The 138776-nt window shown below is 48.7% G+C and overlaps 6 protein-coding genes and 2 long non-coding RNA genes across 31 annotated transcripts; 3 read left to right on the forward strand and 5 right to left on the reverse strand.

Annotated features, from left to right (window-relative positions):
• Positions 1–1321: 1321 nt before the first annotated feature.
• On the reverse strand, positions 1322–17664 carry ZNF7 (zinc finger protein 7). Of its 9 annotated transcripts, none has more exons than XM_082433361.1 (5): positions 17190–17297; positions 15750–15794; positions 15105–15231; positions 7545–7661; positions 1322–5866 (listed from the first exon to the last, which is right to left on the reverse strand). In XM_082433361.1, the coding sequence occupies exons 2-5, from the start codon at positions 15750–15752 to the stop codon at positions 4083–4085; spliced, it is 2031 nt and encodes a 676-aa protein (XP_082289487.1). In that variant the 5' UTR covers positions 15753–15794; positions 17190–17297; the 3' UTR covers positions 1322–4082. The 9 variants fall into 9 exon arrangements, with proteins under 9 accessions (XP_082289487.1, XP_082289486.1, XP_082289485.1 ...); XM_082433360.1 differs by having other exon boundaries at positions 15750–15797; XM_082433359.1 differs by having other exon boundaries at positions 17163–17291.
• Positions 17665–21709: 4045 nt separating this feature from the next.
• RPL8 (ribosomal protein L8) lies at positions 21710–24285 on the forward strand. 2 transcript variants are annotated; one of them, XM_082433397.1, is made up of 6 exons: positions 21710–21850; positions 22075–22221; positions 22302–22443; positions 22709–22927; positions 23741–23856; positions 24088–24285. In XM_082433397.1, exons 2-6 carry the CDS (start codon positions 22084–22086, stop codon positions 24244–24246), a joined length of 774 nt encoding a protein of 257 aa, XP_082289523.1. In that variant the 5' UTR covers positions 21710–21850; positions 22075–22083; the 3' UTR covers positions 24247–24285. The 2 variants fall into 2 exon arrangements, with proteins under 2 accessions (XP_082289523.1, XP_082289524.1); XM_082433398.1 differs by lacking the exon at positions 21710–21850 and having other exon boundaries at positions 22033–22221.
• A 4408-nt stretch (positions 24286–28693) lies between these two features.
• Positions 28694–53537, forward strand: ZNF34 (zinc finger protein 34). 6 transcript variants are annotated; one of them, XR_014255571.1, is made up of 8 exons: positions 28695–30365; positions 30662–30984; positions 31477–31563; positions 31853–31979; positions 32378–32488; positions 34534–35984; positions 51830–51991; positions 52071–53537. XR_014255571.1 is itself a non-coding variant. In XM_082433391.1 (7 exons), the coding sequence occupies exons 4-7, from the start codon at positions 31531–31533 to the stop codon at positions 35895–35897; spliced, it is 1635 nt and encodes a 544-aa protein (XP_082289517.1). In that variant the 5' UTR covers positions 28694–30365; positions 30662–30984; positions 31065–31117; positions 31477–31530; the 3' UTR covers positions 35898–36030. The 6 variants fall into 6 exon arrangements, 4 of the variants coding, with proteins under 4 accessions (XP_082289517.1, XP_082289518.1, XP_082289516.1 ...); XM_082433391.1 differs by lacking the exons at positions 51830–51991; positions 52071–53537 and adding an exon at positions 31065–31117 and having other exon boundaries at positions 28694–30365; positions 34534–36030; XR_014255570.1 differs by having other exon boundaries at positions 51830–53537.
• LOC309646784 lies at positions 41823–51823 on the reverse strand. Its single transcript, XR_014255579.1, has 2 exons — positions 49744–51823; positions 41823–49692 (listed from the first exon to the last, which is right to left on the reverse strand). It is a non-coding gene; the product is annotated as an uncharacterized lncRNA (long non-coding RNA).
• Positions 53538–58628: 5091 nt separating the features above from the next.
• Positions 58629–77067, reverse strand: ZNF250 (zinc finger protein 250). The gene is made up of 6 exons (XM_082433386.1): positions 77022–77067; positions 71028–71088; positions 70677–70803; positions 70457–70570; positions 68713–68775; positions 58629–60303 (listed from the first exon to the last, which is right to left on the reverse strand). The coding sequence occupies exons 2-6, from the start codon at positions 71067–71069 to the stop codon at positions 58979–58981; spliced, it is 1671 nt and encodes a 556-aa protein (XP_082289512.1). The 5' UTR covers positions 71070–71088; positions 77022–77067; the 3' UTR covers positions 58629–58978.
• Positions 77068–77619: 552 nt separating this feature from the next.
• On the forward strand, positions 77620–89910 carry LOC309646783. Its single transcript, XR_014255578.1, has 2 exons — positions 77620–79908; positions 80475–89910. It is a non-coding gene; the product is annotated as an uncharacterized lncRNA (long non-coding RNA).
• A 2056-nt stretch (positions 89911–91966) lies between these two features.
• ZNF16 (zinc finger protein 16) lies at positions 91967–106116 on the reverse strand. 4 transcript variants are annotated; one of them, XM_082433351.1, is made up of 3 exons: positions 105868–106116; positions 102657–102861; positions 91967–94178 (listed from the first exon to the last, which is right to left on the reverse strand). In XM_082433351.1, the coding sequence occupies exons 1-3, from the start codon at positions 106099–106101 to the stop codon at positions 92413–92415; spliced, it is 2205 nt and encodes a 734-aa protein (XP_082289477.1). In that variant the 5' UTR covers positions 106102–106116; the 3' UTR covers positions 91967–92412. The 4 variants fall into 4 exon arrangements, with proteins under 4 accessions (XP_082289477.1, XP_082289476.1, XP_082289475.1 ...); XM_082433350.1 differs by having other exon boundaries at positions 105670–106116; XM_082433349.1 differs by having other exon boundaries at positions 105664–106116.
• A 13786-nt stretch (positions 106117–119902) lies between these two features.
• Positions 119903–136770, reverse strand: LOC309646765 (uncharacterized protein). 7 transcript variants are annotated; one of them, XM_082433343.1, is made up of 6 exons: positions 136619–136770; positions 136243–136370; positions 134077–134270; positions 133583–133709; positions 132786–132899; positions 119903–123724 (listed from the first exon to the last, which is right to left on the reverse strand). In XM_082433343.1, the coding sequence occupies exons 2-6, from the start codon at positions 136349–136351 to the stop codon at positions 121434–121436; spliced, it is 2835 nt and encodes a 944-aa protein (XP_082289469.1). In that variant the 5' UTR covers positions 136352–136370; positions 136619–136770; the 3' UTR covers positions 119903–121433. The 7 variants fall into 7 exon arrangements, with proteins under 7 accessions (XP_082289469.1, XP_082289468.1, XP_082289472.1 ...); XM_082433342.1 differs by having other exon boundaries at positions 136558–136767; XM_082433346.1 differs by lacking the exon at positions 136619–136770 and adding an exon at positions 135104–135228 and having other exon boundaries at positions 134077–134148; positions 136243–136374.
• Positions 136771–138776: the final 2006 nt, after the last annotated feature.

The raw sequence follows: 138776 nt of genomic DNA on the forward strand, positions 1-138776 counted from the left end.
CCAATGGGCATGATCATGTTCCAATAAAAATGCCCTGTGGACACTGAGATTTTAAGTTCACGTCACAAAATTTGTTTCAACCATTTAAAACCCATTCTCAGCTCCAGGGCCGTACAAAACCAGGTAGGGGGTGGGCGGTGGCTGTAAGTGCTACACCTCCCTGTGTGCCTGCAGGGCTCCCTCAGGCTGCAGAGGGACCATCCACCTTCACCTGCGGTCAGTCTCTACCCCAGACCTGGACTTGAGGGCAGGGGCCAGCCCAATCCACCTTTGTCCCCAGGCAAGAACAAGACCTTGCACAGATGTTTGCACCTGGAAAATTACAACTGTGTTGACCTTATTTAGATCTCTGTGGAAACTCTTGATGCTGGAGAATTTTCTCTCTTCTGTGGGCCTCTAAAGCCTCGCCTCAAAGCCTGGATGTGCCCCAAATGCATCATTCATTCATTCAACAAACATTTCCCAGGCTCTGAGTGCAAGCCACACACACAAGGGGACACAGGGATGTGAAAACCCACCTGGGCTCTGCACACACACCCCATGTTATTTGTGAAGCTTCCAGAATGCTCAAAATGTCATAAATCAAAGCTTAATCTGATAATTGAGACAAAAAGCAATTTCAGGTCAAAATTAGGGGTTTAATTTATTGTCTCCAAAAGAGAAATCCAAAGTATTTTAATATCTACTCTGGAATAGTTCTGGAAATTCTGTTTTCTGGCCATGTCGGGCGTCTTGAGGGATCTAGTTCCCCAAAGATTGAACCTGGCCCCGCACACAGTGAAAGCTGGGTCCTAACCAGTGGACCGCCCGGGAATTCCCAGAAATTCTTAAAATGAGTTTAGTGTTACATTTACTGAAGCCCCAAATTGGGAAATATAGCTTGAAAGTAGAGCAGAATAGTCCAGAACTCGCACTACCCGGCAGGCAGCCCTCTCCTCTCCCTCCCTGCAAAGCGACCAGCACACATGACGTGCACAGATGCTTTTCCTGTGCTCTGGGATCTCAAACCTGTGCAGCAGTTTGAACTCACAATGTCTCGCCAGGTGACACATGAATACTACACATCTTTTTCACATGGACTCAGCTAAGAAAGGACTCCTCACCCTGTACTTCTGCAGTCGATATTCTAGACTGGAATGCGGAGCTTGAGATGTATTCCTATTGCATTCTTGGTTGTATTGGGACATTTAAGTGAACAAAGCACACTAAGAACAGAGAGGAAAAATAATCCTTCAAAGGCTGGAGGCATGACGTTTTTACCCAAGTAAACGAGGCAGGACTGCCGCTCGATCAGAGGCAACCCGCAAACAAATGGGCCAGCTGTGTTCCAAGAACCTTTATTTGGTCACACTGAAATCTGATTTCAATATAATTTTCAAATGTCACAAAATAGTCTTTTTTCCCCCCCAACCATTTAAAAATGTAAAAACCATCCTTAGCTCTTGGCCTGTTAAAAGGTAAACAGGTACATTAAAATCCTGAAGTTGATTCGAGCAAACATGGATCGGGAGCAGCACCAAGCCGAAGTGGTTAGGAGTCCTGCCAACAGGGGACTCGGAAGCAAAGCCAGGAAGCTGTCAGATCGGCTACAGCTGAAGCAGCTGCCTTACTCCTTGGCTGTTTGTGATTAAGTTTCCTGGACATGAGTGCATTTACAGGACTGACTCTGGCTCAGGTTTTGTGGGCTGTGTAGGTCCCAGGCTTTACAGCTACCCGGCCCAGTGGCCTCAGGCTGATCAGCAGGCCTCACATATGTGGGCACAGGTCCGCATTTGGCCCAAGGGCCACACAGTCAGCCAGCCCCTGACTTAGGACCATGTTGATCCAGAAAGAATCCAGGTGCTGAAACAGATTTAAGGCTGGTCCCTCTGGCCCTTTTTGGCCAGCCTGCAAGTGCTGTCAGGGGAAAACAGAAGCATCCTGCCCAGTGCAGAACCTGGAGTCCAGAGGCCTTCCACCTCTTTGTCCATCATTACCAGGAAGCGGCCAGGAGACAATTCCCTTGTGGGGACGGTGCACCCAGTGACAAACAGCCTTCCTAGAGCCAGAAGGCGAGAGCATGGGGCCTCGGGAGGCCCTTCCAGCACATGATGGCACCAGGAGCCAGTGGAGGGCACGTGTGGCACGTGCACTGGGACCTTGACTCTTGTCCCATCCTTGGGTGGCTCACAAAGCCTAAGATACAGCCCACTCACACGTGCCCACCCTGTCCGGCTCTGACGGCAGTGACCACCTGGTTGAGCACAGCAGCCGAGGCGGGGACATAATCTCTGTTCATAATCTCTGCACAGTCTGTAAAGGTCCCTGCCCTCTTGCACTGACCCTTCAGACACAAGTTCTGGGTGGAGCAGGGGACGGCGGGGGAGATGGGGTTACAGCTGCTGCAAGGGGCACAATGACTGCATGGCGTCCTCCGCCCAGGGCGGGAACACCCCCGAAGATGCAGGTTGGGGGACGATCCTCATCCCAGAGACAGCACCGCAACCTGAGAACATGTCACACCTTGTGTCAGGCGAATTGGCAGGTCAGGCTGAGCTGCTGCGGGGTTGAGTCCCTGTCCACGTGCTGAGAACGGAAACTCACATGAACTCGGCCACCCTGAACTCCACTGTTCCCAGCCCCACCAGGCCCTCCAGTACCCACGGAGCGGCACTGTTTCCCCTGATACAAACCCATAGGCTGATTTTGAGCCGTGTCGCACAAGGCGATCTGGGCTTCAACCAACCAGTGTGATGGTGACCCCAGTCGTGTTGCAATAAATCCTGAAGTGACCTATGTCCCTCAGGGTCACCTGTCCATGCATGGGAGAAATGGCCTCTCTGTGGCAGGCCACCCTTGGCCTGTGATTATTGGCAATGGCACCAAAGATCGGCAGGTCTCAGGGGGGTGGTCCTGGGTGGCAGCCTCTGCAAATGACACTCCTGGTCCCGAGTCACCACTGCCGAGTCCAGGGCCCCAAGCAGGTCTGGACTCAATGCTACACGTCAGCCTCAGCCTGTGGCTCACAGGCCTTGATGAGATGCTCTGTGAGCCGCTCCGCAGCCCCAGCCTGTCAGTCAGGTTAACCAGAGGGGTGGGCGGAGTGGTGATCTCCCCTGCACGTTCTTTCCGCCCGTGCCAAGAAGGTCAAGGGTCCTGACCACTCTACCCTGGCCGTTTCTCCAGGCTGGGCTGGCAAAGAAAACCCGGGGAGGAGGTGATGTGGGCGGAGCGGGCTCGCTCACACGCACCCGGTGCTCGGCACCCGCGGGGCCCTCTGCCCTGGTACCTGTGGGGCCCATATGACCACGCCGACATGCTGATCCTGGTGAGCAGGCATCTCCACCTTCCTCAGGCCTGTGAGAAGGCACGGGCTCGTGTGTCTGCTTGCAGACCCCCATTTTGGCAGTCCCTGTGGCTGGAGTTTTGAGGACGTCTGGCCAGCAGCCACCAACAACACACATCCCAGCCTCTGGTGGTGTTCTCGGGACTGAGGCGAGGCTCCTGCAGTGCTGAGGGCCAGGCTGGGAATCCCAGTGAGGGCTGAGCGTCTGATTCTCGTAACCGAAGCAGCTGGGCTCTGGAAGTAGGGTGGGCCAGTGACACTGTCCCCGGGCCCAGGCACTGCTGCTGGAGCCAGTTCCTCCCCAAAGAGGCCCTGCCGGGGGAGTCAGGTGAGGGGGACCCGGCCGCGCCGCCTGGGGCCCCGCGGACACAAGTGAGCATATCTTGCTGCTGAAGCCAGTCTGAGTACCTGATGCTTAAGGAAGACGTCCTGGGTAACTTCTTTCAACCCACTCGTCTGGCGGGGCTCACGGGGCTTTTCTTATGCCTCTTCCTCGTCCGCAGGACCTGGGGTCTTCCCTCTATGAACTCAAACACTACACACGTGCACCTTGATGTGAGGGACACGGGCTTTACTGAAGGTCAAACGTGCCAGCAAATAAACATACACCTCAGGTGAATCTGGATGCTCCCTCTCCTAAGAGAGCAATTCTGAATCTTTCACAACATTCTAAATCGTCAGTATAAATGATCCCATAAAAAATAAGTTAAGGCTGTAGGTTTATTCACATTTATACACATTCGTAAAGGTGAGTGGTCTATCCCATGTGAATTTTCTGATGCTGAGTAAGCCTTGAGCTCCTATTAAAAGCTTTGCCACATTCATTACATTTATAAGGTTTCTCTCCAGTGTGAATTCTCTGGTGTATAATTAGATGCGAACGCCATCTGAATATTTTTTCACATTCATTACATTTGTGAAGTTTCTTTACAGTATTAACTTTCTTACGGCTCACGTGGGTAGAAGCTTCCAGAGTATTCCCATACTCGTGGTACCACTGGGCTCGAGTGTGGATCCTCTGGTGCTCGATGAGGTACGAGCTCCGGCTGAAGGCTTTCCCACACTCGCTGCATCCGTAGGGCTTCACCCCAGCGTGAATGATCTGGTGCTGGAAAAGGGTGGAGTTCTGACTGAAGGCTTTCCCACATTCACTGCACTTATAGGGCCTCTCCCCCGTGTGCACCCGCTGGTGTATCGTAAGCTGTGTGCTCATGCTGAAGGCTTTTCCACATTCGAGGCACTCGTAGGGCTTCTCCCCTTTATGGATCCTCTGATGGTAAATGAGGCTCGAGCTCTGGCTGAAGGCCTTCCCACAGTCACTGCACTCATAGGGCTTCTCTCCGGTGTGAATTCTCTGATGCTGAATTAGGTGTGAGCCCTGGACAAAGCCTTTCCCACACTCATCACACTTAAATGGTTTTTCTCCAGTGTGAGTTCTCTGGTGGCGAATAAGCCGTGAGCTGCAACCAAAGGCCTTTGAACACTTGTTGCATTTATAAGGTTTCTCTCCGGTATGCGTCAGCTGATGCTGACTAAGGCGGGAGACCCACCGGAAAGCCTTCCCACACTCGTCACACTTAAACGGTTTCTCAGTAGTGTGCAACCTCTGATGTGCAACCAGGCTGGGACTATCTGGGGTTCTCGGGAGCTGAAGTTTCTCCCCAGCGTGCATCCGCTGGTGCTGAGCTAGGGTTGAGCTCTGGCTGAAGGCCTTCCCACACTCCTGGCATGGGTAGGGCCTCTCTCCCGTGTGGGTCCTCTGGTGCCTGGCCAGCTGAGACTGCTGGCTGAAGGCCTTCCCACACTCCCGGCAGCCATAGGGCCTCTCTCCCGTGTGGACCCTCTGATGGTGGATGAGGCTAGAGCTCTGACCAAAGGCTTTTCCACATTCCTCACACCTGTAGGGCTTCTCCCCAGTGTGAATCCTTTGATGCTGAATGAGTTTCGAGCTCAGACGAAAGGCCTTCCCACACTCGGTGCATTTAAACGGCTTCTCTCCAGTATGGATCCTCTGATGCTGAGTAAGCTGTGAGCACAACCTGAAGACCTTCCCACACTCCTCACACTCATATGGCTTCTCTCCACGCAAGGTACTCAGATGTCTCCCCTGTAAGCAATCAGGTAATTTTTTTTGGCACTCTTGGCAGCTGTTGGGTCTCTTCTGTGTATTAATTTCCTGATGCAAAGCGACATCTGAAGTAGATCGGAAACTCCTACCACAGATGTCACATCTTCGCAAGGACCCCTGACTTTGATCACGTCGACAACCCAGGCGGCCACCGCTCCCCCGCTCGCCACACCCCTGGGCCTCGTCCTCGGCGAAGGTCTCCCTGGGAGCCGCAGTCCCTGTGTTCAAGCAGTTTTTCTGGAAGAGGGAGGTTGGCTGACTCTCTGAACAGACCTCGGGATCAGAGGCGTCTCCAAAGCCAGGACTCTGGGGAAAGTCCTGGGATGGGGTTTTGACCATGACCACATGGGATTCTGATTTTAGACGGTCAATGTCTTCACAGGCCTGCTCACTCTCAGTCCCGATTGTAGAATCTGAAATGAACAGGAAGTAAACTGCTACTTATCCCATGTGCTCAGAGAAAGGACAAAGACTGGAGGATGGGGCAGGGGTGCAGACCACCCCTGGGACTGAGCCCCCTCGCAGGACAGTCTGCGTTGAGCACATGGAAAGATGCTACAAGAAGTCAATGCCTTTGACAGTTCTCAAAATCTGGTTTCATTCATACTTCATTTTATGCACTCATTCAGTTACAGTGTACTTGGCAGAGTGCGAAGAGCTACCCTCCTACGTGGGGGAAAGGTCCTCCCACGTGGAACTAGCACGAGGAAAAATCCACAAAGAAGCAAAGTGAGCTCGATAGGGTGGGAGGTTTAGTGAGAGGCAGGGCTAGGCTGAGAGGTCAGAGGCTCCTGGTTGCAGAGGACGTAGAGTGAGGAGGAAAGAGGGACTGAAAACTGTGAATAAAGGGATGTTGGATACCAAGAAAAATGAGGTGCAAGAGCTGCTGAGGGGTACACGGGTGGTGAGCCCAAGAGGACTGGGCCTCCGGCTGTCCACTGGGTGGGGCTCTGAGAAGGACCCCGGGCCTGAACTCTGTGGCATCCAGCTGCCGCCAAGCCACGCTCTCTGATGCACACCTGGCCATGTCCCTTGCTAGTCTGCCCCTCAGCTTCCAGGTGGCCACACCCACTGGTCATACTGACTCCTCCTTCCCGTGGGTTTCTGGAGGGTCCACCTACGCTGCCTGCCCTCCATATGGAGGTTTGGAGTGATATGGCCACCAGCCAAGGAATACCTGGGCCACCAGAAACTAGAATAGGCAGGAAGGATCCTCCCCTACAGGTTTCAGAGAGGACACGACCCTGCCCATACCTCGATTTTGGACATCTGGCCTCCAGAACTGAGAAACAGTAAATCTCTGCTGTTTTAAGCCTCCAGTTCGTGGTGCTTTGTTACAGCAGCCCCAGGACACTAACACAGCCCTAGAGCCTTATCTGAGAGGCTGGGGTCACCCAGGGCCCCAAGAAGTTCCAGAGGGAGCACTGGCGGAGGGAGGGGACAGCTGCTCAGAGCCACACTTAGTGCTCCCCTTAGAGCCACACGTGTGTACCTGCGCTCAGTAAGACTATTAGTAAAATTACAGGGGCTTCCCCGTGGTGCAGTGGTTCTGCCAATGCAGGGGACAGGGGTTCGAGCCCTGGTCTGGGAAGATCCTACATGCCGCGGAGCGACTAAGCCCGTGCGCCACAACTACTGAGCCTGCGCTCTAGAGCCCACGAGCCACAACTACTGAAGCCTGCGCCCCACAACTACTGAGCCCACGCGCCTAGAGCCCGTGCTCCACAACAAAAGAAGCCACTGCAATGAGAAGCCCGTGCACCGCGATGAAGAGTAGCCCCTGCTTGCCACAACTAGAGAAAGCCTGCGCGCAGCAACAAAGACGCAACACAGCCCCCACCTCAAAAAAAAAAAAATTACAAACTGAACTGTGGTTCAAATACAAACTGTTTTTGCCATAATGCGCAGGTGTTTTGTGCCCTTGCTTTTCTGTAGTTCAGTCTCTTCTGAGGCTGCCCCACCACCAGTCTAAACTTCCGGGCCCACCCCATGGCATTCCCAGGCAGCCCAGCAAGCCCACGTAGGTGGCACCTGGGGTCTGCCTCCAGCCTCCCGCCCGCAGCCCTCTCACCCTGTGCCCAGAAGCCTCACCTGCCTCGGAGGTCCTGGCTGCCTCTCTCCCCTCCGCTCCTTGCAGGTCGAGGACCCATGGCTCCTGCCCCTGTTCCAGCCGGGAGATCAGCTCAGGCTTGAAGACCAGGAATCCTGCTGTGGAGGCAGCAGAGGAGGAGATGGCATTGGTGTGGCTGGGAGTGCAGCTCAGCCCTCCCTGGTTCCCAGGAGTGAAGGGCTGGGGGCTACTGGGGCACAGGGGCCCTCTCTGTCCAGGTCTGTCACCTCCTGAGGCTGGACACAGAGGAACTCCTGACTCCCAGCCTGTCCCTGTCTCCATCCACACAGGGCCAGGATCCCCAGGGAGCCCTGTCACCCGAATCTGCCTAGCACAGGCCAGCTCTAGCCCAGGGGGAGAGAAGCCAGGCACTGCCAGCACTTCCCTCAGTCCCTCAGTTCTGAGGGCAAGGACACTCCAAGAGGTTGACGTGGTTAAAAAACAAGACAAACAACAACAACAAATCAACAAACAAAATGGATTTTAAATCAGAAAGTGTGAGGACTTCCCTGGCAGTCCAGTGGTTAAGACTCCGCGCTTCTAATGCAGGGGGCACGGGTTTGATTTCTTGGTCTGGGAACTAAGATCCCACATGCCGCGCGGTGCCGCCAAAAAATAAAATAAAATAAAATAAATTAAAAAAAAAAATCAGGTGTGAAGTTCAATGGTCACCCAGCAGCCCCAGCCTCGAGTCCTCATACAAAGCCCTGGGGGGCCTCGGCAGAGGGGTGGAGAGCTGAGGGCACCCACCTGGCACCTGCCTTCTGGGGCCGCCAGCCCCCATGCTGTGGGCCAGCCGTGTGATGTGCTCCCAGCCCATCCAAGGGCTGGCCAAGCCCTCTGGCTGGAGCACACCTCAGGTTTCCAGCTGTGTGGGTGGAGAAGGGCAGGCAGAGAGAGCCTAGGTCGAAGGCTCAGGTGATGGCAGGACCCCCACAGTCAACATGAAGCAGGTGTTCTTGCCAAGCACATGTGCAACGCTCACAGAGAAACATCCCTGGGCCAGTCAGGAAGGGGGTCAGGCAGAGGCCACAGAATAATACCACAGACCGCGCCTGATCTAAATGGAACTGGACATGACAGCCATCACAACAAGTAGCTCAAAACCATTAGCTATCTGAAAACTAAATAATGAATTACTAAGTGGTATCTACTATAAGTAAATTGTATTTACTGTAAGTCAAAATTTGTAGGGCGCAGCTGAAGCAGTACTTACAGATAAAATTTCACATTTTTAAATATGTTGACCAGAAACAAGAATGATTGGGGGCTTCCCTTGTGGCGCAGTGGTTAAGAATCCACCTGCCAGTGCATGGGACACAGGTTCGAGCCCTGGTCCGGGAAGATCCCACATGCCGTGGAGCAACTAAGCCCGTGTGCCACAACTACTCAGCCTGTGCTCTAGAGCCTGAGAGCCACAATTACTGAGCCTGTGTGCCACAACTACTGAAGCCCGCACGCCTAGAGCCGTGCTCCATAACAAGAGAAGCCACCGCAGTGAGAAGCCCATGCACCGCAACAAAGGGTAGCCCCATTCGCCGCAGCTAGAGAAATCCCGCGTGCAGCAACAAAGACCCAATGCAGCCAGAAATAAAATTAAAATTAAATAAATAAAATAAAATAATAAATTTATTAAAAAAAAGAAACAAGAATGATAAACACAGAAGAGGTAAATACTAAATTCAAGGAGTTGCAAACAAAACAACACAGCAAACACAAATAAATAAAAAGGGAGAAAATAACAAAAGTGGGCAAGATTCAATGAAAGAGCACCCCTTCCCAAAAAAAACCCCAAAAGCTGGTTCTTCAAAAAGATAAAAAGAATAGTCTTGTGGCAAAACCAATCACAGGGACTTCCCTTGTGGTCCAGTGGGTAAGACTCCGCGCTCCCAATGCAGGGGGCCCGGGTTCCATTCCTGGTGGGGGAACTAGATCCCGCATGCGTGACACACCTAAGAAGTCCACATGCCGCAACTAAGAGTCCACATGCCACAACGAAAAGATCCTGTGTGCTGCAACGAAGACCCAGTGCAGCCAGCATAAATAAAAAAATATTTTTTTAAAAATCACAGTCAACACAGTGAAAAGATGCTGCCAAAAAATAAAACAAATAAGGAAAACAAACACAAACATAATAGAGATTAAAAATAAAGAGTATTACGAACAAATACATGCTAAAAAAATTGCAAATCTGAATGAGTAGATCTATCTGTACAAAAACTAGAAATGACAAAATTGGCACAGGGGAAAATCCGTAAGCTTGATAGACCATGAGGCATTAAGAAAATGTAAATTCTAGCATGGACATATATACACTACCAAATGTAAAATAGATAGCTAGTGGGAAGCAGCTGCATAGCACAGGGAGATCAGCTCGGTGCTTTGTGACCACCTAGAAGGGTGGGGTAGGGAGGGTGGGAGGGAGAGAGATGCAAGAGGGAAGACACATGGGAACATATGTATATGTATAACTGATTCACTTTGTTATAAAGCAGAAACTAACATACCATTGTAAAGCAATTATATGCCAATAAAGATGTTTAAAAAAAAAAAAAAGAAAAAAAAAAGTAAGTTCTAGTCAAAGACCTTCCTTCCCCAAGCGCCCAAGGCCCAGGTGGTTTTACAGGTGAGTTCAACCAAAAACTCGAAGGTTCAATTAATTCCATCTATATAAATTCTTCCAGAAATTAAAAAAGACAGCAAAAGCTTCCCAGCTCATTTTATGAAACTTATATGCAAAAAATACCAAACTATATAATGACAATTCACCAAAAAAGAAAAAACAAACAAACAAAAAACAATACAAGTCCATTTGGCTTAGGAACAGGGATGTAAAAGTCCAAAATACAATACTGACTACCTGAGTCCAAAAGGTTATCAGAATGTATATGTAAATATCATGACTTAAGTAGGGTTTATTCCAGGAATATAAGGAAATATGCCAATGTAATTTATTAGACTAACAGGCTAAGGAAAAAAAAACATATGGACATCTCAATTAATGTAGGAAAAGAATTTGAAATTCGACATGCTCATTTATGATTAAAAACAAAATTCTTGTACTTCCCTGGTGGTCCAGTGGTTAAGAATCCGCCTGCCAATGCAGCGAACATGGGTTCTATCCCTGCTCCGGGAAGATCCCACGTGCCGCGGGGCAACTAAGCCGGTGCACCACAACTACTGAGTCTGCACTCTAGAGCCTGTGAACCACAACTACCGAAGCCCGCGCGCCTAGAGCCTGTGCTCCACAACAACAGAAGCCACTGCAACGAGAAGCCCGCGCACCACAACAAAGAGTATCCGCGCTCGCCGCAACTAGAGAAAGCCCGCACGCACAGCAACGCAGCCAAAAAAAAAAAAAAACAGAACACCAAAAGTCTTCAGCCAACTTCTGTCTTTAGTTACATGCATTCCCTTTAAAATCAGAACAAAACAAGCATGCCCTCAGCACTCCTAACAGCACGGGTGCTCTGGCCATTGCTAAAGATCAGGACACATGGGGGCCAGGAGGGAAAACACCAAGCTTTCACTTGCAGGCCCCTCCTTAGAACATGATACCAGAACTAGCAGGGAGTCCAATGAAGTGGCCAAATACAAGGTCTATCCTCCAAAATCAAGAGCATTTCTCTATAGCAGCAATAATCAGCTAGAAATATAACATAACAATGATACATTCACAAAACAACCTAAACTGAAGATCAAACACCAGACCACTGTGGAGGAAATGCCCACACTCTAATAATGTCTGCAGAGGTAAGTAGATAAATGGAGACACAGCGCATGGTCTTGGGTGGGAACAGTTAACAGAAAGGTGCCAGTTCTCCTCACACTATCTACAAATTCAAACCACTCTCCTATAAAAATTCCAGTGCAATTTTCAAGGAACTCAAACTTATTCTAAACTTACATGAAAGAACTACTCTATTAGCCGTGAGTAAGTAAGTGAAATTTTAAAAAGAATAAAAAGCGAGAGCTGCCCTACCAGGTATTAACATGCCACAGGCCAAAGCAATAAAAAATAATACTAATAACAGAACAACCTAACAAAAAGCAGAGAGCTGGCCCACAACAGACCAGAGCTCAGAAACACACCATCACACATACGAAAAAGGCAGCTCCACAAATCAACTGGAAAGGATGGATTGTTTAGTGCTGGGGAAATGGCTCAGTGTGTGGACGAAGATAAAAAAGGATTATTGGGACTTCCCTGGGGGTGCAGAGGTTAAGAATCCGCCTGCCAATGTAGGGGACACGGGTTCAAGCCCTGGTCCGGGAAGATCCCACATGCCACGGAGCAACTAAGCCTGTGCGCCACAACTACTGAGCCTGCGCTCTAGAGCCCGCGAGCCACAACTACTGAGCCCGCGCGCCTAGAGCCCGTGCTCCGCAACAAGAGAAGCCACTGCAACGAAGAGTAGCCCCCGCTCGCCGCAACTAGAGAAAGCCCGCATGCAGCAACGAAGACCCAACGCAGCCAAAAATAAATAAATAAATAAAATTAAAAAAAAAAAAAGGATTCTTACTTAACTCCGCACACAAAAGTTGAGCCCAGGTCTAAATGAGAAAGATGAACTATAAAATCCACATGAGAAAATGCAGGCCATCCCCATGGCCTTGGAGTAGAAAAGAACTTTTATATAAAACTTCAGAAGTACAACTCATAACGCAAAAACTGATCGATTTAATTACATTAGAATCTCACCTCACAAAGCTAACAAACAGGAGAGAATAGGGAAGATACTTACAAGGCACAACACCTGTGCAGTACTGTCTCATTCGATGGATCCTAAGATGCACTTAAAGAGCACATTCAGGTCTCTGAATGTGGGTCACATCTGGGACGTGCTGTCCTTAGCCGGGTGGTGCTGTGACCTGCCATGGAGCCTGTGCACATGTGGGCTGGGCCACAGCTGCTCACATCGCAGTGGCCTCAGCTGAGTAACCAGCACTGTGGTAAACACTGCTCTTTGCACCAAGTGACCGTATAGCAGAAGGCCAGGGAGAAAAAGCAGTGGGGCTCTTTTGAGACTGGAGAAGCAGACTTTCGCCAGGGCAGTGACTGCAAATCAGTCACTGGCAAATCAGCAACCATGTGCACACCACGCCTGAGACAGGAGGATGGGCACAGTGCAGGAGTCGTCTGGTTCATCACTGAGATCCAGCAGGAAGAATGGCTGCCCCACACGGGGCAAGAAAACGAAAACCCAGCAACACTTAAGAAAGGCAGCACCACTCAGGCTCTCCATGGCCCACAGGACGCCAGCAGGTCAAAGAGTGGACACAGAAACCAATTCACCAGAGGATGGGAGGGGACAGAGCAGCACCCAAGCCAACTCACTCCACGTGTCTCTCCCTTTCTATTTCAGTGATGCACACTTAATCTTGACTAAATGTGTCTGAGAGCACTCTTAAAAGGTATAAAATAAAAAACTGAAGGGGTGGGCTTCCCTGGTGGCGCAGTGGTTGAGAATCCGCCTGCCAATGCTGGGGACACGGGTTCGATCCCTGGTCCGGGAAGATCCCACATGCCGCGGAGCAACTAAGCTCGTGTGCCACAACTACTGAGCCTGTGCTCTAGAGCCCGTGAGCCACAACTACTGAGCCTGCGTGCCGCAACTACTGAAGCCCAAGCACCTAGATCCCGTACTCCACGATGAGAGAAGCCACTGCAATGAGAAGCCCGTGCACCACAATGAAGAGTAGCCCCCGCTCGCCGCAACTAGAGAAAGCCCGCGTGCAGCAACGAAGACCCAACGCAGCCAAAAATAAATAAATAAATAAATAAAATTTAAAAAAAAAAAAAGGGCTTCCCTGGTAGAGCAGTGGTTAAGAATCTGCCTGCCAATGCAGGGGACACGGGTTCAAGCCCTGGTCTGGGAAGATCCTACATGCCGTGGAGCAACTAAGCCTGTGTGCCACAACTACTGAGCCTGTGCTCTAGAGCCCGCGAGCCACAACCACTGAGCTCGTGTGCCACAACTACTGAAGCCCGTGCACCTAGAGCCCATGCTCCGCAACAAGAGAAGCCACGGCAATGAGGAGCCCACGCACCGCAACAAAGAGTAGCCCCTGCTTGCTGCAACTAGAGAAAGCCTGCGAGCAGCAATGAAGACCCAACACAGCCAAAAATAAATAAATTTATTGAAAAAAAAAAAAAAACTGAAAGGATAAGAAAACATCGTGTGGCAGTATAAACAACAGCGTTCTACCTCGTAATGGTACATAAAACAATGATGTGTTTTATGATGTATAGCATCTTAGACTCAATGAAATCAAATGCAAGAAATAACAAACACATTCAAATCAATAAGGCCCAGTGACCCCAGCAGAAAACTGGCCAAGGCTCTGAGCACTTTATGGAAGATACCTGGCTCTTCCCAACTCTAATAAGACTTGAAAGATGCTCCAGGTCAGCAGTCATCAGAGAAATGGAAGCTCAAATCACGACAGGCTCACTGCGTGCTCCTTTACGTGGAAACACATGAGAAAGCTGGGCCTGTGGGCTGGCCAGGACTGAAGGGGACAGGCCTGGTCCAGCGGGCTGAGAGGCCCTTGGCTGACCACGCTGCCGTGTCTGGCCCACTTCTGGTCCCCCAGCCCAATGCTCTCTCGGGGTCCCAGGCACTCAAGTGTGATGGGGCTGGAGACCACATGGGGCCAGCGCAGCAGGGGTCACACACCCCTTTCACAAGGGTGCAGTCCACGTCACAGGGCGCGTGACACAACAACACAGAGACAGACATGAAATGCACTGGGGTGCCTGCCTGTGGTGGTGGGGGATGGGAGAGGAAGACAGGGCAGGGCAGGAGGGCCGCAGGGAGCCCTGACAGTCTCCACGGAGTGGCACCTGCAGCATCGCTGCCACCCTGGCTTTGGCTATACAACCATCTCCTTGGATCCTATGAGCCAATAGCTTCTCTTCTGCTGTTTAAGCTATTTCAAGTTGGATTCTATTTCTCACAAGTTAATCTATTCACTCAGGCAAAAAGGAAGCTTCATCAGTTCCCAGAAGTCCACCTACACTGTGAGGATTAAATCACGTGACGTGTGCAAACCTGGGAGCCTGCCTGGCTCACTATGACCCCTCCTGGGGTTAGCTTCTGACCCACAAGGACTCACAGGCCCAAGGCCCCTGTTTAGCCCATGAGAGCTTGACCACACGGCCTCCGTATCCACAGCCTATAACAGAGGCCTGGGGACTTCCCTGGTGGCGCAGTGGTTAAGAATCCCCCTGCCAATGCATGGGACACGGGTTCGAGCCCTGGTCCTGGAAGATCCCACATGCCACGGAGCAACTAAGCCCGTGTGCCACAGCTACTGAGCCTGTGTGCCACAACTACTGAAGCCTGGACGCCTAGAGCCCGTGCTCCGCAACAAAAGAAGTCACCACGGTGAGAAGCCCGCACACAGCAACAAAGACTGAATACAACCAAAAATAAATAGAATAAAACAATAAATAAACAAATACATATAATAGAGGCCTGGCTAGGTGGGTGCTGACCGTTGACACAGGGAGTAAGGGTGTCCAGATGAAGCCTCACCTAGTCCGGCCACACTGCTGTGGTTCTCGAGCATCACCTCCTTGTAGAGGGCCCTCTGGCCAGGGTCCAGACACTGCCATTCCTCCCGTGAGAAGTGCACAGCCACATCACCAAACGTCACAGCCTCCTGAAAGGACACACACCAGTCCCCCAGGGACCCCTGGGTGTCTCAGGCACATGGACCACAAGGTTGGGTGAGACAGTCACCAGGCCCCTTTGGCTCTAAAATCAAGGGGAGGAGGGAATTCCCTGGCGGTCCTGTGGTTAGGACTCCGCACTTCCACTGCAGGGGGCATAGGTTAGATCCCTGGTCAGGGAACTAAGATCCTGCAAGCCACGCAGTGTGGCAAGAAAAAAAATAATAATAAAAGAAAAGAAAATCAAGGGGAGAGACAGTATGGAGAAGGGGGAGGGACCCAGACTATGGTGATATACAACCCTCCCCCGAGAGCCTCAGGCAGGGACCAGTCTGGGCAGGGGTTTGCTCACTACCTTGGCAATGGGCATGCCTGAGACTGGCAAGGGCCACAGTGTGGGGCCGAGGGAGGGTCTAGGTCCAGGTCCAGTGGGCAGGGGGGGTGCCTAAAGGAGGAGGAAGGGGCCCTCACAGGACGAGGGAGTGAACGGGTGAAGTCAGACTCCTACCATGCGGCTGGGTGGGTGGGGATCCACGTGTCCCGGCCGAGAGACCTGCTGGAAGTTACGAAAAGGTCAGAGATCAGTATCCTGGAGGCCCCAACCCCTGACTTGCAGGCTAATCGAGGGGCGTGGTACTACGTTCTCCGATCCTTTACCTCCAACCCCAGGTGTTCTCTGGCAGGGACTTGGGGCGGGGCCAAAGTCGCCATGGCACCTGAGTACCTGCCCCCCGAAGCTCCATTCATCTTTCAGTGTGTGTAGTATGTATGAATCACTCCACAAACATGTAATGGGTGGTTGCCACGGGTGCCAGGTGCTCAACCAAGCAATGGGGATACAGTAATGAACAGTATACAAAGACTTTGCCTTCACGGAGCAGTCTACTGGAGAAAAGAGTTAAATGACCACACAAACAAATGCAAAATTACAGCTGTGATAATAGCACCGAAGCACAAGAAACTCTGAAAGCACGTAAACTAGGAAATTCTGACTTAGTCTGATGGGTCACTTCCCCTAGGTGCTAACTTGGCCAAGGTAATAGAGGCGAGGAGGGCACTGCAGGCAGCAGGAGCAACGTGTGCAAAGGGCATGAGGCAGGAAAAACCGGGGCTGAATGAGCCTGTGGGGCCGCAAGAGGAAGCATGATGCGACTGGAGGCTCGAATAGACAGGAATCGGAAGGACGGACTGCAGGGACAAGAGGAGTGGACACAGGGCCCCACCCCAACCCCAGTACATAAACTTGGCCCCTCCCCAGGCATCTCTCTGGGAGGTCAGAATGAGAATCGGGCTTCCTAGGGGAGCTTTTGGCTCTCAAATCGGCTTGAGGGCCGAAGCCCCAGGCCGTCAGGACAGCAAGGCTAAGGCAGCAGGGACCACTGTCAGGTGGGTCCCCACCTGGGCCTGGCCAGTGCTGGATCCTGGGTCCCCTGTAGAGAACCGCAGGCCCTGAGCGGCAGCCAGAATTCAGAGAAGATACATATCCTACTCCCCCAAGGTACAGCCCTTTTTGCCACCCTCACTAAGTCTAGGTCTTCGACGGGCAGTGAGGGAGAGAAAAAGAGGGCCCTAGAGGAAGATGATTATGCAGGTAGGAGAAGCAAGGATGCCCCTGGAGCTGGCCTAGAACCGGCGGGAAGGTTACGAGGCTGCCGCGAGGCCGGATCTGCGGGACTCCCCCTCCCGCCTCCCACCTCTGCTGGCCAAGACGGCCGAGGGTCGACCACCGCCTCGCCAGGCGCCCACGGGCTCTGAGAGCCGCCCGCGCCACCCGCGCTTCCCCGCGGAGAGGCAGGGGGAGCGCGGGGCCTGCAGAGTCGGAGGCGGGAGGACGCTGGGGCTGGTAGGCGGCCTCTCCGCCCGAGGGCGAAGAGCACGTGTGCCGCCCCGACACTAATCCGCGCGGGTTACACCGACTCACCCTCCCCGGGGCCGCTCGAGGACCCACCCGCGGGACGACGCCGGAAATGGGCCTCGGCCGCCCGCGGCCGCTCTGCCCCGCAGACTTCCGGCCGTTCTGGGCGGTTCGGAGGCTCGGCCAACTCGGTGGTTCCCAGCCGGCCCCCGCCCCCGCCTCGGAGCCGGTGAACTGGCGGGGCCAGATCCCTGGGGAAAGGATGGAGCCCGGAGAGGGCGAGGCGGAGTCCGGTAAAGGGCGGGGTCACAGTATGGGGAGGGCGGAGCCGGGGCCCAGGAAAGGTGTGGGTCTGGGCCCGGTGTCTCTTGGCCTGGGGGCGGGGAGCGGACCCGGGCGAAGCGGGCGGAGAGCCTGAAGTCCGCCCGGGACGATCCCGCGCACCTCCGGTCACCAGTCCGAGGGCGCTGGTCCCCGCACTGGTTCTATGTGCTGGTTTTTCCATAGCAGAACGCACCCGCTGGGCACCGTTCCAGGCCCCAGGACTACGGAGACACCCCCACCCAGGCCGTGCCCGGGGTGGAGGGGGTACGGGGTGGCGGGGAACGGCCAGCTGGGGGCGCAGAGGAGCCGTGTGCAAAGAGCAGGTGTTCTGCACCTGGTGGGGCAGGTGGTCCAGGCCGAGGTCACCGCAGAGTGTGGCGGGGCACCGACAGCTCAGAGATGAGGCTGGGAGGGCCCCAGAAAGGGTGAGGACCACCAGAAAGAGGAGAGGCCCAAGGGAGGGTCGTCAGCCGGGACTCCAGGCTGGGGTCCCTGGCTGGATCGCGGGGCTCGGGGCAGCAGGACAGCCCAGGACCTGCCAAGAGACCAGATGGGGTGGGACCCCAGGCGAAGGGTGGCGCGCCCCGAGGTCAGGTCAAGGCTTCTCCTCGCTGCGCCCCGACCCATCCCCAACTTCGTGTGGCCCCCGGAGCCACGTGTTCTGGGTGTTCTCCCAGATCCACGCGGTCCTGTGTGTAGGGGCGGTCACCCCAACTTTTTTGGGACTCAGCAGGAGCCTCCCCAGGTCCATGCAGCCCTGGGGAGGACGCTGCCTGTATCTTCGGAGGCCTCAGCTTTGTGCGGCCCTGGTCCCTGGAGCTCTTCACACTGGACAGCCCTGGAGCGGGAAGGGCAGGGGAAGGGTGCGCAGAGCTTTTCGCTGGGAGGGCCCTGACACCACCCGACTCGTTGATGATCCAAATCCCGGGGTCCCAGGCAAAGCCACTGTGAAATTGGTGCAAACCAAAGTAAGGAAATGGGCAGAATCAGCTCCCGGACCGACTCCTAGGGGAGGTGGAAGGGAAAAGCGAGTACGCTCGGAGGAACCAGCTCTTCTCCCTGGGCCCCTGTGCGGCATGGTCCCGGCGCTCCCACCCCACACCTCCCAGCTCGAACTCAACTCTCCCGTCCCCACATCCTCCCTGGTCACGCTCAGAGAGCATCTGTGCAAAGTATGAATAAACGAAGGAATGGAGAATGGGAAAGGGCTGGGAATACACCTGCTTCCTAACCCTAATCGCCAGCCAAGCGCTCAGGTACCCTGAGCTCACTGGTGGTCCTGATCTACTGGGAGCCTTCCTGCTGGAGGGTCTTCACACTGCACCATCTAGAGCTAGGAGGTGCTGGCAAACCTGGGCCCTAGCCTGGCCCCCTCAAGGTGAGAGGAGCACTCCTATTCAAGGTAAGGATGACCCAGGGAGCAAGAGGGGGAGCCAGGGCTGATGCTTGGGTCTGTGGACCCTGAGGACAGAGCCATCTCAGCCACCACGAAAGCCTGGCCCAGAGTGTCCACCCAGTAGACATCTGGGCAGTGTGGGAGGTGCAGGTACCAGGGCACTGAGGGTGCTGCTGGGAGCGGGGTGAAGGAGACTGCTTCTATCCACTGCAGGCCGTGCCAGGGCCTCCGTGGCTGAGTCCCATAGTCCTCACTGAGCCTTGGACCCACTGAGCAAACAGACTATTAACAGTAGGGGCCTGGGGAACTTCCCCGGTTGTCCAGTGGCTAAGACTCCACGCTCCCGATGCAGGGGGCCGGGGTTCGATCCCTGGTCAGGGAACTAGATTCCGCATGCCACAACTAAAAAAAGATCTCACAAGCAGCTAAGACCCGGAGCAGCCTAAATAAATAAATAGATAATAAATATTTAGGGACTTCCCTGGTGGCGCAGTGGTTAAAAATCCGCCTGCCAATGCAGGGGACACGGGTTCGAGCCCTGGTCCGGGAAGATCCCACATGCCGCAGAGCAGCTAAGCCCGTGCGCCACAACTACTGAACCTGTGCTCTAGAGCCCACAAGCCACAGCTACTGAGCCTGTGTGCCACAACTACTGAAGCCCGTGCGCCTAGAGCCTGTGCTCCGCAACAAGAGAAGCCACCACAATGAGAAGCCCGTGCACCGCAACAAAGAGTAGCCCCTGCTCGCTGCAACTAGAGAAAGCCCGTGCGCAGCAACGAAGACCCAACACAGCCAATAAATAAATTAATTAATTAATTAAAAAAAATTGTTTAAAAAAATAATAAATATTTAAAAAAAAAAGTCAGGGGCCTGCATGGTTCCCCAAATGGCCACAGTGCCCCTTCTCTGGGCCAACCCACATTACTTTCCAGCTATTTCCAGCCTGCGATTGGGATTCCAAGCTGTAAGTGTTCCCAGGGGAAAAGCCCAGTTTAAAAATTATTTTTGGGAATTCCCTGGCGGTCCAGTGGTTAGGACTCCACACTTTCACGGCCAAGGGTGCAGGTTCAATCCCTGGTCGGGGAATTATGATCCCACAATCTGTGCGGCCAAAAGAAAAATTATTTTCAAAGAGCTGTGTTTCCAAGGCCAGTCTGGGCCATCTACTAGACTTTCTGTAGTCTAGTAGATGGCCCAGAGCAGTAACACTTTCAATGAACCAGAACAGACAGAGCCCCTGAAGGCCATCACCATCTCTGAGTACTCAGGAATCTGATGGTGTGCTAAAATGTACCTCGGGTTTGTTTTAATCGGGGATGGTAAGACATGCAGACTCGGAAGTGAAGGAAGACATTTATACTCACAGGTCTCTGGAATGGGAGGCAGGGCACACCACACGGGGCCACACAGGGAAGCACTAGGTTGGTCAGGAGGCAAAAGAGGGGAGGAAAGGTGTGGCCCAGAGCCTTCATTGGGGTTTCCGCAGGAAGGAATGGGCGAGGCAGAGCAGGTACGCTGAGTAAGCTTAGGATCATATGTTTGAATAACTTCAGCAGGCTGCAGGTTATCAGGTTATCGGGGTGGTCTCTAGTTGTCCCGTACATGGCCCTGGGGTGATGTAAGGCAGGAACACATTGGTGTGGTGTGTGACTCTCATAAAGGAGATACTTGGGAGTGTGGGCTCTGGGTTGGTTGGTTTGTATCAAAACCTTGCTCTAAGGTTCCTTTGCTATCTCTAGGAACGCCTTTTGGATTTAGCCTTGCTTGGCTCAAAAGCTGGCAGGAGGAACCAGGAGACCCCAAGCCCTGAACAGAAGCAGAAGTTCCCTGAGTCCCCCAGGGAAATGTTACCTGAGGAGGTCAGGGGCTTGGGGTCCTGAGAGCAAAATGAACGAGGTGCCGGAGGGGGCCTGAGGAGGTGGGCAGCAGGGGCTGCGGGTGACAGGCCTGTGCCCAGCCCAGAGAGGCCTTATCACCACCTGCTCCTGTCTGACTCCTGCCCTGTACTCAACTTTTTTCCCACTTGGATCGGAGTCCCTTGAAGGCAGGGCCTGTGGTGTTTCCATCTTGCCTCACTCAGGGTCAGAGGGAGAGTGGAGGGCCACGTGCCCCGCCCCCCCATACTCCATCCTAGGGACCCCACAGCCCACAAGTCCAAGCACTGTCCCCACCTCCATCCCACTCTTCCTCTGCCCTTCTGGTCCTCCAGGCCTATCCCGAGCTGACCCCAGAGCCCGTCACCCTGCCCCAGGGCGGCCCCGGTGCCCCTCAGCTCCTGGCCCTGCTGTAGGCTGTGCTGCCTCCGGGTGAGCTATCTCTGCCAAGAGTCGGCTGTCTCTCTGGGCGCCTCGTGCCCCGCTGTGGCTTCAGCATGTGGCCACATGGACCCTTCCTTCCCTCTCCTGTCACCTTCTCCTGATGTCTGTCTGGCCTCCACGCCTGCAAAACCCACCTGCCCGCACTGGTGCAAACACACCACCCCAGAGTCCTGAGCGCAAGCCCCTCTGCTCCCTGAGACCCCTGCCCTCACTCTCTCCCTACCTCGCTGGCTCTCCCTCCTCAGGCGTCACCTGCACACCCACTGCCCTGGTCACTAAGCTCTCCCTGTCCTCGCCTACTGACAGTTCTCACTCAGGGGATCCACCTTCTCTTCTGCTAATTCCAGGGACCCTCTCTGGAAGGACCCCTCCCACTTCTCCAGAAGCCCCCTCCCCGAAAGATGTGCCCTACTGGAGGCTCCCTTTCTGGTAGGCTTGCCCGCCCCCTCGACGGCCCCGCGGCGGGAGAGCAGCCTCCCCGCCAGACCACCGGGGCCTCTGCGCACTGCGGAACCAACCACCTCAGTTCGCCTGCGCTGAGGCCCCGGCGCGCGGGAGGGGCCACTGGCCCCCCTCGAGAGGACTACAAGTCCCGGCGTGCCTTGCGGTGGAGGCCGCCGCTCCTGGCCGGAAGGTTAAGGGCTCTCGGCCCCGCCCCGGAAGATAAGGCGGCTCTCAAGGGTCGCGTCTTCTCTTTCGGCCGTGCCCGGCAGCAGGTAGGGCGTGTTGGTGCTGTCCGGTGCCATCCGGTGCCATCCGGCGCCCTAGGGCCCTTGAGGGACCCCAGCCGGCTCTGCAGAAGGCGCCGGGTCGCACGGCCGGGGATGGGGGCGCGGAGGGCGCCGAGACCTGGAGGGAGGAGCCGGGGGAGCGGGAGCCCTGAAGCCGGGGTGGTGGGGGTGCCTGGGCGGCCCGGCCGCTAACCATGAGCCGCCCCCAGACTGCCGCGATGGGCCGCGTGATCCGTGGGCAGAGGAAGGGCGCCGGCTCCGTGTTCCGCGCGCATGTGAAGCACCGAAAGGGCGCCGCGCGTCTGCGCGCCGTGGACTTCGCCGAGCGACACGGCTACATCAAGGGCATCGTGAAGGTTCGGGGCGCGGCCTGGGGCGGGTGGGGGCGTGGGGCGCCCGGCGGGACCCACGGCACTCAAGCCACCTCGCCCCGCAGGACATCATCCACGACCCGGGCCGCGGCGCGCCCCTTGCCAAGGTGGTCTTCCGGGATCCGTACCGTTTTAAGAAGCGGACGGAGTTGTTCATCGCCGCCGAGGGCATCCACACTGGCCAGTTCGTGTACTGCGGCAAGAAGGGTGAGCGTCACGCCGAGATGGAAGGTCGCGGTGGGGAGGGACCTGCGGTTCCTTGAGGTTTACGCCTTGGGTCGGGGGAGGAACATTGAGGCAGCAGCCTTCATGTGGCGAGACCTGCTTGGCCACGCATGCCCGGTGGGTGCCCGGAGAGCTCTAGGAGGAGGCTGGCTGTGGAGTGCTGCTCTGGCCTTGTTTTTGGCAAGCAGTGGTTAGGACACACCACCTTACGCTGTTGACTGCCTGGTGCTGCTGCTTCCCCTCGCAGCCCAGCTCAACATCGGCAATGTGCTCCCGGTGGGCACCATGCCCGAGGGCACCATCGTGTGTTGTCTGGAGGAGAAGCCTGGTGACCGGGGCAAGCTGGCCAGGGCCTCTGGGAACTATGCGACTGTCATCTCCCACAACCCTGAGACAAAGAAGACCAGAGTGAAGCTGCCCTCTGGCTCCAAGAAGGTCATCTCTTCCGCCAACAGGGCTGTGGTCGGTGAGTGGAAGGTGGCAGTTGAATGCTGTGGGTCTCCTGTGGACAGCCAGCAGCTAGACAGGGGCCTGGAACCCAGCTCTCTGCTTCACTGAAGTGTGGGCTCTGTAAGCTTGAGAACAGCTCTAAAGCGGGCGTAGCAGTTCCTACTTAACTGCTGGTTGGGTATTGAATGAGACCGAACCCGCTGGGACTCTAAGGCAGACTTGTCTGCGCTTGGGGATAACCTGGACTTATGTGATCCCTGCCCGTGCGTCCACCTGGTGAACATTCCACCAAGAGATGTGTGATTTCCTTAAAGTCACCCAGGAAAAAAGCGTATGAACCCAAGTTTGTTTACTTTGCTTTTGTCAACACCTTTGAATCCATGTGGCAGAGCCAGGCTTGCATGGGGGAGGCTCTTGAGGATGTGCTCACAGAATAAACAGAACAACGGCAGAGAAGTGACAGGTTGGGTCAGCTGTCCTGTTTGGGGTGGGAGGTGCTTGGAGGAGCCCAGTGTCAGACCCTGCAAAGGGGACGGCTTCCTGGAGAACCGTAGATCAAGGTAGGCATTCCAGACGATGTGAATAAAGCCCTGGCTTAACGAGCCTGCAGCGCCTGAAGAAACTTGTCAGCTGATAGGCTGCAGGGGGACTTGGTGCTTGGTGATAGTTTGAAGGCATTTCTGAGGTTCCTGGGAACATGTGATCCTGTACGACACACGGGGGTGGGACACTGGCACGGACCGAGCAGAGGATGCTCTGCCTGATGGGAGGGTCCCCCAGTGCTGGGCAGGGTGTGATACATCTCCCTGAGGTCCCTGGTCTCCAACAGGTGTGGTGGCTGGAGGTGGCCGCATTGATAAGCCCATTCTGAAGGCCGGCCGTGCCTACCACAAGTACAAGGCAAAGAGGAATTGTTGGCCACGTGTGCGGGGTGTGGCCATGAATGTAAGTGGCCCAGAAATGGGCAGTGGGGGGGTATTCAGCGTACTGGGGCTGTGAGATTGGGTGGACAGGCTCCTTCCTGCAGTGTTCCCTCTTCTCTGAGGGGGGGGGGGGATCTGTAGTGTGAGGCTCTGGGTGATGGTTTGTAAGCACAGGCTGGTTGATTATACCCTTCCCCAAGCCCTCCTGAGGTAGGTCGGGGCCACCCCCAACACCGCTTCCCTCTTCCCGCAGCCTGTTGAGCATCCCTTCGGAGGTGGCAACCACCAGCACATCGGCAAACCCTCTACCATCCGCAGAGATGCCCCTGCTGGCCGGAAAGTGGGTCTCATTGCTGCCCGCCGGACTGGGCGTCTCCGGGGAACCAAGACTGTGCAGGAGAAAGAGAATTAGGGCTGGGGGCTCAATAAAGTTTGTCTTTTTCACAGCTGAGCTGCGCTTTTCCATGGTTTCAGAGGGAAGGGTCTTTGCTGGGGTGAGTGCCCTGGTGCTCCACATATAGGGAGGAAGGAGGAAGATGAAGTAGTTGCACTAGTGAACAGTGGAAGCTTTGGACAGAGAAGGTGGAGCTGCTGGGTTGCTTCACATCTTGATTCCTGGAATCCCCCACCACCTGGACATGGAGCAGAGAAGCCCACTCACAAGGAGTGTAGCCCCCACACCTCCGTTCACTAACTTGTCTTGAGCACTTGGAGAATCTGGATGAGGGTTTGGGTGCTGTTGGGTGAGAGTGGTGACCCTGGAGCCACAGGCTGGAGAGCAGGGGTGCTGCTTGCAATGGAAGGACCAGACTAGTTTCTCAACAGATGGGCTTCCTTTTTGGCAATAGCCCACTAGCACCTTGTCCCAGACTAAATGATGGACTGGTCAACAGGGCAGACTGGGCACCAAAATGGGAGTGGAGGCCCATCAGTGCCTCAGGACCAGGACACTGGCTTCCCAGAGGCCAGCCAGAGCCCCCTGCCCCTAGTGGTACCCCTTGTGAGCTGATGTGAAAGCAGGAGCTGCAAGCCACTGTGCCTAACCACTGGAGTGAGTGGTAGGCTGACAGGGACAGCAGGGGTGGATGGCAGGCTGAGGTGGGACACGCCTTTACAGACTGGGCGGAAGGGCACTGGCTGGAGTCTCACGCATGAGAACTGGTCACCTGGACTGTTCTGGGAGACTGGCAGGGTTCCTCCTGGGTGGTAGGGCCTCACTGGTTGCCAGGTGGCTCCTTGTTCTCATGGTCCATACCTGTCTCTACTGCGAACCTCAGTTCTAGTTTTGCCTTCCTGGGGCCCCACGTGTCCTATGCCACCCACACCTAGACAGTGACCCAGTAGGGCTAGGACCTCGGTCATGAGAGGAGGGCAATGGTTCCTTCTGAAGGAAAGGGCACTGGACATGTTCGCCTGAACCCTAACCTGCTTGCAATATTGCTCCCTTCTGGGTAAAGTGGCCTGGGGCTTTGTCCAGGGGACTGGCCAACAGGGAGAGTTTGCTCCAGGAGCATTCAGGCACTCAGACCCTGAGTGGACACTGGGCCCCATTTACAGGAGTTGGGGCTGGGGGCAGTGGGTTAAACTAAAACAAGGGCTGCTTTGACCAGTAAGTATCCTCTTCACATGGCCCTGAGAAAGGGCGTGGTTTTCTGCCTTTAGCTGCAAAGGAAAGGGCCTGCCTGAACTTTTGTTGGTTGCAGTGCCTTGAGAGTTTCACTGAAAAGGAGAATTACTGGAAATCTGCTGGTCACCAAAGCCTCTGCTTTGCCTTCACTGCGAAGCCTGGGGGTCGTGGTTGCAGACTGCCACCTGGTGGCAGCGTTCCCGATCTACGACGCAGCTTCTACTTTCCTCGAGGCGGCCGACCACTGAGACGCGGCGTCCGTTTCCCAGAGCGACCCTAAGGCGTCTTCAGCCGGGATCCGGGAGGAAGGCTACGTCACTTCCGGTCGGGTTTCGGTCGGCTGGGCCGGAGCGGCAGGCGGGGCCTGGTCGGGCGGCGCCGAGGTGAGTGTGGGTCGGCGGGGGCGGCGGGGGCGGCAGGGGCGGCGGGGGCGGCGGGGCCTCCCGGGCGCGGAGCGCGGACCTTTCCCTCGACACCGAGAGCTCCCGCCCCGGGTCCCACTGCAAGGCCCCGAACCCTATTGGTCTCCCCCGCTCGGGGTCGTTCCTCGCCAGGCTCCTCTCCCGCCGCGGAGTCTCCGTCACCGGTCCCAGGCCCGCCCTGGGGTCTCTCAACCGGACTCCCCTCCCGGGTCGCCCCAAAGGGCTGCTTCCGCGGCGCGAGATGCCGCCGGTAACCAGGCGCCGCGCGCGCCGGCCTCGCGCTGTTGTGCTTCCCTCTCTCTCTCCGCCCCCAACTCGTTCCGCCCCCAACTCGTTCCGCCCCCGGTTCCCTCCTCGCGGGCCTCCAGCTGGGGGGGTTCATGCCCGCGCACACTCCCGTCACCTCCAGCGTCAGCCCGCCTCCGCATTTCCCCCGCGGCCCTGCGGGTCCCGCACCCCGCCCCACCCTTCTGCTTCTGGCCCTCGGAAGCCTTTCTCCTAGCAGCTAAATTTTTGTTTCTCTTTCTAGAGACTTTTATTCAAGGTCTGAAACCTTTTTATTTGCCCCATTGTTTTGTGCTTTTAAAATGTAGCATTAAAAAATCTTTTTCGATAAAACTTAAGTATAGAGAATGGATTAGCAAACGTCAGGGACTGGGATTGCCAGTTCTCTTTTTGCTACAATTTTTTCAAGCCCCTCCCCCCGCCCTTTTTTTTTGTAATTTAAGAAAACTGTTAAAAACCCTGGCGGTCCAGTGGCTAAGACTCCGCGCTCCCAATGCAGGGGGCCTGGGTTTGACCCCTGGTCAGGGAACCAGATCCCACATGCCGCAACTAAGAGTTTGCATGCCGCAACTAAGACCCGTAGCAGTCTAAATTAAAAAAAAAAAAAAAATCCTCTTAGCAAATTTCAAAATATATAATACAGTATTGTTAAGTATAGTTACGTGGCTGTTCATTAACTCTCCAGAACTTATTCATCTTGCATAACTGAAAGTTTGTACTCTGACCAACATGTCCATTTTCATTAACCCCCAAACCCTGGCGACCACCATTCTACCCCTTGAGTCTATGATTTGGACTGTTTTAGATACCACGTATAAGTGAGATCATGCGGCGTTTGTCTTTCTGTGTCTGGCTTATTTCACCTAGTATAATGCTCTCCAGGTTCATCCATGTTGTTGCCAATGACCGGAATTCCTTCTTTTTTTTTTTTTTTTTTTAATTTTTACACTTTATTTATTTATTTATTCTTTTGGCTGTGTTGGGTCTTCGTCTCCGTGCGTGGGCTTTCTCTAGTTGCGGCGAGCGGGGGCCAGTCTTCATCGCGGTGCGCGGGCCTCTCACCGTCGCGGCCTCTCTTGTTGCGGAGCACAGGCTCCAAACGCGCAGGCTCAGTACTTGTGGCTCACGGGCCTAGTCGCTCCGCGGCATGTGGGATCTTCCCAGACCAGGGCTCAAACCCGTGTCCCCTGCATTGGCAGGCAGACTCTCAACCACTGCGCCACCAGGGAAGCCCATCCTTTTTTTAATGACTGAATAATATTCCATTGTATATATATGCCACATTTCTTTTTTTTCCTTGTTTTTATTTATCTTTTGCCACATTTACTTTATCCTTTCATCCATGGACAGACGTTTAGGTTGTTTCCATGACTTAGCTGTTGTGAATAATGCTGCGGTGAACACGGGAGTGCAGATCTCACTTTGAGCTCCAGATTTCATTTCTTTTGGCTATATACTGAGAAGTAGGATTGTTGGATCATATAGTGGTTCTACTTATAATTTTTTGAGGAACCTTCATACTGTTTTTCATAGTTGATGCACCAGTTTACATTTCCACCAACAGTGTGCAAGGGTTCCCTTTTCTCCAAATCCTCACCAATGCTTATCTTTTGCTTTTTTTTTTTTGAAAAGGTAAAGGATATCCTTTTTTTTAAATTAATTTATTTTTGGCTGCGTTGGGTCTTCATTGCTGCACACGGGCTTTCTCTAGTTGCGGCAAGCGGTGGCTTCTCTTGTTGCGGAACACGGGCTCTACAGGCGCGCGGGCTTCAGTAGTGTGGCACTCGGGCTCAGTAGTTGTGGCTCACAGGCTCAGTAGTTGTGGCACATAGGCTTAGTTGCTCCGTGGCGTGTGGGATCTTCCCAGACGGGGGCTCGAACCCGTGTCCCCTACATCAGCAGTGGATTCCTAACCACTGTGCCACCAGGGAAGACCCACCTGGCAACTCTTTACATAGTATATCCATTGTATCTACAAGTATTTACATAGCATCTACATTGTGTTAAGTATTATAAGTAATCTAGAGATGAGTTAAAGTATACGAGAGGATGTGTATGTGTGTGGGTTATATGCAAAGACTATGCCATTTTATATAAGGGAGTTGAGTATTTTCAGATTTTGGTATCCTATTGGGGTCCTGGAATCAATTCTGCATGGACACCTAGGGACAGCTGTATCTCACTTTTATTACCACAGCCTTATAATAAGACTTGAGGACTTCCCTGGTGGCTCAGTGGTTAAGAATCCGCCTGCCAGTACAGGGGACACGGGTTCGAGCCCTGGCCCGGGAAGATCCCACATGCCATGGAGCAACTAAGCCCGTGTGCCGCAACTACTGAGCCTGTGCTCTAGAGCCTGCGAGCCACAACTACTGAGCCCACGTGCCACAACTACTGAAGCCCGCACGCCTAGAGCCTGTGCTCCACAGCAAGAGAAGCCACCTCAATGAGAAGCCCGCGCACCGCAACAAAGAGTAGCCCCTGCTCAGTGCAACTAGAGAAAGCCCGCGCACAGCAACGAAGACCCAATGCAGCCAAAAAATAAAATAAATAAATAAATAAATTTATTAAAAAAAAAAAAAAGACTTGATATCTGGTAGGGCATGGCTCTGCCTTAGTTCTTCTTTGGCATTGCCTTGGTTAATCTTATTAGATCATTACTCTTGTGATGTTTAGAGTCATTTTGGTCAGATATCATGATATGTCCCGTTGCAGTTTTGCTTGTACAGAATTAATAGATTCATTTGGGGAGAACTGACATTTTTGTGATATCGAGCCCTTCTGTTTATGAACGTTGTCTGTTTCTCCATAGGTTTTGTTTTTTTATGTGTGTGTCCTTCAATGAAGTTTTATCATCTTGTCCATAAAGTTACTTTTTTTTTGTTAGATTTCGTAGGTGCGGTATAGTTTTTGTAGCTGTTAAGAATGCTGTTTTTTTGGTTGCTGATTGTTAGTATATGGGAGTGATATTAATTAGTCTAGTGACCTTGTATATGGCAATCCTGTTGAACTCTTATCATCCCAACACTGGGTTGATACTCTCGGATTTTCTATGTAGATTGTCTTTTTTCTTCTTCTTCTTCTTTTTTATTTTGGTTGCGTGGTGGCATGTGGAATCTTAGTTCCCCAACCTGGGATCAAACCAGTGTCCCTTGCAGTGGAAGCACGGAGTCCTAACAACTGAACTGTAGCTTGTATTTCTTTTTCTGTGACTTAATGCATTGGCTAGCGTCTTTGGTACACTGTTACATAGCAGCTGGGTGAGGGAGCAAGCATCTGCCTCTTGTCGCTGACTAATGCTAATGCTTCTGTTGTGTTCCCTTAGCGTTGTTATGAAACAGACTTGAGTGCTAGGAGTGCCAGGGTCTTGGCCTGCACTCAACCACTACTCTTATGTGTGGTATGTGGAGTTGTGTTCCCTTTTTTGTTCTTAATAGTATTTTCTTTTCCATCTTTTCCCCTTCCCCACTTTGGACTTGCCAGATGTCTGTGTATTTTATTAGCATTTTCAAAGAACCAAGGTTGAGATTATTTTCTGTTTCTTTAAATTGTGTTTATTTTTTTTCATTTTCTTTCCTTGAATTGCTTTCTTATTCTGTGCCTGGTTTCTTGTTGAATGCTTAGATTATTATTTCAATCTCTTTGTTAAAATAAGTGCATTAAGGTTTCCCTTAGGTAATCTTTGTTTCCATTTCCACCTTAATTTCCATTTCTGTGTTTTTCTTGAAGGGGGGTCCTTTTTTAAATCAGATACTTCTAGTGGAACAACAATATGAAAGTTTGCCAAATGATATCAGCCTTTGGAATTTTTTGTGTTTTATATATATATATATATACACACACATTTCTTAAGGTTTATTTTTTATTATTTATTTTATTTTATTTTATTCTTGGCTGCGTTTGGTCTTAGCTGTGGCACGCGGAATCTTTTGTTGCGGTGTGCGGGCTCTTTGTTGCGGCATGTGGGCTTCTCTCTAGTTGTGGTGTGTGGGTTTTGTCTTCTAGTTGTGGCGCGCAGGCTCCAGGGCGTGTGGACTCAGAAGTTGTGGCACGCAGGCTTAGTTGCCCCGTGGAATGTGGGATCTTAGTTCTCCGAGCAGTGATCAAACCCACATCCCCTGCATTGGAAGGCAGATTCTTTACCACTGGACCACCAGGGAAGTCCATGGAATATTTTGAAACTTTCTTGTTTGTCTGGTATGTGTTATTTCTTATAATATTCAGCGTACATTTTGAAAAAGTGTATTCTCTGTGTTTTAAGTAAGTATCCTCTATTTGATCCACTCATTTCTGAGGGAAGTGTGTTAATAAAATCTCTCATTCCAGGGGAGGGTTTGCATGTTTCTCTTTGGCACTGCACTTAGCTTTGGTTTTCTACACTTCGAGGATTTGTTTGTAGATACACATGTTTGTAATTACAGCTTTTGGTGGATTTTTCCTTTTATTAATACCTGGTGTCTGCTTTTGTTCCTAATAATGATTTTTGCTTTCAGTCTTGTTTTGATTGGTATAAACATCGCTAAGGCACATGCAGCAAAGCATGTTCAGCTCGCAAACACCGTGTTAAGGGGAAGAAGGCAGCACAGAGTGCAAAAGGCATAGCCCCTCTGACAGAGTCCACAGGGCGCTGATCTGTGCTGCCAGGAGCCAGGCAGAGGTTCTCCTGGGAGGCCAGCAAGGAGGCAGAGCCTGCAGCAGTGGCAGGGCTGTCAGGGCCTGGTTCTGTGGGCCGGGCCCCTCGAGCTGTGTGTTCGATTTGTCGACTCTGCTGTATAAACGTCATACTCCAATAAAGAGCTTTAAAGATACAGAAAAGGTAAATATAGCTATTATAGTTTTATTTTAATTAGTGTTTCTTTGGTCTGTTTTATATTTAGCCTTTCTGTGTTATTTTAGGTTATATAGGTCCATTTTGTGTATCTAATTGGAGAGTCTTGTGCTTCCAGTAGGTGAGTTTAATCCTTTTACTTCTAACTGTTACACATCTATTGGTCTTGTTTCTACTAGTTTTGTGTTTTTTGCCTCCTCATCTTTGACTTTGCTTTATGCCTTCTATTGATTTTTTTTTTCGCTCCTTTTTCTTCCTCAGCCCTTAATGTGTTATCTTTATTCTTTCATATAAAGTGAATGACTGTTTCCATCTTCCTCCTGAATGAGACTACTTGATGCCCAGGAGGAGGTGGGGGCAGATGACCTGAAATGTTGTACGTGTCTGCAGGGAGCAGAGTCTGCCCGGGAGGCCGAGCACTGAGGCCGGCTGCAGGAGGGGCCAGGCTGGACCTCCACATGTTCCTCTCTCTTCCCTCAGCACCTGAGTGACTGGCTCCTGCCTCCATTCCCGGGAAGCCCAGGGTACTAGGCAATGGCAGCTTTGCATCTGTCTGCCCTGCCCCAGGTGAGCATCTGTCTTCCCTGGGAGGCGTGAGGTCTTCTCCCAGGGCTTCCTTGTCTGCTTGGCCTCAGCAAACACTGTCAGGCGTCTCTGCTGTGGGGCGCTGAGCAGAGGAAGGGTGACCCTGGGAATCCCCCAACCTTCCTGAGTGAGCTGGCTCAGCAGCCAAAGGGTCAGGTCACCCCCTAGGGCCACGCTGAGGGATCAGGCCTGTGATCACCCCTGTGCTGCTTCTCTAGCCCGGGCCCAGCCTGAGCCACGCTTGGGCCTGCAGCAGCTCTTGTTGTTGCAGGCTGAAGTGACCTTCGAGGACGTGGCCGTGCTCCTCTCCAGGGAGGAGTGGGGCCGTTTGGGCCCTGTTCAGAAGGGCCTCTACAGGGATGTGATGCTGGAAACCTACAGGAACCTGGTCTCGCTGGGTGAGGCCCCTTTCTGGGATGCAACTCAGGGAACAGTCCTGGGGACTCAGGGCTCAGCAGGGGCTGGGCTGGGGGCCTCATCCCCTGGGCCCAGAGACGGGTGTCACTGACCCTGGTCCCAGGCAGGCCTGGTCTGCACAGAGGAGGGCCCTGGGTGGAGATGGGTTCGCCAGCACCGGATAAGACTGCCTCCCTGCCCCAGGCCCAACGTAGGTGCACCTCCTGGTGGAGAGAGTCCCCTGTGCTCAGATCTTCATCTTCATGACCACGTCCACCCCTCCAGGGAGTATCCAGACTTCACATCACCCCCTGTACCTGTGTGTCCTCTCCCCCGCCAGTCCCAGGGTGAGCCCACACTGTGTCCTTGGCATCAACCCCAGGCCTCGTCTCCTTCCCAGGAGCTGGACCTACAGGCCCCAAGCCGGAGGTGATTACACAGTTGGAGCGAGGGGATGAGCCGTGGGTCCTGGACGTGCAGGGGAGAGAGGGACCGACCATCGATGGCTCAGGTGCGTAGCGGGGCTGACTCCCCGACTCACTTGCTGAACAAGTGGGGGTCCACGTGGGGGTTCACAATATGTAGTGTCAGCCGACTCATGAGTTTGGAGGAAGATGCATTATGGCCAGCGCAGTAGCCCTGGGAGTGGCCTCTGCTGAAACCCAGGTCACCTTTGCCAGCCTGGGTGCCACAGTGGGGTGACTCTTTCTTTTAACTGAAATATAGTTGATTTATAACATTGTTAGTTTCAGGTGTACAATGTAGCGATTAAGTATTTTTACAGGTTATACTTCATTTAAAGTTGCTACAAAGTAATGGCTATGTTTCCCTGTGCAGCACAGTATATTGCGTATTTACAGGGTGATTCTTGAGCTGAATCTTGTAGGAGGGTAAGAAGGGGCAATGTTGGTGGAGGAGAAAAGAGGAAGGCACTCGGGTGTGCTGTGAAGGAAGGCCAGGCCCCCAGGACTCCATGGAGCCCTGCTGTCCAGAGCTCATGCCCTCCGAGGGGCGTCAGACCGTCAGGCGGGGCCATAGCGATGGAGAACATCGCTTCGTTTGCCCTCTTCTGAGTTAACCTACTAGATGATTACAGACCATTATAGGAAAGGGAGGGAGTACACATCACCCCAGATCCTAGCACCCAGATACAAATGTGTTCCGGTGTGTACCTGCTGTCCCTTTTCCGGTGAAGTCTGGTCTGCACCCACACACAGACATCGCTTCCTAATAGGAATGCAGTGATCTGTGTGCATTGTGGGGTCGCTGGATTTTTCACTGAATGCATTTCCATTTCTGTGCACACGAGCTGCGGTCACTGCTCTCAGTGGAAGTGCTGTGGGGAATGGTGTCCTCTGGGTTCATTGCCACAGAGAACGCTGATGAGTGACTTTTTGCAGGTGTCTTGCTGATGTCCTAGGAAGGAACTTTTGGCTCAAAGAACTTGAATTTCACGTTTGTAAATTTGTTTATTCAACTATAAATACTTACAGAAATGGGACAGACCCTATTTACAGCTCAGTCGATTTTTATGAAAATCCATCATTCAGATCAAAATAGAGAACATAATCTAGTTCCCTGGGAGCCCACAGGGCCTCCTCAGTCATTTCTCACTGCTCCCTGCCAGCCCTTCTCTCTGACTCCTGTGGGGCACCTGCATGTGGTGAACCTGCCATGTTGTATGGAGTTTGTTCTGTCTGTTCGCTGTTCTGTCTTGAACACACCACAAGTTTTTTCCATTGTACTTCTGCAGGGCATTTGGTTGTCCCCATTTTGGGGCCGTGTGTGTGTGTGTGTGTGTGTGTCTTGGCTCACAGAGAATGCATTTTTGTTGAGTGTATTCCTGCAAGTGGAGTTACTGTGTGCCTTGTCAGGGAAGAAAGGGTGGAGACATGGGCCTCAGACTTGAGGGCATCCCGTGTTGCATCTTGAGTTTAAGGTGCTGGTGGCTCCTGGGGTGGCCTCTCAGGCCCCTGGGAAGAGCCCTGGGAATGGGCGTGGCCTGCTAGGGAGGGCTGTGGGACCCAGCCTCTGTGTGCTCTATCCTCTCCTCCTCAGTTGGCATGAGCTCTGCTCTCTGCCCTTCTGGGGAGGCAGCTGGTTTTCCCACCATGGATTTTGGGGTGGATTAGCTGTTGTTAGGCAGCCTTACACTCGCTCAGCTTTAATTTCTTTGTCAGATATCCTTCATGACTTTTGGGACCCCTCCTTGCTCTGGTTTCCATGATGCTATGAAGCTTCCATCTTCTGTCCTTTTGTGATGAGGACAGGTATCCTGCAGTCCCAACCAAGCAGGCTTTGTGGGCAGAAGGCAGGCAGGAATGGTGTGGGTGTTAAGAGTTGGGCGTATGCTTGTGCTGCCGCGAGATTGCAGCCCTGGGTGAGGCTTTTAAGCCTCTGGGCTCCAGGCTCTCATGTCTGCAAGACTTTGGAGATGGTGTTGTTGTGACTTTGGAGATGGTGGAGATGGTACTCCACAGGTGGTCAGCAGCATCTTTATACCTTCCTTCCAGAGTCAGAACAGGTGACCCTGAGGTGTTCCATTTGTTGTTTCAGCTCATGGGACCAGGAGTGAGAACCAGGAGTTGACTTCAGGCGAGATGCTCTATGGGGAAGAACTGGACCAACTCAGGGGGAGTGTTCTCCAGGGACCTGAGCCGGGAGAAGCCTGTGAGCATGTCAGGGAGCCAGAGGGGAACATGGACGGGCCTGTGGAGCAGAGAGGCCCCAGGCCAGTCACACTGGCCAACAAGGAGAGTGGCCTGGAGTGTGGGGGAAACCTCAGGTTGGGGTCACGCCCTCTCGCTGATCAGAGACCTCACAAATGCGATATATGTGAGCAAAGTTTTGAACAGAGATCATACCTTAATAACCATAAGCGTGTACACAGGTCCAAAAAAACAAATATAGTTCGTGATTTAGGGGAAGTTTTCGCTGCAAATTTAGTTGTTAAAGAAGATCACAAAATTCCTATTGGGAAAAAATTGCATTATTGTGGTTGCTGTGGGAAAGCCTTCAGGTACAGTGCTAACCTTGCCAAGCACCAGCGGCTGCACAGCGAAGAGAAGCCGTACAAGTGCGACGAGTGTGGGAAAGCCTTCCACCAGAGCTGCGAACTCATCAATCACCGCAGGATGCACTCCGGGGAGATCCCCTACCGCTGCGATGAGTGCGGGAAGACGTTCAATCAGAGGCCCAACCTCATGAAGCATCAGAGGATCCACACTGGGGAGAAGCCCTACAAGTGTGGTGAGTGTGGGAAGCACTTCAGTGCCTACTCGTCCCTCATTTATCACCAGAGGATCCACACTGGAGAGAAGCCCTACAAGTGCAACGACTGTGGGAAGGCCTTCAGTGACGGCTCAATCCTCATCCGACATCGTCGGACTCACACTGGAGAGAAGCCATACGAGTGCAAAGAATGTGGCAAAGGCTTTACCCAGAGTTCTAACCTTATTCAACATCAAAGAATTCACACTGGAGAAAAACCCTATAAATGTAATGAATGTGAGAAAGCCTTCATCCAAAAAACCAAGCTTGTTGAACATCAGAGAAGCCACACTGGAGAAAAGCCCTATGAATGTAATGACTGTGGCAAAGTCTTCAGCCAGAGCACCCACCTCATCCAGCATCAGAGGATCCACACGGGAGAGAAACCCTACAAGTGCGGTGAGTGTGGGAAGGCCTTCCACAACAGTTCCAGACTCATCCACCATCAGAGGTCACACCACGGAGAGAAGCCGTACAAATGCACTGATTGCAAGAAAGCCTTCAGCCAGGGCACGTACCTCCTGCAGCACCGGAGGATCCACACCGGGGAGAAGCCGTACACGTGCAGCGAGTGTGGCAAGGCCTTCAGGCACAGCTCCAACATGTCCCAGCATCAGAGGATTCATCTCCGGGAAGACTTTTCCCCGTGACTGGGGGAGGCCCCTGAGGTCTGCTGTGCACTTCCTGCATGTGACCCACCCAGCCCTTTACTTGCTGTCCACATAGTGTTGTCACAGGTGAAAGAGCATTTCTGTCTAATTAAAAAAAAATCTTAAAACGGAAGCAGTGCATGTTCATTTTAGAGAAATCAAGTGAGAAACATAAGCAAACAGGAGAAACTCCTGTAGCCTCGCCTTAGACAAAGAGAACTCACCACCACTGCGCCCGGTGTAGGTTTTGTCCAGACACACCGAACAGCATCCTCAAGAGAAGTACTGTGGTGCTTTCTGTGCAGCTCGTTTCCTCAATCCTGGAAAACTCACACTGGAGAGAATTCTATGTGTTTACATGGTTTTACACATTGTAAATTTTAAAAATTAGCATTTTCTGTATCACTTAATAGAATTGCCTTTTTTATTGTGGTAAAATATATACAACATTACATGTACCATTTAAACCACTTTTAAGTGTACAATTCAGTGGCATTAGATACATTCACAATATTGTATAACCATCAGCAAATCTGTTTCCAAACTGTTTTATCCGAAACAGAAACTCTGCACCCATTAAACAGTAATTGTCCACCCTCCCCCTTTCCATTTTTCTGTCTCAGAGAATTTTTCTATTCTAAGTACGTCATATAAGTGAGGTCATACAACATTTGCCCTTTATGTCCTGGCTTATTTCACTTAGCATAATGTCCTCAAGGTTCATCGTGTTGTAACAGGTGTCAGGACGACATTCTTTCTTTACAGCTGAATAATAATTGCACTGTTTGTAGATACCACGTTTTGTTTACCCATCATTTGTTGATAGATTACTTGGGTGTTTCTGCGTGTTGATTATTGTGCATAATGCTGCTATGAACATTGGTGTACAGATCTGTACTTGTACTTTCCCTACTTTCAGTACTTTGGGGTATAATCCTAGGAGTAAAACTGCTGGATTATATGGTAATTCTATGTTTAAGTTTCTGAAGAATGGCCACACTTTTCCACAATGGCAGTACTATGTTATATCCCCACTAGCAATTCACGAAGGTTCCAGTTTCTCTACATCCTTGTCAATACTTGTTATTTTTCCATTATTTTGTTCATAGTCATCCTAATGGGTGTGAAGTGGTAACTCACTGTGGTTTTGTTTTGTATTTCCATGATGACTAATGATATTGAGCATCTTTTTATGTGCTTATGGACCATTTCTATTCCTTCTTTGGAGAAATGTCTATTCAAATCCCTTGCCCATTTTTGAATTGGGCTGTTTGTTTTTGTTGTTGAGGTGTAGGAGTTATGTATTTTGCATAGTAATCCTTTATCAGATATAATAACTGGCAAATATTTTCTCATTCTATGAGTTGTCTTTCTAGTCTCTTGATAGTGTCCTTTGATGCCAGAAGGTTTTAATTTTTATGATGTTCAGTTTATCTATTTTTTCTCTTATTGCCTGTGCTCAGGGTGTCATATCCAGGAAATCATTGCTAAATCCAAGATTATGAAGATTTGCCCCTACGTTTTCTTCTAAGGGATTTTATATTTTTAGGTATTATGTTTTGGTCTTTGATCTGTTTTGAGCTAATTTTTATATATGGTATAAGATAAGGGTCCAACTTTAAACTTTTCTGTGTGTGGTTATCCAGTTTTCCCTATAACATTTTTGGAAAAGTCTTTTCTTTTACCCCACTGAATGGTGTGTTAGCTCAAGCTGTCACAACAAAATACCACAGACCAGGTGGCTTAAAAACCAGAAATTTATTTCTCACATTTCTGGAGACTAAGAAGTCCAAGATTGGGCTTCACTGGTGGTGCAGTGGTTAAGAATCTGCCTGCCAATGCAGGGGACACGGGTTCAAGCCCTGGTCCAGGAAGATCCCACATGCCACGGAGCAACTAAGCCCGTGCGCCACAGCTAGTCAGCCTATGCTCTGGAGCCCGTGTGCCACAACTACTGAAGCCTGTGTGCCTAGAGCCTATGCACCACAGCAAGAGAAGCCACTGCAGTGAGAAGCCTGCGCACCTCAATGAAGAGTAGCCCCTGCTCGCCACAGCTAAAAGAAAACCCGCGTGCAGCAACGAAGACCCAATGCAGCCAAAAATAAATAAATAAATAAAATAAATTAAAAAAAAAAAAAAAAACCAAGTCCAAGATCAAGGTGTTGGCTGATTCAGCTCCTGGTGAGGATTCCTTTCCAGGCTTGCAGTACAGCTGCCTCACTGTGTCCTCACTTGGTGGAGAAAGATCTCAGGTGTCACTTCCCTCTTCTTATCAGGGCACCAGCCCTATGGCATTAGGGCCCCACCCTATGACCTCATTTAACCTTTATCACCACTTCACAGGCCTTACCTCCACATACAGTCACATTGGGGGTTAGAGCTTCAGCTTATGAATTTTGAGGGGGCACAAACATTCAGTTCATAACAAATGGTCTTGGCACCCTTGTCAAAAATTGACTGTACATGCAAGGGTTTATTTCTAGGCTCTATTCTCTTCCATTGGTTATATGTCCTTATGCCAGCATCACACTGTTTTGGTTAGTGTAGCTTTGTAGTAAGTTTTGAAATCAGGAAGTGTATGTTCTCTAACTTTTAAATTAATTAATTAGGCTGCGTTGGGTGTTAGTTGTGGCATGCGGGATCTTTAGTTGGGCATGAGAATGCTTAGCTGTGGCATGTGGGATTGCGTTCCCTGACCAGGGATTGAAGCAGGGTCCCGTGTGTTGGGAACGTGGAGTCTTAAGTCCCTGGACCACTAGGGAAGTCCCTAGTTCTTTTTTAAGGTGGTTTTGGCTGTCTCTTGAGATTCCATATGAATTTTAGGATGGGTGTTTCTATTTCTGCAAAAAAAGTCATTGGGATTTTGATAGGGATTGTAGTGAATCTGTAGATCACGTTGGGTAGTGTTCTGCCTCAGTTGACATGATCAAGTGGGGTTTTTTTCCTTATTTTATTAATGTGATGTATTACAATGGTTGATTTTCATATGTTGACCCTCCTTGCATTCTGTGAATAAATCCTGCTTGGTCATCATGCATAATCCTTTTTAAATGGGGATTTTTTAAAATTAATTAATTTGGCTGCACCAGGTCTTAGTTGTGGCATGCAGGATCTTCGTTGCTGCATGTGCGATCTTTAGTTGTGGTGTGCGAACTCTTAATTATGGCCTGTGGGATCTAGTTCCCTGACCAGGGACGGAACCCAGGCCCCCTGCATCGGGAGCGTGGAGTCTTAGCCACTGGACCACCAGGGAAGTCCCCGTGCATAATCCTTTTAATATGTTGAATTTGGTTTGCTAGTATTTTGTTGAAGATCTTTGCATGAATACTCATAAGGATATTGGTCCATAGTTTTTTGTCTTTGTCTCTCATTGATATCATGGTAATGCTAGACTCATAGAATAAGTTAGGAAGTATTACTTCCTCTTCAGTTTTTGGGAAGAGTTTGAGAAGCGTTGGTATTTATTCTTTTTTAAATGTTCTGTAGACTTGAAGCCCTCTCTGTTGGGCTTTTCCTTGATGTCCTTATATCTAAAGAGAGTCTCTTGTAGACAACATGTAGTTGAATCTTGGCTTTTTTTTTTTTTTAATTTTATTTATTTTTGGCTGCATTGGGTCTTCGTTGCTGCACACAGGCTTTCTCTAGTTGCGGCGAGCGGAGGCTACTTTTCGTTGAAGTGTGCAGACTTCTCATTGCAGTAACTTCTCTTGTTGTGGCACACGGGCTGTAGGTGTGCAGGCTTCAGTAGTTGCAGCATGTGGGCTCAGTATTTGCGGTGCGCAGGCTCAGTAGTTGTGGTGCATAGGCTTAGTTGCTCCGCGACATGTGGGATCTTCCAGGACTGGGGCTCGAACCCGTGTCCCCTGCATTGGCAGGTAGATTCTCCTTTTTTTTTTTTTTTTAAATTAATTTATTTAATTTATTTATGTTTGGCTGCATCGGGTCTTCGTTGCTGCGCGCAGCCTTTTTCTAGTTGCAGCAAGCGGGTACTACACTTCGTTATGGTGCATGGGTTTCTCATTGTGGTGGCTTCTCTTGTTGCGGAGCACAGGCTCTAGGCACGTGGGCTTCAGTAGTTGTGGCTCATGGGCTCCAGAGCGCAGGCTCAGCAGCTGTGGCACACAGGCTTAGTTGCTCTGCGACATGTGGGATCTTCCCAGACCAGAGCTCGAACCTGTGTCCCATGCGTTGGCAGGCAGATTCTTAACCACTGTGCCACCAGGGAAGTCCCTGGATCCTGGCTTTTAAAATCTGCGCTGCCTATCTCTGCCCTTTAATAAGATAGTTTAATCTATTTACATTTTACATGGTTCCTGTTGAATGGTTTATTTCTGTCATTTATCTATTTGTCTTCTGTATGTCTCAAGTTTTTTGGGTCTTTGTTGTGGTGCGTGGGCTTCTCATTGCGGTGGCTCCTCTTGTTGCAGGTGGCTTCTCTTGTTGCAGAGCACGGGCTCTAGGCACATGGGCTTTAGTAGTTGTGGCATGCAGGCTCAGTAGTTGTGATGTGTGGGCTCTGGAGCGCAAGCTCAGTAGTTGTGGCGCACAGGCTTACTTCCTCCGCGGCATGTGGGATCTTTCTGGACCAGGGCTCGAACCCGTGTCCCCTGCATTGGCAGGTGGATTCTTAACCACTGTGCCACCAGGGAAGTCCTTAGTTGATTTTTTTTTTTTTTTTTGTAGTGTACCATTTTAATTCCCTTCTTTACTTTTCTGTATATTTTTTAGTTATTTTCTTAGTCATTACTTTGGGGATTACATTAACCTAAGCTGAGAACAACTTAGTTGGAATAATACTGACTTAGTTTAGTAGTGTAAACACACTCTACCTTTACATCTCTGTCCCCCCTTTATGTTGTTATTGTCACAGGTCACATCTTTGTATGACTCACTTACGATTATTGTCATGCATTTGCCTATTAAATCATGTAGGAAAAGGAGACATTCCAAGCCGTAACAAAAATATTGTAATACTAGCTTTTTATATTTACCTATGTAGTTCCTTTTACTAGTGTTCTTTATTTTTTCTTGTGGCATTGAGTTACTATCTAATACCCTCTCATTTCACTGTACTTGAGGAGCCATTCTTTGGTTGCTGCTTTCAGAATTGTCTCCGTCTTTGGGTTTTGACAACTTGACTCTAATTTGTTTCAGTGTGGACCTCTGTTTATCCTGTTTGGCATTGGGCGTGCATATTCACATCTCAGATTTCAGAAGTTCCTGTCCATTATTTCTTCAGATATCTTTTCTGCCCCTTTCTCTTCTTTCTGGGAGTCCTGTAATGTATATGTTGGTACATTTGATAGTGTTTCATAGGTTTCTTGGATCTGTTCATTTTTCTTCATTTTTTCTTTCTGCTCCTTATACTGGGTAATTCCAATTGTCTTTTTTTTTTCTTTTTCACATCTTTATTGGAGTATAAATGCTTTACAATGTTCTGTTAGTTTCTGCGGTATAACAAAGTGAATCAACTATATGCATACATATATCCCCATATCCCCTCCCTCTTGAGCCTCCCTCCCACCCTCCCTATCCCACCCCTCTAGGTCATCACAAGTTGATCTCCTTGTGCTATGCAGCAGCTTCCCACTAGCCGTTCATTTTACATTTGGTTGTGTATATATGTCAGTGCTACTCTCTCACTTCGTCCCAGCTTCCTCTTCCCCACCATGCCCTCAAGTCCGTTCTCTACGTCTGTGTCTTTATTCCTGCACTGCCACTAGGTTAATCAGTACTGGTTTTTAAAATTCTATATATATGCGTTAGCATAACGGTATTAGTTTTCCTCTTTCTGACTTACTTCGCTCTATATGACAGATTCTAGGTCCATCCACCTCACTACAAATAACTCAATTTCGTTCCTTTTTATGGCCGAGTAATATTCCATTGTATATATGTGCCACATCTTCTTTATCCATTCATCTGTTGTGTTTTTTTTTAATTTTTATTTTATTTATTTATTTTTGGCTGCATTGGGTCTTCATTGTGGTGCGTGGGCTTCTCATTGCGGTGGCTTCTCGTGTTGCGGAGCACGGGCTCTAGAGTGCAGGCTCAGTAGTTGTGGCACATGGGGTCAGTAGTTGTGGCTCACCAGCTCTAGAGCGCAGGCTCAGTAGTTGTGGCACACGGGCTTAGTTGCTCCGCGGCATGTGGGATCTTCCTGGACCAGGGCTCAAACCCGTGTCCCCTGCATTGGCAGGTGGATTCTTAACCACTGCACCACCAGGGAAGCCCCATTCAACTGTTGATGGACATTTAGGTTGCTTCCATGTCCTGGCTATTGTAAATAGTGCGGCAGTGAACATTGTGGTACATGTATCTTTTTTTTTTATAAGCCCAAGCTCAATAATGTTGATGGCAAAATATGATAGATTTTATAAGAGAGGTTTAAACAACCTTTGGAGCATAAAGTATATAGTCTTTTTTTTTTTTTTTTTCCGCAGTCATGTTGCTTTACTTTTTTTTCCTTTTATTTATTTTTTTATACAGCAGATTCTCATTAGTCATCCATTTCATACACATCAGTGTGTACATGTCAATCCCAATCTCCCAGTTCATCCCACCCCCACCCCCACCACCTGCCACTTTCCCCCCTTGGTGTCCATACGTTTGTTCTCTACATCTGTGTCTCAATTTCTGCCCTGCAAACCGGTTCATCTGTACCATTTTTCTAGGTTCCACATATATGCATTAATATATGATATTTGTTTTTCTCTTTCTGACTTACTTCACTCTGTATGAGAGTCTCTAGATCCATCCACGTCTCCACAAATGACCCAATTTCGTTCCTTTTTATGGCTGAGTAATATTCCATTGTATATATGTACCACATCTTCTTTATCCATTCGTCTGTTGATGGGCATTTAGGTTACTTCCATGACCTGGCTATTGTAAATAGTGCTGCAATGAACATTGGGGTGCATGTGTCTTTTTGAATTATAGTTTTCTCAGGGAATATGCCCAGTAGTGGGATTGCTGGGTCATATGGTAGTTCTATTTTTAGTTTTTTAAGGAACCTCCATACTGTTCTCCATAGTGGCTGTATCAATTGACATTCCCACCAACAGTGCAGGAGGGTTCCCTTTTCTCCACACCCTCTCCAACATTTACTGTTTGTAGATTTTTTGATGATGGCCATTCTGACTGGTGTCAGGTCATACCTCATTGTGGTTTTGATTTGCATTTCTCTAACGATTAGTGATGTTGAGCATCTTTTCATATATTTGTTAGCCATCTGTATGTCTTCTTTGGAGAAATGTCTATTTAGGTCTTCCACCCAATTTTGGATTGGGTTTTTTGTTTTTGTGATATTGAGCTGCATGAGCTGCTTGTATATTTTGGAGATTAATCTTTTGTCAGTTGCTTCGTTTGCCAATATTTTCTCGCATTCTGAGGGTTGTCTTTTCATCTTGTTTATGGTTTCCTTTGCTGTGCAAAAGCTTTTAGGTTTCATTAGGTCCCATCTATTTGTTTATGTTTTTATTTCCCTTACTCTAGGAGGTGGGTCAAAAAGGATCGTGCTGTGATTTATGTCATAGAGTGTTCTGCCTATGTTTTCCTCTAAGAGTTTTATATTGTCTGGCCTTACATTTAGGTCTTTAATCCATTTTGAGTTTATTTTTGTGTGTGGTGTTAGGATGTGTTCTAATTTCATTCTTTTACATGTAGCTGTCCAGTTTTCCCAGCACACTTATTGAAGAGGCTGTCTTTTCTCCATTGTATATTCTTGCCTCCTTTGTCAAAGATAAGGTGACCATATGTGCGTGAGTTTAACTCTGGGCTTTCTATCCTGTTCCATTAATCTATGTTTCTCTTTTTGTGCCAGTACTGTACTGTCTTGGTTACTGTAGCTTTGCAGTATAGTCTGAAGTCAGGGAGCCTGATTCCTCCAGCTCCGTTTTTCTTTCTTAAGATTGCTTGGGCTGTTTGGGGTCTTTTGTGTTTCCATACAAATTGTAAAATTTCTTATTCTAGTTCTGTGAAAAATGCCATTGGTAATTTGATAGGGATTGCATTGAACCTGTAGATTGCTTTGGGTTGTATAGTCATTTTCACAATATTGATTCTTGCAATTCAGGAGCATGGTATATCTCCATCTGTTTATGTTAGCTCTGATTTCTTTCATCAGTGTTTTATAGTTTTCTGAGTACAGGTCTTTTGCCTCCTTAGGTGGGTTTATTCCTAGGTATTTTATTCTTTTTGTTGCAATGGTAAATGGGATTGTTTTCTTAATTTCTTGTTCTGATCTGTCGTTGTTAGTGTATAGGAATGCAAGAGATTTCTGTGCATTAATTTTGTATCCTGCAACCTTAGCAAATTCATTGATTAGTTCTAGTAGTTTTCTGGTGGCATCTTTAGGATTTTCTATGTATAGTATCATGTCATTGGCAAACAGTGACAGTTTTACTTCTTCCTTTCCAACTTGTATTCCTTTTATTTCTTTTTCTTCTCTGATTGCTGTGGCTTGGACTTCCAATACTGTGTTGAATAATAGTGGTGAGAGTGGACATCCTTGTCTTTTTCCTGATCTTAGAGGAAATGCTTTCAGTTTTTCACCATTGAGAATGATGTTTGCTGTGGATTTGTCATATGTGGCTTTTATTATGTTGAGGTAGGTTCCCTGTATGCCCATTTTCTGGAGAGTTTTTGTCATAAATGGATGTTGAATTTTGTCAAAAGCTTTTTCTGCATGTATTGAGATGATCATATGGTTTTTATCCTTCAATTTGTTAATATGGTGTATTACATTGATTGATTTGTGTATATTGAAGAATCCTTGCATTCCTGGGATAAACCCCACTTGATCATGGTGTATGATCTTTTTAATGTGTTGTTGGATTCTGTTTGCTAGTATTTTGTTGATTTTTGTGTCTGTGTTCATCAGTCATATTGGTCTAAAATTTTCTTTTTTTGTGATATCTTTGTCTGGTTTTGGTATCAGGGTGATGGTGGCCTTGTAGAACGAGCTCGGGAGTGTTCTTCCCTCTGCAATTTTTTGGAAGAGTTTGAGAAGGATAGGTGTTAACTCTTCTCTAAATGTTTGATAGAATTCGCCTGTGAAGCCATCTGGTCCTGGACTTCTGTTTGTTGGAAGATTTTTAATTACAGTTTCAATTTCATTACCTGTGATTGGTCTGTTTATATTTTCTAATTCTTCCTGGTTCAGTCTTGGAAAATTGTACTTTTCCAAGAATTTGTCCGTTTCTTCCAGGTTATGCATTTTATTGGCATATAGTTGCTTGTAGTGGTCTCTTCTGATCTTTTGTATTTCTGTGGTGTCAGTTGTAATCTCTCCTTTTTCATTTCAGATTTTATTGATTTGTGGCTTCCGTATTTTCTTGATGAGTCTGGCTAAAGGTTTATCAATTTTGTTTATTTTCTCAAAGAACCAACTTTTAGTTTTATTGATCTTTGCTATTTTCTTCATCTCTTTTTCATTTATTTCTGCTCTGATCTTTATGATTTCTTCTACTAACTTTGGGTTTTCTTTGTTCTTTTTCTAGTTCCTTTAGGTGTAAGGTTAGATTGTTCACTTGAGATTTTTCTTATTTCTTGAGGTGAGCTTGAATTGCTGTGAACTTCCCTCTTAGAACTGCTTTTGCTGCATCCTGTAGGGTTTTTTAAAAATTTATTTATTTATTATTTATTCATTTATTTGACTGTGTTTGGGTCTTCGTTGCTGTGCGTGGGTTTTGTCTAGTTGTGGCGCGCGGGCTTGTCATTGCGGTGGCTTCTCTTGTTGTGGAGTATGGGCTCTAGGTGCATGGGCTTCAGTAGTTGTGGCTCACAGGCTCTAGAGCACAGGCTCAGTAGTAGCGCACGGGCTTAGTTGTTCTGCGGCATGTGGGATCTCCCTGAACCAGGGCTCAAACCCGTGTCCCCTGCATTGGCAGGCGGATTCTTTTTTTTTTTTTTTTTAATTAATTAATTAATTTTTGGCTGTGTTGGGTCTTCATTGCTGCACATGGGCTTTCTCTAGTTGCAGTGAGTGGGGGCTACTCTTTGTTGCGGTGTGCAGGCTTCTCATTGCGGTGGCTTGTCTTTGTTTCGGAGCATGGGCTCTAGGCACCCAGGCTTCAGTAGTTTTGGTGCACAGGCTCAGTAGTAGTTGTGGCTTTCAGGCTCAGTAGTTGTGGTGCACGGGCTTTGTTGCGCCACGGCATATGGGATCTTCCTGGACCAGGGCTCGAACCCATGTCCCCTGCATTGGCAGGCGGATTCTTAACCACTGCCCCACCAGGGAAGTCCTCCCATAGGTTTTGGATCATCGTGTTTTCGTTGTCATCTGTTTCTAGGTATTTTCTTATTTCTTCTTTGATTTCTCAGTGATATCTTGGTTATTTAACAGTACACTGTTTAGCCTCCATGTATTTGTGTTTTTTACAGTTTTTTTCCTGTAATTGATTTCTAATCTCATAGTGTTGTGGTGGAAAAAGATGCTTGATACAATTTCAATTTTCAGAAATTTTCCAGGGCTTGATTTGTGACCCAAGATGTGATCTCTTCTGGAGAACGTTCTGTGTGCACTTGAGAAGAAGTGTATTCTACCACTTTCAGGTGGAATGTCCTAAAAATATCAATTAAGTCTGTCTGGTTGTTTGTGTCATTTAAAGCTTGTGTTTTCCTTATTTATTTTCTGTGTGGATGATCTGTCTATTGGTGTAAGTGGGGTATTAAAGTCCCCCACTATTATTGTGTTACTGTCAATTTTTCCTTTCATGGCTGTTAGCATTTGCCTTATGTATTGAGGTGCTCCTATGTTGGGGGCATACATTTAAAAAAATTTTTGTTTATTTATTTTTGGCTGCATTGCATAAATACAATTGTTATGTTTTCCTCTTGGATTGATCCCTTGATCATTATGTAGTGTCCTTCCTTATCTCTTGTAACAGTCTTTATTTTAAAGTCTATTTTATCTGATATGAGTATTGCTACTCCAGCTTTCTTGTGATTTCCATTTGTGTAGAGTATCTTTTTCCATCCCCTCACTTTCAGTCTGTATGTTTCCCTAGGTCTGAAGTGGGTCTCTTGTAGACAGCATATATACAGATCTTGTTTTTGTATCCATTCAGCCAGTCTGTGTCTTTTGGTTGGAGCATTTAATCAATTTACATTCAAGGTGATTATTGATATGTGTGTTCCTATTACCATTTTCTTAATTGATTTGGGTTTGTTTTTGTGGGTCTTTTTCTTCTCTTGTGTTTCCTGCTTAGAGAAGTTCCTTTAGCATTTGTTGTAAAGCTAGTTTGGTGGTGCTGAACTCTCGTAGCTTTTGCTTGTCTGTAAAGCTTTTGATTTCTCCGTCGAATCTTAATGAGGTCCTTGCTGGGTGGAGTAATGTTGGTTGTAGGTTTTTCCCTTTTATCATTTTAAATAGGTCCTGCCATTCCCTTCTGGCTTGCAGCGTTTCTTCTGAAAGATCAGCTGTTAACCTTGTGGGGATTCCCTTGTATGTTATTTGTTGCTTTTCCCTTGCTGCTTTTAATATTTTTTCTTTGTATTTAATTTTTGATAGTTTGATTAATATGCGTCTCGGCGTGTTTCTCTTTGGGTTTATCCTGTATGGGACTTTCTGCACTTCCTGGACTTGACTGACTAGTTTCTTTCCCATGTTAGGGAAGATTTCAACTATGATCGCTTCAAAGATTTTCTCAGACCCTTTCTTTTTCTCCTCTTCTTCTGGGACCCCTATAGTTAAAATGTTGGTGAGTTTAATGTTGTCTCTGGGGTCTCTGAGATGTCCTCAATTGTTTTCACTCTTTTTTTCTTTATTTTGCTCCCTGGCAGTTATTTCCACCATTTTATCTTTCAGCTCACTTATCCAGTCTTCTGCCTGAGTTATTCTCCTATTGATTCCTTCTAGAGTATTTTTTTAAATATATTTTTTTAATATATTTATTTAATTAATTTATTTTTGTCTGTGTTGGGTCTTCGTTGCTGCACGCAGGCTTTCTCTAGTTGCGGTGAGCGGGGGCTACTCTTCGTTGCAGTGCGCGGCGCTTCTCACTGCAGTGGCTTCTCTCATGGAGCATGGGCTGTAGGCGCGTGGGGTTCAGTAGTTGCGGCACGTGGGCTCAGTAGTTGTGGCTCACGGGCTCTAGAGCACAGGCTCAGTAGTTGTTGCGCACGGGCTTAGTTGCTCCGCAGCATGTGGGATCTTCCCGGACCAGGGCTCGAACCCGTGTCCCATGCATTGGCAGCCGGATTCTCAACCACTGCGCCACCAGGGAAGCCCCTTCTAGAGTATTTATAACTTAAGCAATTGTGGTGTTCATCACTGTTTGTTTGCTCTTTAGTTCTTATAGATCCTTGTTAAATGTTTCTTGTATTTTCTCCATTCTTTTCCCGAGATTTTGGATCATCTTTACTATCATTACTCTGAATTATTTTTCAGGTAGGTTGCCTATTTCATTTTCATTTATTTGGTCTTGTAGGTTTTTACCTTTCTCTTTCATTTGTAACATATTTTTTTGTCGTTTCTTTTTTTTTTTTTTTTGATGGGTGGGGCTGTGTTCCTGTCTTACTGGTTGTTTGGCCTGAGGCATCCAGCCCTGGAGTTTGCAGGCAGTTGGGTAGAGCCAGATCTTGGTGACGAGATGAAGACCTCCGGGAGGCCTCACTCTGATTGATATTCCCTGGGGTCTGAGGTTCTCTATTAGTCCAGCAGTTTGGACTTGGAGCTCCCACCACAGGAGCTTGGGCCCGACCTGGGCACCAAGATCCCGCAAGCTGCGTGGCATGGCAAAAAGAAAAGAAAAGAAAAGAAAAAAAGCAGTACAATAACAAAGAATAAAAAATAAACTTAGATAAAATTAGGGAAAATAAAAATATAGTTGAAACAACTGCAACAAGGTAAGACACAACCACAACAGAAAAAAGAAAAACAAAAAACAAACCAAAAAACCAGTTGTCTTATCTTCAAGTTCATTGATCTTCCTTCTGCTGCTCAGATCTGCTCTTGAACCCCTCCAGTGAGTTTTTCATTTCAGTCGTTGTACATTTCAGTCCCACAGTTTCTGCTTGGTACGTTCTGAGCATCATGTGATGCCAACTCCAGATTGTAAGTCCCCCACCCCTCGGGGTTGCTGCATCTTGCTTGTTGAGGGTTGGAGCCACCTGTGACTTTTCCTTACTTTTTCGAAGTGTAGTCCCTGAAATTTCTGTTTAATTTTCCATGTGGTCATCCAGTGACCTAACAAAGATTTCCTTAAATATCTAGTTCCCAAAAGGGGAAGAAACAAGTATCTTTTTAATTCCCCCTGGAAGCCACTTTTACCCATTTGAAACCAGTGTTTAAAACAATGACAGCCAAACCTGTGCCAGCCCCACAGTGATCAAAAGCAGCAGTCAGCCGTCAGAACACAGTTCTCATGTTTGGAAGATGGTGGCCTTATTGCCTATCCTTCCTCCAGCAAAGCTGTGTCAGAAATGCAGGCCAGCATCCACACGGCTGTGTGCCACAGGCCAGGTGATGGGTGTGCTACGTGCCGGCCAGCTGTGGATTCACTGGAATTTGCTGAAATTTCCTACCCTCTTCGTCAAGCTCTCTCCTGGATGCTGCAAGCGTCTGACTAGACTTGAGTTCCAGAATAGTTACTTTAGAGTTCCTGCCAGCTCAATGGTCCTTTAGGTGGAGGGACAGAGTCCTGGAGCTTCCTACTCTGCCATCTTCCAGGACATCACTCCCTGTTAACTGCCTTTGTAACAGTAACAAAATGTCTACCTAATTAACATATTTTAGTTTTATAAAACTTATCATTTGGACATATATTATTCCACAGTGACTACTTCAGACCTTTAACTTATTCATTTGGACATATATTATTCCACAGTGACTACTTCAGACCTTTAACTTATTCTTTTAAATTGTGTCTTTAGCATACATTCCTAGGAACAGGATAAATGTTTTAAAGGACACTGATGTAAATATGCAAACGCTTTCCAGAGTGGTTGTACCCAATTTGTAATGTCACCAGCACTGAGTCATTGGAAAACTATTCGCCTGCCTGCCTGTCAGGATGCAAAGTTGAGCAGAGCACAGTCTGATTTCCACTCCACCTTCCCGCATGGACGTTGTGCTTTTAACCTCTGCTTGCAGGTTAAACAGGCACGACCGTGGCCAGTGCTTCACTAACTGACTGATTACTCAGGAAACAGCATTTCTTTGTTTGGGTTTAAGTGGGACCCTCCTCTTTCTCAGACCCTTTGCCCTGTCACTGCTTGTGGCCCAGATGATCTTTTCTTGGGTTGTCTAAGAACCCCTGCTCTGGGGGGGTCCCTTCCACTGGCGTGGATGTCCCCTGAGCCAGTGGCACCCGAGGGACTGTGGCCTACTTGAAGGGAGCCCCAAAGCCCTGGGTTGGGGGGTAGTCTGGAGAGGCAGGGAGGGGTGGAGGAGCAGTGCAGTCTGAAGAAACATATTTAATGGTGAAGTGTACCTGGAAAAAGAAAGGTACGCTGTCATTTTCATTGTGCAGAACCAGAGGACACGGTCTGACAGGTTTTCCTGGCTGTTTGGTTTTGGCTTAATAGAGCTAGTAACACGAGTTGGTGACACATTTTCACAGGGGCCAAGCGTCCAGCCCGTCTTGGGATGGGGAGGGAGCACGGGCAGAGGGACCCACTGGTTCTGGATGTTGGCACTGGGCCGTCTTGGGCGGCCGCTCCTGGGCACCTGGTCAGCTCACTCCTGTGGCTGTGTCCTGTTGTCTCCTCAGCTCAGGAGATCAGGAACCAATTTGTGAGCCTGCCTTTGGGGGTGATATCATCCCAGACCACAGACTGCTTGTTAGATATTAATTGTTAACAACTCTGGGCAGCTAGCAGTGAGTCAGATGAGCAGTTGGGGTCAGAGGGTCAGACAATGAGGACCCTGGCCTGTTAGGGGAGGCTCAAGCATCCCTGAGTAAAAGAGGTAATGGCATCCACCCTGAAGGTCATGGTGAGGCCAGGTGAGGTCATGCTCACAGCGTGCATGTTTGGTGCTCACATACAGGTTTTGTGCCTGGCCCTGTGCACACCCTTGGGGCAAAGACCCAGACAGGACATCAGATCTGAGCCACAGGGTTGCTGGGAGCTGGACCTGGGCCCTCCCAGCCCTGTCCTTGGGTTGAGCCAGTCCATGGGTGCCCCCCGGGTGAATGGCCTCTCTGCTCTCCTTGAGTGGCTGGAGTGGCTGGAGGGGCCCATGAGGCCTCTCATGCTTGCCTGGGGAAGCGCCTGTCCCAGTTTCCTACGTGGGTCTCGGGGTCCCCTGGGGTTGTAGAGTGTTTGGACGCCTCCTCATGGGGGTGAGTGGCTCCCCTTAACCCCCGTGGTGGTTGCACCTGTCCAGAGTCCTGCAAACTCAGCACGTGGACCACACGGACTGAGGCCTGGGCTGGTCTTCCTGCAGTGACTTAATTCCACACTGACCCTGTGACAGAACCCCAGGCTCACAAAGGGAAGTGACTGGCCTGAGGTCACAGTAGTTGCAGGCAGGTCTGGGCTCCAACCCACTCTTTTTTTTTTTTTTTTTTTGGCTGCGTTGGGTCTTCGTTGCTGTGTGCGGTCTTTCTCTAGTTGTGGAGAGTGGGGGCTACTCTTCATTGTGGTGCGCGGGCTTCTCATTGTCGTGGCTTCTCTTGTTGTGGAGCACGGGCTCTAGACACGCGAGCTTCAGTAGTTGTGGTGCACGAGCTCAGTAGTTGTGGTGCACAGGCTTAGTTGCTCTGCGGCATGTGGGATCTTCCTGGACCAGGGATGGAACCTGTGTCCCCTGCATTGGCAGGCGGATTCTTAACCACTGCACCACCAGGGAAGTCCCTCCAACCCACTCTTAATCACCTTTGCAGAAAAGACTACCCTTACCTCAGGAGAGGGCTGGCCTCTGTCCTGGGCTCCTGGATGGTTGGAATGTCCTGCCTGAGAAGAGTATCTTTGTTTACCTGCAGCCTTGGGCCATGCGAGGTGGTCTACACCAACAGTGACCTGTGGTGGAGTCCTTGGGCTGCACGGCATCAGCTCAACCTCTGGAGGGGCTGGAGCCAGAGGTCGGTCATGCAGGCGGCCAGCTGTCACCGGCCCCAGTAAGAGCTCTGGATGCCAAGGCTCAGGTGAGCTTCCCTGTTGCCATACCCACGCACTGTGTCCCACACAAGTGGCAGGAAAGTAATGCTGCCTGTGACTCTGCAGGGAGAGGACAACGGAAGCTCCACATCTGGAACTTTCCCTGGATTCCGCCCCATGCAGCCTCTTGGCTGATTTGAATCTATGTCTGTTCCCTGTAACACATTGTAACCACGGTATATCAGCTTTCAAGGTGAGTTCTGTGTGTCCATGTAGCAAATTATTGAACTTAAGAGTGATCTTGGGGAGCCTGAAACCTGTGAGTGGTGTCAGAGGTGAGGGCAGTCTTGGGGACCCTGAACTACACACCATCTCACCGGCATTTCTCAGCTCAGGAACTTTTACACATGAAACTAAAAGTGTTCCCCAAACTTATCCAGATGGGCCAGAGTCGAGACCCCAGTGCTGTCCCCACCGCCACTCCTGATTTTCCTCTGCCCCCGGGCAAGTCCGACTCCTGGGCCTCCACCTCCAGCCTCTCTGTGCACGGAGTGGACTTTGGTGGACTAAACTTCCAGACTCGTCGTCCAGGAGTGCCCCCTGCCGCTCAGGGAGCCTCTGGGCTGCCTGGCACCTGCCAGCCACGTCCTGGTGCGCAGGCATCTTCCTCCAGAGGAGATGGTCACACTCTTGTGTCCCCTTACCCGGCAGGTGGACTGTATTGTCACCAGCATGCATTTTCCTGTCCCTTCACAGCTCTGCGTATCACAGCATAGCCTTCACTGATTGACTGGCGGGAGAGGCATGGTTTGTTTGCATTTGGCACCCATGAGCCTTTCTCAGGCTCTCCTGGTTGGATTGCCCACTCATGTCCAATGGCCTCTGATGTGTAGGAGATCCTTAAGCCAGTTACTGATCTTCCTTCACGCATAAATATGGTGTCCAGGCATTGCTTTTTTATTGGAAAATGTCAGATTATACACAGTACACCAAATTCTAGGTGGTCTAAAATATTTTCCAAATAATAGAAAATTTGAAGAGAACTAAGCATCAGATTTTTGGTAGCTGTAAGGAGAAATAATAGAAAGATTTAAATACATAAAATATAAAGACTTCAAACTAAAAAAAAAAAAAAATCCAAAGTAAGTATGAATGCTGCTGACAAGTCAGAGGTGGGAGATAATGGCTGAGAATGGTGTTACCAGGGTGAGGGGGACCCCAAAGGTCATTCCAGCCTCTGACGCGACTTCCAAAAAGGGCAGACTGCCCTTAGGTCCCAGCAGGTCATGTGCTACTCCTGCTCCTTGGAGAGGCAAGTGGCAAAAATGCATGTTCCAGGCTCCTTCCCAGGGAGAGGGGCACTGCAGCTTGCCACCCAGGTCAGTGCAGCTGAGAGCAAGAAAAGGCAGAATGACAGAGTAAGTGCACTTCATTTGGCAAGGTGGGAAAACAAACTACACATTTTGGAACGATTTCCCCCAAAACCCTAACTTACTTGGAGGATTTAGCAATCAGAATGATTTGCACTGTGTAACTCAAGTTGTCCTGTGATAGAGGGTCTTTCCAAATAAACATCTCTGTACATTGAAATTACCTGACCTCTTATTTTCATCTTGACTACAACATGACCATTTCTTTTTTTTTTCCCAAGAGCATTAGTTTTTTTTTCTTTTTTAAAAAATCAATATATATTTTTAATTGAACTATAGTTGATTAACAATGTTGTGTTAATTTCTGCTGTGCAGCAAAGTGATTCAGTTATACATATATATATTCTTTTTTAAAATATTCTTTTCCATTATGGTTTATCATATGATATTGAATATAATTCTCTGTGCTATACAGTAGATCCTTGTTGTTTATCCATTAAACATTAACAATATATATAAAAGCTTCCATCTGCTAACCTCAACCTCCCACTCCATCCCTCCCCAACCCCCTCCCCCTTGGCAACCAATAGTCTGTTCTCTATGTCCAAGATTCTGTTTCAAAAATAGGTTCATTTGTGTCATATTTTAGATTCCACATATAAGTGATATCATATGGTATTTGTCTTTTTCTTTATGACTTACTTCACTTAGTATGATAATCTCTAGTTGCATCCATTGCTGCTGCTAATGGCATTATTTTGTTCTTTTTTATGGCAGAGTAGTATTCCATTGTATAAATAGACCCCATCTTTATCCATTCATCTGTCAATGGACATTTAGGTTGCTTCCATGTTTTGGCTATTGTGAATTGTGTTGCTATGAGCATAGGGGTACATGTATCTTTTTGGATTAGAGTTTTGTCTGTATATATTCCCAGGAGTAGGATTGCTGGATCATATGATAATTCTATGTTTAATTTTCTGAGGAATCTCCATACTGTTCTCCATAGTGGTTGTACCAGTTTACATTCCCACCAACAGTGTAGGAGGGTTCCCTTTTCTCCACACCCTCTCCAGTATTTGTTATTTGTAGACTTTTTAATGATGGCCATTCTGACTGGTGTGAGGTGGTACCTCATTGTAGTTTTGATTTGCATTTCTCTAATAATTGGCGATGTTGTGCATTTTTTCACGTGGCTGTTGGCCATCTGTATTTCCTCTTTGAAGAAGTGTCTGTTTAGGTTTTCTGCCCACTTTTTAACTGGGTTATTTGTTTTGTTGTTGTTGAGTTGTATGAGCTGTTTGTACATTTTAGAAATTAAGCCCTTGTCAGTTGATTGTTTGTAAACATTTTCTCCCACTCTGTACGTTGTCTTTTTGTTTTGCTTATGGTTTCCTTTGCTGTGCAAAAGTTTGTAAGTTTGATTAGGTCCCATTTGTTTATTTTTGTTTTTATTTCTATTTCCTTGGGAGACTGCCTCAGGTACGATTTGTCAGGGAATGTTTTGCCTATGTTCTCTTCCACGAGTTTTATGGTGTCATGTCTTATGTTTAAGACTTTAAGCCATTTTGAGTTTATTTTTGTTTATGGTGAGAGTGTTCTAACTTCAATGATATATATGCATCCAACTTTCCCAACACCACTTGCTGAAGAGAGTTTTTTTTACCACTGTATATTCTTGCCTCCTTTGTCAAAGATTAATTGACCATGGGTGTGTGGGCCTATTTCTGGGCTATTCTGTTCCATTGACTCATTTGTTGTTTTTTTATGCCAATACCACAGTTTTGATTACTGTAGCTTTGTACTGAGTTGGCCAAAAAGTTCAGGTTTTTCCGTAAGATGTTACAGAAAAACCCGAACGAACTTTTTGGCCAATCCAATAGTATTGTCTCAAATCTGGGACGGTTATGCTTCCTGCTTTGTTTTTTTTAATAAATTAATTTATTAATTTATTTTTGGCTGCATTGGGTCTTCGTTGCTGGAACTTGTGTCCCCTGCATTGGCAGACGGATTCTTAACCACTGCGCCACCAGGGAAGTCCCCTGCTTTGTTCTTTTTCCTCAGGATTTCTTTGGCAATTCTGGGTATTTTATGGTTCCATATGAATTTTAGGATTATCAGTTCTAGAAGTTTTTGTGTGGAGTCTTTAGGATCTTCTATATATTCAGTTGGTGAAAAAGTGCCTTTGGCTTTTAAGTAAAAATAAAAGACACATTTTTCATTTTCACCAAGAACTTTATTGAACAACGTATTCACTCTTTTGTTCTACCTTCCGCCATTTTTCAGGCAACTTCGTAATTCCATCTTCCCAAAACTTTTTTTTAAAATAAATTTATTTATTTAATTTATTTACCTTTGGCTGTGTTGGGTCTTTGTTGCTGCACGCGGGCTTTCTCTAGTTGCGGCGAGCAGGGGCTACTCTTTGTTGTGGTGTGTAGTCTTCTCATTGTGGTGGCTTCTCTTGTTGCAGAGCACGGGCTCTAGGCGTGTGGGCTTCAGTAGTTGTGGCATGCAGGCTCAGTAGTGGCTCCCAGGCTCTAGAGCGCAGGCTCACTAGTTGTGGTGCACGGGCCTAGTTGCTCCATGGCATGCGGGATCTTCCCGGACCAGGGCTTGAACCGTGTCCCCTGCATTGGCAGGCGGATTCTTCAACCACTGCACCACCAGGGAAGCTCCCCCAAAACTTTTTGAGCAAAGAACTGTTCCAGGTGCCTTTTATAGTGTTCCAGGGAGTTGAAATTTTTTCCATTAAGAGAATTTTGTAAAGACCTAAATAAATGGAAATCCAAAGGTGCAATGTCTGGTGAATATGGTGGATGAATCAGAACTTCCCAGCCAAGCTGTAATAGTTTTTGCCTGGTCATCAAAGAAACATGTGGTCTCGCGTTATCCTGATGGAAGATTATGCGTTTTCTGTTGACTAATTCCAGACGCTTTTCGATGAGTACTGCTTTCATTTGGTCTAATGGGGATCAGTACTTGTTGGAATTAATCGTTTGGTTTTCCAGAAGGAGCTCATAATAGAGGACCCCCTTCCAATCCATATACACAACATCACCTTCTTTGGATGAAGACTGGCCTTTGGTGTGGTTGGTGATGGTTCATTTCTCTTGCCCCATGATCTCTTCCATTTCACATTATTGTACAGTATCCACTTTTCAATCACCCATCACAATTTGTTTTAAAAATGGAACATTTTCATTATGTTTAAGTGGAGAAGCGCATGGGAAATACGGTCAAGAAGGTTTTCTCCGCTTAACTTATGTGGAACGCAAACATCAAAGTGATGAACATAACCAAGCTGGTTCAAGTGATTTTCAGCGCTTGATTTGGATATTTTGAGTATGTTGGCTATCTCCTGTGTGGTATAATGTTGATTGTTCTCAGTTAATGTTCTCTATTTGATCGCTATCAACTTCAACTGGTCTACCCAACCATGGAGCATCGTCCAGTGAGAAATCTCCAGTACAAGACTTCGCAAACCACTTTTGACACGTTCAGTCCATCACAGCACCTTCTCCATACACTGCACAAATCTTTTTTTTGCATTTAGGTTGCGTTTTTGCCTTTTTTGAAATAATAAAGCATAATATGCTGAAAATGTTGCTCTTTTTCTTCCATCTTTGATATTAAAATGGCTACACAGAAATTCAAGACTTTTGATACGTCGTTTTTTAAATGCACACTGATATGACAGCTGTCACATACAGTCTAACAAAATTGTTTTTAATGAAGTTAAAACTTCATTAAAAGTTCATTTAAGATGGCTACTGAGCCATCTTAAAGAAAGAGCTGAATGAACATTTTGGCCCACCCAATAGTATTCACATCATCTGCAAATAATGGCAACTTTACCTCTTCCCTTCCAATTTGGATGCCTTTTCTTTCTTTTTCTTGTCTGATTGCTGTGGCGAGGACTTCCAGTACTATGTTGAATAGAGGTGGTGAGAGTGGGCAGCCTTGTCTTGGAACATGACTGTTTCTTACCCTAACTTCCACACGATTAGGAATTGTGTCCTGAGGAGTAGTGGTAGGCTCAGCTCTGAGTAGCACTGGGAGTCAGATGCCAGTCATGGACTGAGTCAAAAAGTTTGGTATCTTTCCTGTGATCTCAGTTCCTCTCTCATGTTACACCTGAGTGATGTAAGCTCCTCTCAGCAGTGTCTGCAGAGAGGGGCAAACAAGCTTTCACCTGCATCAGTGATTGCTATGGACGTAAGGATCAACACTCTAGGACTTCCCTGGTGGCGCAGTGGTTAAGAATCCACCTGCCAATGCAACGGACATGGGTTCGAGCCCTGGTCCGGGAAGATCCCACATGCTGTGGAGCAACGAAGCCCGTGCGCCACAACTACTGAGCCTGTGCTGTAGAGCCCAAGAGCTACAGCTACTGAGCCCATGTGCCACAACTACTGAAGTCTGTGCACCTGGTGCCTGTGTTCTGCAATGAGAAGCCACTGCAATGAGAAGCCCACGCACCACAACTAGAGAAGAGCACACGTGCAGCAACAAAGACCCAACACAGCCAAAAAAAAAAAAAAAGAAAAAAAAGAAAAGGATCAACACTCTGGTCCTTAATTTTTCCTGAGAAGCTGATATGTTCTCAATAGACAGAAAAAAACTTTTACAAATTATGAATAAACTAGATATTAATCACAGTATACGACAATGAATGCTAGACTCTCTTGGAACTAGGAGTAAAAAATGAAAGAAAACCCTCATAAGAATAGAAATATTAGAAAGACTAAACAAAAAGCTATTTGAGAATTTTGTTTTAAAAGTATGTGCCAAAGAACTGTCTTTTTAGTAACACTATTTTTGGGAAACACCATAGTGTATAAAGAGGCACCCATGTGGTGTAGCAGCTGTGAGGTCTGGGCTCTGAGTGCGAAGAGGCCTCCTAAGTCTACGTGGGCCCAGAAGCCCAAGACATCCCATGATTTCCGTGCACAGGTTTTGAGGAAAAGATCCATTTTTGAGTTGAATCTTCACTAATAAGTAAGTTAGGACATCCCTTCTGATCTTGAAAAGTTAAAGGACTAGATACAGGGTTTTCTAAATTACATCATTTCTCACTAATTAATCTTTAGAGTCCCGCCCCTGCCCCACCACCCGGTTTTCATACAAAACAAGTGGTTCCACACACACAGGATTTTCAGCCATAATACATTACGACACTTGGTGACAATCTTTTTTATATCATTTTATCCACACAGCATTGTAGTGCTTAACAGAATACTGAAAATATAGTCCAACATTCTAATTTTAAGTAAGTGCAATAATCAGAACAGTCATTGAATTTAGGAAAGGCATATAACGTTCTAAGAAAAAAACCTTTATTTGGAGTGTGAGGAAGTTTTACTGTGACAGTAATCCTTATGCTGTAACTTCCTTTACTTCCTCACTTCTAATAAACTGTTAAATAATGAATTGTAACTGTCTTCACCAAAATTCTCTACAATTGTGTAATTACTCTGCAATGTAACCTCAAGAAGTTGAGAGAAACAAATGAGGCATCCTCTGAAGTTCTTCCAGAGCCATGTCAGTGCTTCCCTTGAGTTTCTCAGTGACACTTGGTGATGCTGACGGGCACCTCCCTTGGACTGGAGGCTTCCTGGGGCTGGGTGCCCAAGTTCCCGAGTGCAGCTTCGCGTGCGGCCAAGGTCACAGCTTCCTGTGTACCTTCTGGTGCTGGATCAGGTGGCCGTGCTGGTTAAAGGCACGGCCACACTCCCCACATTCATAGGGCCTCTCACCTGTGTGGATGCGTTGGTGCTGCACGAGCACCGAGTACTGGCTGAAGGCCTTGCCACAGCGGCTACACTCGTAGGGCCTCTCGCCTGTGTGGGTCCTCAGGTGCACGATCAGCGTGGCCTTCAGGCTGAAGGCCTTGTCGCACTGTGCACAGCGGAATGGCCTCTCGCCCGTGTGGACCCGCTGGTGCTGGACCAGGGACCTGCGGGCACTGAAGGCGTGGCCACACTCGCCGCACACGTAAGGCTTTTCGCCAGTGTGGACCCGCTGGTGCTGGGTCAGGTGGGAGTGCTGCACGAAGGCCTTGCCGCATGCGTAGCAGCCATAGGGCTTCTCCTCGGTGTGGATGCGTTCGTGGTTCAGGAGGGTGGAGCGGTGCCGGAAGGCCTTGCCACACTCGCTGCACTCATAGGGCTTCTCGCCCGTGTGCACGCTGTGGTGCTGGATGAGGACGGAGCGGTCGCTGAAGGCGCGGCCACACTCACCGCAGGCGTAGGGCTTCTCCCCGGTGTGCACCCGCTGGTGCTGGAGCAGCGTCCTCTTCACGCTGAAGGCACGGCCACACTCTGTGCACGCGTGCGGCTTCTCCCCGGTGTGCACCCGCCGGTGGCTGCGCAGCACAGTGCTGTGGTTGAAGGCCTTCCCGCACACGCCGCACACGTAGGGCCTCTCCCCGGTGTGGATGCGCTGGTGCTGGAGGAGGTGGGAGAGCTGCGTGAAGGCCTTGCGACACTCGAGACACTCGTGTGGCTTCTCCCCCGTGTGTATCTTGTGATGCTGAGCAAGATCTGAGCTCACTCGAAAGGCCTTTCCACATTCGTGACACGCGTAGGGCTTCTCGCCCGTGTGGATCCTCCTGTGCTTGCTGAGGACCGAGCTCTGGCTGAAGGCCTTGCCGCACACGCCACACACGTAGGGCCTCTCCCCAGTGTGGGTCCTCTGGTGCTGGAGGAGGTGGGAGCTCCGCCCAAAGCACTTCCCACACTCCACACACCGGTAGGGTCTCTCCCCGCCAGGAACGGCTGGTCGCTGAGCGACAGGCATGCCCTGACTCAAGGCCCGGCCTTCAGGGGGGCCAGCGTGTCTGGGACTCAGACAGAAGCTCTCCTCGGGTTCGTAGCTTCCCTGATCGCTCCACTCGGCAGGTGTTTTCCTCAGAATCATCGATATTTCCTCTGAAGTGAGCGGTCTCAGACTCAAGTCTCTGTTCTGGTCCTGCTCCTTGTTTTCACATCCTGAAACAACAAAACCAAAGTGAGTGTGTTAACCCACTTGAAACTGCAGAGCAATTGCCACCCTGAAGGCGCTTCACTGGAGCAGGGAGGACCCTGAGTGCCCACGGCTGAGAAGCCACCAGCAGGTGACACAAAAGGTGCCCAGGCCGACAGTGTGGCTGGAGAGAAGGGCCGGCTCCAGTCCGAGGGCCCCTGTGAGGGGCACACGAGGTCAGAGCCCACTGCCACCCCAGCCCCGCCCTCCCTGGAGTGTCCAGAGGCCATCGGAGGTGGGATCGAGGCAGGACCACACCTATGACCGTGGGGGGTGGGAAGGGGGCTGCTAGGGAGATGCGTGAGCGCTGCGTGCGTGTCCAGCAGACTGCTCCCTGGGGGACAAGACAGGCCTTTCAGGCGTCAGTGAGGATGGCAGAGAACGCCAGGGGATGTTTCTACAGTCAGGTCAGGGGCTCTGTAGGCTGAGTGGGCGGAGCAAGGGGTGCCAAGGACATTTTTTTAAATCTCGGAGACAGAGCCACTGAGTTGACGTCACCAGGGGACAGGACTGTCCCGGAGGACGGCCTGCTCAGAGTCATGTTCATCAAGGACACTCAGCAGGTGAAGCTGGCCTGCGGCAGGGCTGTGACAGCACGAGATGCGGGACAGGATGGAACCAGTCCTCCCACGACCCACCCAGTGCCCATCTCAGCACCCACTGTGCTGCTGCCTCTAGCTTCCCAAAGGCATCGCTGGGGACAGTGCTAAAAACGGCGGTCGCGGGCTTCCCTGGTGGCGCAGTGGTTGAGAATCTGAGCCCTGGTCTGGGAAGACCCCACATGCTGCGAAGCAGCTGGGCCCGTGAGCCACACCTACTGAGCCTGCGCGTCTGGAGCCTGTGCTCCGCAACAAGAGAGGCCGCGATAGTGAGAGGCCCGCGCACTGTAATGAAGAGTGGCCCCTGCTCGCCACAACTAGAGAAAGCCCTCGCACAGAAACGAAGACCCAACACAGCCATAAATAAATAAATAAATAAATAAACAAATAAATAAAAAAAATTTAAAAGGACTACTTAAAACAACAACAAAAAAAACAAAAACGGCGGTCGCTGAGGGACGTGCCAGAGTGAGAATCCCTGAGGGCTGAGGAAGATCCGAGGAGGGAACTCTCACTCCCTCGCCACACAAGGACACTCCTGCGGCCTCTGACAGGTGCCAGGGCCGGCAGCCCTTGGGGAAAGCAGACTGACAAATGCTATCCCAGAAACACCAGGAGATCATGAGCTAGAATGGCACCAACGTGCGTGCCCGTGGCGCCTGCCTCTCCCTCCCCTCCTCCGGGCCTTCTCAGCTCAGGGGACCTGCATTCTGCTTCACGGTGAAGACACAGAAGCCCCTCCCTGCCTGAATCTGGTGGTTAAAGGTCTTTCTGGAGTTTCTGATTAGGAGCACACTGAATGGCAACCAGGCACGTTGTCACCGAACTGTGCTTTTTCTGTAGTAAGAATATTTTCAAGTCCCATCAACTTTTCTTTTCTTTCTTTTTTGGTGGTAACAGCATTATTGAGATATAAGCTTTACTTTTTAATTCATTCAGAACTTGGTTTGAGAAGACAGGCGCTGTGCAACGGGCTCCCTCAAACCCCAACCAGGACCCTTGGAAAATAATGGGCTCGGAACCCAAGCAGTCCCTCCACCAAGCAAGGGAGCTTCTAAGAAAGACTTTGACTGAAGTGTTTGGAAAGAGATTTGTGCCAACGGGGTCAACATGTGCTTGATTTGACCTGTGATGTCTTGTGACATCCAGGAAATGGTTACCTTGGAGGGACTTAGACATACCAAATGCTAATACTTCTTGCAAAAGGATGGAGGCAGGGGCTTCCCTGGTGGCGCAGTGGTTGAGAATCCGCCTGCCAATGCAGGGGACACGGGTTCCAGCCCTGGTCCGGGAAGATCCCACATGCCGCGGAGCAACTAAGCCCGTACGCCACAACTACTGAAGCCCGTGTGCCTAGACCCTGTGCTCCACAACAAGAGAAGCCACCGCAACGAGAAGCCCGCGCACCGCAACGAAGAGTAGCCCCGGCTCACCGCAACTAGAGAAAGCCCATGGGCAGCAACGAAGACCCAACACAGTCAAAAATAAACATAAATAAATTTATTTTAAAAAACCCCAAAAAACATTAAAAAAAAAAAAAAAAAAGGATGGAGGCAGCCCGACTGCAGCAAACCCTCAGCAGAGGGTCATCTCGCAAGAGGCAGGAGCAGGGCTGGGAAGACTTACCCAGGGTTCCTTAAAGAAGTCACACTGAGGGAGAGGGGCCCCCACAGTGGTGTAGAGGCTGGGGTCCCACCCCGAGCTTCAGCTGCCCCCGACACGGGGACATCCTGGCTTCCCCACCCACACTGCTCTCCAGGGCTCAGGTGGGTGTTCTGCCTGCAGCCAGACCTCTTCATCTGGAGGGCCCACCAGCACATCCATGTCAAAAGTCCAAAACGGAACTTGGCTCCTCCCTCCTGCAGCTGGGGGCCTTCAGGACCCACGTCTCTCTTCTGATTCCCCTTTTGTTTTTTTTTTGGCTGCACCATGTGCCATGTGGGATCTTAGTTCCCTGGCCAGGGATCAAACCTGCATCCCCTGCATTGGAAGCGTGGAGTCTTAACCACTGGACCACCAGGGAAGTCCCTCTTCTGTTCTTCTCTTCCTCTTCCAACCCCAGTGTCCAAGCCCTTGTTCCTGTTGCCAAACAGTCACCGCCCTCTGCTTCCAAGCACTGCCTTTTCATCAGAGGCAGTGAGGGCTCCTCCCCGGGACCCTCAGAAGAATACAATCTCAGTTTGGCAAAGTCTCGTGACTGCACTGACCAATCCAGCTGTGATTCCCATGTTCTTCTACCATTAATGTCGTTATTATATTATTTAAGACAACACGTATTATTATGTCATTTTGTTAACGGCCTTCCCCCAGGGGCTAGAAACCTGGAAAGAGCATCTCTTCCACCCCGACAGCAAGAAAAAGCTAGACAATCTACAAAATCTTAACTTTTCTGAATCCATCACAGAACTAATGTCACAATAATAACCAACTGACCCGAAATCTAGGGAAAGACAGGTGCGTGGGATGGCCCATGGCTGAAGGGAGGGGTGAGAGGAAGATGGAAGGCAGGGCCACCACACAAGCGGCTCAGAGACTCCAGCTAAAACATTAACAAATTGACAAAGAGCCCCTGGGAGCATGGACACGAGGGCGCATCTCTATGGACCTCCCCTGGGGGTAGTACCACAGGGAGGCTCCCTTGGGGGTTCAGGTCTGAAAGAGGGGGGAGCCTTCTCTACGGAACAAAAGTTGTGAGTCACTGGGGGAGGGTAAGCAAACTTGACACTCTGGGGACAGATGAAAATCATGGCTGGGGGAAGGGAAGACTATCCTGTGCTTGGGGGGTGGGGGTGGGGAAGGGGCAGGAAACGACCCTGGGCCCAGACAGTTAGAACCTCCTTCAGCTGGGGGAGGGCTGAGCCCAAGGACGGACCAGGACAGCAGGGGTTGCTCCATCCCCGCTTCCCCAAGTCTAACAAGCGCTGAGCAACAAGCCACAGCAGGCTGTTGCGGGTGGAGCAAGCCTCTGCGGTACAGAAGCACACGGGAGGCTGAGCGCCCCCGCCCTGCACGAGGAAGTGCCTGTGGAACCTGAATCTGGTGGCGCCCTGAAGGCAACTATGGGTACAAAAGAACCCAGCCCAGCTCCTGACTGAACCGACTCTGCCTTCCTCACTAACAGTTGAGCAGGAGAGGCTGTGTTTCCAGACAGACAGTTTACCTCTTTCGCTGTCCCATGAGTGATGGCTGACATTCAATAAAAAAGTAAGAGATACCAAAAAAGAAAAGGGTGTGTGAGTGCACGCACATGCGTGCACACACACACACACACACACTATCAAGACACTAAGCGGCAATACGCCAGGCTCAGAGGTGACCCGTGTGTTGGAACAACCTGCACCATCAGACACAAGACACAGCGACAGAGGTAAAGGATGCCTTTGATGTGCTCGTCAGTAGACTCAACTCAGCTGAGGAAACGACCAGGGAGCTTGCAAATAGGTCAACAGAAATTATTCAAACTGAACCACAAAGAGGAAAATGAACAGTAAACAATAAAAACAACACTGAACAGAGCTGTGGGTCAATACTGAACAGACCAACTTGCACGTCGTTAGAATCCCAGGAGAAGACAGAGGACAAGGAAGTAAAACATCTGAAAGGATAATGGCTGGGATTTTTCCAACAATAACAGATGATATCAAAACACAGATCCAAGATCAGAGAAACACAAACATGTTTCCTATTCAAACTCCTAAAAACCAAAGAGAAGGAGAAAATCTTAGACGCAGCTACAGGGAAAAAAACCACAGAGGAACCAATGTAAGAAATACAGCAGACGCGTCATCAGAAACCTTCATCACGTCAGAAGACAATGCACGGACATCCTTCAAGTGCTGAGAGGAAAACACTTGTCAATTTACAACTCTGTGCCCAGCAAAAAATACCTTTCAAAAAAAAAGATAATTTTTTGAAAAGAAAAAACCCAATGGAGAGAGTTCCCAACCATGAAATCCACATTACTGTTAAAGGAAGTTCTTCATGGGGAAAAAATATACCTGACAGAAACTTGGAATTGCACAAAGAAATGACAGTTTTTGTAAATGGTTAAAATGAAGGTAAATATAAAAGACTACGAAAAAGTTTTCTAAGTCACTCTAAAAGACAACCGTCTAAAGCAAAAACAGTAGTTGCATATTGGGGGTTTACAACATATATAAAACTTAGGACAGTATCATAAAATTGGGAAAGAAGGAACAGGGAAGTTGTTAAGGACTGAAAATTTGTGTTCTCCCAAATTCGTATTCTGAAGCCCTAACCCCCAGTGTGATGGTATTTGGAGGTGGGGCCTTTGGAAAGTGCTTAGGGCTAGTTGAGGTCATCAGGGCAGGCCGCAGTGATGAGAATAGTGTCCTTATGTCTCCGCAGGCACAGAGAGTCAAGTGAACACACAGCAAGAACGTGGCCGCCTGCACAGTGGATAAGACTCGACGTTCCCAATGCAGGGGGCCTGGGTTCAATCCCTGGTCAGGGAACTAGATCCCACATGCATGCCACAACTAAGAGTTCACATGCCACAACTAAGGAGCCCATGTGCTGCAACTAAGGAGCTGGTAAGCTGCAACCAAGGAGCTGGCAAGCCACAACTAAGACCTGTTGCAAATAAATAAATAAATATTGAAAGAAAGGGAAAGAAGGAAGGAAGGAAGAAAGGAAGGAAAGGAAGGAAGGAAAGAAAGAAAGGAAGGAAAGAAGGAAGGAAAGAAGGAAAGAGAGAGCGAGAGAGAGAGAAAGAAAGGAAGGAAGGAAGGAAGGGAAGGAAGGAAAGAAAGAAAAGAAAAGGAAGGAAGGGAGGGAGGGAGGGAGGGAGGGAGGAAGGAAGGAAGGAAGGAAGGAAGACAAAGTGGCTGCTTGCAAGTCAGGAAGAGAGCAGAGCCCTCGCCAGAAACCAAATCAGCCGGTACCTTGATTTTGGACTTCCAGCCTCTAGAACTGTGAGAAGTAAATTTCTGATGTTTAAGGACCCGATCAGTGGCATTTTGTTATGGCAGCCTGAGCCGGCCAATACAACAGCATGCTTTGTGTGCACCACTACGGAGCAGTCAGTAGTGCAGGGAAGCAGTGGTTACCCTGGACCAGCCACTATATACCGTGTTGTTTGTTCCCTCTTCTTTTTCTCCTTTCTAAAAAGTTAGGTATTTTTCATGATTCTATCTTATCTCCTTTGCTGTCTTCTCAGCTATAACTCTGGGCTATTTTAGTGGTTGTCTCAGGGTTCACAGCATGAGTCTTCAGTCTGTCAGTCTGCCTTTGGCCCCTGCTTCTCTCCATGTGATGTGTCTCTTTCTCTGGCTGCCTTTAAAATGTTCTCTTTATCACCAGTTGTCAACATTTAATCATGATGTGGTTTAGTGTAATTTTATTCATGTTTCTTATGCATAGGGTCCCTTGAGCTTCTTAGATTTCTGAGTTTATAGTTTTCATCAAATTTGGAAAAACTTCAACTGTCACTTCTTCAAATATTTTTCCTGCTTTGTTCCCATCAATGATATATATCAGGCTATTTCAGGTTCTCCCACAGCTCACCGACATTCTTCAATCTTTTTTAGCCTTTGTCCTGTTTCCTTTTCAAAAGTTTCCATGCCTTTGTTTTCAAGTTCACTAATCTTTTCTTCTGCAATGTTTAATCTGCCACTAATTTTACCCAGTGAATTTTTCATCTCATCGTTGTTTTCATCTTTAGAAATTAGATTTGGGTTTAAAAAAAATTAATCTTCCATGCCTCTACCTAATACACTATTTCCTGTAGCTCCCTGAACATATGGAATTTATTCTGTTTTAATATCCTTATCTCCCAATTCTATCATCCCTGTCATTTCTGGTCAGTTTCACTTGACTGGTTTTTCTTCTAATCATGGTTGTATTTTCTTGCTTCTTTGTATCTCTGGTAATTTTTCATTAGATGCTGGACATCATGGATTTCCCCTTGCTTGGTGCTGGATACTTCCGTATTTTTATAAACATTATTGAGCTTTGTTCTAATACGTGGCTATGTTACTTGGAAATTGTATGGTTCTTGCCTTTCAACTCTGTTCAGTCTGACCAGAGCAGTGTTTAAGGTTATTCCCCCCACCCCCCATTAGCGAGGCAAGACCCTACTCAGTACTCTACCTGATGATGCCTTGTGAGTTACAAGGTTTTCCACTCTTGCTGGTGGGAAGTGACAGTGTTCCCAGCCTTGTGTGAGCACTGGGAACTGTATTTATTAGCTTACAGTTCTGTAGGCCACAATTCTGCATGGTGGGGATGGGTTCTCTGCTCAGGGTATCACAAGGCTGAGATAAAGTGTCAGCCGGTCTGAAATCTTGTGTGAAGGCTCAGGGGATAAATCCACTTCTCAGCTCTTTTTTATTGTTGGCAACATTTGGCTCCTTGGAGCTGCAGGGCCGAGGTGACCGTTTCCTTGCTGGATGCCGCCTGGGAGTCACTCTCTGCTCCTACCTCCTACCTGCATCTTTAAGGCAGCAATGATGCATCATATCCATCTCCTGCTTTAAAAAAATTTTTTTTAAATTGATACATTTATTTTTGGCCACACAGAGCAGCTTGTGGGATCTTAGTTCCCTGACCAGGGATTGAACCTGGGCCAAGGCAGTGAAAGTGCTGAGTCCTAACCACTGGACTGCCAGGGAATTCCCTCCTCCTGCTTTGAATTTGACTTGTCTCTGAGCTCTAGACCCAGATTTAGAGCAGTCTCTGTTCCTTAAAGGCAACAGTGCCATTTAACATAACCTAATCATAAAACACATAACCACAGTCCTGGGGATTATGCAGGGCACGTATATCAGGGATCAGAGGGCAGGGATCCTGGCGGTTATCTTAGTTAGCTTGGTATCCTAACAAAATATCCTAGACTGGGGGGCTTAAACAACAGGAGGCTGGGAAGCCCAAGATCAAGGTGCCAGCAAGGTAGATTTTCATCCTGAGGCCTCTTCTGTTGGCTTGTAGGTGGCCGCCACCTTCTCATCTGGCCTCTCCTTTGGTTCTCTTCTATTAGAACCTGTTCAAGTTTTGTGCCCATTTTTCTTATTGGGTGTTTCTTCATATTTTATTCTCTTCAGAGCAGTTTATTTATTAAGTGTGCACTGTACTGATAAATGGTAACAGTATTCCATAGGTTCTTCATTTAAATATCTGAATTCACTGTCATCTGTTTAATAAGATTTTTACATGTTCTTAAAAACTTGTACTATGTTTTTTTTTAAGCGGAAAACAAGTTTTAGTTCCTTTTTTTTTGACTTATAAGCCTCATCATCACAGAGTAAAGCTGGTAGGTCAAAGAAATAATTACTCATTTGCGTGGAAAAGTATCACTTCTAATGTTTGAAGCTTCCTGAATGGGTGGCTTCTGGCCTGATGCCAGACTAACAAGACAAGAAAGACGACTTTAACGGTGAAGAATAAATTAACATTTCAGGAGGTAACTCCCTCCATTACCCATGGCACAAACACAGCGCACAACAGACCCAGGCTGCCAGGAATGCGGGGATGGGCTGCCTCTTGCCCCACACTCTCAGGATGGCAGCTTCATCGTTGTTTCAAGTGTACAGTAGCAACAAGACAAATAAAGGGGAAAAAGCAAGTCCACTGAAACCAATTTTTTAATTAACCGCCCCCGCCCCCCGCCGGCATTCTGTAGAGATTGTGTGTGTTGTGTAATGGGAACACATGTTCTACATCAGAGCAGCCTGGGAATCTCCTTGTGTTCTCGTGAACACGAGCACAAACACGTCAGGGATTGTACTGGATCAAAAAGAAGATGAGACACACACTTACCCCAGGGACAGGACGTGCTGTCTTGCTGCACACAAGCTGTCTTGTGGTCACACGTGAAGTTGTCTGCAAAAGGAACAGAGAGTTGAAGGGACAACAAAACCAACGCCTCTCCCAAGAGTGGAAAATCCTCTCACTTCCTGTTACAAGACGAAAGCGCAATTCATTGGGTTAGAGACAGCAGGGCCGGGCAGGTGCACACGCTTCTCCCTTTGAGGAGCCGCCGGGCGAGGCTGAGGCACATGGTGGCGGCCCGGGCTGCAGCAGGCAGCTCCTGCTCTGTGCACACCCCTCATCTCTCAGACCCTGTCCTCCGGGGCCTGCGGGTGGGGGGCAGAGTGAGCGGGTGCTTCTGTGCGAAAGCTTCTCTCTCCAGCCCGCCATGCTCTTGGAGAACGGCGGTCTCTTTGGCATCAGATCTGAAGGGCACTCGTCTAAAACCTCCATCAGGTGAAACCACAGCTGGTCCACCAGGGACCCAGGTCTGGTTGGGGGCAGCTGTTTTCTTGCCCCCTGCAGCTGCAGTCAAAGATATGCTCAACATGATGCTGTGCCTTTTCTACATTCCCTGGAAAATCGCATTCCTCCGGGTCCAGCGAAGTCACTGCTCCTCTGAGGATACCTGATTCTGCAGGTCAGTAAGAGGCGGGCTGTCCGTAACACCTGGTGCCCCTCCACACAGTACCCAGAGACCCTGGAGTGGAGCAGCCATGGGATTGGTGCCGTGCTGTCCTCACAGCCAGAGGGGCCGCGTCCTGCAGGGCAGGCTGGCTGAGGTTCCCTGAGACTCCTGTCCTCGTCCTTCGCTGGATGTCGCCCACCCCCACCCCGCCCTAAAGCAACTGCTGGCCACTGCCCTCAGGACTGGACGCCTCTGCCGGCACCCCCCCTTCTACACTTTCCTCCATAAACGTCTGGTACTTCCGTCTGCTAGGTTAACTACTGGATACCTCACCTCTCTGATGCTGCGGTAAATGCTACCTCTAAGAATATCACATCTTTAAAAAATTTTTTTCTCTCTTGCTGTTGTACCTATATGAGATGGTGGATGTGACCTAAACTTACTGTGGTTATTATTTCACAATATATTTAAGTCAAATCATTATGTTCTACACCTTAAACTTGTAATGTTATGTCAATTATATCTCAATAAAACTGGAAAAAAAAATCATACCTTTGGTGCTGATACATAGAAATAAAACTGATTTTGTACCTAGCAAACTCTCTTGTGAATGCTAATCAATCTTACAAGAGAAAACCATATGATTTTCAATGATTTCTTTCCAGTTCTATAGCTTCAACTTCGTTGTTGTGTTCCGTCTGTCTTGCCTTATTTTGGGTGGGACGCCCGGACAGCGCCACGTGGCTGTGGATGGTGGGCTCCTCATCGCAAACAGCTCCAGCCCCACTACCTACCAGGTTAAGAAACTTCCCTTCTACACTTAGGGTGCCTCCTCCTTCCCTAAACCAACCAGGTATCCCTCAAACGCTGGATGTCCCATCAGAACAGGGACCTGGCAGGGGCCCGGTCCCCATGCGTGCTCTCCCCGCTCTGCCTGCGCCCAACCCACCACCAGGCTGCACTCGCCTCTGTGCTCACTCCCTGCCCTGGGCCTCTGCCTGCTCGGCCCCGCCTGCCCGCAGGGTCCCTGCCAAATCAGACCCCAGGAGCAAGCCACTCCGGCCACCTCCCATCAGCACCCGCAGGTGCTCAGCCCTTGGTGCAGGAAGGCGGCTCCCCACTCACCTGAGCGGCCAATGCCCAGGCCCCTGCGCCCCTCATTTCCCTGTTTGTCCAGGACCCACGGCTCCTCTCCTCGCTCCAGCTGCGAGATCACCTCGGGCTTGGATCCTGGAATTCCTGCTCACGGGGAGGGAAAGGCCTTCTGTGTGCACAGCAGCCGCGAGCACCCTAACCCGCCCAGGGCCGAGCACACAGACAGACGAGGCCTGCAGAGGGGCCTTACCCACGGAGACCACGTTCCCATAGGTTTCCATCATCACGTGTCGGTAGAGGCCCCGCTGAGCAGGGCCCAGGCGGTCCCACTCCTCCTGGGAGAGGAGCACGGCCACGTCCTCGAAGGTCACCTTGGCCTGGAATGACAGGGGCTGCTGCAGGTCGACTGAGTGTCTCCGTCCGAGACGAGGTGGGTGCAAGCAGCATGGGGGTGTGGGGATACGCCCGGGGATGCGGGGGCAGTGACAGGAGGGGCCACAGCATTCAGGAGGCAGTGATGTTCAGGCTGCCACCAGGAGCCCCAGGCGTGGGCCGACTGTGAGCAAGGCAGGGGTGCTGCGCAGGCCTCGGGGCAACTCACCTGGGGCACCGCCGGTGGCGGTAGGAGCCTGGCCGCTGCCATCACCTGGTCCCTGGGGTCTCTGAGGAAGATGGAAATCGGAGGAGCCTGTGGGACTGAGGAAGAGCAGGGAGCACGTGACGGGCCCAGCCGGGCCCCCCGTGAACTCTGACTCCAGTCCCAGAGCCGCACAGATGGACCCCGAGCTCTCGGGCCCAGGAAGGTCCCACCTGAGACACCTGGGGACGCTGTGCGCCCCTAGGGCAGTGGGCCGTCTGCCCAGCTCACCTGGCACGGCCTGCAGTGCGCGCACAGGCCCGGGTGAGCGCGCCCTCACAGGAGCCAAGCTGTCATCCAGGGAGGCACCGGGCCTGGCTGCCTCCAGAGATGCTGGGTGTGGACAGTCCTGCCAGGGCCGCACTCCTGTGGGGACCCCATGCCAGGCCCTGCATGCCTGGCTTGACCACAGCCCTCCTGTGGGCCCACCGATGCCCTGGCCGCACCTGGTCCTGCCCCGGTGGCGGCTCCAGCGGGGGTCGGGTTCTGGTGGGAGTCCAGAGTGACCCAGGGATTTGGTTTGAGCACCTGACAGGGAGGCCCGAGGGTGGGCAGGTTCTGGGGAAATGCCAGGCCAAGTAAGCTATCTGTCACACCCCAACTGCCAGACAGAAGGGGGGACCAAGAGCTCTCCTGGCAGGGCAATGGGGCTGACATCATCTGGAGGCCGAGGCGGGTCCGCAACAGGGACACAGAAGCCCAGCAGGCAGATTGCTCGGGGAAAAGCGACGCAAGAATGAGGTCAAGCCCTCAGGCAGGCACCTCACCAAGCAGGACGCTTCACCTCATGCTGTGGGCCTCTGGGGGAGCAAGTCAGGGAGCCACCACCTCACGCTCTTGGTAAAGCGTCCCGTGGATGAGTACGTTTACACACACAACTTTCAGGAAAATACACACTGAACTCGTGACCGCGGCCGCCTCTGGGGAGCAGGAGCCGTGGCGGAGAGAGAGGATGGCCCTCACTGCCCACCCCTCCGCCCACCAGAAAGGCCCATTCCCCCAAAACGTGTGCGCGCGCGCGTGTCTGTGCGTGTAAAGGCAACACGACTGTAATTAGAATTCCAACCGGAGTCTTTGATTAGGATTCAAGGAGTGAATAAAAGTACCCCAGAATTCACCCGAAAACGGATACCGACCTTTGTTAACGGCACAGCTCTGGTCCTCTGGGAACCCAGCAGAGGTGGACAGTCATTTGCACTACGGGCTGACCATACCTGGGCCAGGACCCAATAATGAGCACCCACAGGTGCCCCATTCACAGCCTCCCCAGTGGGTGCTGGTGGCCGGCCACGAGGCCTTGGGCCAGGCCAGCTCCTGCCCGAGCCCGTGTCTGTGACCTGAACTGCTTCCCGCTGCACAGGCCTGAATGTCCAGTGGAGCCCAGGGGCTCCCTTTGGTGTGCTGAACTGGTGACCTCCTTCCCCCCACCGGGCATCTCCACGTGGGTGTCCTCTAGCACCTCAGACACTTAACATCAAACACCGACCCCGCCCTCCACCCGGTTCTGCCCCAGCTGATCTGGCAGCTGCATATGATCCAGAACCTGGGCCCACGGCAGTGCCGTCCTGTCCTGCCCCCCCATGGGAACGCAGTGACTGTTCTCGGCTCCAAGGCCAACCCCACCCCGCCCCCACACCGTTCCTGAGGCTGCCCAGCCCTGCCCGGGCCTCCCCTTGGCTGGGGTGGCTCCCGCCCCTCGGCTGGTGCTTGGCCATGTCACCCTCTCGCTGAGGCCCCTCCTGAGCCCCCTTGGGGTCCTCTGCCTCATCGCTCTCACACCCCCCTTCCTGTCCCAGCAGAGCAGCCAGTGGCTCAATGTTTGCTGAAAAAGTGTATGAAATTACAGGAGCAATGAGACCACACTCCACCCTCACAACAGCAACAAGTGCCCGGCGAACATCTGCTGCCAGCAGCAATGGGGAAGCGGAGTTTCCAGTACGCTCTTTCTCAGGTGAGAAAGTCACCTGGTATATTTAGGTGCAGCAGATACACCCTTAGGCAGTGCACGCCCTCCCGGGAGGGAGGTGAAACCAGGAGGGGAGGGGGCAGAGCACAACCCTCAAAGAATAACACGGACGTCAGATATGACAGAAACTGGTTAGAACCAACGACGCCCAAGATGGTGGAAGACTCGCCCCCCAGAGCCTCATTATATGCTCATTGTAATACAGCAGCTAAATGACACACCCACAGGCCCCACAGTCCCGAGGCCCCTGCCCTTCCCCTGAAAAAGCTGGAATAATCCTCCTACTTGTTAGCCTGTGAAATTACCCAGCCCATAAAAAGTAACCACCCCATATTTCAGGGCCACTCTCGCCTTTTGAGACGGACCACATTCTAAGGAATGTGTACCTCTCTAAATAATTCCACTTCTCACCTATCACTTTGCCTCTTACTATGAATTCCTTCTGCGCTGAGACATAGAGCAGGGGTCCCCAACCCCCAGGCCGCGGACGGGTACCGGACCGGGCCGCAGCGCAGGAGGTGAGTGGCGGGCAAGCGAAGCTTCACCTGCTGCTCCCCATCGCCTGCATGACCGCCTGAACCATCCCCCCCTACCCCGTCAGTGGAAAAACTGTCTTCAACGAAACCGGTCCCTGGGGCCAAAAAGGTTGGGGACCGCTGACATACAGAACCTGAGCTTCAGTAAGTCCTGAACCTAGGTGTGTGGTTTCAATTAAAAGACAGTGAGTTCGAGTCTCGGCCCATGAGTTCGAATCCCATGTGAGTCGTGGGGTTTCAGAAGCAGGCTCCAGGATGGTGCTGCTGCCAAAGCCACAGTCCTTCCACACACCAGTCCGGCACCTGCTAAGACCAAGATTCAGGCTGCGCCCGGTGGCCAGACGGGTCAGCAAAAGCACGGGATACGGCGTGTGTCCACGATGCTCCTGTTTCACAAACAATGACCTCAGGGCCGCGACGGGGTGTGAGCCCTTGTCCACACCGGTAAGACAGAGAGACACACCTCCTCTCAGGTGAGAGCGCTTGACTAAGTGGCAGTCACCCGATGGGATTAACTCAAACCCAGCGGCCAACAGGCCTGAGGCACGGAGGGGTGGAGAGGGAGAAGGCGACAAGATTCCCACCTGCGGTGAGTCCCAGAGAATCCCAGAGAAGCACGAAAGCAAAAGACCTCTGCCTAGGATGACCTCTGCAAACTGCCAAAGGGAAAAAGCGTATCGTGAGATATGCTTGTTGCTCTGCTCTGAAGGTCTGTGTCCCCCAAATGTATACGTATGTGTTGAAATCCTAATGCCCAATGTGAGAGTGTTATGAGGTGGGGCCTTTGGGAGTGCTTCGGTCATGAAGGTGGAGTCCCCCTGATAAGAGACCCCACAGAGCTCCCTTGCCCCTTCCTCCACGTGAGGACACAGAAGTCTGCAGCCAGGAAGAGGGCCTCACCCGCCCCTGCTGGCCCCCTGACCTCGGACATCCGGCCTCCGCACTGTGAGAAATCAATGTCTGTTGTTTTACAGGCTGCCCAGTGTGTGGTGCTTTGCTATAGCAACCCAAATGGAATAAGACACTTACATCCTGATAAAAAATAAAGAAAACAAATTTAAAAACTGGTACTAACTAGTTTTTCATTTTTCTTTACTTGCACTTTGGTAGATAAGGTCTGGGTCTCCTGGAACAAGTCTGTGCCAGATGCAAAGACGTGCAAAAAACACTGCAGGCCGCTAACCGACACCACAGGGAGGACAAGAGAGCCACCTGGGCACTGAACCTGGCTTTTACCAGGCCACCCCCACCTCGATGCCCGGAGCTCCAGGCATCAGGAAGGGCGAACAGGTGGGCAGGACAAGTCCTGTTTAGATGGTCCCCAGAGCCGAAATCACCACCATCAAGGGTCAGAACTGGCTCTGAGGAGCTGCCTAAGGAGGCCATGCCGCCCCCAACACAGCGGCAAGTACAAAAAGCACCCGCCCCAGGGGTGCCCGCAACAGTGACCCGCCCACCCACGGGTCACTGTCATTCTTCAGATGCAGGAATTTCGTTTTTTGCAACTCCCACCAGGGAATAACCCAAACAAACCAGAACAGGCCAACATTCTCTGCAGCAGTGGTCACACTGCAGTGAGACTCTGCCGAGTGAGGTCTGGCTCGGGTGGTGACTAAGGGACTGCAGAGACGCAAAGAGCTCAGAACTTAACGTTTGTTATTATTTGGTTTTGTAAGCTAAGCTTTAGTAACTTATCGCTCTTGCTGGAACTGCTGATGATCTTGATGTAAAAGAGCCTTTCTTCCAAAGACCCCGCCCACAGTGACAGGCATGACAGGCACACTCCCAGTCCCTGGTCTGGGGTGGGAGGCTCCCAGAGTCTCCCCCCTCATCCTCACCGTCCTCACCCCCAGGTTTTCCTGCTGGAAGGCCTGCCCCCTCTTTCTTCATCTCCACGGAGCCCCACCCTCCAGGGTGGAATCGCCTTCCAAAGAGGCACTTCTGAGCCACCCGTAAGCCCAAAGCACAACCCTGCAACCTTCGGAAGTAAATGATCACAAACATGCATCCACGTGGACAGCTTTCCTACACACCAGCAACACGGAGTCAGAAAATACACAGGGAAAAAGGTTCTATTCACAGATGGCAACAAGAAACAAGGTTAAAATAAACCTGAGAAATGTGATGCTAATTCTGCCCACTGTATCCACAAAGCCGTGGTGCCGAGAGCCAAGCTGGCCTGGACTAGAAGGGGGAGAGCAGGGCCACGTCGATAAACAAACAGATCCCGGGGAAGATGGTCCAGTAACCGGCACTTGGACAAGGGGTCTAAACTTAGATCTTTGCACAAGGCTCAACTTATCTCCCAGAAAGCTAAGCAAAAGCAGAGATTAAAAAAATACCACAAAAAACAAAAAAAAGACAGAAAAAAAATGAGATCATTTCATATCATATACTGAAAGCATTCGGCTAATGAATGAATAAGAGATAAATTTAAAAATTACATCATAAAAAGAACTTGAATAAAGTCTGGGGGGCAGAGATCCACAGATCTGCTGCATGAAAATCAAAACCTTTGCACATCAAAGCACCATGAATCCCAGAAATGGGCCCAAGACTCGAGAACTTAACACGTGACAAAGGTGGTTTTCCAAATCAATGGAGAAATGAATTATTCAGTAGGTTGTGTCAGAAATATCAGGATTTAGAGACAACACTTAAGCTGGATTCCCAACTTGCCCCACACCAACATGATTCCAGATGGAGCCAACATTTCACAAGTACCAGAGAAAAACAAGAGTTTATTTAAAAACTAATCTTGGAATAGGGAAAGCCCTTTAAAACACAGCACAAAGCCAAAAGCCTCGAGGGTAAATATCTGACCATTAAACACTCGAAATCTTCCATCTCAAAACGGAAGAAAACACCATAACCGGAGTCAAATGACAATTTGAGAAGACAAGTAGGTTAAAGAACCGAGCTGATGAGAAAGGAAACGCCAAGGGCAGCGCACACCGAGGGCTCGGCTGAAAAGGCGGCACGCCGTCTCCCGCTGAAGCGCCCCGGCAAGCTTCCAGCAGGCAGACATCCGCGGACTCTGGGAAAGGCTGGTCGCGCTCACGAAAAAGGGCTTTTACAAAGTAACCGGGAAACGAGCCTCGATGGAAAATGGAGGCGGGAGGGGAACTCGGGAGGAAGCACTTTTCCCAGAGAGACGCCAAGGCCGCCGGGACGCTGAGTGCGGCCCCCGCGGACAGCGGTCCCGCGACCCCGGCCCGCCCCCGGGCGCCGCGAGAAGCTGGAGCTCGCGGGGGTCGAGGACCACCCGCTGGGCAGGGCTCGCCGTTCGCGGGAGCGGGGCGGGGAGGGCCCGGCGGAGGCGAGAGTGGGGCAGGGGCTCGGAGTGCGCCTGGAGAGGGCAGGGGGCGCGCGTGGGAAGCGCCCGGCCGCGTGGAGGGTCCCGGCCCCCTCGCCGCGCGGGCAGAGGCTCCCGGTGCTGCCCGCGCCCCGACTCACCGTCCCCGCCGCAGCCTCACGCGCAGATGCGACCGCCCGCACCTCACTCAGACAAAGGGGACACCCCGCCCCGTCTGCGCACCCGCCAATCCCGGAGCGCCCCGCCTCCCAGGGCCACGCCCACGCCTCCCAGGCAACCACTCCTAGAGCGCGACACTTCCCAGTCCGCCGTGGGCCCCGCCTTCCCTGCCCGGCGCCTTTCTCCTGACTGACGCCTGTGACTCGGGCTCCGGAGCCACCGAGAGACACGGCCTCCATCGCGCCTAGAGAGGCCACGCCGCGTCCGGGCCTCCCACGGCCGCACTTCCGGCGTGGCCCCCCAACTGCTGGCCCTGTAGGCCGTAGTGGCCGCCCCAGCCCCACCCTGGCCGGTCCCCGCCCTGCTTCAGCCGGTGTCACCCCGCCGAGGCGGGGCCTGGCACGGGCTGGCGGTGGTCGTCATGTGTGGCGGCGACCGCCTCCCCATACCCCTGCGCTGGTGTTTGCGCACTTCGGGGCGGTGCGCGGTCCGGGGCTGGAGCGTCCGAGGAGGACGCTGTGGCCGACGTGGAGGACTAGCGCGGGCGGAAGGAAGAGGTGGTCATCGCTGCTTCCTACCGCACTCTCTGGCCCCCCAAGGGCGGGCTGGTGTCCTTCCAAGTGGCACGTTGGCTGGGCCTAGGGAAGAGCTCGGCAGTCTGGGAGGACTGGCCAGGCAGAGCCGGTGCCCCGACTGCGGGGCAGGAGAAGTGGTCTGGGGAGAGGCCCCAGGCTGGAAGTGGGGGAGGATGTGGCAGTAATTCTCTGGGTAGCAGGCACCGGCATCAGGGGCAGGGTTCCCACTCCGCGGAGAGTGAGGTCACCTTCCCACGGGGAACTCGCCTAGCACGCACACCCCTGTGAGCAGAGTCCCCTCTGCCAAGGGACTGAAGCCAGGACCAAGGTCGTCCGATTTGGCTCTACTATTGCACCGTCCCAGGTGGTTTTGGCCAGTTGCCAGTGTTAACGTAATTAAACAAGGAGGCCATAAGGCTGCAGTGGCTCTGCTGCCTTGGTAGCTACTTAAGGAGCCCCCAGCAAGGCTTTCCAAATAAGGCGACTGCTTAAGTTATGGCCCGTCAACTTCCTTGCTTTGCTTCTGCCTCTTTATAAAAACCTCTTCCCTAGCTCCTGTTGGTAGAGGAGCTCCTAACCTCTTTCGGTTTGGCGCTACCCGATTCTGTTCTATGTTTGCTCAAGTAAGCTCTTCAAAAATTTTAATATGCTTCAGTTTACCTTTTAACAACAGAGAGTGAGCTCTATCCCAGCAATCAGTCCCAACTGATGCTTCGAGGACCTTCTCAGCACACCCTGCTTTGTCTCCTCCACAACTTATTTTAAAAATGTTCATAAAGGTTGAAAGAATAATACAATGAATACATTGCATACCTTTCCCTTATATTCAACAGCTAATATTTTGCTACTACTTTTTTTTTTTTTTTTTTTTTTTTTAGCAATTCAACAACTAGCGTTTGTGTGTGTGTCTAGCTCTGCCACTTGTGTCTCTGTGTTTCACAAGCATGGTATTTATTGAGTGCCTGTTGCATGCTAGGCACTGTTCTAAGTGCCGGGCTACATGAATGAATAAGACAAGCAACATTCCCAATAAGTCCCTGTTCTTGTGGACCTTACCTGTGAGTGGGGAAAGCAGGCAGTACACAATCAATATGTGAATTACAGAGGGTGTCCAGAGGTGGTGTGAGCTATGAAAGGTCCACGCGGGTGCCACTGCCACTCACAATGTCCCCGGCTCACTGGGTGGCACAAGATAGCAACAGGCCTACACCTGCTCCACCTTCCTTCTGCAGGACACCCACATCATCAAAGAAAACAAAGGCTTTTCTGTCTGTCCTTAGAGGCTCCAGCTCATGACCACAGGTCCCAGCTTGTGCTTGGTTTCCCCACTTTACATCCATCTTCCCTTTCCAACCCTGTCTTGCTCCAGCATCAGACGCAAATACAAGAGCCGATAGGAATTGCTTGATTACGTCCCACAATTGCGTGAGGCGTAATCCCTGTAACATACATATTTTTTATATAATTTTTTATTGTTTGTATAATTTCTGTCTCCTAGTGGTTCTGCCTCTCTGAGTGAACCCTCATAAAGTATACTTAAAAACAACACATGCACATGTGTGCATGAACACATACTCTCCTATTTGTTAAAATAAATTGAGAATTAAGATCCCACATGCTGTGCAGCGTGGCCAAAAATAAAAAAAATCATTCATAATCGGGGAAATGCAAATTAAATCTCTTTTGAGCCCCTTTCCCACTTACCCCTCTGGCACGTCAGTGCTACAGGCATTCTACTCATTTTGTGAACTGGCGTGTCCCAAGTACCTGGAAGAGGGCCTGGCAATGAGTGAATGGAGGGATGAATGACACTGATAAGCAAACACCCTCAGACACCACCACACCAGCCCAGCCATACCGATTTACGTCACAAAGGGACACTTCTTCTCCTCCAGCAACTCCTGGGAACTGACCCACAGGTCTGACTGCGCTTGGGAAACGACCCCTGTATGTCTCATCCGGGTCCTTTGCTGGATGTCAGGAGGGTGTGAGGAGACGGGGCCCTCCACAGTTCACACGTGTTGTCCAGGAGGAGGTGACTCGCTACTCAGAGGCTTCCAGTCTCCCAATTTCCTTTATCCGCAGCAGGCAAAGCAGAGAGCTCCTTCCTTCTGGAGCTCACATCCGGGTGGGGAAACACCATCAACATGCAAATTAGATGACTTCAGCTGGTGAGGCTGCTAGGAAGCAGGCGAGGGGGACAGGAGCCCCTCTGCAGGGACCCACTTTCCCCCTCACTCTTTCTTTTTTCCTTTTAGCTTCTTATTCTGGAACATTTCAGAGACACACAAAGGTAAGGAAAGTGTATAATGAAACCGCATGTCCACTACACAGTTGAACAAGTGGTTGACCCACAGCCAATCTCTTCTCACCTATTCTTTACCCAGTTGTCTCCTTCCCATCCCATCATTTCCATATCTGTCTCTGAAAAATTAGGGCCCTTAGAAAAGGTAATTATGAAGCCATTATCATACCTAAATAGCAACCATTATCCCCTGTTATCAAATATCCAGTGTCCAAATTCTCCCATTTGTCTCAGACATTGTTTTCATTTCTTATAACCGGTTTGTGTGAATCAGGATCCAAACCAGGTACACAAATGCACAGTGCACTTGGTCGACAGGCTGTAGAGTCTCTTAATCTATAGCCTCCTCCCACTTCTTTTTTTCCTCTTTGAAATCTATTTATTAAAATCAGGTCATGTGTTCGGTGGAGTTTTTCACACTTGGGATTTTGCCATTCGGATTCTCGTGGTGCCCTCTGTCCTTAGACGTTCTTGCAAACTTATAGAGACTAATTGGATTCAGGTTGGCGGGGGCAAGAATACTCACACATGGGCGCTTGTATTTCCACTGACAGTCATTGCCTGGGTGCAGTTCGCTCGGAGTTTGCAAGACGGTGACATTCTCCTATTGGTATCCCTTCTGCATTTGTGGGAACAGTTCTGTAAAGACAAACTTCCCCATATCAAGTGTTTGGTTGCCTTGAAATATGCTCCATAGAGAAAAGGCAAGTTAAGTGCTTAATTATTGCCTTTATTTACTAACTTTCAGAATAATGATTTGGTTTTCTAGCATTCTCCAGAGCTGACCAAGTAGGTACTTTTTTTTCTATATTATTTGAATGCAAAAATTTTAATATATTTAATGTGTTTTAATTCATTACAGTTTTGAAAATTAATACTCATATCCTCCCATCTTTGGTCAGTGCGAACCTCTTCAAGTTGGCCCTGAGTCTTTTTGACGCAAGCCCCTTGCTCACTGATTTCTTCCTAGATTTCTGATATGACAAGATGTCCTAGGCTCAGCTCCCACACCCCTGGATCCTCAGGCTGGAATCTGTCTTTTTTTCAAGGAGCCCTAGTCCACCTGAGTGGGAAATGGTGTTTGGAGGCCGTGGGGGTCGGGTGGGTGGGGCTCTAGGGATGCTCATTGCCACCAGGCTGGAGATTACTTCTAGGTCTTTTCAGAGGACAGAGCTAGAATACATAACTTTAAATGTAAAAAAAAAAAAAAAAAAAAAGAATCGTGAATTCAGTGATATTTCAAATTCAAATTTAGAACTAGGTGGGTTTAACTTCTTCTATTTATTTATTTTATTATTATTTTTTAATATAGGCTGCGCTCACTGCCATCTTGGCTCAGGTTACCCATGGGCCCTGATCGCAGGACAGGATCTGCTATGAAGCCGTGGAGACCAGGATCAGAAAGCACCCGGCACCTGCACGCTGAACCCCGCAACTCAACACCAGGCCAGGATGGAGGCAGCTTGGAAGACCCCGCCCCAGCCTCTACTCACCCACCAGAGGCCTGGTTTTACATTTGTATCTGTTTCTCCTATATTGAAAATCCTGGATCCTAATTATCTAAACACAATTACTTATTTACTTTATCATTTATATGTAATGGTTTCAGAATAACAATGTCAATATTATTAACAGTATGATTATTGAAAATAGTCTAGATTTTTTTTGCAGTTATTCTTGTTGTTAGGATATATCCCATTTGGGATATTACTCTGCTTCAAAGTAAATTGAAAAATTTTGTTTCTGTGGGGTTAAGACCCTAACTCTATACTAGTTCACTTGTTTCATTTTGGTTTTGCTTTCTAAAGTTACATTTTTCAAATTTTGATATAATTTTGTTTTATGATTATGTAAAACTTATATGGTTCCAAAGTCAAGTTTACAAAACAAAGTACAGTCAGAAGTCTTGCTTCTCTCCCTGTTCCCATCAACCTCGTACTGCCCTCACCCTATTGATAGCCATTTATCAATGCTATGGTTTCTCCTTCCATTTTGAAAAATCTGAGTGAACTTCATTGAACAGCAGTTCTGTCCCAATTGCCTTGCATTTTGGCGTTTTTCCCTTCAGTGTCCTGACGATCTCTCCTCAGCAGTGTCTAGGGATGTCCCTTTCTCCTTTTAGCAGCTGCATTCGCCTCTCTTGTGAAGGGGCCATAGTGTATTCAGCCAGTCTGCTATGACTGGACGTCTGATACCATTAAAATTAATGCTGTAATGAGTAGATTTATATGGCTCTTTTCATAGTTTTGCCAGTTTACCTTTAGGGTAGATTCCTAGAAGTGGACATTTGTAATCTGTTTTTGCTGTACGTTGCCCAGCTCCCTTCCACAGGGTTGTAGGATCTTGCATTTCCACTGGTGATGTTTCCTCACAGCCTTGTGAACCAAGGATGTTGTCAAATATTTGGTATTTTGTCAATTCTGCCAAGCAAGAAATGGCATCGTGGTGTGGTTTCCTTTTGCATCTTTCTTGGGGGTGAAGTTGAGCATCTTTTCATATGTTTAAGTGCCACTTTCACTTACTTGTCCGTGAGCTTGCTTGTTGGTCTCTTCCCTCTGATTTTTAGAAGCACTATTATATTAACCCTTTGTGACATAAGTTGCAGATTTTTAAAAACTCTGTTTTTAACACAAAATTATCACTTGTTTAAGGTTAAAAATTGCAAAAGAAAAAAAAAAAAAAGCCCTTACAGTCTTTTTTGATGCAACCTGACAAGCTATAATCAATCAATCAATTTGATACCAGAGAGATGGTTGTAAAGGTTAGTCTTCAAAATCACCTTTAACTTATATTCTGTTAACCTGATTTCATTAACTTTCATCATTCAATTCATCCTCAACATACTTAACGTGTACAACTTAGGATACTTAGAAATACCCTGTTCAGAGAAGAGAAATGGAAATTTCTTAGTGGGAAATACACTATAAGGCTGATAGTACATTGATTTTTAAAAATATTTGACTGCTGTGTCTTTTTTAAAGGTTTTATTGAGGTATAAATTGCACATATTTTAATTGTTCAATTTGACATAAATATATGCCTGTGAAACCATCCCTGCAGTTGAGACAATGAACATATCTCCATCAACCTTAAATGCATTCCCTTCCCCATCGCTGGCAAGGGATCTACTGTCCCTCTAGCTTAGTTTGCATTCTCTGTAGTCTTATATACATGGGGTCCTAGAGGAGTTATTATTTTGTGGGTGAGTGGGCCTGGCTTTTCTTTTCTTTCTTTTTTTTTTTTGGCGGCTCGCCAGCTCCTTAGTTGTAGCATGTGTGCTCCTTAGTTGCGGCTGGCGGGGTTCTTAGTTGCAGCTTGCCAGTTCCTTAGTTGCTGCATGTGAACTCTTAGTTGCAGCATGCGTGTGGGATCTAGTTCCCTGACCAGGGATCGAACCTGGGACCCCTGCATTGAGAGCGTGGAGTCTTAACCACTGCGCCACCAGGGAAGTCCTGGGCCTGGTTTCTTTCACTCAGCGTATTTATTTTGAGATTTATTCAGATAGCTGCATGTATCAATAGTTTGTCCCTTTTGAGTGTGGGGGGTAGCATTCCATTGTAAGAATGTATCACAATGTATTTATCCACTGTGATGTATAAATTTACCTGTAATAGACACAGGGTTGTTTTCAGTGTTTGGCTATTGCAGCTTAAACTGTTTCAAACATTTGTGTATGTGTCTTTGTGTGGACCTGTGTTTCCCTTTCTCTAGGGTAAATATCTAGAGGGGCATGGCTGGGTGACATGATAGATATATGTTTACCTTTTTAAGGAACTGCCAACCTCTTTCCAAAGTGTTTTTAACCACTTTACATCCCCCAGCAGATGTGATGTTGCCTCACATACTGCTCACATTTGGTATAGTCAGTTGTTTCCCAAATCAGCCATTCTAGTGGGTATAGAGTGGTGACTCACTGTGGTTTTAATTTGCATTGCTCTAATGCTTAATGTTGTTGGATATTTATTCTTGTGTTTATTTGCCATCTGTATATATTCTTTTTTTTAAAATTAATTAATTTATTTTTGGCTACCTTGGGTCTTCGTTGCTGCATGCAGGCTTTCTCTAGTTGCAGCGAGCGGGGGCTACTCTTTGTTGCAATGCGCAGGCTTCTCATTGTGGTGGCTTCTGTTGTTGTGGAGCATGGGCACTAGGCGTGCGGGCTTCAGTAATTGTGGCACGCAGGCTCAGTAGTTGTGGCTTGTGGGCTCTAGAGCGCAGGTTCAGTAGTTGTGGCGCACGGGCTTAGTTGCTCCACAGCATGTGGATCTTCCCAGACCAGGGCTGGAACCTGTGTCCCCTGCATTGGCAGGCGGATTCTTAACCACTGCGTCACCAGGGAAGTCCCTGTGTATATTCTTTGGTGAAGTGTCTGTTCAAGTCTTTTGCCTTTTTTGTTGTTGTTGTTGGGTTGTCTTCTAATTGAGTTGTAGGGCTTCTTTATAGGATGGGGTACAAGTCTTTTTTCGGATATATGTTTTGCAAATATTTTCTCCCAGTTTATGCTTTGCCTTTTCATTTCATTTAGTTTTGAGGAGCAAACGTTTTAAATTTTGACGAGGTCCTATTCACTGATTTCCTTCCTTGAAAGTTTCTGCCTTTTATGTCCTATTTAATAAATTATCACTAAAGTGAAGGTCAGTAAGTTTTTCTCCTATGTTTTCTTTTAGAAGTTTCTTTACATTTTCGTTGATGATACATTTTAATTTTTATATATGGTGTGGGGTAAGGATTGAGATTCATTTTGTTGGTATATGGTTAATCAATAATTCCAGCACCCTTTGTTGAAAATGAAACCCTAATTTTAAATAACCTTTTATATCTTAATTTTATATGTGCTATGTATAACATAAGTTGTAAACACTTCCTCCAATTTGCCATATTTCTTTTTACTTTGATTATACAGGTTTCGGTCATGCAAAAATTTATTTCTATGTAGTCAAATTTATCATGTTTTCCCTTATTGTTTCTTGATTTCAAGTTATAGTACTATTTCCCTAACTTCCTCATTCTAGAGGAATCCATTCATGTTTTCATCCAGTACTTGTTTCTTTACATTTAAACCTCTGTTCCATTTGGACTTTATTCTGCTCAGTGATGTGAAGAATAAGTCTAATTTTATCTTTTTTCTAAATGGCCATCTTGTTGTCCCATTACTACATATTATGAGGTTGGTCTTTTCCCCTGGATTTGAGATGCCACCTTTCTCTCATATCAAATTTCCAGATGGGAATTGTCTGCCCAGTCAATGTGTGTTCTAACGTCTGGAAAGGCTCACAGCCTGGCCCATGGGCACAGAAGAAGACCCTGCACACAGAATAAGCCACATGGGGTACTTGGGAGCCAGGCCGCCCCCCACGCCTTTGTGTTACTTCCAAGGAAGCCCAGGGACCAGTGCTGATTGTCTGGCTCTTGTCTGCCAAGTCCCAGGTGAGTGGTCCAGCTGGGACTCTCCTGCTGCCACAGCTGCCCTGGCGTGGCCTGCACTGTCCTCAGCCGGCGAGGCCCTGTTCCCCCCTCAGACTTGGTGTTGGCTCCAGATCCGTGGAAGCTCTGGGATGGCTGTGGACCCCGCTCCTGCTCTCAGACATCGTGCTCCAGTCTCTCTGCTTCTCCTTGTGTGGAGGGCCCGTGGGTGTTGAGGGAGATTCTCTCTTCCCCCCATACCCATCACCTGTGGGGCACGGGCTGTGGGATCCATGGAGGAGGTCTCCCAGGGCTCTGCCAAGCACGTGGAGATTGTGGCACAGGTGGTACCAGGCCAGCTACCAGCTGTTAGGGCTGCTTTTTCTGTTGTTCTCTAAGGAGCTGGCATTGTTGGTTGGAAGGAGAAATGTCTGGAGGTGGAAATAAGGAGCCGGGAGAACATCCTCCTGATCTCTATTTCCAGTGGCATGTGAGGCAGGGAGAGGGCTTCAGGGGACCTGTGCAGTCAGGGTAGCCAGGCTTCAGTAGAACAAGAAGTTGAGGGGAACTTCCAGAGAAGTCACAGTACAGCGGAATTTGCTGATGTCCGTAAGCCGAAGAGCAGAGTGGAAGATGTGGGGGCCAAGGGGTGGCTTCTATTTTTTTCTTTTTTTTTAAGGCATGAAAAGATTTACTACTTACATAATGGAGGTCTCTGAGGAGAGTAGGGAAGGCCTCTCAAACAGGTCTGAGATGGTTTGAGAGAGCAAGAAGGGTCACCGGTCTAGGTCTTTGCTGAGGTCAGCAGATATGGCTGGTGGGAGGGTCCCCAAACATAGGTGAAGGCCTGCGTGCTTTCAGTCTCCCGCTGGCGTCAGAGGACAGAGCACCTGGCTCTCTTTTCAGCTTGTCCAGATGTGGGCACGGAATGAGGAGGATGAGGTCTCAAAGCTGTCAGCAAACATCAAACAACGGAGCCAAACTGCTAGTCACAACTCACCTTGTTGTTTGATGACAGAGACACACCATGTTTCACTCGATTGAATCAGAGCTTGTTTAAATAAGACTGCAGCCTGAGGCTGGTAGGGGGCATGCCTTCTTTAAGAGAAGTGACATGAGGGCCTCGGCCACTCTCAGTAAAACCTGGGACTCCAGAGGGGATGAGGGCATCCTGGTGAGGCCTTGTACTGTGGCCTGAGCATAGGTAGAGACATCTAGTGACCTTGATTGATATTTTGGGGTATCTGTGAGGCAAGAGATTGCTGGAGTTTTTACACCATAGGGCGCAACTCTTAGGCAATAGCACAAGTTTGTAAAAATGTGAAGATGGGGCCATTTGTTAGCCAGGCCATTGGGTGCTAAGAAAACTGCCTGAAGTTTGCCCAGTCATGCTGACCCTCTGGTCTGGTCCTGTATCAGCATCGTCCTGGTTAAGAAATGAGGAGCAGCTCCCCTCTGAACTCCGTCTCCCATGATGGTTGGCACTTCTGTTCCTATAGTTTTTGAATTCCCACTGCTGTTCACCCAGTTCATCCCAGGGGGCTCCCTAGGTAGGCAGGGTTCCAGCAGCCTGGCATCTGGAAAGGGACCGAGGACAGGTGAGGCCATCCCTCTTACAGGTGGAGTATGCCAGAGGGCCCAGGTTTGGCTCCATCCTGTACCAAGGCGGCCTCAGCAGCCCTGCTGAGCTTGTTGGGTGCTGCTTCTATGACCCAGAGCATAATGAGTACCTGGGTACAGAGGGTCACAGGCTCGGGAGGATCCAGTTAGTGGCCAGAAATTGCAGCTCTAATGGCATATTATACGGGGGCAAAGAGGGCAGTTTCTTGCATCAGAAGCCCTTGGACAACTTAGAGCCATCATGAATGGTCTGGAGACTCCAGGAGGCATAGAAGGAGGGGCTGAAGCCCCTTCCATGGAGGAGTCTTGGTGGGGACACTAATGGGCATGCCTGAGGTATCGCACAAATTCTAGAACATTTTGTTGGAAGGAGCTCCATTCAAGGTGGGCCCATTTGCAAGTACTAGGATAAATGGGATTAAGTAAAATTTGTAACTGAGGGACATGTTGCCTCCAGAACTCCCAGAAGACCTGAAAGATGTTGTTGGTGAGAGGGTCCGTGGCTGTTTCTTGACAGTCTCAGGGATGGAGCAGCCCTTGGTTAACCAATCATTTCCAGGAACTGAGCGGAGGTGGCAGGACCTTGCACTGTGTTCCTTTCTGGTGAGGCCCTTTGTGCTTCTACGTCCTGAGTGAATGACAAATGGATGGAGGCCACATGGCTCTCCTTGGAGGAGAATGTCATCGATGTAATGTCACACCTGTGCTCCTGAAGAAAGGTGCACGCAGCTGATACCTCATCTGCCAAGGTACCTATGAGGATCCTAGAAAAGGTGTACTGTGTCCTTTCAGAGGTGAAGGCAAACTGGCTGAGGGGCTATTGAAATAGGCCCAGAACAGAACATATTAGCCAAATCGATAATAGCAAAATACTTAGCAGTTGCTGATTGGATGAAGTCAGTAATTTTAACTGGGTCCCATGTTTCAAGCCACTTTGTATTACTCGTTGGGTCAGAGCATCCATGCTCACTATGGAATACTCTAGGGCAGTGGGTGCTATGATTACGACGAATTTAGGCAAGGCAGTACTTCTGATGGTTAGGGTGAGACATACCTATTTGTCCTCTATTTTGTATTCAGTGACTGTTACGATTGTAGGGGCCCTTGTATAAATTTGGTGGGATCCCCAGGTATAACTGAAAATTGACACCCAGTATCAAGTCCATGAAGGTCTGTCAACTGGTGCGTTTCAGCAGGTGTAAATTCAGCACCCATGTCGTAAAGACGCAAAAGCCTTTTGTCTCTTTGTTATATAAGTTCTTTTAGTAAATTCTGAATGTCAAGTTGGGTCAAATTGTGAATTTCTTTGTCCACAATTTCTCTTTTGGGGGTGTGTGTGGTCTGGATATACTTCAAGGGGGTCCTCTCTATTGCACTCACATTGATAAATTTCTTCCTCCAGGGAGACTTCAGTCAGTATCAGGTCAAGTGCTTCCCCATGGCAATGGTTGCTTGATATGGGTTAAGGACCCTAGGCTTAATTTGGATTTGAATGAATCCCTTGGCTGTGCCAGGAGTATTTTCTCTAGAACGCTGAGCGTGAGGATTTTCACTGTGACACAGATGCTGGCTGAAGCAGCAGCAGTGGCAGCATTTAAGGGTCCTGGTGAGCTGCTCTGGAGTGTGGACCTCAGCCTCACCTATGCTCTTCCATGAGTCACCACCCAATGGATGCGTATCTTGCATGGGGCATAGTCTCTCCCCTGAGCCTAGTCAGTTGCAGCTTTGTTCTCAAATAGAGGTAGGTCTGGGATCCGACACACAACCCAAGGCCACTTTAAGGAGGGTCCCCATTCCATACTCTTGTCCCTGAACACCAATGAAGTATGAGGAAAACTGCTGATTTTGGTCCGCTAACTCTACAAGGCTCCACTGGATTCAACAATGCAACACGTGCAGCACAGCTGAGTGATGCCGGCCTGCAGCCAGCGGGCTGGTTAGTAGCAGAGCAAGAGCAGAGGCTCCCGGGTGACGTCACCGCGTGGGCTTCCTGCTCAAGTGCCGGTCCCAACGTTCGTGGTCCCCTGGAGAGGTGGGTGGGCACCCCCCACCGAAGATGTGGTTTGATACGAAGACTGATGATGCCACACACACCACAAGTGTAGGAAAAGGCTCACCACTTACCTAACTGAGGTCAGCAGGGCAGGGCTCCCAAGAAGGTCCAAAGTGGTCTGAGAGCGCGGGCAAAGGAGACCGGCCTGGGTGCTCGTTGTGGTTGGGGTGGGGCTGGGGAAGCCCCCTCCCCCATGTTCCAGCAGGTGCCTGGGTCGTTTGAACCTTCTGCTGGCCCTGAGGGAGGGGCGCCCGGGCTTTCCCATGTGTGGCACAGGGGTTGGGGGAGGAGGGGTGAGGCTTGAACACTGTCAACAGCCAGACCCCAGAAAAATGGGCCTGTATATACAATGGAATACGACTCAGCCATACACAAGAATGAAAAATTGCCATTTGCAACAACATGGATGGACTCGGAGGGCGTCATGCTAAGTGAAATAAGTCAGACACAAAGACTGTACGATATCACTTATGTGTGGAATCTACAAAAATACAACAAACTAGTGAACATAACAAAAAAGAAGCAGACTCACAGATGTCGAGAACAAACTAGTGGTTACCAGTGGGGAGAGGGAAGGAGGGAGGAGTAGTATAGGGGTAGGGAAGTAAGAGGTGCAAACTATTAGGTATAAAATGAGCTGCAAGGATCTACTGTACAACACAAGGAATACAGCAAATATTTTATAATAACTATAAATGGAGTATAACCTTTAACAATTGTGAATCAGTATGTTGTCCACCTGAAACTCACTGCTCACCTCACCGCTTGAGGAGTCCAGGTAGCTCTCTGGACAGTGGCTGTGCTCCCCGTCTCTGCTTCTTGCTCAGACCAAGTCTCAGCCCTGCACTGCTGTCCCTAGAGAATGAGTTAAGTGGTGGAATTATGTATGATATCTTTCCCCCTTTTCTTTTCTTTTTTTAAAAAATAATTTTTTTAATTGGAGTATAGTGCAAGAGTGTTCCCTTTTCTCCCCCCTTTTCAACATTTGCATTTTCTACAATGATGTTGATTTTAAATTTAAAAAGTCAAATTGGGGAAGGTATATTTGAAATTATGGCTGTTACTCTCCCAGGGGCACCGATGTGTACCCCTTCGGAGACACTCCCTGGGGCTGCGGCCAGGCTCTGGCCACCCGGAGGCACCCAGGCCCGAGGTCAGAGACTTTATCTATGGATCTCACGGACTCAGCCCTTACTTCCCAAGGAATACACTTCCAAGGACACCGTGAAAGTCAAAGGAAAGACACAGGCTGTGGTTGACGGACATTTGCTTTTCAAGACCATTCCTCTTTCAAAACATGACGTCCTGAAATTAAAATTTCTCAGGCTGCAGACGGCACAAAATCAGGTGAATTCTCCCCAGCTGCCTGCAGGGCTGAGGGAGCAGAGGAGCCCCTTTCTGTGGACCTTTTGTCTCCCAGAGGTGGCAGCTGTCGCTCGCCTGGGCCTCGGCCTCGGGATTCACTAGCAGTGTGGAGGCCGGGAAGGGGAAAAGGAGCTGAGAAGGCAGTGAAAGAGAGAGTAGCACACGCTCGCCCCACCAGCCTCTTCTCCACACAGCACAGTCCTCCTGAGATGCATGTCAGGTCCAAGCCCTCCATATCTTGCCATTCCACCCAGAGTAGAAGCTGCAGGCCTGTGGGGCCCGCCCACGATCTCACCTGTCTGCTCTCCCTTCGTCACTGCGCTCCTGGCCCACAGGCCCCCTGCTGCTGCCAACCCAAACCCTAACCCACCTTCCTGGGTCATTCTCTCACTTGCTGCAGGTCATAGCTCACAGGACGTCTCACTGAGGCCTTCTCTGCCCCCATTTAAGACTGAGACCCTCAAAACACCCAGACCCCATTTCCTGCTTTACTTCTCGTCACAGCAATCATAACCGTTAGACAATTTTCTCTCCCCCCGTGGAATGCAAACTCCTCGACAGCAGGCATTTTTGTCTGTCTTGTTTCCTGCTGTATCCCCCCTGTGAATGGCACAGAGCAAGTGTCCAGCATGTACTTACTGAAAAAAGGAATCATCAAATCCAGGCTGGATGAAGAGGAACATGCAGCCAGAGGAGTTGCCTTACAGTGAGAAAGTGAGAGGTCTCGTCAGGCAGAGACCGAGGCGGGGAGCTGGAGGATGGCAGGGCAGGACTGCCATCCAAGCTGCATCCCACTGGGGTGTTGCCTTGGGGGAGGGGCTGAAGTGGAGAGGAGGGTGTGACAGACGCCTCTGCAGGGCAGCAGTGCCAGCTGCTTCGCAGGGTCTCTGAAGTGAGGGTGGGCACCCCATGCTGCCCAAGCCGACGGGACACACCTGTGCATCCAAGTCAACCCTTCCACACTCTGTTCTTTCCAAACCTCCCACCACCTCTCCCTCCGCATCTGCAACTGCTGGCCTTGCCTCTACTTCCTTGAAAACACAGGAGCCAAGACCTTACCTTCCCACCATAACTACAAACCTGATGATACCTGCCCATTGCTACCCTTTCTCCTGGAGCAATGCAGGAGGTGCCCCCCACCCCAACCCATCCATCCCGTAACACTCCCAGGTCAAGGCCCCCCTGCTGGTAGAGGTGTTATTTCTGGGCCAAGTTCCCCCTGCTTGGGGATTAGGGGACCAGTGCCCACCTCCTAGGGGCACCTAGGTGCCCCATAAGTGTCTGATGATGGACCTGGGAAAAAACAGCCTGGGAGCCTGTGGGGTGAACAGGACGGGCATGGAGAGAATGGACCTCTGCGGGTGAGGCCAAGACTGGAGCTTGGGAAAGAGCCTCACGTTTAATTGTGCTGCAGCCCCGAGTGTGGCCACGGGGGCCTGAGGCACAGCAGAGTGAGCAGAACCACGACCTCAGGCTGCAGGCAGGCACCAAGGAAAGGGGGCGGCGGGGGAATCCCATTATGGGACGGGAGGGAGAGGGGTGAGGAGTTGGTGGTAACAGGTATGCACCGCCTCTGGGGGAGGGTGACAGCAACCAGACCCGAAACACTCTTGACCTGACTTTACGTAAACAGAATACCAACTACAGCCATTGACAAAGAACTCAGTTCTTAGGACTAGTGACCAAGCAAAAGGAGTACTGTGGTTATCTCAAACCAAATGTCAGTTTACTTCCTTGGTTATGTTCCATTACAGTAATAAACTCTCTTCATAAGTATGCAGCCTCTATAATCTTTTCCCTTCTAACAAATATGGCAGTCTGATAACAAACTGGAAAAACAAACCAAAAAGAAATGAGGCCACATGAAGCAGGAGCAATGGCAGGGGAATCAGGGGAGGGAGCCTGTCTCACAGGAGGGTCTCTGGTTTGTGGACAATGGCCTCTGTGGATAGTGGCTGTGGAGTGGAGGGACTGAGAGAGCCCAGCTCAAGTCGCAGGATGGGAGAGGCTGGGACGTTGCCAGGGGAGTCGGGGTGGAGCCTCATGTGGTTTCACTCCCTGGTGTGAATCAGCTGGTGCTTGACCAACTTTGACCGCTGGCTGAAGGCTTTCCCACAAGCCGTGCAGTCATAGGGCTTCACCCCAGTGTGAATCCTCTGGTGCTGGATGAGGACCGAGCGCTGGCTGAAGGACTTCCCACACTCACTGCACTGATAGGGCCTCTCGCCAGTGTGGATGATCTGATGCTGAATGAGGTGCGAGCTCTGGCTGAAGCCCTTCCCACACTCGATGCACGCGTAGGGCTTCTCTCCAGTGTGGACCTTCTGGTGGTGGATGAGGTTCGAGCTCCGGTTGAAGGCTTTGCCGCACTGGTTACACTCGTGGGGTTTCAACCCGTTATGGATCCTCTGATGCTGAATGAGAGTTGAGCTCTGGCTGAAGGTTTTCCCACACTCAGTACATTCATAGGGCTTCTCTCCAGTGTGAACTCGCTGGTGCAGGATGAGGTTGGAGCTGCGACCGAAGGTCTTCCCGCACTCGCGACACTCATAGGGCTTGTCACCCGTGTGCACACCCTGGTGCTGGATGAGCGCAGAGCTGTGGCTGAAGGCCTTCCCGCAGATGCTGCACTCATACGGCTTCTCTCCCGTGTGGATGATCTGGTGCTTTCTGAGCACTGAGCTGTAGCTGAAGGCCTTCCCACACACACCGCACACGTGAGGTTTCTCTCCAGTGTGGATTCTCCGGTGCTGGATGAGGCTGGAGCTCTGGCTGAAGGCCTTCCCGCAGTCACTGCACTTGTAGGGCTTCTCCCCCGTGTGGACCCTGTGATGCTTAATGAGGTTGGACACCCGGCTGAAGGGTTTGCCGCACTCGCTACACGCATAAGGCCTCTCCCCGGTGTGGACCCTCTGGTGCTTCCTCAGGTGTGAGCTCTGGCTGAAGGCCTTCCCGCACTCGTCACACTCGAAGGGCTTCTCCCCTGTGTGGACCCTCTGGTGTTTGATAAGGTTGGAGCTCCGCCTGAAGGCCTTCCCGCAGGCGTTGCACACGTATGGCTTCTCCCCGGAGTGGATTCTTTGATGCTGGATGAGGTTGGAGGTCCTCCTGAAGGCCTTCCCGCACTCACTGCATTCGTAGGGTTTCTCGCTCACATGGGACTTCTGGTGCTTTTTAAGACTGGAGCTCTGGCCGAAGGCCTTTCCACACTCAGTACACACATGCGGCTTCTCTCCGCGGTGGGTAAGCCGGTGCCTGAGGAGGTCTGAATGTGTGCTAAAGGGCCTTCCACACTCATTACATATGAAGGACTTCTGTCCAGTGTGTGCTGTCTGATGCTGAATAAGATCGGGGCCTCCTTGGAAGGTGTTCCCACACTCGTTGCATATGAACGGGCTTCCGGCTGTGTGAAGCCCTTCGCAGCTGATTAGGTCCACGCTGCGTGGGAAGCTCTGGCCATGCATGTCGTACGGATGTGGCCTCTCTTCTGCAGGGGCTCCCTGACGTGCCGCTGGGCTCGGGCTCAGACTGAAGCCTCTCTTGACGTTGTCAGACTCCACCTCTTTCTCTCCTGAGGAGCTCTTGAGAAGCACTTGCACTGGTGTGAAGTCCCCCTCCCAGCAGGGGGACTGCACCTGTCTCTCATCCTCAGGGGCCTCCCAGTCTCTTTTTAATGCACCGTCACAGAGTTCTCCAAGCTCAGGCGTCTGGGAAACATCACTGGCATGGTTTTCTGATGTTTCTGCCTGTGATTCCAAATCCTCAGAAACTTCTTCCTTCTGAAGAAACTCCTTGCCCTCAGTCCTGGGGTCCCAATCTGAAATGACAAACAGGAAGTCACATGGAAGGAAACAGGGAAACACAGGCAAGTCTGGGAGCGTGGGACCCACGGGGGGTGGTGGTCCCAGGTCTCTCGAGGGAACTGTGAGGGGCTGGCAGAGCTGAGGGGACCAGGCTGCACAGCAACCGAAAACCAACCCTAACCTGACCCCCAGACCCCACATCTCAGGAAAGCACCTGCAGTCTCCCGACTAAGGCTGGCCAAAATCCTGGCCTGAGTCGAGGCAGCCCCTCGGCTGTCCTTCCCCTGACCCACAGCAGGTCATCAGCAGGTCCTGTTGGCTTTACCTCGGAGCGTGTCCCAAACCCAGGCACTCACCCTCCCACCTGTTCAAGGAAAACTGCACTTTGTTAGCTGGTACCAGGGTTCAGCTGCTACATACATCCTTCTATGACAGAGACGTGCACAAGGCTGCTTGTCACACCGGGAGGCACCCCCTTTTTCACACCTGAAGGACAAGGAAACTCTGCTCTACTGGATCTCTCTCTCTCGTAATAACTGAGACATCCAGGCCAAACCACTCTTTGCTCCTGCCTGGATGGGGAGCAGCTTACCTGGCCTCCCACCTTCCCCTCCCGCCCACAGCAGTCTGGTGACAAGAGCACTTGACAACCTCCCCCCTCTGCTCCTGCTTCTCCTGAGCAGGAAGGACCCACCCACCTTGGGGTCTGCCCTCCCCGACGGTCCTCACGCTCCCTCCTTCCCTTCCCTTCTGCCGGTCTTGGCTCAGTCACCTCACAGGAGAGGACTTCTCTGACCACTGCCCCCGACAGGGCTCCGTGCCCCAGGGCTGGGGCCACCCAGTGGTGCTGAGTCGGTGGGTGAAGGACACCCCTCCCTACCCCCAGCCTCCTTGGGCCTGCTGCCCTCTGACCTGCCCCTCAGCTCAAGGTAACTGCCTCTCCCCACCTGGAACTTCAATCTACCACCACAGTAGCAGTCTGTCTCCCCCACCCCAACTGGAGGCTTCTGTTACCCTTGGATCTCAGTGCAGACCCAGCTTGGCCATACGCTCAGCCTGTTTGCCTATCACGCCCACGTGTCCGGTGGTGACAGTTCACGTTCCAGTCACCTGACCCACGGCCCAGCTGGAAGCCCCTGCATAGAGTCTCTGCCAGGACCCCCTCCTTGGAGCTTGGCCATGTGGCCAGCACACAGGTGCAGGCACCGTGCTCCGCCTTCCTGCTGACCCTCAGGCAGGCCTGTCATCACTCGCTGCACGTGGGCTACCGTCTTCTCCCAGAGCCCCAGCCCCTGGGCACCTGTGGTAATGTCCACACGCCACTGGACTGACGGTGGTGGGGGGAGGCACAGTGAGGGCTGCAGGGACAGACAGGGAGGTCACTGGAGGAAGCAAGGGTCTGGATGGGATGACACAGGGCTCACTATGTCCCCCGCTGCACCCCATGACTGATCCGGGGGGCTCCGCCCTCTCCTGGTTGCGTGTGGGGAAGGGACGGACCTTTTCCATAAAGGGTCAGAGAGGGACCTTCTTGGGCTTTGTGGCTGCATGGTCTCTGTCACATGGTCTGTTTTGTTATAATCCTTAAAAATCCTTCAACGGTTCTTTCCTTGCAGGCCCCAAACGACTGGCTAGCTGGATCTGGCCTGTAGGCCATGGCTTGCTGAACCCTGATTGAGGTAAGGTCACTAGTGTGGCTCAGGAGGTGGTGGCAATAGGAACTGGTTTTTGAGCCAGAGCTACTGTCGACCTGGAAGAAGTTTACTGAGACAGGAAACAAGAGCGAGTGAGGTGAGGATGATGAGAGGGCATTTTTGATTTGCTAAACTGGATACAATTCTCCTCTGCAACATAAGAACTATTGGAAAAATAATGAAAGTTCCTCTTTTGAAAGGAAATATAAAGTCATAGAAATATGGCTTCCCTTAAGAAAAATCTTAAAAAAAAAATTGGGTTTAATGGTGAAGGAAAAGATTTGAAAACAAATACACTTGTTTGCACTGTCCGTGCTGCCCCCGCAAGTGTGACACCAAATGGAGAAAAGGGTGAAGACTCTGAGCCCTTCCAGCACACAGCAAACCTGTTAGCTTTCCTGAAAGACAACACTAAAGACCTTTATGATTAGTTGTTTCCATGTTTGTGAAGAAGTACCCCCATCAAAGCCACGCTTGTGAGCGCCACGTGTGGCTGTGGCTGTTGAGGGGCAGAGCCGTGGCTCTCCAGTGCTCACCCTGCCGTCTGCCACACAGACCCCAGTGGCACCACAGCCTCGGGCGGGGGCTCCGTTAGTCTCCCATCTCCCACAGGGGCTCTGTTTTCATTTTACTTAATAGTTTGTTGAGGTGAAATTGATAAACATAAAATTAACTGTTTGAAATGAGCAATTCAGTGGCATTTAGTGCATTTACAATGTTGTGTGATCAGCATCTTTATCTTGTCCCAAGACATTTCCATCATCCCAAAGCCCCTATGCACTAGTTTATCTCCGTATCTCCTGGCCCCCAGCTCCTGGTAACCACAAAGCTGCATTTTGTCTCCATGGATTTACCTACTCCTGACATCTTGTATGAGTGAACTCATATGATATGTGACTTTTGAGGCACACTGCAGCAGGTGTAAATAAGGGAGCTTCACTCCCTTTTTTGACTGAATAATATTCCATGGTGTAGTTAAAGCACATTTGGCTTATACATTCATCCACTGATGGATGTCTGGGCTGTTTACACCTCCTGGCTATTGTGAATAGTGCTATGAACACGATGTACATGTACTTGTTTGGGTATCTGCCTTGAATTCTTTGCGCATATATCTAGCAGTGGAATTGCTGGGTCATGTGGTAATGCTATGTTTAAACTTTCGAGGAACTGCCAAATTGTATTCCAGAGTGGCTGTACCATTTTACATTCCCATCAGCAATGTATGAGGGTTCCAGTATCTCCAAATCCTTGAAAGCACTTGTTAATTATTTACTTTATTATTACAGCCATCCTAGTGGGTGTGAAGTGGTAATCTTACTCGGGTTTTGATTTCGTTTCTCAAATCACGGATGAATTTGGGCATCTTTTTGTTTGCTAGTTGGTCATTTGTATATTTTCTTTGGAGAAATGTTTATTCAAGTCCCTTGCTCATTTAAAGAGTGGCTTGTTTGTCTTTTGTTGTTGAGTTGTAAGAGTCCTTTATATATTCTGGGTACTAGACCTTTACCAGATATACAATTTGCAAAGATTTTCTCACATTCTGTAGGACGTCATTTCACTTTTTTCATAATGTCCTTTCATGCCCCAAAGTCTTTAATTTTTTTTTTAATTTAAATTTATTTATTTATTTATTTTTGGCTGCGTTGGGTCTTCGTTGCTGTGCGCAGGCTTTCTCTAGTTGCGGTGAGCGGGGCCTTCTCTTGTGCAGCACGGGCTCTAGGCGCACAGGCTTCAGTAGTTGTGGCTCCCGGGCTCTAGAGCGCAGGCTCAGGAGTTGTGGCACACGGGCTTAGTTGCTCCGCGGCATGTGGGATCTTCCCGACCAGGGCTCGAACCCATGTCCCCTGCATTGACAGGTGGATTCTTAACCACTGAGCCACCAGGGAAGCCCCCAAAGTCTTTAATTTTGATGAAGTCCAATTTACCTTTTTCTTTTGTTGTTCATGCTTTTGGTGTTGTATCTAAGAATCTACTGCCAAACCCAACGTTATGAAAATGTAATGTTTTCTTCTAACAGTTTTATGACTTCAGTTCTTGAATTTGGTAGTTGGATGATTCTGAGTTAATTTTTGCATATGGCATGAGGTAGGGGGCCAAGTTCACTCTTCTGCACATGGAAATCCACTTGTCCCAGCACCATTTATTTAACAGAGTTCTCTCTCTTCACTGAATGGTCTTCACACACTGGTTGAAAATCAATTGGCCTCAGATGTATGGGCTTATTTCTAGACTCTCAATTCTATTGCATTGTTCTGTATGCTTATCCTATGTCAGTACCAAACTGTTTTGATTACTGCAGCTTTGTAGTAAGTTTTGAAACTGGGAAAAATGAGTTCTCTGATTTTGTTCTTTTTCAAGCTTGTTTTGGTTATTTGGGGTCCCTTGAATTCCATATTAATTTGAGGACTGACTTTTTCATTTCTGAAAAAAGGCTGTTGGAATTTTGACAGGGATTGTATTGAATCTGTAGGTTGCTCTGGATAGCACTGACATCATAACACTATTAAGACCAATCCATGGACAGGGCATGTCTTTTCAATTATTTAGGTATCCTTTCTTTCTTTTTTTAAAAACATAAATTAATTAATTAATTAATTAATTTATTTACAGCTGCATTGGGTCTTCGTTGCTGTGCGCGGGCTTTCTCGAGTTGTGGCGAGCGGGGAATTCTCTTCGTTGCAGTGCATGGGGTTCTCATTGCGGTGGCTTCTCTTGTTGCGGAGCACGGGCTCTAGGCACGCAGGCTTCAGTAGTTGTGGCACGTGGGCTCAGTAGTTGTGGCTCGCGGGCTCTAGAGCGCAGGCTCAGTAGTAGTGGCAAATGGGCTTCGTTGCTCTGCGGCATGTGGGATCTTCCTGGACTAGGGCTCGAACCCATGTCCCCTGCATTGGCAGGCGGATTCTTAACCACTGTGCCACCAGGGAAATCCCTCAGTTTAATTTTTGTAGTGTACCATTTTCTTTTTTATTCCTTTTGTGTATATTTTAAAGATATTTTCTTAGTGGTATCATGGGGATTATATTTAATATCTTAACATCCTAAAACAATCTGGTTTGGTTTCCCACCCCCTTCAGCTGTTTTGGTCCCCTGCCCCCAGCTTTATTGAAATATAATTGCCATATAACATCATGTAAATTTAAGGTGTACAATGGGATGATTTGATACACATATATATGCAAAATGATGACCACCATAGGGTTAGTTAACACATCCGTCACCTCACATAGTTACTATTTTTTGTGTATGTGTGTGTGGTGACAACTTTTAAGATCTACTCTCTTAGCAATTGCCAAGTATACATTATTAACTATAGTCACCATGCTGTACATTAAATCCCCAGAATAGAGCCATCGAGTTTGAACTGTTACCAACTTAGCCACAACAGCATACAAAAACTCTGCTCCTATACAGATATGTTCCCACTTTTATGAGGTTGCTGTCACAAATGTATCTTTATGTGCTGTATGTTCAATAGTATAGGTTTATGATTATTTTTATGCATTTGTCTTTTAAATCATATAGGAAATAAAAAGTGGGTTTATAAACCAAAAATACAATAATACTAGCTTTTACCCTTACCTATGTGGTTAATTTTACCAGAGTTCTTTAGTTCTTTGTATGGCTTTGAGTTCCTGTCTCATATCCTTTTATCTTAACGGGTAAGAACCCCTCTGACACTTCTTCTTCTTCTTTTTAAATATTTGGCTGCATCAGGTCTTAGTTGTGGCACATGGGATCTTTCATTGTGGCATGTGGGCTTCTCTGTAGTTGGGGTGTGCAGGCTCCAGAGCAAGTGGACCCAGTAGTGGCAGTGCGTGGGCTCTCTAGTTGTGGCGCGTGGGCTCCAGAGCATGTGGGCTTAGTTGCCCCACAGCATGTGGGATCTTAGTTCCCCAACCAGGGATCGAATGCATATTCTGTGCACTGGAAGGTGGATTCTTAACCACTAGACCACCAGCGAAGTCCCTCTCTCTGACACTTCCTACAGAGCACGTCTATTGGTAATAAACATCCTCAGCTTTTATCTGAGAATATCTTAGCTTTGCCTTCACTCTGAAAGGTAATTTTGCCAGATGTAGAATTCTTAGTTGGCAGTTTCATTCTCCCAGCAGTTTAAATATGTCATCCCACTACTTTCCAACCTCCAAGGGTTCTGATGAGAAACTGGCTGTTAATTTTATTGAGGATCCCTTATACAAGACGGGTTGCTTCTTTCTTGTTGTCTTCAAGATTCAGTCTTTCGACAATTTGATTATAATGAGTCTTGGTGTAGATCTCTTTGAATCTATCCTAGTCAGAGTTTGCTGAGCTTTTTGGATGTGTAGGTTCGTGTCTTTCATGAAATTTAAGATGTTTTGGCCACTATTCAAATATTCTTTCTGCCCCTTTCTCTCTCTCCCTTCTTTCTTGGCCTCCCATATGTGTGTTGGTTCCCTTGATGGTATCCCACAAGTCTGTTAGGCTCTGTTCACTTTTCTTCAACCTTTTTTCTTCCTGCTCCTCAGACTGGATAACGTCAATTGTCTGTCTTCAAGTTCACCAATTCTATTGCCTGCTCAAATCTGCTGTTGAAACCCTCCAGCAAACTCTTCATTTCAGTTATTATAATTCTCACATCTAGGACTTCATTTTTTTAAATTTTTGGCTGCACCACATGGCATGTGGGAGACCAGGGATTGGACCCATGCCCCCTGCAGTGGAAGCATGGAGTCTTAACCACTGGACCACCAGGGAAGTCCCAGCTCTGGGACTTACACTCTGTTTCTTTTTATAATAAATAAAATATAAATTGTATATTTATAATTATCTCTACTGATTTTCTCATTTTGTTCATACATGGTTTTTAGTTCTTTGCCCATGGTTTCTTTCAGATCTTTGAGTACATTTAAGATAGCTGATTTAGTCTGTCAAGTATCTGTGCTTTTTCAGGGACACTTCTGCCAATTAATTTTTTTCCCTTGAATGGGCCAGCCATATTTTCCTGCTTATTTGTATTCTTTATGATTTTTTGTTAAAAACTGGACATTTGAATATTTACTGTGATAACTCTGTAAATCAGTTTCTCCTGCCTCCAGGGTTTGCTATTCTTAATTGTTGGAGGCTCCAGTCATCTGTTCTTTTAGTCACTTTCCAAACTACTTTTGCAAAGACTGCATTCCTTGTCACGTGTGGTCACCAAGGTCTCTGTTTCTTTAGCTTGTGTACAGCTACTGTTTGAATGGAGAGTTCCTTGAACACTAACAGTAAAATAAAAATAATACACCTCTCCCAGCCTTTGTGGGTTGGCTCTCCTGGGACACTAACACTATTACTCTGCTGTGGCTTCCTGCTTTCATTAATCTTGGAGATCAGCTACAGGTTATGCTACAATCTTCATAGACCTTTTCTTTCTTTCTTTTTTTGTTTTTCATAGGTCTTTTCTGAGTATATATCCTATCCTGGGCAGGTACGTGGCTTTCTAAATTCCCTGATATACAAGGGTGCTTTTGAAGCCCTCATTTCTCCAACTTTCCCTCCTAGGCTTTAGGAGGTCAACTATACTGTTAACTGATGTCCCAAGTGGCTGTGGGATTTTAGTTCACCTTTCAGTGTTTTTGAGCCCACCACTTTTCTGCTGAGTATGTTCTGAGTTAGGCAACACAGGGACAAACACTTTGCATCGATTCTTTATCCAACCTCACACAGGTCAGAACAAAGAAAATAATTTCTGAATAAGTTATGCTCTGCTCCTTCAGGAACCAGGGACCAGGTCCCACACTGGGAACACAGGCTGCTCACTTTCAATACGCTGCTGAACCAGGGAGAGTGTGTAAAGCTTTCCATCTTAAGTTGCCTTTTTCTTGACTCAGCATTTGCTTGGTTGTGTAAACCTGTTTTCTAGATTTCTGACAAAGTTGGTCCTGATAGCTTTTACTTGTTTTTTTTTTTAAATAGTTTATGTGAAGAAAGGGGTGTTTGGAGCTGCCTACTCCACCATTTTGCTCTATAGCAAAATGGCTTTTAAAACATGAGCTACCATCAATCTGTTTTTTTTCCTGGAGCAAGAGTCCTGGCCTAACTCACCATTCTCTGCCTGGTATACCCCTGGCCATCTGGCAGCAGGCTTTGTCCCTCAGGGCCACTTCTTTGGCTCCGTCATGTTTTTCATCCTCTATCCATCTCCTCCCTCCAACACACCTAGGACTGCCTTGCGCCATCTCTGTCCTTAGCCCAACCTTCCCTGGCCACACAGCGTCTGAACAGCGTACTCTGCTCAGATGTCCTGAGTATGACAAAAGGTCCCACGTAGTTAAGAGTGTCTTCTTGTAAAACAGCCACCATCAGATCCCAGTAAGGAAAGCTAACAATGAGTAACCATCCTGATCACTGCTGAGAGGTCCACAGAAGAGAAGAGTTAGTGAGTGGTGTGCAGGAAGGACTCTCTGGTATCTGACGGGGATGGGAGCAGCTGGGCAGTGTGAATGGAACAGGGCCAAGGCTTGGATTAGGGCAGAGACCTGAGGGCACGGACTACCACCAGCCTGGTGAGTAAGTTAGGCAGGGCTCAGCTGGTGACCATCATGTCACACCCCTCTATGTCAGGCGAGGAAAGCAGTGTCCCACTCAGGGCACCAGGGCAGCCAGGTGCCAGGCCAATTTCCTCTCTTGGACCCTTGACCTCCAGCCTTAGCCCCTCAAGTCCACAAGGTACTCTGCCCCTAACGGTGACACACACACCTCCTGAGGTAAGTGCAGGGTGATATAGACAAAGTCTCCTCAGAACAAGGGCATCAGTGGGGAACTCACACCCAGTACCTGGCTGCTGATGGTGAGGGGGGGTGGCTTCTGGCTCAGCGTCACCACAGCAGAGGGGACCATGAAGTGCAGATCCAGGGTGGGTCACAGCAGGAGCATCACTCACACAGGCCTGTGTTCTGGGGGTCCAAGGAGATGGTCCAGGAACTGAGGGCTCCATTTCTGCCTCTTCAGGGCGTACTCTGAGGCTGGGCATGGCTGGGACCTGGAGACCAGCAAGGACACAGGTGAGTGTGCAGAGGGACTAACTCCAGGGGTTCACCCACCCACCAGGCAGGGGTCACTTCCTTCACCCCTGCAGCCTGAGACCTCTGGAAGGCCTGGTGATTGGTGCCACATTCCCTGATCTTGGAACCAAGGGAAGGGTCAGCCAGCCACGGGGACACAGACTCACAAGCCAGGGCCACAGGTGGGAAACGGCGAGATGCTGACCACAGAGCAAGGTGAGCACACAGTGCCTTGTTGGCACCACCTGGAAGGGCCCAAGCTTTCCCTGATAAGAGGAAAGCAGCTCCCATGGAGCCTGCGCCTGCTGTGGTGGGCTTGTTCCTGACACAATACCCTGAAGGTGGACCACCAGACCCACTCACAGGGGAGCAGCAACTCCAAAGGTTGGGCGGCCAGGGGTAGCCTGAGCTGCAGACATGCACAAAGTCATCACAGTGCCACCCTATTGGTCAGCCCTGAGTTGTGTCCCCCTGGCAGCATCCAGAGTGGGTGTCCCCATCCCCAACCTCCTGGGTTGTCCTCCCACTGCACCAGTGGTTCCCTCCCAGACTCCTCCTTATCTCCCTCTTTACGTTGGTGCTCCAGGGTTCACTTCTGCATCTATACCAACTTCCTTGGTTAATCTATCCAGTCCTGAGGCATCAACATCCTTTATCCTGTGAAGAGTCACAAACCTGGGCTCATCTCCAGGTTTAAGTGGTCTCTCTGAGCAAGGAACAGGACATTCCCACCCAGACACATGACGGGTCCCCCACGTGGACCAAGTTACTGATTTCCTCCACCCCTCCCACTGCCCTGTCTCTGAGCAGATGCACCATGCCCTGCCCAGCAGCCCATCTGGGAGTGAGGCAACATCCCTCGGCCCCTTATTCATATTGTACCATGAGCAGGTACCAGTGACCCGTCTGCCCTTCAGGGGTGGAGAAGATGAGGCAGAAGCCCATTGCAGACACTGCCTGCCAACCCTTGGACTCAATTTCTCTTCTTGGGACACATGCTTTCAGTGTTTCCAAAACACCCACTATATGCCAGCATCTATTCCGGGAACAATGTGACCATCACCCTCATGGGTTTCAGTGGGGAGACAGATGATAGCAAATGCATCAGTGAGATGGGCAAGTGCTCTGGGCACAGGTAGCAGAGAAGGGGTGGAGCCTGGGGCAGGCGGGCATTTAACCAGGCCCAGAGAAGAGAGGGTTTAGGCCATGCCTGGCTGGAAAGGTAGAAGGCAAGGGTGAGATGGGGCAGAGATGTGAACAGAGCTCAGAGACAGTTGCTGGGGGACAGACTATAAGAGGTCTTGACTGGCTGATGAAAGTGAGGCACCAGCCACATTTCTACATTGGGAGACAGAACTAATGAAACATCTTAGGAAGATTCACCTGGCGCGGGCACTCAGAGGGATGGTGCATAAGATTCAAAGCAGGGAAAGCACTGACTCAAGGCACTCATCCATGTAGCAGCAGACAGAGAAGATGCTGCTTCCAAGGGGCGAACCTTCACTTTCTTCCAAGGAGAGAGTCAATCATTTGTAACATTTATTCAGTTCATTTTATTTTAAAATCTTGAAATTATCATCAGTTTCTGAATAGGGGCACAGTCATATGGCTCAAAATTCAAAAGGTTAAAGAGGACTTAAGGTGAAACATCTCCCAGCCAGCCACACTACTCCTTCCCAGTTTCCAACGTGTCCTTCCTGATTACTCTAAGCTTACACAAAAAAATATGTGTATTTTTTCTTTGCCTTTTTACTAAAAATTGTACCAAACTAAGCTCATTTTAAAATAAATAAATTTATTTATTTATTTAGGGCTGAGTTGGATCTTTGTTGCTGCACGCGTGCTTTCTCTCGTTGCAGTGAGCGGGAGCAACTCTTTGTTGTGGTGTGTGGGCTTCTCATTGCAGTGGTTTCTCTTGTTGCGGAGCGTGGGCTCTAGGCACGCTGGCTTCAGTAGTTGTGGCTCGCGGGCTCTAGAGCGCAGGCTCAGTAGTTGTGGCGCACGGGCTTCGTTGCTCCGCGGCATGTGGGCTCTTCCCAGACCAGGGCTCGAACCCATGTCCCCTGCATTGGCAAGCGGATCCTTAACCACTGCGCCACCCGGGAAGCCCCGAAAACTAAGCTCATTTTACATTTTGTTTTTCTCAATTCAGTGTTTGTGGGATCTTGCCCAGGAGAACATAGACTGAATCAGTGGTAGCAGATTGCTCCTCCTCACCCATGTCCACATCCTATCCCTAGAACCTACACTACACAGCGAAAGAGATTTTGCAGAGGAAATTAAGTTTACGGGCCTGGATTATCCTGGTGGACCCAATCTAATCACATGAGCCGTTGCTGACTCAGATGCACGGGTCATATGCAAGGAGTGGGGCCTCCAAGAGCTAAGAACAGTCAGCAAGGAAAAAGCAACCTTAGGAATTGGAGTCTACCAGTGAGCTTGGAAGCTGATTCTCCTGGCTAAGGGCTCAACCTGGTGCTAAGCAAAGATACAACTGTGAAGACCAGCAGCCACTTGTCCATAGCAGGCATCCACGGGATGGGCATGACCCAGTCTCAGTCCCACTCCCCTGGGGGAGAATAAATTCCTCCCCATCCCTAGAGCCCGTTCTCCACCTGGAGGGCGAATCCACCACCGACTGGGCCTCCAGGCAGGACACCTGGCGCCAAGCGACAACTCCATTCATTTCTCACCCGGCTCCGTACAGTTCCGACGTTCGCACCAATTCCTGAGGCCCTTCCTCCGCCCCAACCCCGCGCGTCAGGACACTATTCGCGCACACTTGCCCGTCGCACTGTAGCAGCCTCGCCACGCGGTCCCGCAGCCCGGCTCCAGGTCAGGGGTTGCTCGGCTCCGCCGCGCACTCTCTGCAGGGCGCCCCTCGCACGCCCTCCCGGGAGGGGCCCTCGAAGGCTGTGACCCGCCCACGCCCCTTTACGGCCCCCCCGCACACCGAGCCTAGGCCTCCCGGGGCCGGCACCCACCGCGGGGGCATCGGAGTCACGAGGGAGCGCGGTCAGCAACGCCGAAGCGCCACCGCGCCAATCGCCAACTCCGGGAGTCGCTCCGGGAAGAGGACAAGGCTGCGGGACCCAGGCCACTCGGCCCTTAGGCGGACCCCGGAAGTCCCGCCTCGACTTCCGGCTCGCGGACCCGCCCAGCCCAGCCCAGTGTGGCCGCTCTAGGCCGCGGGAGGACGAGCGACTCGGTGGCTCCATACTTGACCCCCGCGAGGTGCCAGGAGCCGCCGGGAGCCCCGCGATCAGAGTCGGTTCGTGCAACTAACCAGGTGGCAACTACCTAAAAAAAGACAAGCGATTATAAATGCAGGGAGAACCAGGGACTTAGATACACAGGTACCTAGAATCGGAACAGGTTTTGCTTGATAAAAACATGATGATGCACGTGGAAGAAACTGAATCCCTCAATCAGTAAATGATTCGACAGATAGATGGAAAAACTCAAATTCCTTAAGTAGATAATATACATTTCGTGGGACTGTCCATGGAACATTTACAAAAATTGATTATACAGTTAGACATAAAGAATACAAATATTTTAAAGTATGCATTTTAAACTACCAAAATTAGAATAGAAATACATAATAAAAAGTTGACTCCCAAAACTCTTTAACTATTGGAGTTTACGAAACACTGTCTACATAACCTTTGAATCAAAAATGATACTAGCAGGAAAATTACAGACTATTTATAAGGCAGTGAAAAGCAAAACACTTCATTCTCACACCTACGGAACCCAATGTAAAGTGTAAAATATATAATATCCACTGAATATTTTCAGAGAAAAATATATATGACTATATCGCCTTAAATACTTTTTCTTTATGAAAGAAGACAAAAGCATTTATCCTTAAGAAGTTAGAAAAAGGAACATTTCTCCAAACCAGCAATAACCAATCAGATAATGTAACAAAAATGAAATGTCTTGGGACTTCCCTGGCGGTCCAGTGGTTAAGACTCCGTGCTCCCAATGCAGGGGGCCCGGCTTCGACCCCTGGTCAGGGAACTAGATCCCACATGCCGCAACTAAAAAAAGATCCCGAGTGCCGCAACTAAGACCCGGTGCAGTCAAATAAACAAATATTTAAAAAAAATGAAATATCTTCCACAATAGCAACAAAAACTATGAAATACTGGCGAATTAACAAAGAGCACTCAAGACACAACAAAGAGCTCAGGGTCAGACTTTGTACAGATGGAATTTAATAGATGGTAAAAGTGGCACCACCATAAATGGCAAAAGGATGGGTTGTTTAGCAGAAGGTGTTGAGAAAATGACTTCATGCAATGGAGAAAAACAAAACCAGACCCCTATCTAACAACACAAACAGTGGTAGTCTCCTAAATGAACTAAAGACCTAAAAATGGACAGTAAAGAAATGAGGTTAGCAGAAAAATACACAGGAAATATTTTTGAGACCCTGGGATGGAAGGGATGCTCTGCTGATTAGCCGTCAGAGAAATGCAAATTAAACGACAATGAGATACTGCTTCACACTGCTGGGCTGGAAGAGCTAGGAGCCTAGGTAATGCCGGGGTTGGCACTTGAGGTTCAAATATTTTTCTCTCAAGTAAAGTCACAAGTTTGTATGGCAGGTTCCCCTATGCAGTGATCAGGGACCGGGGTTCCTTGGCTGAGGATTTTCCGCTTGCTGACTTGGAGGGGAAGAGGAGAACAGATAATAGGGATAAGGAGCTGCTTCTCCCAGTCTTCCCACGTGGTCACCTGCTGCAGCAGGATGCAGCCCCTGCCAAGAGGACAACCCAAGTCCCATCCAGTCCCTGATGCAGCTCAGGTGAGTCCCTCTGTACAAGGTGCAGCCTCTCCACCAGGTCCTATAACTAAAGGGCAAGTTGCCTGCCCCCTGACACCCAAGTTGCAGTGTGGAGAAAGAGGAGGATGGGAAACACAGCAGTGTCCAAACTATACTGACTGGGTCCGAGGAAAAGTCTGATGTGGGGTTGCTGTGCACACTGTGTAGATATTTTATTTTTTAATATTTATTTATTTATTTTTAAAAATCTTCTGGCCACGCTGTGGCATGTGGGATCTTATTCCCCAACCAGGGATCGACCCTGCACCCCCTGCACTGGAATCGCAGAGTCTTAACCACTGGACTGCCAGGGAAGTCCCTGTATATATATATATATATATATATATATATATATATTTTAAAAATAAATTTATTTATCTTATTTACTTACTTTTGTCTGCATTGGCTGTTCATTGCTGTGCGCGGGCTTTCTCTAGTTGTGGCGAGCGGGGGCTACTCTTCGTTGTGGTGCTCGGGCTTCTCATTGCGGTGGCTTCTCTTGTGGAACAAGGGCTCTAGGCACACAGGCTTCAGTAGTTTTGGCACATGGGCTGAGTAGTTGGGGCTTGCGGGCTCTAGAGCACAGGCTCAGTAGTTGTGGCGCACGGGCGTAGTTGCTCCGCGGCATGTGGGCTCTTCCCAGACAAGGGCTCGAACCCATGTCCCCTGCATTGGCAGGCAGATTCTTAACCACTGCACCACCAGGGAAGTCCCTGGTACATATTTTAAATGCAATGATTTCACACCTGTAAGTGACTTTAGCCATCATCTCTGTGCGGGGTGTGCAGAGTCCCCTGTGGGCAACTCCACATGAGTGCTGGAGCCCCTCTCCCTGGCAGGGAGGAGCTCCAGGACAGCACCCGGTACCCAGACTCAGCTCCAGGAGGAGCTCTATGGGCCCTGGGCCTCATCAGGTCTGACTTGGCCCTCCGGGGGCCTTCCTTGTCCATGACCCATCCTCTTGCCCACCTGAGGAGGGAGGTGATAGGCTGCCCTGGCTGGGACTGTCCAGATTTACAGGGGCCTCCTCATTGACAGTTGGAAGCCTGGGTCAGCTTCTTGTCTGCATACTTCCATTTAGTTCCACATGCAAAGGCCCCATCTAGTCACGAGTTAAAGCCCGAGGTCCCTTGTCTTTTATTTATTGCCCTCTATATGCTTGCCCTCCTCCTCTCTCTCTCCAACTCAAGGTACCTTGAGGCCACCTGCAATGCCAGGCCTGCTTACCAGACTTGGTCAGCACAAATCACAGGCCATAGGCAGAGGGAAACTCTCCTTGTCCATCTCTGCTCTCCTCCACCTGTGCCTCCATCTGCCTTCCTGCAGCCTGAGCATCTCTAGGAGGGCTCTGTTGAAAGTGGCAAGAAGTAACCAACCCTTGCCAACATTCCAAACAATTCTGAACCAATTTCTCTAGGGTTATAGTTTTAGTCACACGTTGTCTACTTCTAATACATCATAAGCAAGGGTCATACCAAATACCTTTCCATGCATAGCAAGGGTCACCAGCTTTCCACCTGTAACACCTCTGCCCTCACTGCCTGATCATTAAGCCAACTGCACAAGTAGTAGGTTCTGTTTCAGCACCTACCTACTGCCAGGTGTCAAGTACTGGATTAGTTAGAATAAAGCTCAGCTGATGTAAAGAGGCTCAAAACTAACATTGGCTTCAGTGAGGCAGAGGGCTCCTGTCTCCTGTGATAGACCGCATGGCTGTGGTGGCCGTCCTCATGAAGATGGAGGGGCACAGGCCCCTTCTACCCGAGGGCTCCACCCTGCCCAGAGCTCAGTCACCATTTCAGCCAGTGGGAACAGGACAAGGTGACACCTTGAAGACGCACGTATCCCTTCTGCCTGTGACCCACATGCCACATCTCACTGCATCGCAACTTGGAAACATCACCTTTGCTTGGATGGGCAAGTGTCAGGTAAAATTTCATGCCTGAAAAGGACAGGGAGAATGCAGAGACAGTCAGGAAGAACCAGCAGGCTCTGCATGTCCACCACAGGGGAAAATAACTCAGTCAACACAAAACCAGGCAACAACATCAGAAAACTAAGGAGGAAAACACTGATAGATGTCCAAGACAAAAACCCACCATAATGTGCCCAGTGAAAAGCACGTTTGAATAGAACATGGTTGATCATTGGTTCCCAGGCTCTGCCCAAACCCCTTCTCCAGTGGGCCTCAGGTTCTGGTCAGGGGTGGGGTGTAGGCTGGTGGTTAGAAAGTCACCACCTTAGGAGCACTGGCTGTCCCTCTCAGTGTCAGCACATCTACCTTTGTTTTTCTGTGACGGTTCAGATTGGTTGAATAGTAGTGTTTTTCATCAACCTTGCAAAAAAATCATTTAATTCTAGACTAATTCATGAGATGGTGGTGTTTTTACTGTAATACATAATAGACCACTAAGAAATGTATTGAGAAGAAGTTATTTAATAAATTTAGAAGGAAAAGAAAGGGGGAAAAAACTGAAAATAAGAATGGGCCATAAAAACTACCCAAAATTGCTTTTCACAAGACAAACTATATAGTGAAGCCTGAAAATTTCTGTTAAATGGTTGATTGCTAAAAAACAAAAACAAAACATAAAACTAGATAAAAGCATAAAATGAAGAAATCAAAACTAGTTGTTATGGACTGAATGTTTGTGTCCTCCTTACATTCATATGTTGAAGCCTAACTTCCCAAAGTGATGGTATCTGGAGGAGGGACCTCTGGGAGGTAATTAGGTTTAGATGAGGTCATGTGGGCGGGGCCATTGACAAAACTAGTGTCCTTATAAGAAGAGGAAGAGACCAGAGTATGTGAGCTCGAGGGTGCTCTCTGGCCTGTTCCCCCCACCTTCCCAACCCCCACCCCATGTGAAGACAGTAAGAAGGTGTCAGATTGCAAACCAGGAAAAGAGCCCTCACCAGGGAACTGAATTGCCCACCACCTTAATCTTGGACTTCCCAGTCAAAAATTCCTATTTTTTAAGCCAACTAGTCAATAGTGTCATGATACGATAGCCCAAGCTGACTCATAAAGATTTTTGTGCCGAGGAGTGCTGAGTAACAAATGTCTAAAAATGTGGAAGTGGCCTTGGAACTGGGTGGTGTGTCAAGGCTGGGAGTCCTGAGGTGCAAGCAAGGAATGTGGATGTAAACGGCAGCTCTGGGGAGAACACAGAAAGAAAAGAGGAGAGCTGTAGAGAGAGGTCCCGTCTTCTTGGAGAATATATAAGTAATCATGTATAGAATGTCGGTAGAAATATGGACAGTAGAGGCCATTCTGGTGAGGCTTCAAATGAAAAAGAGGAACATGTTATCGGAAATTTGAAGAAAGGTGACCATGGTTATAAAGTGGCAAAGAACTTGGCTGAATTGTGTTTGTGGGAAGTAGAACTTGAGCAATAAAACTGGATTTTTAGCTGAGGAGATTTTTTTTTTTAATACTTATTTATTTGGCTGCACGGGGTCTTAGTTGCGGCACACGGGATCTTTAGTAGCGGCATGTGGGCTCTTAGATGTGGCATGTGGGATCTAGTTCCCTGGCCAGGGATCAAACCTGGGCCCCCTGCTTTGGGAGTGTGGAGTCTTAACCACTGGACCACCAGGGAAGTCCCTAGCTGAGATGATTTCTAAGCAAAGTGTTGAAGGAGTGACTCTTAGAGTAAAATGTGAGAGGAGTGAAGTGAATTGAAGAGGCATTGTTAAGCAAAAAGGAACTAGAATGTAAAGATTTGGAAAATTCTCAGCCTGTCCATATTGCAAAAAATGAGAAAGTACGTTTGGAAGAGGACACCACGGATGTGGCTAGGTTATTACTCAGTAAAGAGATTATGGGATTATATGAGCAGAAACACTTCTGAGCTCCCGCAGGACTGAACCATAGAGCTATTTGGCTATGACGTGCACTTTTCTGCAAGACATGGGAAGAATGGTCATAAAGGCGATTCAGGTATCATCAGGGCCACCTTCTCGGTTTCAAAGGGGGAGCCCATCACCACGGTTCCAACAGGCCAAATAGAGGCCAACTGATGCCTTGGGGGTGTTCTCTGGAGCTTTCTTGATGAGACCCCGGGGGGTCACTGCTCACTCCCCATGGCTCCATTTTGCGGAGGCCCCTCACTGCTTTAACACCGCAGAGTTGGCTCCCTCACTGTGCCAGCAGCAGCTCCACTGCTCCTCTCCAGGGCACCCCATTCTACACCTGGGGCCTCAAGTGTTCCCAGTGGCCAACACCATGCTCTCTTCAAGCAGCCCCACATTTTGAAGACTAGACTCCGGCTCCCCAGCAGCCCTCCTGTGCCCGCCCCAAAGCCTCACTGCAGGTGCATGCACTGTCTCTCTCAGACCTTGGGGCCCGTGCTTCATGCCCTCGTGCAGACTCCCCTCAGCTCACTGCCCTCCACGCCCTTCCTGCTGCCCTTACCCAGCCTCACTGCTAGACTGGCCCTGGCTCTTTCGGTTCGGGATGTCACAGAAGACTGTCTGCACTTGCCGCCCACACGTGTGCATGCCTGAGACAGCCTGGCTCCGGCCCCTCTCCCACCTCCACCAGGGCTTTACGGGCCAAGAACCTGGAGGTGTGAGAATGAACGCGTGGGTTGAACGGAAGCTCCGTGAGGCTCCCGGCTTCCACGTTGATTTTCTGCTGCTTCCTGGGTCTCAGGGCTATCATAGCCTGGTTCTCTAGTTTTTCTCACAATAAATGCCATGCGGACGACCAGCAGGTCTACTGCCTCAGGGAGGATCTGCTAGAGGTGGGTTCTGGGCAGCCTGCACTCCCTCCCACTGCCCTGTTCTCCCTTAGCTGGCAGGACCTAGGGGAGCTGTCAGTCCTTGGAGCCTGGGTGCACTAGATCAAAGCCTGTGATCCCCAACTCAGAAATCTGATCCCCTAACTTCTTCCCAAGGGTGTGGAGTTGGAAGTAAGAGGTGGGGAATGAGTGACTTGAGATTTCTCCATGGTTGGCCAGTGTTTGAAACATGCAGTGACCACTGGTCTACATGAAATGCTTAGGATATGGAAGCAAATAAAGACCAGTCCCCACCCTCAAGCAGGCCCCACAGTGTTGAGGGGAAAACAACTGTGCCCATCCCAGGGCACCCAGCCTGCAGGGCTTGGGGACCTGGGCCCTGCAGCTACTTGCTGTATTCTTTTGAGATGAGAGCTTCCTGAGGTGTTCCTTCGGCCGTAGTAGATGGAAAGGATACCTTACTTCTTCTGTTCCATGCCCAGCTATTCTACTCCCTTCCTCCGTTTTTCTTCATAGAAAAACAGAATGTTGGAGCATTCACCACCATCCACTTATCTGCTCACCATCTTTCTCCCATGCTAGAATGTATGCTCTATGAGGGCAGGGATTTTTTTTCATTCATGGCTCTGTCCCCAGCATCTAGAACCATACTCACAATGGTACTAATTATATATGTTTGTGATTACATGAACCCATGAATCAACGATACTAGTTCTGTTAAGGTAAGAGGGTGCTCTTTGGGGAGAAATCATGCCACAACGTTCCATGGGTTATCACACATAAATCTCTCTGTAATACGCGTTGCCCCACGCCCCCACCCCCTTTTCTTTTTTACAAATGAGAAAACAGGCCAGTGAGGTAGAGGCAGGATTATTACCCAGGCTGTCCCTCTCCAAAGGGATACGCTATGCTCTTTCTACCGTTCTTGCTGCTCTGACAAGGGTGGCAGGGAAGAGATCTGGCTTTGCTGTGCCCCTGCTGTGTTCTGAGCAGCACACTGGTTACTCTGTAAACTTGGTTCTACCTAATCCCCTAATACTCCTTCAGAGATTGGTATTTTTATCCCCATTTTGCAGACAAGCAGTCTGAGAGGTTAGGTTGCTCAGAGTAATCCAGTATACAAGGGGGGAGCTGGACCCACCTCCTGTCCTGTCTAATCCAAATATTCCTATCATAACAGCCCTTGCTCCGTGAGCCACAGAACTCATGTGAGGATTCTGACATGGGCAGTGTGTGTACCCCTCCTATGTATTCTTGATCTGGGTAAATACCATGGGGTGATTTTTGGGTCCCTCCGATCCTACCATGAGATGGTCCTGAGCTAAAACTTCATTTGCCCATTGACTCCCTAAGCTCCTACACTGGCTGCTGAACAAGATTTTGAATTAACATCAATTCAGAGCCAGAGTCCAGTAACCCCTGCCATAGCCCAATCAACCTCAGACCACTTATACTCTGACAAAGTCAGGGTTATAGATCCATTACAGTGAGGGCAACAAACACATGAACGGCAAGTGTCTCACCAAAGAAAGGAAAACAGAGTTGTTACAGAACTTGGGGAGGGGTGGAGTTTAGGTGAAATCTAAGCGGAGCAGTGTCTTGATGGGCAGGCAAGGCAGGGCTGACTCATCGTGGGTCATCCTGAGGTCTGGACTGTGAAATGGACTTAAGCTCCTGTTTCCTTGGAAACCACAAAATTAAGATAGATGTGGAACGTGGTGTCCAAAACTCCTTATCTGATTCCAGCTGTAAATCAAGGCTGTTCCTCTGCGTCAGTGACTTAGATCCACCAAGAGTGGGGTGTTTCATTCTTGATGTCGTTTCCAACACTTTCTGATGTTATAAAGTTTCTCCACGAGCAAGAAAGCAGAGGTATAATGTTACATTTTGTAGCTGCACATCTCTTTGGGAGAAATATTGTTTCCTATTAACTCTAAAGCTGGTTTTTTATCTGTGTCTGTTATTCTAGCCTGATGAACAGTTTACCAGATTTTTTTCTTTCTGAGTCCGAGCTAATTTTTACTTTCACATCCTTGAAAAGTGTGGGTATTTCCTGTTCTCTAATGTACAGTTACCCCATCAAATGGCCACATTCCCTTTGGGGGAGAGAATAAAACATAGTATAAATTTTGGGGAGCGTATCAGGGTCTTTCCCCAAGGGAAAGCTTGCCTCTTCTTTTTTCATGAGGTTCAGGTGTCTTTTCACCAGATTTAATGTTTTTTTCACTAGTATTGATATAACCTTTAGTAGGCTGCCTACCTATTTCAGTCACCATCACCATTATCCAGGGCCAAAACATGTGGCCAAACAATTCTATGACTACTCTGGCCCTGGGCCTGTTACAGTGACATGACTGCCCTGTCTTTGAAAGGGTTACATGCTACTGTCTGCTATTTGACCACCCCCACTGAGCATGGAAAACATTTTCATGACAGCCCCTCTTACCATTATTCCCAGCCTACAGAAAATAGCCACTGTAGTCTTTCATGGATGGTGGCACCCCCCTCATCAACACATTTCTCAAAGCCTGGGTGAAAGAAGTGTCTCTAGACTCTCCTGGAGGACACAGGCAGGGGTGGGTGGGCAGGTCCCACAGCATCCACTCCAGCATTCCCATCGCCCAAGCCTCTGACTGTCCTGCACTGTGAATTCAGGCAGATCTGACATGCCAGCCTCATCAACGCAGGCCACACCACATACAGACTTCCATCAGCCAGTCACTGCTGAGACAGCTCCCTGAATGTGCCATCTGCCGTGTAACAAATTCAGTACATTCTCTCCTCTAACAGCCCTAGAATCTATTCCCATTTACATTACCCAGGTTTCTGTTGATAGTAAACTGACAAAGTCTTGCCATCCTTTGCTATGAGGCATTCCCTCTCAGGTCAAACTGCACTAATCCCCTGGGTACGCTGGGGTTCAGTTGCTAGAAGCAATCAAAGATAGTGTGTATTTAGGAAAACCCACATTCCACTGCAAGGTGACAGCTCAAGAATGTTGAGGCAGGTAGCTGAGGGTAATTCATTCTGATAAAGTTTTCCATTGTATGTATGAATAAAACCTTTGGTCTTCTCTCCACCTACATTAGCTTGTTATCAGGTATTGCTATTACAAACACGGCTGCTATGAACATTTTGGGACACATCTCCTGGTTTTCATGCAAGTCTCTGCTGTGTGTATGTGTAGGAGTGGAATTGGGTTGTGGGCTATTTGCATCTTTGTTAACAGTGCCAAAGTATTTTCCAGTGTGTTGTTCCAACTTCATTCCTATCAACAGTATGTGAGAGTAACTGTTGCTCTACATTTTTTGCAACACTTGTCATCATCAAACTTTTAATTTTTGCTACTCTGGTGAGTGTAACACGGCATCTCATAGTGATATCATTTTGCACGCCCGCGATTACTAATGAGCTTTGCCCATCTTTTCATACAGGTCAGTTGTGGGAATACCTCGAGCAGTGGAGAAGCTTTAGCAGGTTTTGTAGCAGAGGCTGGTGGCGGAGGCAGGAAATCCTGAAGGCTGGACACAGGGGTGGATGCTAGACCACGTGGTGCAGCCCCCATGCTAGGGACAGGGCATCTGCCAGTACTTCTGCCCACTGCTGAAGGAACGTCTCCAGGAGTCAGGCCTGGAACACAACTGCTGAATCCTAGCTCTTCTGTAGAGCTCACAGACTCAGGAGCAACTGAGACGCCCCCCACCCCAAGCCCACATTTTAGGGAGTTGGAACCTCAGTCCAGATGCCCTTGTGTCAGCATCTATGTGCACCATCCCAGACCTCCCCCCCTCCCCCCACCCCCTGCGCTCACTCTAACCCTCTGTCCAGACCAGGCCACACCTGGCACGATGCTCCAACACCTGGAGACATGGCCAAGCCCAAGGCCGATGCTGCTAGGACTATCTGGGTCCCCAGAGCAGGTTGCTAAGGTGGGGGCAGGACTCGCCCAGGCCAATTCTGGTGCCTATTTCTCCCGTAGAGCCTGGTGCTGGTTGGGGGCTCATAAGTTCTGCTAAGAGCAGTAGGTTCCTTTCCAGCCCCTTTCCCATTCACAAGGCCCTCCTGTCCTCCAGCTATCCCTTCCTGGGTCGCTACCTACATGGCCTTCTAATGCCCCCATGCCCTATTCAAGGATCTGCTCTTGTCCACTCAACAAATACAGTAGCCCCAGCAGCCATCCTGCCCCTCTGGACACAGCCAACTGGACAGGTGTTGACATCCAACCCACGTGGGCCAGAGTCCATTCCCCAAACTCTGCATCCATGGCCACATTCATTGGAGTCTCACAGGTTTATGGGTACATGAATGGACACCAGACCAGAGACTGGCCAGCATCCTCTCCTTAGAATATGAATTAAAATACTAAGTTCCCAGCCTCATTCTGGCAGGTCTCTTGGAAGAAGCAGATGTGAACCCAGTAACTGTGGTGGCAGCCAGTTTTTCAGCCCAGTGCACTATTAAACTGAGAAGGCAGGTCTGCAGGGAAACTAGGATACAATCCAGGGGTGGGAAATCCAGAAACCTTTCCAGTTCCTGACTCCAGCTGTTTCCTTACCTGGGGTCCCATAAGACATCCCTGGATCCTGACAGATGGTGCTCCCTTCTTTGTTCGGGTTATCTTAAGTAGGTGTCTGTTACTTATAACTAGGAGTCCTAGTGCACACAACTAACCCCTCCAACTTCCATCCTGCAGTTTTCTTCTGGTCCCATCTTCAGATACACAGAAGATGCTGCACGTATGCAGCGTTAAAGTGAAAAAATCCCAGTGCAGTCCTGCTGCCTGGAAACTCAGGTCCTCAGACTCAAGGCAGCAGCTTGAGTCACTTGCCACCCACTCTTGCATGAACATAAGCAATAATGGAATCCACCCGCTACCTTTCAACTCTTGTGAATAAACGCATGAAACTCAAGTAAACCCTAGAATTGGTGGGGAAAGAAGACATGTCAACTACACATGGTAAACCAGTAGGATTGGCAGAGGAACACACAACACATTAACAGGCACTTAAGGGCAGACCATCTTTTTCAGCAGAAAAAGCAGATCTTGGTCCCCTTATGATTCACATCTTCAGTTGTGGTTCAAGAGCTAGTGGTGGAGGTCAAGGACACGGGTCATCCTCAGGAGTCCACCACACCAAGGCATCAGTGGAAATGCCATAAGACAGGCAGACACAGGAAAAGTGAAGGGCTCCTGTGACCCTTCAGCACCTGCCCCCACTGTCTGGGGTGTCCTTTCTCCTGACAGCAAAGGCCGCCCGAAGTCTCTGGGAATTCTACATAATAATCCCACGTTCTGGCAATAGGCAGACACCAGAACTAACAAAACAACTCTGGATTTACAAATACGACACTGGTGACGGCTATCTGCCAGGAAGGCTGAGTCCTTGGGCAGCTCCTGCAGCACAAGCTTGAAGGTAGGGGCCCTTCTCAACACCCCCACACCATCCCCACCTGCTGCCAATGTCCGGCCCCCAAGTCCAGTCAGGCTACAAAAGTGTTTCATGGGGAGCAGACCATCCAAACTGCAACCAACTCTACTAGTTCAACGAGTAGTAAACAATGTCTTCCTCCAAGTACTAACTGCCCTGAGGTCCTTCCAGTCATAATCCCACACAGCCTGTGGCAAGAACTACCAATACATGGAGATCTAAGGCAGGAGACTTCACCCACCTGCTGGGCAGCAGGCAGGTGAGAGAGAACACCTGTCACCTCACCAGAACAGCGGCTCCAGGGGGACCTGAAAATATCCTTATTCTTCCCCGTGTGAGGGTATCGAGCCCGACCAAATAGAGCAGCAGGAATAGAGGCATCTTCGGGATGAGTACTAGACAGATGGTACGATGTCTGCTGACCAGAGCTCAACCTCCTGCATGTCAAAACTGTCCTGGCCACTGTCCATCTCCCTGTTTCTAGCACCTTTCAGGTGATGAGAGCCTGGGCCACAGTGGGGATTTTGGAAGGTTGTACATCTGCTGGCACTGGCATAAAACTCCTTTAGAAACAGCTTCTTCGCATCAACTGGGGAAACCGAAATGCCCTTCTCAACCGCAGGTAATCGACTGGGTTTAGACGCCAGGCGGCACCAGGTGGATGGGCGCCCTGTGCTCCTCACCATGCAGCACAAAGAGGCTTCGAACCGTCAGGAGACAAGTCTGGCTCCAACCAACACTAATGCCATCACCAAGCTAGGTAAGACTGGCTAACAGGGATATTTATGACTGAAATGGACAACATTAGCTATGTAAATAAACTGCAGTACAATTTGGGTAAAACATTTAACTGAAAACTAAAACATAATCCAAATTCACTGCAGGAATTACTCATAAAGACGTTTTAGCCACACAACCTCAAACAGAGAATTAGAATAAAAGCTGAGGTTCTCAATTAAGTAAACTGTCCACCGTATGTAAAGATGAATGTATAAAGAAAAAAACCCCACATATTTCCTCCCGATTTGGCATTCTAATTATATGGCCTCGAGGAAGACACTGTCACAGCTTCCGAGTCCTTTTGTCTCTTGAAAGGATGCCAAGGAGATCCTTGGAGCAAGAACAGGGAATTTCTTTTTCTTCCTTCCCAGAAGTTCTTTCTCTACAAGCAGAAGTTGTAACTGGATAAAAAGCTCCAAGGCCCTATCTCAGACTGAAGCCAGGAGAGCCATGGGAGGAGCTTCTGACACAGCTCAGGAGATTAAGGTGTCCATTCACCTCAGGAAAAGACAGACATGCCCTCTCTTTTTGGAACACGGTGATCGGGCAATGATTAGTAAAGTCACAAGCCAGAGGCTCCCAACTTCGGACCATTTTCCCATTTTCCTTCATTGATAACACATCTAGAAGACCTATCCACCAAACCACATTAAGTGAAACATACAACTTCAATGGGCCAGAATTAGTCAGATGGGTCAGCCTCAGGACTGCAAGCTCCCTGCCTGGGGTGCCTGGGGGTGCAGAGGGTGTGGGCCTGGGGCAGGCGCCCAGTGGGGGATCCACGACTGTAGGCGGCAGAGCCATGTGGTACCAGAGCTGCCCCCAAGCAGCCTCTCTGTGCCTCAGTCTCATTGTGAAACAGGGTTAATAAAAGTACCTACTTCACTGAGGTGATGTGAGGATTAAATGAGAAAACCCAGGAAAAGCATTCATCACAGTGCCTCGCACATACTAAGGTAAAAAGGTAAAGGTTTGATGACTCAATCAGAATTTTTGTTTAGCACGTGATAACCATTATTATCACAGTGTATTAATTCCAGTTTTAAAAAATGTCAAAGCTATTTGTGGTGAAGTGTGCTTAGGAGAAGTATCATTAAGAGGCAGATTTTTCAATCAGCTCCTCAAAATTCTAAAACGAGTAAAGACCAATGCTACTGCTATATAGACAAGAGCCTGGAAAATAAGGCCTGAGCCATAGGTCAAGTCAAATAAGGAGAAAAGGTCAGTTAACTTCTAAGAAAAAGTTTCTTTAATAAAGCAGGAAAATAGGAATAAACTTATTACTGAAAAGGATACTATAAAGGAATAGAATGTCCAGCTATTAAGCAATTCACTGCTCCTCTTTCACTCCATTCTTACCCTGCCTTATTCATAAAGCGCCATCCCACTATAGCCCATCCCAGATCCTGTTAGTCCCTTCTCAAGGGTTCACACACGGTACCAGCTTCTCATCAGACTCTCAACAGCCACTTTCAATTGCCAGATTTGTTTCTAGAACTGTCTCTCACAGACTCCTTCTGCTGAATCTCTCATATTTATAACCCTTTTTCAGCCCATTTTGATGCTAATCTTTCCTCCACAAAAACAGAAGGAAGTGCCATAGAAACTTCTGGAGAATGGGGTTCTGAGGACACTGGAGTGAACCACAGGTGATGAACCAGGGGCAGCCACTCTGAAGACTGTGCTCAGGAAATCAGCTCCCAGGATGTTTAGCATCACCTCAAGGCGTCAGGTGGGAGGACCACGGGCACTGAGACACCACTGACTAATACAGCTCCTGGGAGGGACAAAAGCATGTTTACAGCATGCAGACAGGGGTCCAAGGCTGACAAACAGCCTGCGCGATAACCTACCCACGAAAAGGTGCTTAATGCTGTGTCCCTGCCTCACCTGGAGTCCTGTCCTCTGGCAGCAGGAGGACCTGCCCTTCTCACCAGAGTCTGCTCAGTGCGAGGCCGCCCAGTGAAAGGGAACAGCTCCAACCACTCACCTCCTCTCCCTCAGAAGTGGATCCAGAATATACCAACAGAATCTGTAAGCTGCGTCCTGGGTCCCAAGCCAGCCTGTGTCTACTTTATGCCTATTCCACCCCTCCAATTCATGGGTTTTTTTGTTTTCAAATTACCCTGTAGGAAACCCCAGTTTACATGAGTCACTTGACTTCCTAGCACGATCTCAACAGTTTGAATCTACACACAAGCCTCATTCCATAACAAACTCTGCTTATACTCATATGCCTTCCTACCTCTGTGGATTACCGGATCCTGAAAAGGGACAACCCCTTTGAAATTAAAGGTATCATATCCCTCACAATAAAACAAAAACATTTTGAAAAGGCCCTACAAACAAACAAATAAGAAAACCCCAACCCAGTTCCATCACACTCCTAAGTCCAAGGATCCCAGTTACTTTTCCTGAAGCTGAAATAGATGATGAAGAGGAAAGAAAAGAAAGGCAGGGGCCAAAGGAAACACCTAACTGTACACTAAGGTCTGGTGCTATAAAAACATGATCTAGGAAAGTATATTTAAGTTGCATTCATTTAAAACACTCAAGCAGAGAGCCATCCTCTGGGTCTGAGGGAAGGCATGTTACCTTGGAATGTTTACCACATAATTCAGCAGCCTGCCTTCAGTGAGCAGCACATTGGGAGATAGTTTAATTCCTTAAGAGCTGAATTTCCAAAAGGAAAGTCATAAAGTGAGCTTTCTTATCAGTAGAACTCTCCTGCTGTAAAACTGTGAAGAACGTATCAGAGTGAGTCACTCTCCACTGTGAACCTTCCGGTGCTGCATGAACGCTGCCTGTGCGCCAAAGAGCTCCCCACACTCGTCACACCGACTGGCTTGCTCTCCACCGTGGAGTCTGTGAACTTTCTCATGACTAATAAGAGATATTCTCTGGTTGTAAGTTTTCCCACATCTACTACACATGTAAGGTCGCTCTCCACTGTGGATTCTCTGATGTCGAATGAGGTGAGAGCTTTGTCGGAAGGATTTTTGACATTCAGTGCATTTATAGGGCTTCTCTCCAGTGTGAATTCTCTGGTGTTGGATAAGGGACAAGCGTGCACTGAATGATTTCTCACATTCACTGCACATGTAGGGTTTCTCTCCAGTGTGAACCCTCTGATGCTGAGTAAACTGTGAATGCTGGCTGAAGGCCTTGCCACACTCACTGCACTTGTAAGGCTTCTCGCCGGTGTGAACCCTGAGATGCTGAATGAGGGAGGAGCGGACGTTGAAGGCCTTCCCACAGTCACTACACGTGAAAGGGCTCTCCCCAGTGTGAATTCTTCGATGGCGGATGAGGTGTGCGCTCTGGCTGAAAGCTTTCCCACAGTCGCCGCACTCATAGGGCTTCTCCCCATTGTGTGTCCTCTCATGCTTAATTAGGGTGGATATCTGTCCAAAGGTTTTCCCACACTCGCTACACTCGTAGGGTTTGTCTCCAGTGTGACTCCTCTGGTGCTGGATTAGGTGTGAGCCCTGACTAAAGGCCTTCCCACAGCTGTGGCACTCGTAGGGTTTCTCTCCATTGTGCACTCTCTGATGCTGGACAAGGGAGGAGAGAACACTGAAGGCTTTGTCACACTCATTACACCTGTAGGGCCTCTCGCCATTGTGTGTCCTTTGATGGTGAATGAGATTAAAACTCTGGCTGAAAGCTTTTCCACACTCATCACACTCATAGGGCTTCTCTCCAGTGTGAATTCGCTGATGTTGAATAAGGTGTCCTTTTTGACTGAAGGTTTTCCCACACTCATTACACCCATAAGGTTTCTCTCCAGTGTGAATTCTCTGATGCTGAATGAGGGACAGGCGAGCACTGAAGGATTTCCCACACTCATTGCAGATATAAGGCTTCTCTCCAGTGTGAACCCTCTTATGTTGAATAACTTGTGAGCGCTGACTGAAGGATTTTCCACATTCATTACATCTATAGGGTTTCTCTCCAGTGTGGATTCTCTGATGAACAATAAGGGTTCGGTTCAGGCTAAAGAATTTTCCACATTCGTTACACTCATAGGGTTTTTCTCCTGTGTGAGTTCTCTGATGTTGAATGAGAGATAATCGTGCGCTGAAGGCTTTGCCACACTCAGCACGGTCATGGGGTTTCTCTCCAGAATGGGTTCTCTTATGCTGAGTGAGGTGTGACTGTCTCCGGAAGGCTTTCCCACATTCCACACACACGTACGGCTTCTCTGCACTATGCACTCTCTGATGATGGATCAGGTTAGAGCTATGACTAAAGGCTTTTCCACACTGACTGCACTCGTGGGGCTTCACCCCACTGTGAACTTCACAATGCTGAATGTAAGACGGACATGTGCTAAGAGCTTTCTCACATCCGTTAGCCTCACAGGGTCTTTCTCCAGTGTAAGTGTTACAGTGCTGCATGGCGTAGGGACGGGCATGGGAAGCTCTGCCACCTTCCTCACACCCGCAGGGCTTCTCTCCACTGTGAATTCTCCGGTGCTGAACGAGAGCTCTGCTCTGACCAAAAGCTATTCCACACACAGCACACTTTTCAAAGGTTTTTTCTGGACTGTTAATCCTCTGGTTCTCACTGAAAACTGAACTCTGCCTGGGCACTTTCACAAACACATCTGCCTGACAGCCTTGTTCTCCTACACAGAAACTTTGGAGGTTAGTGAGGTCCATACTTGTTTGGAAGTTTTCTACACGTGACACACTCTGGTGGAGACTTTTCCCTGAAGACAGCCTGCTGTTTCTGACAGAACTTGTGTCTGCAGCGCAACTTGCCTCAGCTGCACTGAATTTTGGACCTCTTTCCCCCAAGGGGGTTTTCACATGTGTCACTGTCACTGGCCTGAAATTACTCTTCTGGGGGAAATCCTTCTTAAGTCCCTCCACTGCATATTTCCCCCAGCAATTCTTTAGCTTTCCCTCAGTTTTAGTCATCTCTTCAAAATCAGATTCCTTGGAAATATTCCTTACATGCTCTTCTAATTTTGTTCTCTGGGATTCCATTTCTTCAGAAATTTCCTGCTTTGGAGTCAATTCTTTTTTTTCCTTCCTAGAGTCATAACCTAAAAAAAAAAAAAAAAAAAAAAAAGAGTTACTCGTGTTTTACTATGGGAAATACTTAGAGCATAAATAGAATCATTTATATGAAGCAATTATCTCCTAGGAGGATTTGGATTTTCAGAATGCAAAACCAAAAATGACCTTACTGGGAAGAGAAAAGAGAAGGCGAGGAGAGAGAAGCATGCTCTCAGAGCAATGAAAGCTGGTGTGAGAAGGAGGGAGGGAGGGAAGAAACCCAAGGTGAAATGCCTCCATTTCAGATGGGCTAACCAGGCACAGATGGAGCAGGAACTCGAGGCGTGACCTGAGGGAGAGGTGCCCTCAGAAGGCGAGGAGGGGGGACTTCCCTGGTGGTCCAGTGGTTAGGACTTCACCTTTCAATGCAGGGGGTGAGGGTTCCATCCCTGGTCAGGGAGCTCAGATCCCACATGCCTCAAACCAAAACATAAAACAGAAGCAATATTGTAACAACTTCAATAAAGACTTTAAAAAAAATGGTCCACATCAAAAAAACAAAAAACAAAAAAGAAGGCAAGGAGGGAGATGGGGAAGCCAGCAGTGGAGGCTTGGATGGTCAGCACCTACACTGATGTTACTGCTGCACACTCTGTAAAAAAAGGCATCTTCCGTGGCTTATACATAACAGGCATTCAAACATTTGTTGAAAAATAAATGTATCATAAATGATTTATAATGAATGAAGGGTATACTGAGTAACACATAATGGGAAAAATTATTTGATCTGGACAACTTGGTTTCACAGAAGTAAATCATGGAAAATAGAGAAAAATAGAAACAAGCAACCTACCCATTCAAATAGCAGGTACAGCACAAGGCAAAAAACCCAAATGTGTACACCAGTCCATACCACACGTTCCCAATGAATAAAAGTACCTGAAAATTTGTAAAAACTGTGACACAACTGAATTCTGAGACTCAATGAAAGGAAATGTACCAAAAACAAAACCACCCAGCCAAAAGCACTGAATCATGTGGCTACAAAGACCAGTGGAAGAACAAGCCTGGTGAGAACTGTGAGAGGGTAGCCCTGTTTTGAGAGACCGCAAAAGCACAATGGACTCTCTCTTTTGTAAACAGTGGTTATTATTAGAGCTGTTACTTTCAGACTGTTTAGCCAGAACAGAGACTGAGCTGAAAATATTAACTGGGTGGGACCTAACATTGGGCTAAGTCGTCTTTGCAGAACTAGGCCCAGTACTTCAAAGGGACTGATTTTTACCATTCAAGTCTGAAAGGTAAAAAGCAAACAATACTTCATTCTAGAAACCTAGGAGCAGCCTGAAGGGGCAGGTTGTGGATGGTAAAGGTCTTGAATTCCTGTGGCTTCTGTCAGGAGTATCTGAGGAGTTAAGAGTCTTCAACATCCTGGGACTAGAGTCTAAAAAGATGATCCTTGTCAAGAGGTGCTATTTCACCAGGTAGGAAACAGAATGAAGAATGTGACAAAACAAGAGACCACAGAACAAAGTGATCTACGAGTCAAGAAGCAACGTCTCCGGGACTTCTTTGGTGGCGCAGCGATGAAGAATCTGCCTGCCAAGGCAGGGGACACGGGTTTGAGTCCTGGTCCAGGAAGAGCCCACATGCTGAGGAGCAACTAAGCCCGTGAGCCACAACTACTGAGCCTGTGCTCTAGAGCTCGCGAGCCACAGCTACTGAGCCCGTGCACCACAACTACTGAAGCCCACGTGCCTAGAGCCCGTGCTCTGCAACAAAGAGAAGCCACCGCCGTGAGAAGCCCGCGCACCGCAACGAAGAGTAGCCGCCGCTCACTTCAACTAAAGAAAGCCCGCGTGCAGCGAGGACCCAAAGCAGCCAAAAAAAAAAAAAAAAAAAAAAAGAAGCAACGTCTCACACCAGTTCATGTTGCTTCAGATGTCAGGGGATCCTTGGTTGCCTGTTTGTATTTTATTTTATTTTTAATTTACTTTTATTATTTTTTTTAGCTCTTTTTTAAATTGAATTATAGTTGATGCCTGTTTGTATTTTAAATTGAGGCAATAAAAAGATACTTGGGAACTCTATGAATGAGGGTATTTATGAATCAGAAAGGCATTTGAGTGAGATGGTGGTTATAAGTCCAGGGTACCTCCAAATGCCAAAATTTGCAAGTCTTTACCTAGGGCTATTTGGTTTTTTGAGGCAATTCCTTTGTTTTTGCCCTAGGTAGAAGATATTTTACTGCTGGGTGTTCTTTGTACAGGGTTAGAGGAAGGAGGTGGTAGGATTAGCTGACTTCTGTATTTAGAATTTTTGGCTGTTATCTCAGGATTCAGGTTTGACCTTTTTTTTTTTTTTTAAACCCTTAAAGTTTCTATGAAGAAACTTTTACTCATCAATTGTCTAGTTATCCTGAGGGATAATCCACTTAGTAAAGGCAGAATCAATCCTTGATTCTTTTATTTACCAGTTTTCAGAATAATGAATCAGGTCCCTAACATTCCTCAAAGGGGACCAATGAGTAGGGAATTTTCCCCTGAGTATCAGACCAGCCATAACAAAGCTTAAGACCAACCCCTTAACATGGGAAGGTGATCCAATGGCATTTTATCTGTCTGCCAGAAGGAGACTTAATCCTCTTTCAAGAATGTAACATCATATAAAGCCTCTATAATTTTTAATCTATAATAACTAACACAATTAAATATCAGAAATCATGTTTTAAAAAAAAGACTAAACGACAAGAAACCAGGAGAAAAATATACGATTGAAACAAACCCACAGGCAATTCAGGTATTATCAAGAACCAGCTTAAAACAAACAAACAAACCATGATTAGTATATGTAAGAAAACAAAGATACAGAGAATTCACTAGAAATCAAATGAAAATTGAAATTAAGAGTTCAACAGACAAGAGAGTACATTGGCAGATAGCAGGTAACAAAACAGAGGATTACGTAACTGGAAGGTACATAAGTAATATCTGAAAAGTATTCAGATTGAAACACAGCAAGGAAAAAAATAGTACAGGGAATACAGAAAAGACTATAAGAAGCAGGTGCAACAAGGTGGAAAGCGTAATGTGTATATTCTCACAATCCCAGGAGGAGAGGAGAAAAGGAATAGGATAGAAGAAATAATTTAAGAAATTTTGGCCTAGATTTTCCCACAACTGACAAAAGTCTATAAACCATAGATTCAAAAAGCTCGAAGAACCCTAAGTAATGTCAATGCAAAGAAAACCACACATGGGTATAACATAGCCAAACTGTTGAAAACCAAAAAAAGAAATGTTAAAAGCAGCAAGAGGAAAAATATGTATCACCTTCAAAGCAAAATAAAATCGCAGGCTGACTTTTCGACTTCAGAAGTGGAAGAGAGCAGACAGAAAGACATTTTTAATGTACTGAAGAATACAACTGCCAACCTAGAATTCTACGTCCAGCAAAAATATTCTTCAAAACTGAAAGCCAGGAAATTCCACTTTGATGACAGTGTAATAAAGTCCATGGATCCAAGTCACAGCAAAACAAAGCTGGCAAGAACTATTAAAACAAAACAAAAAACCCAACCCCAACTAACAACCATTTTAATGACTCTGGAAATTGTCCTAAGAGCAAAAAGCAAATGAAGAAACGTTTATTCAAGAAAATCTACTAAAACTTGGCAAGAGCAGCAAGAGTGTGTGGCATGTGAGCCCTAACCCGCCGCACCTCCACCCACCCAGCTCAGCATGGCAGATGCTCTACTCCTCTTGGGTGGGGCCAAGAAGGAGCTCCCTCTCCCCGCAGCTCCCAGGGAAAGCTCCCCACATCTCACCAGGCTAGGCCACCAGCACCTATCATCCCCTCCAACTCCAACCTGAAGAGGTGAAATTCCTGGTGAGTGTGGCTGAGAGGGTGGGGGATCCCTTCCTGCATCCAGCCTCCCTGAGTCACAACAAACCTCCAAGACTAACTTTTAAAAATACTGCTGCCCAAATTTAACTGGATTGGACTGCTAGGGCATTTTCAAAAACAACAGAGCAATTTTCACTACTCTCATTATTTTGGAAATTCCGAGGGTTTTAGGAGCTCTGTGCCAGAAACGGGATGAGGACCAAATATATACTTCTTATTATAAATCACAATATCACAGATAGAAATGTATTGCATGTGACAAAAACAGCACAAAGGAGATGGGTGAGAGGTGAGATACACTGGAGTAAGGAAAGGACAGCAGATGTAACTTAAATGCACAGGAACAAACAAAGAGAAATGGTAAATAAGAAAGTAGATGATATAACAAACTGTATACATATATGCTGGTCTCATTTCTTCTTTTAGTTTCCACAACAGACATAAAATTATATAAAGTATTATAAGAATGTATTGTTGAATTTGTAACACACACAGATATACAACAACGCACAAAAAGGGAGAAAAGGGACTTCCCTGGTGATTCAGTGGTTAAGACTGGGGGCCCAGGTTCCCTGGGTCAGGGAACTAGATCCCGCATGCTGCAACCAAGACCTGGCACAGCCAAATAAATAAATAAATATTTAAAAACAACAACAACAACAACAACAAAAAACAAAAAGGAAGAAGAGGAAATGGCGTTCTACAGGAATAACTATTCTATAGTCATTGGAATAATATAAACCAGAAGTAGATTCTGATAATTTAAGATGTAGACGGTAAGTTCCGGAGCAACCACTAAGAAAACAGCAGTATTAGGTGTGGCCACGTAACTGAATTCTCAGCAGTGGAATGTAAGTAGAAGCGACGTGGGCAACTTCAAGGTCACAGACTCCATGGCAGTGAAATGGCCTCCTCCACTAACTCCCTCTCCCATAACCCAGTGTTACACCTGGAGGTGAGTGTTTAGGCATGCCAATCTAGAGGGTGGCAGAGAAACAAGACAGATGAGCTGGCCTCCTAACAAGCATGTCAAACTGAGAATCCACCAAACAGGGACGCTGTTACACGAGGGAGACAAACTTCTATCTGGTCGAGCCAATGCATGAAATACTATCACCTAATGCCGAGAATGAACGTTTCTGCAAGGCAAGATTTGGGGTGATGTTTTATTCTTGTCACCACACTTCTCTACAGGGATCAGTTCTGTTGTTCTACTAAAATGACACATGTTCACTGCACAAAAATAAATTATTTTTAAACACACATTCCATAGCTTTCCACCCTCCTAGGCTAAGAATCAAATCCAACACAGCCTGACGTGGTCCTGTCTACTCCTCCTTGGACACCTCTGTCTCGGCTGATGTCTCTCCTCCCCTGGACACTATGGGCTGAGACATCAGACGTCTCCTGGGAGATGAACCACTTCTTAGTCCAGGTAAGGAGGAAAGGGAAGATAGAAAAAAGGGTCACCAGGGGACGATGTTTAACAGATTGTGTGCCCCACAGAGGGTGGTGCATTGTATGTGGAGAAACTAAGGGGGACCCTAAAAGTAAGTTTAACTGGTTATGTTTTATCAGGGAAAATCCAGGTGAGAGAAACAGAGGCCATGGTACCACCTGTTTATTTCCAGCACTTTGTTACCCATAACTCCTTCCTGCCATCATGGGCCCATTCCCCTACATGCCTACTGTTCCTATGGTACGCACCCAAAAATCAATTCTGTTTTTATATATAAGTAATGAACAACTGGAAATTGGAATTTTAAAAAATACCATGTACAAAAACATCAAAAAATATGAAAGAGGGCTTCCTTGGTGGTGCAGTGGTTACGAATCTGCCTGCCAATGCAGGGGACACGGGTTCGAGCCCTGGTCCGGGAAGACCCCACATGCCGCGGAGCAACAAAGCCCATGTGCCACAACTACTGATCCTGCGCTCTAGATCTCGTGAGCCACAACTACTGAGCCCGTGTGCCACAACTGCTGAAGCCCGCACACCTAAAGCCTGTGCTCCGCAACAAGAGAAGCCACCGCAGTGAGAAGCCCACACACCACAATGAAGAGTAGCCCCCGCTCGCCACAACTAGAGAAAGCCCACACGCAGCAACAAAGATCCAACGCAGCCAAAAATAAATAAATAAAATAAATAAATTAAAAAAAAAGAATATATATATATATAACTGGATCACTTTGTTGTACGGCAGAAATTAACACAACTTTGTAAATCAACTATACTTCAATAAAATAAATGTTTTTAAAAAAATGAAATACTTAGGGATAAATCTGACAAAAGATGTAAAATGCCTGTACATAGAAAAGGATAAAATACTACTGAGAAATTAAGACAAATAAATGGAGACATACATCTTGTTCATGGGTCAGAAAACAATATATGTCAATTTCCCTCAAACTGATCTATGGATTCAATGCAATCTTAACAAAAATGCTAGCAGGACTTTTTTCAGATAGCAATAAGCTGATTTTTCAATTCACATGAAAATACAAAGGATCTAGAATAGCCAAAACAACTCTGAAAATGAAGAACAAAATTGGAGGACAAATGCTACCTGATTCCAGACTTTTAATGAAGCATCCACAACAGTGTGGTGTTGGAGTATAAAGATCGACAATAGAACAACGGAAGAGAACAGAGAGCCCCAAATAACCTCACATATATATGGACAACTCTCTCTTTTTTTTTTTTTGGTTGTGCTACGCAGCTTGCAGGATCTCAGTTCCCCAACCAGGGACTGAACCCAGGCCACAGCAGTGAAAGTGCCAAATTCTAACCACTAGACCATCAGGGAGCTCCCATGGACAACTAATTTTTGACAAAGGTGCAAAGGCAATGCAAGTGGAGAATGGATAGTCTTTTCAACAAATGGTACTGGAACAACTGGACATTCACTTGTAAAAAATTAAACTTGGATCCATACCTCACACCAAAAATTAACTCAACATGAATCAAGACTTAAATGCAACAAACAAAAATTTTAAATTATAAAATTTTCTTTTCAAAGAAGAAAATCTTCTGGGTTAGGCAAAGATTTCTTAGATATGACACCAAAAGCACAATCCATGAAAGAACAAATTAAAACTGGACTTCACCAAAATTTAAAACTTCTACTCTTCAAAAGACACTGTTAAGAGAATAAAAAGACAAGGCACAGAGCGGGAGAATAACCCATGCAAAGTATATCTCTGATAAAGGACCTGCAAACAGAACATTCCTGTATTTAGAAAGGAACTCTTTTAAAATCAACAATAAGGAAAGAAAACCCCAGTTAAAAATAGGCAAAGATCTGAACAGACATTCACCAGTGAAGAAATCCAGAAGGAAAACAAGCACATGAAAAGATGCTCAACATCTTTAATCATTAGGGAAATTAAAAATAAAACCACAATGAGATACCACTACACATCCATCACAGTGGCTACAATTAAAAGACTGACCACATCAAGTGCTGGCAAGGAAGTTGAGGAAATGGAACTCTTATCCACTGCTGGTGGGAATGTAAAATAGTACAACTACTTTGGAAAGCCCTTTGGCAGTTTCCTAAAAGTTTAAATAAACACCTGCCATGTAATCCAGCCATTTTATTCCTGGGTATTTCCAAGAGAAAAGGAAATGTATGGTCAAGCAAACAAAGGTTTGTACACAAATGTTCATGGCAGCTTTATTTGTATTAACCACAAATTGGAAACAATCTAAATGTCCATTAACAGAGAATGGATAAACAAATTGTGGTATATCCATACAACAGAATACTAATCAGAAATAAAAAAGAACTGAATTATTGACACACAACATGAATGGATCGCAAAATAATTATGTGAGTCAAGAAAAGCCAGGCCAAAAAAAAAATACATGCTCCATGATGTCAATTATATAAAACTCTAGAAAATGTAATCTATAGTGAGAGTAAGCAGATCAGTAATTGCTTCAGGATAGAGGTGGGAAGCGGTGAGAGGGAGGGATTACAAAGAGACATGAGAAAAGTTTTGTGGGTAATGAATATGTTTGCTATCTCTACCACAGTGGACAGTTTCATAGGTGCATACATATGCAAAAATGTTACCAAATTGTACATTTAAATATGTACAGCAGGGACTTCCTTGGTGGCACAGTGGTTAAGAATCTGCTTGCCAAGGCAGGGGACATGGGTTCGATCCCTGGTCCAGGACGATCCCACATGCCGCGGAGCAACTGAGCCCGCGTGCCACAACTACTGAAGCCCGCGCACCTAGAGCCTGTGCTCCACAACAAGAGAAGCCACTGCAACGAGAAGCCCGTGTACTGCGACGAAGAGTAGCCCCTGCTCGCTGCAACTAAAGAAAGCCCGCTCGCAGCAACAAAGACCCAAAGCAGCCAAAAATAAATAAATAAGATAAATAAATTTATTAAAAAAAAAACAAAAAAATATATACAGCATATTATATGCTAATTATACCTTTAAAAAGCTGTTTAAAAAAAAAAAAAAAAAAAGCGTGTGGTAGGGAGCCAGTCCACCAGAGATCCAACTCACCTCTGTCCCTGGCCGGCTGTGTGACCTTGGGATAGCAACTGAACCTCTCTGTGCCTCATTTTCCTGAGCACCGACTCTGCAGGGATGCTGGAGGATTGTGTAAGTTCACTGTGCCAGCACAGTGCTAGGAATGCACAACAGACCAGGTGATGTTAGCTGCTATGCAGCAAAGAGCACAGGAACTCTCCTCCGCTTACCATTTACACGCCCAAGTCCTTCGCTACACAAGAAGCAGCCCTAAGTCACGCGTTTCTCCGAAGCCCAGAATCAGCCTGGGAACTCTGAGTGAACAGCAGGCGTGAGAGTCTGGGCAGGATGGCAAGCCTCCAGGTGGACTCTCCAACTGGTGTCTCCAGCAGCCAAGGCAGAGCTGGCCAGCAAGGCCTGAGGACTGGGTGACATAGAAGCGACTGAGAGGCAGCCAGGGTAGGGAGGCAGCTGCCAGGGAGACACCCGAGCTCTTTTCAGGAACTGAAAGAGCATCCTTCTAGGGTAAGGTAAACATGATCCCATTCAGGGGCACAGAATAGGGGCCATTAATAGCAAAAAAGAGAAAAGAAGAGAAAGAAGACGGAGAAGGAAAGCAAAGCTCTGGTGGTGATGCAATTTGGCCTGGTGAAGTGGTGGCACCTGCCAGCAGGGGCACGAGAGTGTGGGGGTGTTCCTGCAGACTCACCTGCACGCCTGCGTCTCCAGATCCAGCTCCCCTCAATTCTTGGTGAGTGTGGGGCCCATGGCTCTTTCCCCTGCTCCAGCTTGGAGATGACATCAGGTTTGGAACCTTGAAGTCCTGCTCCAGAGAAAGAAAGCAAGACTGACAACTCATCCAGGTCCAGGGCAGGATGGCCCCATGGGCAGCACCTGTGTGCTGACCTTGCCTGCCACCTGGTCTCCAAAGCATGGAGACAGATGTAGGCCTCTGTCCCAGCTGAAGAAAAGTCAAACCCAGCTCTTCTGGGGGTCACAGATAAGGGACAGACTTGGGGCCTGAACACATCATGGCAGAAGACTCATGGTAGAGGAGGTGTTGGTGTACGGCAGAAGGACTAAGTATAAGGCAGGTATAAAGCAAGGCTCTGAAGCCAAATGGATGCAAATCCCAGATCTGCCCTGACAGCCTGTGTGATCTTAATAAAGTGATATTTGTCAGCCTCAGGTTCACCTATAAACTATGTATCTTACCACCAACCTCGAAGATGCATGAAGATTAACTGAGGGGATATGAATATACTTGGCATTCAATGAATAATGTTCTCCTTCCATACTTCCTACAAAGAACTTGGGGGAGTCCCTGGCACCACCTGTCCCCTCCTCTGCACAGACCAGGCCTGCCTGGGCCCAGGGCCACAAATGCCCCATGTCTGGGCCCAGGGGGTGAGAAGCCTCTGAGCCTTGAGCCCAGCCCCAGTCCCAGTTCCCAGGGCCATTCATGGAGCAGGAAGCCCAGAGCTGAGCTCCTGGGAAGAGCCTCACCCAGCGAGACCAGGTTCCCATAGGTTTCCAGCATCACATCCCTGTAGAGCCCCTTCTGAGCAGGGCTCAGACGGCCCCACTCCTCTTGGGAAAGGAGCACGGCCACTTCCTCGAAGGAAACCAGGACCTGGAATGACAAGATCTTGTTGCAACCCCAGGACAGGCCTGGGGGTAGGGAGGCACTAGGCTCAGGATGGGCAAAACCCCTCTGAGCACATGCACCAGACTGCCTTCCCCACAAGAGCAGGCTCTTTGAGGCAGACACCATTCTGACTCGTGTTTACCTGCCCATCCCTTGCCCTCCTCTGTGCCCAGGCCAGGGGTGAGATGATACAGTCCAGAGTGCATTTCAGGGACTTGAACCCGAGGGTTGAGGACATCAATGCAGACAGGGAGCCATCTACCCTGAGACCAGTGCCTCAGAGGGAACCGTGGAGACTCCAGCCAGGAAAGGGCTGAGGCCACACAGAGGCGTCTCCACGAAGACCACTCACCTGGGGCCCAGGAAGCAGCTGCTTGTGGGCCATCACTGGGTCTCCAAGCTTGTCCCGAGGAGGCAGGCCGAGCTGCAGCAAAAGGGAAGAGTGCGATGGAGCCTGACCCGCCTTCTGCTCCCCATGGCAACGTTGAGACTTCCGGGCCTGTACCTCAAGAGGTCTGTGGCAGCAGAGACCCAGTTGTAGGCTACCTGAAATCCCCAGGAAGGAACAATGGTCCCAGCACCCAGTGGCCTGAGACTACATATTCCCTTGCCTCCCATGAAGCCTCCCCAGCAGCCCATAGTACGACAGCATAACAAGGCCACACGTGAAAGCCAGGTCCCCGGCAGTGCACCTGACCAGGGGAGACGACGGTCTGCATCTCAGGCCCACCTAGGAGAATCCTGGGCAGTGGGCAAATAGCCGAGGAGAAGAAGAACAAGCTCCTACTCTACAGCAGTGCACAGCCGTAGGGAGGTTGACAGACATGATGCTTGTGTCAGGGGATAAGGAATAGAAACAATAAGCAGCACGAGGGCAGCAACTGTTGGGAGGAGATCTTTTACGAAAGGCAGCCAGGGAAGGCACCTCTGATAAAGTAACATCAAAACAGATATGGATGGAGTGAGGGCAGGCACTAAGTAGATATCAGGGGAGATACATCCTGGGCAGGGGGAGGCACAAGTGCAAAGGCTGCAAGGTGCAAGCACACTTGACGTGTTTAAGGAAGGGCAAGGAGGCCAGAGGGGCTGAAGCAGAGTAGGGGAGGGCAAGACAGAGGGGGGTGGGGTAACTTGTGGGCTATAGGACTTAGGCTTTTACTCTGAATGAGATTGGGAGCATCTGGAAGGTCTGGGCAGAGTGATATGACTTGACATGCGGCTGCTCCAGCTGCTGCTTTGAAAATGGACTAGGGGGCAGGGAGGAGGGTGTAAGGGTAGAAGCAGGAAAACCAACTGGAAGGTCCCAGCAATAACACAGCTAGAGACGATAGTATCTTGGAGCAGTGGTGGTAGCAGGTGATTAGTCAGATTGCAGATGCCTTTCAAAGGTACAGTCAATAGGATTTGCTGACAAATTAGATGTGGGATGAAACACCAAGATGTTTGGCCCAAACACCTGAGATGATGAAATTTCCAATTACCCAGGAAGACTGTAGAAGTATATCTGAAGGATAAAAATTAAAAGTTGTCTTGTACATGTTATGTTCAAGATGCCTATTAGAACTACAAGTGGAGAATGCGGGCATTTTGATCCACAAGTCCAAATTTCAGGAGAGGTTGAAGCTGGCTGGGTATATACTGGGAACTGTCAGCATACATATGACATTTAGAACCACAGATCTGGTGATAATTTAGGGTGACAGGTGACACGGGGTGTCACTCCCATGGAAACCTTTCCAACTGGCCTCTGATACACAGTCAGCCTCTACCCCCACAGCCTGCTTCATGCAAACAGACCCCTTAATTCAGGTAGAAATGTGCCCTTTTTCCTTGGACCCAGCTACTTTGGCCCTAGGCCCATCTTCTGGTCAACAAGGTGTTAAGGGAAGTTTGCAAATAGGCTTCTAGAAAAGGCTTTTCCTCCCTGATGATAAAAAAGAAGCAGGGAGAAACACTTCTGTCTAGTGTGACCATGAGGTGAAAACCCAGAGAACCTCAGAGACACAACCCAGAACAAACCCTGCCTGCCCCGCCTTCATCACTTAAGCCTCTGTTGGGCTCTAACTGACTGCTGAACCCAAGCTTATTAATGCCCAGTTCATTTCTCTTGGGCCATCCCGGAATCTCCACCTCAGGCCACCCAGGCCAGAGGCAGCCTCTCGGTCCTCAGCCAGGGCTTGCCTTTGACAGGTCCCTGGCGCTCACGCCCTTTGTGTACTGTGCACAAGTGGTCCTTCCAAATGCACTCTGCCTTCCCTTTCAGCCTCATGTGGGAGGCACGTAACACTCCTGTTAGAAGCATAGGCTCTGGGCTCCACCAGACTGAGTTCCAGTCTCAAATACACCACCTTCTAACGCAAGGGTCTCGAGTAAGTGACGTGTTTCTCCACAAACCATAAAGCGAAAACATCACCACTTACCTTAAGTGACTATTTTGAGTTAAGTGAGAAAAATGTATAAAGTGCCTCGCATAGTGTTCACAAACCACAAACAAAACCCAGTAAATCTTAATAATCACCAAGGCAGTGTGTAGTGGGCGCCCACCGAGCGAATGAATGAGCCCTGGGATTGTTCAGCGCCGGGATGTGCACCAACGTCCCTTCGCTGCACAGCCTTCGCGACTTCATCCTTTCACGGAACCTACTCCTGATAAGTGAAAAATATCCTCTCAGCTGACAAAAAGCACAGGTTCGGTGCATCCCCTGACCGCGCCCAAACTTCGCCTCCTCCGTGAGGCCTGGCTCTTGCCCGCCGCCCCGCCTCCGCGCCAGGGTAGCCCGGACCCCACCCCCGCGCGGGTTTCCGCCCGGCCCGCCCCTCAGGCCACACGAACAGGTGCTCCCCCGGCTCGGCCCAGCCCCGCGCCGTCCCGCCTGTCGCAGCGCCGCAGGCACCTCCGCGCCAGGGGAGGCCAGGACTCCCTCGGTTCCGCCGAGAAACGTAAACGTGCCCCACACACCACGCCGAGGAGGGCGGACCCGCCAGGCCGGAAATGCCCGCTAGGAACTTCCGCCCCGCCGCCAGCTTACCGGCCAATCAGATCCTAGGGTTCTGTCGGGCCGCTCTAGGCGGCTCAGAGGACTCTATGCCACTGGCCCCCTCGTCTTGGGAGAGGCTTTAGAAGTTCGTCAGAGAGTTAGGGAGTGACGCAAGAAACTCGGATCTACCCAGAGAAGGGAAAAGGATCAGAGAGGGAATAAGTGAAGATAAAATAAAATCTTTTACTTGTCTTACTCCTAAGTAAAATAAAAGGTCATTGTTTTTCAGAGTAATATTGAATATTAGTGACAGTGTATTGGGTAACTGTCGCATGTGTAAGGTGAGTGGCAGCGGTGTCCTAGGGACGGGAGAGAGGAATCGGGACACTGGGTTATAAGTACCCGTGCTACCCTTGAGGCGGTGTAGTGTTATTTGAAGGTGGACTTACATTAGTCCTAATATATATTGCAAACTTCTAAGACAAACATTGTTTTTTTTGCAGTATAATTGACATGCTAAATAGGAGAAAAAAAATCTAGTCAGATAAAATGCTCAATTAAACCGGAGAAGGCAGGAGAAGAGGCAAAGATTTTTAAAAAGAAACAAGTGTAATGAATAAAAAACAGTAACAACCATATTAATACTCACTTTAAAAGTGAATGGTCTAGATACACCAATTAAAAGACAGAACTGTCAAAGCAGATAAAAAAAATAAGACATATAACATATAATTATATGTTGTCTATAAGAAGCCCATTTTAAACACGAAGACACAGATTAAAAATAAAGGGAGGAGAAAGGCATACCATGCTAACACTAATGGAAAGAAAGTTGGAGTATCTATATCGATTTCAGACAAAGCTGACTTTAGAGCAAGTAAAATTATCGGGGACAAAAAGGGGTATTAAGTATGATAAAGGGATCAAGTCTGTAAGAAAACACAAGGATCCTTACCGTGTATGCACCTAACAACAGAGCATCAAAATACATGAGACAAAAACTGATAGCACAGCACATTTTTCCAACAGCATTTGCTCACTTCATGTCTTGGTGTCACATTTTTGTAATTCTCGCAATATTTCAAACCTATCATTATTATATTTGTTATGGTGATCTGCAGTCAGTGATATTTGATGTTTTGACTATGACTTGCTGAAGACTCAGATGATGGTTGGCATTTTTTAGCAATATTTTTTATTAACGTATGTACATTGTTTTTTAGACATAATGCTATTGCACACTTAACAGACTATATTGCAGTGTAAACATAACTTTTATATTCACTGGAAAACCAGAAAAATTCGTGTGACTTATTGCAACATCCACCTTATTACGGTAGTCTGGAACCGAACCTGCCGTATCTCTGAGGTGTGCCTGTATATTAACTGCCACACTTTTTGTATTTTTATGATTTTTCTTGGGGATTTCACTGTTTAAAATGGCCCTCAAGCATAGTGCTGAAGTGCTGTCTAATGTCCCTAAGTGCAAGAGGGCTGTGATGTGATGCCTTTATAGAGGAAGCGTGCTAGATGAACTTCATTCAGCACAAGTTATAGCGCTGTTGGCCGAGTTCAGTGTTTATGAATCAACAGTATATATTAAATAAGCTGTCTTTAAGCAGAAACACACATAAAACAAGGTTATGTATTGATTGGTTGATGAAAATGTCGTGACCAGAGGCTCCGAGGAACCGAACTCTATTTCCCCTAGGAGCAATGGTTTGTTATTCCCTAATTCAGCGTTCCCAGCTACTTTATACAACTACCGTGGTTGATGAGAATTGGCTGTATGTAAATATTTATATTTGCACATATGAAATTTATAGTATATTTTCTAAACAGGCCAGGGGAGTAGGCCAAGGAAAGACTGTGTCAGTGGAGACTAGTGTGTCTCAAGAGACAGAAAGCAGCCATGATGGTTGAGAGTGAAACGTTAGGCATGGTTCCTGCAGTGGCTGTGGAGGTGCAGACAGCCAGGCACAGCTAGATGAAGACTTGCTGTTCATTTTATGAGCCTTTATTACATGCCAGGGTGGGAGGCAATGTAGAGGAGATCTGGGGACTTAGTGACATG

The sequence above is a fragment of the Balaenoptera physalus genome, assembly GCF_965194825.1.
Source record: "Balaenoptera physalus genome assembly, chromosome: 17".
Taxonomy (NCBI): Eukaryota; Metazoa; Chordata; class Mammalia; order Artiodactyla; family Balaenopteridae; genus Balaenoptera; species Balaenoptera physalus.

Excerpts from the sequence above, each read along its gene's own strand:
- ZNF250 (XM_082433386.1), bottom strand. The coding sequence starts at position 71,069 with ATGGCAGCGGCCAGGCTCCTACCGCCACCGGCGGTGCCCCAG. Across the intron at positions 70,571-70,676 it reads TGGGAACGTGGTCTCCGTGG|GAATTCCAGGATCCAAGCCC; the intron begins GTAAGGCCCCTC and ends CCCCGTGAGCAG. Across the intron at positions 60,304-68,712 it reads CAGCACGTCCTGTCCCTGGG|GATGTGAAAACAAGGAGCAG; the intron begins GTAAGTGTGTGT and ends TTGTTGTTTCAG.
- RPL8 (XM_082433398.1), top strand. The coding sequence starts at position 22,060 with ATGAGCCGCCCCCAGACTGCCGCGATGGGCCGCGTGATCCGTGGGCAG. Across the intron at positions 22,222-22,301 it reads ACATCAAGGGCATCGTGAAG|GACATCATCCACGACCCGGG; the intron begins GTTCGGGGCGCG and ends CTCGCCCCGCAG. Across the intron at positions 22,444-22,708 it reads CGTGTACTGCGGCAAGAAGG|CCCAGCTCAACATCGGCAAT; the intron begins GTGAGCGTCACG and ends TTCCCCTCGCAG.
- ZNF7 (XM_082433353.1), bottom strand. The coding sequence starts at position 17,601 with ATGGAAAAACCAGCACATAGAACCAGTGCGGGGACCAGCGCCCTCGGA. Across the intron at positions 7,662-17,162 it reads CTCGAGCGGCCCCGGGGAGG|CAGGATTCCTGGTCTTCAAG; the intron begins GTGAGTCGGTGT and ends CTGCCTCCACAG. Across the intron at positions 5,867-7,544 it reads AGCCAGGACCTCCGAGGCAG|ATTCTACAATCGGGACTGAG; the intron begins GTGAGGCTTCTG and ends TGTTCATTTCAG.
- LOC309646765 (XM_082433343.1), bottom strand. The coding sequence starts at position 136,351 with ATGAAGTCGCGAAGGCTGTGCAGCGAAGGGACGTTGGTGCACATCCCG. Across the intron at positions 133,710-134,076 it reads AGCTGCTTCCTGGGCCCCAG|GTCCTGGTTTCCTTCGAGGA; the intron begins GTGAGTGGTCTT and ends TTGTCATTCCAG. Across the intron at positions 123,725-132,785 it reads CTGGAGACGCAGGCGTGCAG|GTTATGACTCTAGGAAGGAA; the intron begins GTGAGTCTGCAG and ends TTTTTTTTTTAG.
- ZNF16 (XM_082433349.1), bottom strand. The coding sequence starts at position 106,101 with ATGGAGCCACCGAGTCGCTCGTCCTCCCGCGGCCTAGAGCGGCCACAC. Across the intron at positions 102,862-105,663 it reads CTACAGTGCGACGGGCAAGT|GTCCCAGCCATGCCCAGCCT; the intron begins GTGCGCGAATAG and ends GCTGGTCTCCAG. Across the intron at positions 94,179-102,656 it reads CCCTCACCATCAGCAGCCAG|ATTGGGACCCCAGGACTGAG; the intron begins GTACTGGGTGTG and ends TTGTCATTTCAG.
- ZNF34 (XM_082433391.1), top strand. The coding sequence starts at position 31,531 with ATGGCAGCTTTGCATCTGTCTGCCCTGCCCCAG. Across the intron at positions 31,980-32,377 it reads CAGGAACCTGGTCTCGCTGG|GAGCTGGACCTACAGGCCCC; the intron begins GTGAGGCCCCTT and ends TCTCCTTCCCAG. Across the intron at positions 32,489-34,533 it reads ACCGACCATCGATGGCTCAG|CTCATGGGACCAGGAGTGAG; the intron begins GTGCGTAGCGGG and ends TTGTTGTTTCAG.